Source organism: Dermochelys coriacea, chromosome 11 (assembly GCF_009764565.3).
Source record: "Dermochelys coriacea isolate rDerCor1 chromosome 11, rDerCor1.pri.v4, whole genome shotgun sequence".
Taxonomy (NCBI): Eukaryota; Metazoa; Chordata; order Testudines; family Dermochelyidae; genus Dermochelys; species Dermochelys coriacea.
Genome location: NC_050078.2, coordinates 58,788,086 through 58,932,264, shown reverse-complemented (window position 1 = coordinate 58,932,264; position 144,179 = coordinate 58,788,086). Strand labels below are relative to the sequence as shown.

Below are 144,179 nucleotides of genomic sequence, written 5' to 3'. Positions count from 1 at the left end.
GACCACTTATATGCGACAGAGTTGGGAATAGAGTTTGCTTCCCCTGACGCCCAGAACACACTAGAGTCATTCACCAACTCATTCACAGAATCAGATAATTGTTAGAGCTGGAGATGAATGATAGTAGTTTCTACAGTTTAACCCCTTCCTTTTCTGCCTGTGCTCTAATATCTCTAATGCATCTCCAATAGCTGCTTATGAAGCCATAACATGAAGATTGTTATTGTTTTTTCATTCCACCCCCACTTTTGAGGATTTGATTCCTCTCTATCTGGAGAAGTTGTTTTCTGTGTTGAATGAAGCTTATTTCAATTTAAATTAATTAGCTTGTAGCTTCAGTAATAAGTATCCATCCCCTTGTCTGTGTAGCATCCCTTCATGCCCTTATACCAAAATTACATCCCCTTAGTTTTTAAAATTTTCCATGTGTGGCGCAGCTATCCAGTCTATCTGGCACAGCTTTCCAGGCTGTAAAAAAGGAAAATAGCATTGGCCCTGATGAGTGAGACTATAGACAGTTTTCAAGGTCAAATTCTGCAGCATACTGCTGTCTTTTGTAAGACATAGGAGACTATTAAGGACCTCAGTCATTTGATAAATATTTAAGACTCAAGAAGTGGGAACTGTAGAGTGAATAGAGCCTTATGACACTAATTACCAAGGGAATTTGGGAAAAAAATCTAAAACAACCCTCAAGTAATTTTAATTATTTCAGTTGCGTGTTCTCAGCAATTTACTTTTCACTTGGGGAAAATCCTTCTCCATTGGAAGTAGTGAACAGGACGTGCAGTTTTCCTTTCCCCAGCCCAATCTTCCTCTATTAAGCCTTTAAATCCAGGAGTGGGACTCTGCTGGTGCAAAATGCATTTGTAGTAATGGATTTGTTGGCATCTTGCAGAGCTGAGGGACTGCATGGAATTGCCAATGTGTAGATAGATCTGTTTTCCTTCATTTCTAGTTTCTTTGCTGACCCTTAATCATGGAACATGGAAGGCAGATATTTTTTGGGGGTAGAACTAGATTTTTGCAAACTGTCATTCTTTTCTTCTTTCTAGAAGAACTTGAAGGGCATTTTAGGCCACTAAATTTAAACTTCTCTTTGGAAGTTTGATGAAAGCATTTTCAAATGCATGGGAACTCCTTGTTAGCATTCTACCATTACACTGAAGGGCAAATTGGGATGATTTCCCTGCCCCTTAATTATCTCTAAGCCTCCTTATAGGGTGGATGGAAAATGTTCTGTCATCTTTTTCAACAGAAAATTGAGCTTCCGACTATACTATGTTTTCACTGATATCTGCTTTCCATGGAAAAATTTGATTTTTTTTCATCAAAAAACTGAACATCTGAATACCAAAAACTTTCAACTGAGAATTTTTGCCCCAAAACAAACTTTAAATGAGGAAAAGTTGAAACACTTTGTTTAGCTATCTCTGATCAAAACATTTCGACGTTCCCAAATTGAAATATTTAACTCAGTTTAACATTAAGTTCTATCCACCTGAGTTGCTGTGGCCCTCATGGGGGTTGCATTTCAAATGCTTCATTCTCTTGTACAGGTTGAGCTCCCCAGCCAGAATACATCTTCTATGATTCAGCCATCTGACTCCATGCTGCATCTAGACGAATCAGCAATTGTGATGCGTCTTAAAGTTTGTTTGCCCCCTGCATGCCTCAGTGATGGCTATGAGGAATTGTATGTGGGGAAATGCATGAATATAATTCCCCAGTCCCTCACTACTTCCCTCTGCAGCACCCAGATCCCTAGAACATGGGGCTTATCCCAAAAATTTAGTGGGAGTTCCCTTGTTCAGATATTGGCAGCACATAACTGGTATGATTTTGCAAAGGTTTCCATGGTGACTAATATTTGATAGTGAATGACAGCACTTCTGTCTCATATCCCAGATAAAATGTTCCTTCAAATGGTGTTAAGGAACAATGAGTAAAAAAAAACAACAACCCTCTCACAACACTGTTCTAGATATCAAAAAACTAAGCCCTGAAAACCCAGGAAATTCAAAATTAGCACTAAATTTAAAAGAAACTTAAACACTTGAAAGTATGGCCATAGAGAGGGTATATCTACACTGCAATCTGAGGTATGATTGCAGTATATGTAAACATACCTGAGTTGACTCTAATCTAGCTAGCTTGGGTACCAATAGCAGTGAAGCCACTGGACCATGGTCCTTACCATGGGCTAGCTAGCTGAGTACATTCATGCCTTGCTACATACTCGGGTGGCAAGCCTGTGCTGCAGTCCATGATACTCTGGTTTCACTACTGTTGGCATCTGAGCTAGCTAAACTGGAGCATAGACACACCTGAGCTAGCATGCTGCTAGCACACCTCTGATCGCAGTGTAGACATACCCACAGTTAGAGCACCCCACCAGGCATAACTATCATTCTTATGTGATATCTGAGCATCATTCAGGGGTTGGAGACCTGGGTAGGGGGCCAGGGACCATCTCCTCCCCCAACCACAATCAGCCAAGTCTCTCTAACTCCGCCTCCCCCAGGGTTCCCCTCTCAAGTCCCTACCTTCTCTCCCATCTCACCTTCCAAAGTTCCATTCTTCATTCCCCATCTTGTTCCCCGAGGTTCCCCTCTCACGTCCACACTTTCTCCTTCACCTCTGGGATTTCCTTCTCATGCTCTCATCCTGGAGGACTTCTACATTCTTCCAAAATCCCAGAGAATAGTAAACAAATAGGCAAGACACTTCCCACGTTAAAGGAGCTGGCTTGTCTAGCCTAATCTCTTCCTACTCTCTATGATTCTAGTCCATGAAGCCAAAGATTTCACAATAGGCCTCTCAAGTACGGAAAATGTCCTATGCTGAGCATGCAAAGGGCCATTATTTGTGTGAAATATGGAATTCTACAACATCATTGCTGAGAATGTGTGGGTTGGGGAAAAAGCAGAAGACACTAGGGAAATTTTAAAATATATGTAACTTTTGATTAAGTAGCAAATAAACATCTTTAATTCAGCAGATATCAAATTCTGAGGGGGAGAGAAAAACAAACAAACAAAACCCTCTTCTACTGCCCTGTTTTAAGCATAGTAATTTGTAAGCAGATCAGTGACCCCATCAGAAGTTGTGGCTTAAACTAGAAGGCTAGAAAATAAGTCATTTAATTGGGAGCCTAGGCTCTACCTCTATGACACAATAAATGGGGAAAATTTTTAAGCCTCCGTGGGAGAGGTGTGGTATATTCATCTTAAATAGGTAAGATGGCACTTCATTGTATATAAATAATAGTTGGTAACCCTAAATTAAATGCTATTTTATTTTTGAATGGATGAAACTTGCCCAGAGACAAGGTCAGTGTTGTGATTTTATACTAATGTCTACCTGGAGCAATTATTTTTTTGTTTAGTGCTTGTTACATGTTAGACTGTTCTCAGTGGTAGCAGATGACAGAACGAGAAGTAATGGTCTCAAGTTGCCGTGGGGGAGGTTTAGGTTGGATATTAGGAAAAACTTTTTCACTAGGAGGGTGGTGAAACACTGGAATGTGTTACCTAGGGAGGTGGTGGAATCTCCTTCCTTAGAAATTTTTAAGGTCAGGCTTGACAAAGCTCTGGCTGGGATGATTTAGTTGGGGATTCGTCCTGCTTTGAGCAGGGGGTTGGACTAGATGACCTCCTGAGGTCCCTTCCAACACTGATATTCTATGATTCTATGATAATGTGTGTAATAAATACCCGAGATACCTTGCAATAAAAGGTAAATGTTACATGAGACAGAGCGGGGAGAGAGGGAGTGGTGTCATGTCGGTATTAATCTACTATCCTGGAATGATAGTTCCTCTTGTTGAGAGAAATTGACTTCATATTAGTTACCAAGTTCATGCCTTCTTCAGCAAGTTTAATGTGCAATAGAATAGCACATTGGGACACATTTTCCTATTAGTGTCATTTATGTAGAATGCAAGAAAAGCAGTGTTAGGGGAAATGATTCACGAATCAGATACATGTCTTCAGTTCACACACATTAATTATTTATTGGAAGCATAATTTTTACATATTTCCCCTTTTTATGCCTTGAGGAAAAAAGCTTGTAGGATGCAAAGATTTCATAATGCTTCCCATTTTCAAACAATTTAGTATGACTGGGAGAAATCTCAGAGATAAAACCAACACACCACAATTGTTCTCTCTCTCCCTATCCCTCTCCCTCTTATGCTTATATGATCTCCTCCTCAGAAAGATATGGCTGAAGTTGAATAAATTAATAGAATAATGATGTTAGCCAAGGCGCTGACCCCGTGGGTGGTGTGGGGCTGGAGCACCTATGGAAAAAAAATACCTGCAGGCCCTGCTGATCAGCTCCTCCCCTGCCCTCCCACTACCTCCCACCCACTGAGGATCAGCTGTTCAGCAGCAGCCAGGAGGCACTAGGGGGTGAGGGGAAGGAGCGGGGGCAGGAAGAGACGGAGCGAGGGGAAGGGTCCGGAACAAGACAGGAAAAGGCGGGGTGGGGTGGGGTTTGGGGGAAAGGGTGGAGTGTGGATGGGAGTGGGGGCTGGGGGGGAGAAGGGGGTCAAGCACCCCCCCCAGAAGTCAGAAAGTCAGTGCCTCTGGATGTTAGTTTTCATTATGAATGAAATCAGGATCAATCTCCAGCATAGACATTTTCTCAGACATCAGAGTAGCAGCCGTGTTAGTCTGTATTCGCAAAAAAGAAAAGGAGTACTTGCAGCACCTTAGCGACTAACAAATTTATTTGAGCATAAGCTTTCGTGAGCTGATGAAGTGACCTGTAGCTCACAAAAGCTTATGCTCAAATAAATTTGTTAGTCTCTAAGGTGCCACAAGTACTCCTTTTCTTTTTTTCTCAGACATGTTATCTTGATTGTCAGGACTTGGGTAAAATTCACCACCTGCACAAAGCCAGAGTAAATGGGCACTATGCGGGAATGGGGCAAAGGGAGGTTGAAGAAAATCTCCTCCCCCCAGCATATAGGTAGGGGTCAGGGGTCCTTTTTATCTTCTTCACAGTCACTATTCCAGTTCCTGGGCTGAAATTTGGGCTCTGGCCCCCATATGCCTCTTGTGCTGGGCTTTTTTGGCCCCTAGATTCACCTATTTGTGAACTCAGTGAGCCTGATTTTCCCTGCGCCCTACACCTTGAGTATTCATTCACAGCACAGCAAAGTTGCAGTGCAATGGAGAATTGGGCCTAGTGTCTACCTTAACCCCACCCCAATGTCCTCCCACACACTGGGCTAGCAAAGGGCCCAATTTTGCCATGTGCAAGAGGTGGGATCCCCTCCAACTGTCCCCCACCTTCAGAGAACTGCTCCAGTACCCCTGAGTGAATGTCATCTATTGTGAGTCATGGCATATGAGGTTACAATTTGGCAGCTGCTTACCAGTTAAGACTCTGATCCTGTCCACACTTACGTATCATGTACCTAGCTTTACATCCATGTATAGCTCCATTGAAGTTTATGGGACTGTTCATATGCTTTAAGTTAAACTCATATGTAAGTGTTCATAAGCTTGGAGCCTAGTCTAACAAGTGCCATTTGCAAATACAAAGAGAAACCAAATCATCCCATCATAGCGAAATATGACATACACAATAGTTGTATGCAAATATATGTTTGGATGTTGATTGGTGTTTGTAGAATAGCTTGGAAGTAAATGATGTAGGTCTTTCAATATTTGAATATTCTTCCTGGCCCATGTTTGCCAAAATGCGGCTATCATGTCTCTCTTGAACAAGATGCAAGGGATAATTCATTTTTAACATAAATGAAATTTTTCATTTGATATAATCAATTGTTTAAAAAAGTTTTCCCCAAATATTTTGTTATACATATATATGTCAATAGAACACAAATCTTCATTGTGAAATGGTTAAGGTTGCCACACATATACTATTCCTGACACACAACCGCAAAAGCAAGGAAATGAAAAGTTGTCAGCTGAAAGCCCTCACCTTGTACGCCATCTGCAATCACTGATGTTACCACTGTAATTACTATCCACCAGAAACTTAATCCTGCCCCCTCAATTCTCCCCTTTGCTCACATCCCTTTTACAAAAATGCCCACTACTGATCTTGTTATTTGTAGCTGTGTGTAGCTGGTGTATTAAAAACAATCATGGCATTAAAACCACAGAAGACCATAAGTTAAATTTTGATTTCCCACCCCCCCCAGTTTAAAAAAACCCCTACAATACTGACTAGCCAGTTTATCATCAGCCACTGTTTAACACATCCAGTTTGGTTGGTTGACTTAAATATTGCTGTTGTAACACTATGCCGCTGTGCCCTGATATGCTTGGTACAAGTCTGAGAGGAAATATGAATTTTTGGAATGATCTCCACTGTATGTGTCAGCAACACAATGCGATGAATATAATTGAGCCATGGTTTAATAATTCTAATCTCAGCTAAATTCAAACTCATTATATTGAGCAAGTGTGTCAGTCTCATTTGCCGTGTGTCCTTCAACATTTGCTTTATCGGGGTAATTATTTGTATGTAAGATGATTAACCTGACAATAATGTAGATTGTCTGACATCAAGCAGAACAAACACACTGGGGTTTTATGATGTTCAAGATGCCAAAAGCAAGGTTCATAAAGTTTTTTAAGTTAAAAATTCTTAACATGCAAATCAATTTAAAAATTACTTCAATAAATTGGCTTCCATATTACAGTAAAAAAGCCTATCATTTCCACTTTTATTTCCATCACAGTAATAACAAAATTGCATGGCAAAACCTTTAAGGAAGGGCACATATTAGGCTAAATTCTGAACACAGATCTATAAGAGAGGGCAGAATTTGATCTACAGTAGGTAATATATCTGATCTTTAAAAATATTAATAGATCATGAAAGAAAAGGGTTTGCTGTTTCACTTTCTCAAATACTAGACCAGATACTGCTCCAGCACCCATGTATCCTCACTGAAATCCATGGCATTAAATGACTGCAGGTGAGAATAGAATTTGAACACAAGACGATTTTCTGCACTGGACACACTATATGCTGAAAATTGTTGCTGTTGTACTTGGCCATTATCAGTCTACAGCATGGACAGTTGCACTGCTGATCTGGATAACATATTCTATGGGTACCTGATATGTATAAATCACAAAATATATTACTGTAGAGGTGCAGCAGGAGATTTTGGAAACTTACTAACATTATTGCTTTTATCCTTCTGAAATTCCCTGAGTTCCTAATGTCCTGTTTACCTTCAGGGACAATATTGAGGGCCACATCCTCAACTGTTATACTTTGGCCTGGATCCTTTAGCTCATATTAGAACTATGCCAGTTTACATCAGCTGAAGAGATCTGGCCCTTTATGCTTAGGCCTCATCCTGCAAACTGCTCAAAGGGGGAGGCAGCTGTCTGAACCCTCCCACAGAAATCGCTGATGTCTCTGTTGAACATCTTGAACCAACAGGACCTTAGTGTTTAGAGCCATTACATTCATTACACTTTAATACAATGTGTAAAACACCTCAGCAAAATCACAGAATTTTTACTTCACCTTTTTTTCCAACTTTACTATGTTCAAGTGATTTGGTTTAGTAGCAGATTCTAATTTCGGCAGGGTATGAAGGACATGAGTTTTGTAGTGAAAGGTTTGTAAGCCAGGGCAGGTCTAAATGCAAAACTGCATCTCTAGAGGACATGTACAGAGTTGGTCTGAATGAGGGTCACACCTTAAAGTCATTGGAAGAACAGTTCAGAAAAGGAAAGGACACAGTGGGAGTTGTAAAGCATGGACACATAGTTGCTGTGAACACTAGTAACCGCAATGCAGTCCCATACTGGGCCGCAGAACTGAAAATTTTCCCTTGGCGCAAAATCCTCCTCAGATGCATTTAGGGCGTGTCTGCATGGCTTTGCCGTGCGGACTATGGGATATGAGATGCAAGGAGGGTGAAAGTGCGGCGCTGTACTGCCCTGTGTATATCCCGATAGAACAAACGAAAAGGTACATTGTTCACCTTAATATAGCAGGACTACAATAACGTGAGCTAGGTACCTTTCAGTTCATGCTAGCAGGGTCTACACAGGGCAGTTATAGTGCAACATTTTAGCCAGCCCTGCAACTCACATCCCATAGTCCGCACTGCAGGACCATCTAGACAAGCCCTTAATCTTCAGAAAAATTGGCATAACAATGGCTACCTAGGGGGCTTTTGGAGATGTTGGGCCAGGTCTTCAGCTGGTGTAAATCATCAAAGCGCCATTAAATCCCACGCCACTATGCCAACCGACTTTGGATTCTGCCCTGGTTTGGTTTTGGCTGTGGGGTTGTTTCGGGTTTTTGTTTGTTTGGTTGGTTTTGATTAAGCAGTGCTAGTTTTGCATCTTTCTATCTGACACTGAAAATATTTAATTAGCTGGCTGTTAAGGAGGGGCCTAAATACGACAACCTTATTTATGAGCACTACTGTCACTCTGTGTGTGTGTGTGTGTGTGTAGAGAGAGAGGGGGAGGAAAGAGAAATGAATATCAGGCAACAGCTGGAATTTAATTTAATAAATGAACCTAGCGGATGGAGAGCTGACTAGTGAAGTGAATTACTGGCTTTTCATCATTGAGATCACGATTCACATTCAGCCCTGATCAGGGAAAGAGAAAATCCTTCTGACTAAATAAATGTAAGGGGTCCTAAAGGAAATTTATTTGGAGGTAGGTCAGTTCTATTTCTGGATCGCCGCATGAAGATTATGCCTTCCAGCCCCATTGTCTGTTCAAAAAGAGGTATTACTGGTGAAACAATATAGAATGAAGTATTATGATTGCACAGTATTGACTGTGTGGTTTAGCATGCAATTTAATTTCTATTATAAACCAGAATTTGGCAAAATCCTATCAAACAATTCTTCTCTCTCCAATATACACCACTACCAGCACCTCCATTAAATTGTCCAAAAAAAGCCTTTCTACACAACATTTCAGATGAGTAGTTATCTACCCCATGACAATTAATTCTGGGAAGTTTGAGTTTAAACAGAAAAGGCAGTTTGGACATATGTGTTTACAAAAATGATTCTTTTCATTTTTTGATACCTTGGGTTTTCTGTAGAGGTGACAGCGCTATCAACTATGAATGTCTTGGTTTAGAAAGCTCACATCTGTTTTATTCACTTGCCCTTCCTGGGAACTTGTGCACTTGATTAGGTTTTGTCAGGCACAAGGCTTACTTTTGGCACTGTTTCCACTGAAATTTTGAGAGCCTGAAAGCTCCACCAGTTGCAATAAATCTTATGAGGTTAAAGCCGACTGACGAAGCTATCATTATTTGCTATTTTTCAGGCACTTGGTGATGTGTAAGATGCAAACATCAAGGCAATCCCTGACTCAGAGAATTTACAATGTAGACAGTGGATGCAGAAAATAAGGGTGAAATTATGATCCCGTTGAAGTCAAAGTGGCCAGAGTTTCACCCAAGAGGTACTAAGATGTATTGAGGGACCCAGCTGAAGGCATCACTTTAGTTAGTTTTTTCTCTCTTTAATCTGGTACAATTTCATGTATTACATGTATGGCCTCTGGGAAGAAGTGTTCCTAAGAGGACAGGGGCATGGGAATTGGAAGGATGTTCTGTGTAAGGAAGAGTGCACAAAGATGGGTGTAGGAGAAGGCAATGAAGGGGAGTTGATGTTGGCATCATTAACCATGATGGGGTCAGAGATATGAACCAAATCAGAGTTGTGCAGGGCCTTGAAGGCAAGGGTGTGAAGTCTAATCTTGATACAATTGGAAGCAAGGGGAGTGATCTGAAAAGGGCAAATACATGTTTCTATTGAAGGGTGAGAGATGATTTTGGCCACTTTATTTTACATGAATGAGAGGGGAAAGGTACAGTCTGCCAGCTACCTGTATATTCAGTAGTCCTGATTCTCAGTGGCCCTGCCTCTTGTGTAGCCATTTATACCCATGTAAAGTGGGTGCAAAATGCTACCATTTTCATTTGATAGCATTTTACATTCACTTTGCGCTACTGTAAAAGATAACACAAGGGCCAGATCACTGGATCAGCTCTGATTTGAGCTCCAACACCAACATAAGGGAACATGTCATGTCTCTAAACCTAACAGAAACACTGCCCATTCCTACATGCAGCAAAACACATTGAAAGCAGTTAAAAAATGTCCAGTTCAGGGTATCTTCCTTTGTCATATTTTAACTCACACTCATCACGCTTACCACTTTCACTGACAGACTCTGTAAATAAGCCCCCACACCTCCAAGCTGTACAGTAACACAATACACCAGAGGTGCCAAACATAAGGCCCGTAGGCCAGATCCAGCCCACATGATGTATTCAGAACCTAACTTTAATCTTTTTTTTTAAAGTAAATTTCTAGAACTTGTAATTTTAAAGAAAACCTTCCCAAATGATCAGAATGGAACCAATGCAGTGTAACACAGACAGCCTGAAACAGAGAATGAGGGAGAGTGAATTTCCTGGTTTACCATTAATCTCATTGGGATGTTAACACTAAAGTGTAATGACATCTTAATGTAGGTTCTAACCACATCATTGCTTATTTTAGGGGTGGAATGGGGAAGAGGTTAGGAGTGAAGCTCTTGGGTGGGGGCTGGGGAAAATTGGGAGATACTGCAGGGATGGAAATTCAGAAAAGAAAAAGGAGAAGACCCACAAAAGACAGGGAAAAGGGAGTGAGAGAGAGAGAGAAAGGAGGATGGGAAGGCAGAACATCAAAGTGTAGGATTAGCAGAGGGCCTGGTGGGAGGGCGCATACTTCTCATTGAGCAATATGGAATGCCTCAAGAAGGAACTGAACAAATAGTAAAGTGTGAGTTTAGTTACTACACAAAGTCCATGCTCTACAGTTGATCACTGTGCAAACTTCCCATTGACATCAGTTGGAAATCTGCTGTAGATTGACAGGATTATGTAGCTGTACATTTTAGCCCTGGCCAAGAGACCATAGCTAAAAATAGAATTAAGCCCTCTCTTCAGAATGAATTAGCTATCCCTGCAAAACACACACTAGATTTCTCACCATAGTGCTATAATGGAAAAGCTTAACTCTGACCTCAGGGACATCAGTGTATACATATGTGTGTTGTGTTCAAAATTACAAACTGTCACTTTAAATCCTAAGTGGTATCCTAGTCCTGCTTCCAGGCTAGGGGGGTCTGTAGGGAAGTGTGCATTCAGAGAGTCAGTCTGCAGAAATCTGGCCTAGAGTTAAGTGGGTTGAGTTATGCCTCCCTGTTTGAGGGAGCAGCCTGTTTTGTCTCTTTCTTTTTGTGCTCTTGTGTGTTATTGTTCAGAAATAAAGAATTACTCCATTGCAGCCTTCCAACAGAAGTATTTGTTTTTATCAAATTGCTCTGTGGGCGAGCCATGAACATATCAATCTGTTAGTCCATGCACCGGTGAGGCATATGATGGGTAGAGAAACCCCACCCCCGCACAAGAGGTGCCAGTGACGGACATGTGAAGTGGGGTGGAGGGAATAGGAGGGAGGGAGGATGGCACTGGGAGCTGGAAGGGGGAGACACAGAAGACAGCTAAAGGAAAGGAATAAAAAAGGCATGACCCAGAGAAGAATCAGTACAATAGTACTAATTCAAATCTTTCTGATTATCCTATTTCCTTAATTAGTACTGCATTCTGACAGGGCAGTCCGCCTTCATTCTTCTTTCCATACTCTCCTACTCTGATGCCCGAGTCATTAACAGAAAAGAAGAGAAAAAAGAGAGCTTTCCAATTTATTTATTTATTTATTTTGCCAGAAATTTCCAAAAAGAAGTTGTTTATTAAGGTCTTGCAATTTTTTTTATATTTTTGAAATAAAATAAAAACTGAAAACCATTTAAAAAAATTGGAAAAAATCTTTAGGGGGGGAAGCCATTCTCCAGTCTCTTCCACCGCCCCGTCTCCCTCCCCCCCCAAAAAATGTTTGATGGAAAATTGTCTACAGGCTCTTAAAAATAGCACCTTCTCTGGTGCTCCTAGTACTGCCACATCTATTCCTTTTATTTAGTGTGAGATAAATGATTGGCCACCCTAAGAAGGACAGCGCCCCCAAGAACATACAAGGCATTAGCTTGAAATCAAGGTAGTGCAAGAAAGTCAAAATATCAATTCCTACCTGAATTCCAGATCTGGGTATGCCTAGTCCATGGCTTGAGGTGAGGTACTGCTTCCCCTGCCTCAGTTACAGAAAATTAGGCCAGGTGGGAACTAGACATTCCTCCGTAAAGGAACAGTATTATGAACAAATAGTAAAGTGTGAGTTTAGTTACTACACAAAGGCCATGCTCTACAGGTGATCACTGTGCAAACTTCCCATTGACATCAGTCGGAAATCCGCTGTAGATTGAGAGGATTATGGAGCTGCTGGCCAAGATCCTTAACGATCATACTACATATACGCTGGGATGCCCGTGGAATTTTGCCTAGAAAGATACCTGTGAAACTCTGGAGGTCTGTTTTTTTTCTGGTCCAGTCTTAAAGCTGGCTAAAAGGCCCATTTCCACCAGCTTTCTTTTACGTGCAAAACTGTGCTTGCAGCACTATGTGCTCTGAATTTATCACTCAGTAGCAAGGGAGTTGGACTGTGTTCCATCAACTATCTTGAGGGGCTTTTATGACATTTACATGGTTGCTTCTTTTTATGTAAGCTACACATTCCCATGCCTGCCCATTTAGGGCACATGCAGCCCTCTCAGCCGTAAACCAAGAGAAACCTACTGGGGGAAAACTGGAGTTTATTACATCAATGTGAGAACACAACCGCAATGCATCCGCTTCACTTACTGCTGGTTTTCATTTAGAAGACAGGAGCACTTAGCATTCTCATGCTCAGGACTTTCCTAGGAGAAAATCTCACTGGGATGCATCTGTTTTCAACCAGGATGCTTAACCTGCTTCCCATTTTAAAATTCAGGTTATTTCTGCAGTGAGACTTTTGTATGAGTGTATAATACAGGCCATTATGCCATATTCACCAGAGTTGTGAAAATTAAAATGACTTTATTTTTGACCCTTGAAAATATTTGAGATTCCCATTTGGCTTGGATTTTCCTCAATCTATAGTGGCTGAGCATACGGTCCTAATAGATATTCAGTCCAGATGTTAGTTGTCTAATATTTTTCCTGGGCTGCTGTGCTTAGCAGCGTATAAGAAAAGCTGGTGACGCAGTTAAATAAGGAACATGCACATTCCAGTATTCTCACTAGTTTACTAAAGTTAAGAGTTCCAGATTGTGATACCTCCGGTTCTGTCACTTTGAATTTCTGGGAAACGTTAAGAGCATGAAACTTGCTGTACGTGTGACACAAAGTAGGGAAGCAGGGCCACCCCAGATCTGATCACAAAAGTGTGCCTGGATGTTCTAATGTGTTGGCTTGTGTATCTATATAGCACAGCCATCCGCTAAACGCTGCATGTGAGAAGTGCTCAGGTGATTATAGCTGGCTGATGTCACATAAGCTAATGTGGCTGCTCCTGCAACTCACTAGACAAAAGGCGCTAGAACTTTGGAGAGGGAGTTTTTAATGCCTGATACTCCCTATATGCAGACAGTGGGCCCGATTCTCACCTCCCTTACTGTACTCTTTGACACTGAATGGGCTTCAGTGGAGCTATTCCCTGACATGTACTGGTGTGAGTAAGGGGAGAATTGGGTCCGATGTCTGTGCGCTAGATGAATGTAGCCATGTATCAGCAGAGTCAGCACTGAGTCATTCTGATTTAGACCCAGCCTGACACACTTTCCCTGCTTTTCCTCCTATCTCCCTGGTTACTATGTAGAGTTACATAGTGCAAAAGGGTGCTTATCAGTACTGGATCAATGCTGACTAATTTAGGTTTTAAAGTCAAGATACAATTTGGGCTGAGTCCACTGAAGTTCTTAGAAGACACAAATAGGAATCTTTACTTAACTGGTATGTGTCTCACTGAGATTCACTCAGTGCAACAAGTGGTAGAAAATCATTCACTATAAAACTGTAAACAAATCAATTGCTTGACCTTGATCCCATTGAAGGCTCTGGCAAAGCCCAACTGATTTCAATGGGCACAGAAGCAGGCCTTAAGAGGAAAGAATATAAATAGAGTCAGTGTTTCTAGTTCTGAAGTGCAAATGAAACTTATTTCAGAAGAGAGCAGCTTCTAATACATGTACAGGTAGTATAGCCCCTCTGTTTCTCAAATAATTGAAGGGAATTTATTGACAGTTCAGAGCTGAGTTTATTGGCTGGGAAGTCAATAAAAAGGATTAATGTTTAAGATGAGCAGTAAATTTTGATTGCTGTGTTCCGCGATTAGATTAACATTTTAAGGAACAGAGACATCAGAAGCTGTGGATCTCACAAAAATATTGGTGAAGGTTTGTGAAAAGGATTTTTTTTTTTTTTACTCATGGATGGAAATAATTTAATCCACATGAAGAAAGCGAGGCTGTGGCTTTTTTCCCCATTGTCATGTAGAGAAAAGAAGACTTTGACCTTTTTAGGAACAAAAAGGAAAAGTTTTCTTTATTAGAAGTTCTCTTCAGTGATTAAGTACAAGTGTGTTGCTTGTGATACAGCATGGCTAGAAGGCAGCAGGAGAGTGATATAGGAGAGATATGTAAATCCCAGGATGAGGAGAAGCCTTATTCCCTGTAGAGGGAAGAAAGGTTTTTATAGATTAATTAAAAGCGCCTGAAGTCAATTAGAGCACCTGATAAAAACCCCCTGCTTCAATCAGCCAGGGGAAGGAGCTGGAGCAGAGATCAATTTGGAGAAGTGCTGTGGCTGGCTAGAAGACCAAGACCAAGACCAAGACCAAGACCCTAGGTAAAGAGACACCTGGTTTGTGCAGAGAGAGAGAGAGAGAGAGAGAGAGCAGGAAGCCCCACAAGCTGAAGAGCAGGACAGGGAAGTAGCCCAGGGGAAGGAAGCACTAGTTCAAGTGGTTTACCACTATCCCTAGGGTCCCTGGGTTGGGACCTGGAGTAGCGGGTGGGCCTGGGTCCCTCCCTCTCCACTGCCCTTCTCTGGGTTACTAGTGGGACAGTAGATACCCTAGTTCAGGGGCAGGAAACTGTACCCTGAACCCCCCCCCAAGAAGAGGAAGTGTGGGACTCATCATAATTGTACTAGCAATTTGCCACATGCTGCATTAATCCTCAAGGTCTATTTTTATTAATGTTCAGTTGTTGATATGCCAGTAATGTATACACATGATGATATTTGCACTTCATCAGGGATGGTAATCTTGTTAAAAATTGTGGCCTTGAGAAGTAAACAGAAGTTAAGGGCCATCAATCCCTGCGTATGTGCTGTTGGACACTGTTTAATGAGGATGCTTGAAAATCCTAGCTCCACTTGTTCACTAAGATTTTTTTCTTCCACTGCAGAGTTACTCCTTTCAAGTTAGCCTGGATCAAGTGGGAGCAGCCATACTGCAAAATAACACTTGAGTTCTGCGTCCAAACTGGTCCTCCACTCCTCATGTGTGCCACTAGGACTCAAACATATGCCATGGTTCTTTGTGTCTCAGTAAGCTAAGCCACTGTGAATTCTTTCTCACTGAATTGTGGGCCTTTCTGGCCACGCGGGAGAATTGTGGGAAGGCATTGGAGGACTAATGGCACTTGGCTAGAGCTAACCTGCATTCCCAGGTTTTAACCACTGTGTCATCCTACCCTGCCCAGAGCAGATCTAGAAAACATGGGTTAAAATGCCAGCCCCTGATGGTTTCTTCTCTACGTGAACACTCCTGCCATTGGAGTTGCAACAGTGTGACATTTTGTGAAAAAATGCTAATGTAGACAGGTTGCTGGTCAACTCCATGTATGAGGAGAGTGACTCATTGCCCCTCCTCCTTCTCAACTCTGGGTGCGTATGAAGGGAGCAGTCCCTGCACGGCCCCAGTGTAGATACTTTCATTGTTCCTGGCCCTGACATGAATGGAGGAACCCAACATCAGGTATTTGTACCCAACATCACCTCCCCCAAGTAGATGTTAGAGAAACCTGGCTCTGGCAAAGCCCAACTGATTTCAATGGGCACAGAAGCAGGCCTTAAGAGGAAAGAATATAAATAGAGTCAGTGTTTCTAGTTCTGAAGTGCAAATGAAACTTATTTCAGCAGGGAAGAGAGAGCAGCTTTTAACACATGTACAGGTAGTATAGCCCCTCTGTTTCTCAAATAAATCTGAAGGGACTTTGTTGACAGTTAAGAGCTGCGTTTATTGGCTGGGAAGTCTTTTGTGATAACTCACTTAGACCAAGCAGCCTTAAGGGGGGGGGGGGGAAGGGGGGATAAAGATATGTTAACCAAGCTTTTACAACACTCAGCTAAGCTTCAGGTTTGGTTTATGTTTTGGGTAAAGTTCTTATTTTACCTAAACTAACTCACTCCTTTCAAAGGGTAAACATAAACCAAGCTACTCTAACATTCCCTGGACAAATAGAAAGTGTTTGTAAAAAAATATGAAAGCTTGGCGTGAGAGGCAGGACAGATACCCTGAGCAGTGCTCCACAGTACTCTCACTGATATTGTAGCATCTTGGCACAAACCAACTTTTGAACTAAGCGAGTGATCTTGATAGCAATAGGAATTGTGCTTGAGGATTGTGGGTACCAGAATTAGACACTGGGTATGGACCCTGTGGGACCTCCTTTTTCAAACTTGATTCTATTTATAGATTGTAAGGCCAAAAGGGAGCACTCTATAATCTAGTCTGATTTCCTGCATACCCCACACTATAGAATTTGTCCCCATTATTCTTGAAGGGGAGACCATTATTTTTCTTACAATGTAAGTGAACACTATCAAACCCCAGTACATACTGTTAATAAAGAGGGTGAGTGAACCCCTTCAGATTAAAACACATCTGAATCTTCCCCCCCAAACCAAGCACAATATATCTTGGAGGATCCAAAATGTTCAGCTTACAGCCATTATGCCTCAGACCTCCAGAGAAAGGAGGAAAGTAGCAGCATCTGGGTGTATGTGTGCACCCATGGGCCTGCCATAAAAGTGTCATAATTGGTGTCTATTATCTTCATTGTGGAAGAAGCTTGAGTTTTGGAAGAATAAGAAGTATTTAGACCTCCAAATGCTGTTATAGGACAAAGAAAGAGTCGGGTATGAAATGGTACAAATCTGGGAAAAGAAGGCAGGATTAGTCATCCAGAAAAAGGAGCAATGGAGGAGATGAAGAGGTTCCAAGTAAAACTCTTGACAAAAGAAGAATGCATAGAAAAATTTACATTCTATCAGAGGAAAGCAAGCTTCTTCAACCCTCCTACAGAACTGGATAGATTTAATCCAGTGTTGACACTATATACAAGAAACATCAAGGCCAAAACAAATGAGCTTGTTTTCAGTTGAATTGAAATATCATCTTGTTCCTTCTCCTGGCTATTAATGAACATCTGCATCTGGAAACACTCAGAAGATATAGAGCTTTTATTTTAAAACAACTTTGTATTTTCCTGTTGTGAAGACACAATGTAAACTGTGATGGAAAATTATCCACAGCAGTAAAGGTGAGAACATCCCCCATCACAGCCTATTCACTGGAATGAAGTGGCTCCCGCTTCTCCACTGCAGCAAACACAAAGGTCTCCTCTTTCCTCTGCAGGCCCTTCACGGCCCATCCTCACCCCGCCTTTCATCTACCCAGGTGTCGACCCCTCATCCGCTGTGCCAGTGGCACCAGTCTCCAGAGTCTGCTTGTTAAATGTTCAAACAAGCACTTTTGTGCATTAACCCAGGTTGTCCCTCAAATGTGGAAGCAGTCCCTGGTAACAACCACAAAGCCACCACATTGTCCTTCAAATCCCTCCTTAAAACTCTCCCCTCTGCTGTCATGCTCACCAAAAACAAAAACAAATAAACAGAAAACAACAAGAACCCGTCAACAATGGCTGAACAGCTGGTGAGCTCTGAACATTGCTTTTAATGCTGACCAGTGTTGTCTCATTGTTTCTCCGTGATCCCTCCCATTTGTCTGTTCCATTCTGTTGTCTTGTGTCATATACTTAAATTGTAAGCTCCTTGGTGCACGGACTGTCTTTGTTATGGGTTTGTACAGCACCTAGCAAAACGGGGCTCTGATCTATGATTGGGCCTGCTAGATACTACCTCAATACAAATCATAAATAACGTGCCAGCCTAATTTCTGCCATCTTCATGCTAACATTATTAAACACAGGACCTTTTTTCTCAAACCAGGAAATTAAGCAAAAAGAAAAGGAGTACTTGTGGCACCTTAGAGACTAACAAATTTATTAGAGCATAAGCTTTCGTGAGCTACAGCTCACTTCATCGGATGCATTTGGTGGAAAAAACAGAGGAGAGATTTATATATACACACACACACACACACAGAGAACATGAAACAATGGGTTTATCATACACACTGTAAGGAGAGTGATCACTTAAGATAAGTCATCACCAACAGCAGGGGGGGGAAGGAGGAAAACCTTTCATGGTGACAAGCAGGTAGGCTAATTCCAGCAGTTAACAAGAATATCAGAGGAACAGTGGGGGGGTGGGGTGGGAGGGAGAAATACCATGGGGAAATAGTTTTACTTTGTGTAATGACTCATCCATTCCCAGTCTCTATTCAAGCCTAAGTTAATTGTATCCAGTTTGCAAATTAATTCCAATTCAGCAGTCTCTCGTTGGAGTCTGTTTTTGAAGCTTTTTTGTTGAAGTATAGCCACTCTTAGGTCTGTGATCGAGTGACCAGAGAGATTGAAGTGTTCTCCAACTGGTTTTTGAATGTTATAATTCTTGACGTCTGATTTGTGTCCATTCATTCTTTTACGTAGAGACTGTCCAGTTTGGCCAATGTACATGGCAGAGGGGCATTGCTGGCACATGCTGGCATATATCACATTGGTAGATGCGCAGGTGAACGAGCCTCTGATAGTGTGGCTGATTTGATTAGGCCCTATGATGGTATCCCCTGAATAGATATGTGGAAAGAGTTGGCAACGGGCTTTGTTGCAAGGATAGGTTCCTGGGTTAGTGGTTCTGTTGTGTGGTGTGTGGTTGCTGGTGAGTATTTGCTTCAGATTGGGGGGCTGTCTGTAAGCAAGGACTGGTCTGTCTCCCAAGATCTGAGAGAGCGATGGCTCGACCTTCAGGATAGGTTGTAGATCCTTGATGATGCGTTGGAGAGGTTTTAGTTGGGGGCTGAAGGTGATGGCTAGTGGCGTTCTGTTGTTTTCTTTGTTGGGCCTGTCCTGTAGTAGGTGGCTTCTGGGTACTCTTCTGGCTCTGTCAATCTGTTTCTTCACTTCAGCAGGTGGGTATTGTAGTTGTAGGAATGCATGATAGAGATCTTGTAGGTGTTTGTCTCTGTCTGAGGGGTTGGAGCAAATGCGGTTATATCGTAGCGCTTGGCTGTAGACAATGGATCGAGTGGTATGATCTGGATGAAAGCTAGAGGCATGTAGGTAGGAATAGCGGTCAGTAGGTTTCCGATATAGGGTGGTGTTTATGTGACCATCGCTTATTAGCACCGTAGTGTCCAGGAAGTGGATCTCTTGTGTGGACTGGTCCAGGCTGAGGTTGATGGTGGGATGGAAATTGTTGAAATCATGGTGGAATTCCTCAAGAGCTTCTTTTCCATGGGTCCAGATGATGAAGATGTCATCAATGTAGCGCAAGTAGAGTAGGGGCATTAGGGGACGAGAGCTGAGGAAGCGTTGTTCTAAGTCAGCCATAAAAATGTTGGCATACTGTGGGGCCATGCGGGTACCCATTGCAGTGCTGCTGATTTGAAGGTATACATTGTCACCAAATGTGAAATAGTTATGGGTCAGGACAAAGTCACAAAGTTCTGCCACCAGGTTAGCCGTGACAGTATCGGGGATACTGTTCCTGACGGCTTGTAGTCCATCTTTGTGTGGAATGTTGGTGTAGAGGGCTTCTACATCCATAGTGGCTAGGATGGTGTTTTTAGGAAGATCACCAATGGACTGTAGTTTCCTCAGGAAATCGGTGGTGTCTCGAAGATAGCTGGGAGTGCTGGTAACGAAGGGCCTGAGGAGGGAGTCTACATAGCCAGACAATCCTGCTGTCAGGGTGCCAATGCCTGAGATGATGGGGCGTCCAGGATTTCCAGGTTTATGGATCTTGGGTAGCAGATAGAATACCCCAGGTCGGGGCTCCAGGGGTGTCTCTGTGCGGATTTGTTCTTGTGCTTTTTCAGGGAGTTTCTTGAGCAAATGCTGTAGTTTCTTTTGGTAACTCTCAGTGGGATCAGAGGGTAATGGCTTGTAGAAAGTGGTGTTGGAGAGCTGCCTAGTAGCCTCTTGTTCATACTCCGACCTATTCATGATGACAACAGCACCTCCTTTGTCAGCCTTTTTGATTATGATGTCAGAGTTGTTTCTGAGGCTGTGGATGGCACTGTGTTCTGCATGGCTGAGGTTATGGGGTAAGCGATGCTGCTTTTCCACAATTTCAGCTCGTGCACGTCGGCGGAAGCAGTCTATGTAGAAATCCAGGCTGCTGTTTCGACCTTCAGGAGGAGTCCACCCAGAATCCTTCTTTTTGTAGTGTTGGCAGGAAGGTCTCTGTGGGTTAATATGTTGGTCAGAGGTGTGTTGGAAATATTCCTTGAGTCTGAGACGTCGAAAATAGGACATGATACAGTTCTGTGGTGACCTAGAATCCTATTTTCGACGTCTCAGACTCAAGGAATACAATTAATTTAGGCTTGAATAAAGACTGGGAGTGGATGTGTCATTACACAAAGTAAAACTATTTCTCCTTGTTTATTCCCTCCCCTACTGTTCCTCACACATTCTTATCAACTGCTGGAACTGGCCCACCTTGATTATCACTACAAAAGGTCCGCCCCCTGCCCCCTGCTGGTAATAGCTCACTTTACCTGATCACTTTTGTTAGTCTGTATGGTAACACCCATTGTTTCATGTTCTCTGTGTATATAAAATTCTCCCCACTGTATTTTCCACTGCATGCATCCGATGAAGTGAGCTGTAGCCTACAAGCTTATGCTCAAATAAATTTGTTAGTCTCTAAGGTGCACAAGTACTCCTTTAGTTCTGATAAGTCACTTCAGTCTTTTTTTTTTTTTTCTTCAAATTTGTTTAAAAGCTCAGCTAGGAACTTGACAATTGTCATAATGATAAACACCTTGGCCACTTGCAAATTAATGATGACACTAAGCTAGAACTCAGATAAAGCCTAGGCCTCCACTAGCTCACTTAAAAGAAAGCCTTAGGGGCTTTGGTACACAGTGAAGTTGTTCCGAGTCCATCCAGTAGAGGACAGTGTTGCAGACACACAAGCCATTTCAGTTCTCTGAGATTTTATTGCCTTGACAAGCTGTAGCAGTGATGCCAATGTGCAAGAAAAAGACAGACCTCTCCGGTATTGGTCAGAGGCAGGAACAACCTGCCCGTGGTAGGATTACATACGGTGTTTGGGGTCTCATCCCTTGTGTCCATTTGTCAGCACTGTCCATTCCTCATTCGGTGGCAGATTGTCACGTAGGGCAATGCCATCTCTCTGTTTTTGCTGGATTTAGGCAGGTTTTTTTTTTCGTCATCACATTTGGATGAGAAGCCATTTATAATTCCTGAGCATTTGAGGAAATGTCTTTCTCAGACAGTCTTGTATTTTACACAGCAGTGTATTATTATTATTATTTATTTGCATTGCAGTTGTGCTCAGGAGCCCTAGACATGAATCGGCCCCATTGTGCCAGCTACTGTACAGACAGAGCAGAAATCTTTTAGTCTCTGTATTAAATTACAGTTTACAAGGTGGAACTGATGTGCTTTGAAGGAAATGCCTTGTAGTCCCCATTAGCTGGGTGTTAGCTCTGACACTCCATATCTAGGGTGAAAGGGTATAAAGTATTGGGAAATGAGGATTCCTGAATTCTGAAGGAAATTTTCACTTCCCAGCTCTCTTTCTCAAGCTAAAAATGAAACCGTATGATTCAAGTGAACCCATTTCAGTGAACTGTACTGAATATGTTGCAAGGAGGTTGTAATATTACTTTTCCCAAGTCTCTGGTTCTCAAATTGTGAGGTGGGATGAAAAAAGAGATTTTTACTTTGTCAACTGTCAAGCTAGTTACAGTCAAAAGCATAGAGCAGGTATTCAGCAAAATACAGTTCTACTGAACATCTTCCAAAGAGTTTGCTCTGGTAGACTCGCCAAGACTTTTTCTTTGGCTTTGTTTATAACAGAATAACAAGAAAAAAGAACTAGAATTAGTCCTTGCTACTTCCAGCCTTAAAATTGCGTTGACAATTTGAAAGCTCTTCGTTTTCACAGATCTGAAAATGGGTTGTAAATTAACAAAACCTCACTTTTTTCAAATGAATCCAAACATGGGTTGTTTTTTTTCTTGTCCATCACAGCATATCAACCATGTTCCACATCAGTTCAGCTGCACCCCACTGCTAACACCCGTTGTTAGTAACAGATCATTTTCCCAGTCTAGGCAAGTCCCCAGAGTGTTAGGCCTGTTTAATATGCTCTGTCCATGCAAACAGCTTCCATGACCCCCATTGAATGCTTGGATTGTCTTTGTGTGCATCCACCTACCACATCACTGCAGTTGAAACTCAGCTTGTTGTTCTGGCTCATTGGAGGGTGGTCAGGTATCTGGTTTTCGACTGGAAAGTCTGATTGAAAAGGGGACCTGGCAGAGTCCAGTCAGATCTACTGACTGGACACCCAAAGTGTGATTACTGCGGACGGGGGAGGCAGGAGGCACTGGGTCATCCCCTGCGCCAACCCCTGCTCCACTGGGTCCACCTCCTACCCACGTTAGGCAGCTGCAGCTCCCAGCCCTGGTTCCACAGGAGAGTCACAGATCCAAGCTGGGTCTGGAGGGAAGGAGAGAAGGGAAGAGCAGTGAATGGGGGTGGGGCCTTGGGGAAGAGGCAGGGCAGGGGAAGTTCCAGCACTCTGCTGGAGTGTCCAGTTTTTAAACATTACAAAGCTGGCAACCCTAGGCTCATGTCAAGCCTGTAGCATATCACAGTAGGAAGTTGGGCCTAGATCCTCAAAGGTATTTAGCCATCGAAGGTGCCTACATCTCTTTGAGGATCTGGGCCTTACTGTTTGAAGACCTGATCCTCAGTGCAGGGCAATAGACTAAATGAGCCCTTGAGGTCCCTATTAGCCCTAACTTTCTATGAAAAACTATCATTGACTCTCATAGGCTTGAATCAGACCCTGAATGTCTTACACTCCCTGGTCTTAGGTGTCTACTGTGTGTGGTGCACAGACTGCACATGTACCAAGGCTTCTGACTTTGCCCAGCACATGCATTCCAGATAACTGAGGTGCTTAATGCTTTTATTTAAAAAGTATGGCTCCTTGTGACTCGTCCCAGAAGTGTACATTACATCAAAGTTCAGAAGATTTCATAACCAATTAATTCAGCTTCAATCTTTTGTGTATATTTCTAGGTTATCTTCTTTATTTTAGGAACTCCTTTACGCATTTCATGGAAAGATGTAAAACAACATCCGTGACAATGAAATGAAGATACTGTGCCCTTTCAGAAAAATCCTCCTCGTGTCTGTTTAAAAATTAAGCTCCAGGTTTTCAGAGGAAAAAAAATGTGATGGGCGCAGCATATTTTGGTGTGGGGAAAATACAGTCCAGATTTTGACGTTTAACAAAATAAAAAAGTCTGGCAAATTATAAATTAGGATAATAATTCATAGAAGTAATAAAATATCCAGCTTTTATTGCACCATTGAGAAGGGTATTAAAAAGCATCTGGGAACTTGAGGTTTGGAAAGATGGGTCTTGAAAGATTTGGTGGGTTCAGTATTAATGTAGAAAATACGGCATCTGAAATTGATGGAAATCAGCAAATAGGGCTCGATATGGTAAAGGACCAAGCCCTGCTGTGAGGTGCTGAGTGCCTTCCCCACCACTGATTCCCAGGGAACCTGAGGGTGCTCAGCAAAACTGGGGAGTAATTTGTGCCAGTCGGATCGAGCCATGAAGAATATCCTGTGAACGCTCCAAATGTCTGCTGGCAGGAAACTGCAAACTGGCAGGAACCAAAGTTATTCCAATCACACAGTGGGTGAAACTCACCCTTAGTGCAGAGGGCCTCACCTTGGCCCTCCACCCCTGCCCAGGGGTCCAGTGAGGTGAGCGGGCAGGCGAGAGTGCCTCCTCATACAGAACTTACTTCCATGCCAACCTCTGTGGGCACTATGTGGAAGGTTACTATGGGAGCCAGGCCTGAAGTGGGGGTGAGGCAAGGATCTACATTTACGTAGATCAGTGGCCCAAGCACCCTGCAACGGTTGTATTTTTCAGTCTGATATTTGTTTAGATTTGAATAACTGAGGTCTTGTGGGAGCTAGTGTCCTCCTTTGTCATCGTAGTCTTGTGTGTGCTGGGGAAACGAACTCTTATTGGTGATCAGAACCGCTGGGGCCGCATGCCTTGTGTGCTGCTGTTTGCCACAGTAATCACAGTCCCACTGCTTGTGGGTTGGCTTTGAAATCTCTGTGAATTCGGAGTCAGGTTAGCAAATAGTTTTATCTCCTAAAGTCATGTTAAGTCCCCTCCTTGCTTTTGCTGTGGCCTCTCTGGTGTGTTAAGATCTTGCATTTGGAATTAGGGTGACCAGATGTCCTGATTTGTATAGGGACAGTCCTGATATTTGGGGCTCTTTTTTATATGAGCTCCTATTACCCACCACCCACTGTCCTGATTTTTCACACTTGCTATCTGGTCACCCTATTTGGAGTAGATCATGTTGGCTTCCATCATTGTTACTGAATGACTGGATCACTGAAGCTATGGTGTGTACCAAGCAAGGTATTAGGGAGCATCCATTTGTTCTTACAGCAGTGGTTTGGGGTTAATGTACACAATTATTTTCAAATACATTTTCCTTCTCAAAAGATTGCTAATCACAAAAAGTTTTCTGTTGATGTTTGCTCCCTAAGACCTCTAGTTACAGTGGCAATAAACCTCAAAAGGTGCACAGGGGTGGTGGATATCCAGGATTTACCATCAGCCAGATCATCACTGGATAGCAAAGGACATGTCAAAGGTCAGCACCATAAAGGGGGTGGCAATATGGGCACAAGGTGCAGGAAAAGCGTTTTAGGAAGTCTAGACCTAGTGGATTTTATGGCTTTTGTTCATTCCTGTCACCTAATGTGGTTTGAAGGGATTCACTTATTGCATTTCCTAGGACAGAATAAATACTCCTTGGCTTTCTGGCAGTCATTTTTGACAAAGGATTCAAGAAGCTGCAGCTGTGTATGCGTCTCTCTCCCCTCCCCCGCTTTATTACAATGTGTGTTGTTCTGAAATACTCAGTTCAGCTATAAACAATCTACTCGATCAACAACATGCTTTTGCACTTTTTGAAATGGTGCTTTGAGACAGATAAATGAAAATAAGTATGGCAGCCTGCCTGTAAAAATTCCACAAACTGTATCATCACAGGGGCACTGACTAAGACAGCACATCATTTTATTTACTGTAGAACTCTGAAAATCCATTTCTGCCCGTACAATAGCTGTTTGTTTTCTCTTTGTTTGATGTTTGTGCTAATCGTAGCTGACGCTTTTAGCTAGAAATGGTTCACAAGCTGTTCAGCTCAGTGTTAAAAGAGCCACATCATCTAGCACTTCTTTCTGGTTTTAGAAGTCTAGTGTCCCCTTCAATGCCATGTGCTATCAAGACAATAGGAAGCTAATTTACTGATGTCTCGGATACAGGGAAAATGCTATTGTGTCCTAAAAGTAACATGCTGGTACTATAGATTAAAGGTAAAGTGAACATGTCAGTCACAATATGTGAGGAAGTACATGACCTGAATGTTTTGTATCCTGGGAGAAATTGATTTACCTTGTTTCTAATAGTTATTCTTTCTAGGCACTGACATCAAGGCCTTTCACACATTTAAGTTAGTTGTCTGAATTGCATTATGCCACTCATTCTAACTAGAAAACCCAAAGTAAACAAATGAGAAGTCATTTCTGCTATAGCACGTTGAACTCAACTTGGTCCTGCTGGTTTCTAAAAACCTCAGTGTCTGCTCTGATTATGCTCAAATCCACCTCCCCAAATCCTATCCTTGCAGAAATCAGTGCTCTGACATCACACTCACCAGAGCTGGCTGAAAAATGTATTTTATGAAAATTGTCTCAATACTTTTTGGATTTTAAAAAAATTAATCGCACTGTTAAACAATAATAGAATAGCATTTATTTAAATATTTTGGATGTTTTCTACATTTTCAAATATTTCAATTACAACACAGAACACGTGTACAGTACTCACTTTATATTGTTTATTACAAATATCTGCACCACAAAAACCAAAAGAAATAATATTTTTCCATTCACCTAATATAAGTACTGTAGTGAAATCTCTTTATCATGAAAGTTGAACTTACAAATGTAGAGTTATGTACAAAAAAACCTGCATTCAAAAATAAAATGGTGTGAAACTTTAGAGCCTACAAGTCCACCCAGTTCTACTTCAGCCAATTGCTCAGACCAACAAGTTTGGTTGCAGTTTGCAGGAGAAATGCTTCCCGCTTTTTGTTTACAATGTCACCTGAAAGTGAGGCCATGCAAAAGCCTGTTATGATTATAGCTGGCGTCACAAGATATTTAGGTGCCAGATGCGCTAAAGATTCATATGTCCCTTCATGCTTCAACCACCCTGATGACAGATTCTGCTTGATAACGATCCAAAGCAGAGCAGACCGATGTGTGTTCATTTTCATCATCAGAGTCAGATGCCACCAGCAGAAGATTGATTTTCTTTTTTGATGGTTTGGGTTCTTTAGTTTCCACATCTGAGTGTTGCTCTTTTAAGACTTCTGAAAGCATGCTCCACACCTCGTCACGTTCACATTTTGGACGGAACTTCAGATTCTTAAACCTTGAGTTGAGTGCGGTAGCTATTTTTAGAAATCTCACATTGGTGCCTTCTTTGCATTTTGTCAAATCTGCTGTGAAAGTGTTTTTAAAACGAACATGTGCTGGGTCATCATCCAAGTCTGCTATAACATGAAATATATGCAGAATGCGGGTAAACAGAACAGGAGACATACAATTCTCCCCCCAGGAATTCAGTCAGAAATTTAATTAATGCATTTTTTTTTTAACAAGCATCATCAGCATGGAAGCATGTCCTCTGGAATGGCGGCCGAAGCATGAAAGGGGCATATGAACGTTTAGCATATCTGGCATGTAAATACCTTGCAACGCCAGCTATAAAAGTGCCATACGAATGCCTGGTCTCACTTTCAGGTGACGTTGTAATTAAGAAGCAGGCAGCAGTATCTCCCATAAATGTAAACAAACTTGCTTGTCTTAGCGATTGGCTGAACAAAAAGTAGGACTGAGTGGACTTGTAGGCTCTAAAGTTTTACATTGTTTTGTTTTTGAGTGCAGTTATGTAACAAATCTACATTTGTAAGTTACACTTTCACAATAAAGAGATTGCATTTCAGTACTTGTATGAGGTGAATTGAAAAATACCATTTCTTTTGTTTATCATTTTTACATTGCAAATATTTGTAGTGGGAAAAATATAAAGTGAGCACTGTACATTTTGTATTCTGTGCTGTAATAGAAATCAATATTTGAAAATGTAGAAAAACATCCAAAATATTTAATACATTTAAATTGGTATTGTTTAACAGTGCGATTAATTATGATAAATGTTTTTAATCGTGATTAATTTTTTTAAGTTAATCGCATGAGTTAACTGCAATTAATTGACAGCCCTAATACTTTTCATTCCAGTGGTTTTCAAATGTTCTGTTTGGAAAGTTTTCATTTTCGTTTTTATTTTTGTTTTGTTTCACTTTTTTTTTTTAAAAAACCCTTTTAACCCACTTCCCCCCCCCCACACACTCCCTACTTCTCTACTACTTTTTTCTTTTTCCATTTTGCCACCAGAAAAAGGCAAGAAGGAGAGGGAAGAAGGAAACCCCAAAATAGAAAGAACCAAAACAACAAAAAAATCACTTTTCATTTTCCAGTTTTATTATAAAACAATTTGATAAAAATTTCTGATGTTAAAAAATATCCTTTTTCTACAATATAAATTCATTTTCAAATTTCCAACTAGCTCTATTTACCAATCTACCTACCTACATTTTAAGAATTCCCCATTCTCCTTTAAGTAGGAGGCATCTCTCCCACAGTGGGGCTGAGTGTGCAGAATTTCCTTCCAAGTGCACATGTGTCTCAGCCCAGCCCATCCCACAGTCCAGGAACTTGTTTGTGCTGGTGGCATGGCTGTTACTTTTTGCCCCCCTCCCCCTTGCAAATAGAACCCCTTCTATTTATTTATCTGGTTTTTAGTTTAGAGGGTGGTGGTGCTTTTTTGTTTTTGTTTTTAATTTAAGCACAACATTATTGTAATGGTGTATATATTTATTATGAATCACAGGAAAATACCCCATTTGCTGAAGGGGTTGCACTTCATTAATAAAATAAGTCTTACTGTTGTTCTCACAAGCAGAGAGCAAGAGTAATTCATTTTATACTAATGTATTTCTATTTTGCTATAATTCTCCCTAAAAAAAAATTAATAGCTTTGCATATTGCACTTAGTATAGAGTGTTAACCCTCAGATGTTTGTAAATTAGAAAGTTTTAGGCCACTGTTTTTCAGATCTCTTTTGACTGAGTTTTCATTCAGAAAATGCACTTGCATATAGCAGCATCCACTATAAAATCATCAGGAGGTGTGCTAATGAAATAAAGCTATGATTTTATATAAAGATATTTCACAATCATTTTATCTATATGGTTAAAAAAGAAAGAACAACACATTGAATCAGAGAAAACAGAGGTTAAATAGCAGCCGACTATTCAGAAATATAGAAAATTGTAGACAACACCTTCTGAAAACTGCTGCATGTACAAAACATCTTTGAAAGACATGATCCATAGCCCACAGAGAACATCTGTTTGACCGTTTCTGCTCAGGGAGTGAACCCACAGCAGATATTCTCCAAAGGAGAATCAGAAAGGGAATATGCCTGGAAAAAATTCTGGTGTGGAAAGTGAATATCTCTAGGGAAGCACCAATGTGCAATTGGCACTTATCAGGCAGAAAAGCAATGCATAGCCTCACCTTGGCAGCAGGATAGATGGAGGGGGCAGTTATTAGCAGAGAAAAGTCTGGTTAAGCTTCATTATTGTCATCATTAGATTTGTATTTATTATTTAGGGTTTGAGGGGTTTTTTTTAATTAGTTGGTTCAGTTGATTTAATTGTATGCTTCTAAGATCTGCCTGCAAATGGATAATGTAGATTTCTATCTGAAAAATGTCCATAAATTAGAACATATGGAACTGCTAAGAGTTTTTTAAAGTATATATCCCACCAATCCTGCTGCCAAAATCAGTGTATATAGGGCTTTTTATGCATTTGTCTGCTTTAACTTATCTTGATAGCCATTCAGAATAAGGTAAAGCTGGCAATTGCATACAAACGTACATGCATCAGAGACAAATATGTTGAGATTCTCAAAGCAGTCTACAGGATTGAGACACACATCTTTCTTTAATTTTAGTGGAAAAGATATCTAAATCCCCTAGACTGCTCTGTAAATCACCCAGGACTCTTACTAAAGCTGGACACTTCCTATTTTTGCAAAACATTTATCCATTTCCACACTCCGTCAAATGTATGTCAGAAGAGTTAAAAGGTGGGTTCTTGTCGTCTTTAACATACGTTCCTTTTTATAGTTTTCATTTGTGCCTGTTCTCATATGATGTTTTGAGCATTCTGATTTGTATAATATTAAACACTGAAAAAGATCCCAAAGCAAACTTCAGTCACACAAAGCAAAACCCATTACCGCTTTAACTATTCCAGGCAAGTTACAACAGTACAACCTTTGTGTGTAGACAAGACCTTCAGCTGAGATGATTACAGGATGCTTACAGTTATAGGATGGTTAAAGTGGTCTGTTGCAGAAATTACTTGAGTCAAACCCTCTTTCTCATCCTCCCCCCCCCCAAATATGGTTGGATTCAGATCTGGAAAAAAGTATAAGAACAATAAAAAGACAATTCCATAAATTATGGTAACATAATCCCCAATGCATGCACATGTTTGCAGGATAATACTGTCCTCAAGAGTGTCCAGGTAGTGGACTAAATTGTCAAAAATATCAGCAGCCACCTTTCCAAGGCCTGATATGGGTCCAAGGAGGCAAAGTCATCCCTTGCAGTGTCAGAATTCTGGTTCCTTCCAGAGTCGAAGAGTGCTTCCTAAGGGAATATGGTTTCAAAAGAGATGGAAGTGGCCATTACCACATTGTACATGCCAATGCTGGTACGTAAAGCAAACTGAAAACAAATATATTGCTGTACAAGATCATAAAAAGGAGTGAACTGAATAACTTCTATGGGTAGGAAAAACCCTGCTATCCTCTCTTGTCCTTGCCAAATCTCATAGGTGTGAGCTGCTAATTAAAAATAATCCTCTGCCCCCTGAGGGAGGGTGCTACTATTCACCATTGTACAGATGGGAAACTGAGGCACAGAGAGGCAGCTAGGTGACTTGGCCATGGCTCACACAGGAAATTGGTGGCAGAGCAGGAACTTCAACCCAGGTTTCTTTTGTCCCAGGCTAGCTCCTGAACTAATTAACACATACAAAGGAAGAATGTTTCCAATGGAGTAAAAAATTACATGAAAACAGTGTGCTCATGGACCTTTAGTATTTCTGCTTCCATTCCCAGTCAAACTTATAGGTGCAGGAAGATGAGAAATAATGGGGAACTGAGTTTTCTAAACTTTCTGAACCACAAGGAAGTTTGACCAAGCTTTGGTTCAGTTATTGGACAATGGATGGGTTTGTTCTGTTTGTTTTTCTCAGTTGAGGGTGGGATGGGTTATTTTATACAAAATGGTTGGCTCATCCATTATATGAAAGCTATATTGGAATGTAATAGACAAGAAAGCAAAATGACTATATACACACATACATATACATATATATATATATGTGTGTGTACATACATACATACACACACAATAGTATGTTTGACACTTTATGCAGCATAAAAACAGTCTGAAGCCAGTGGAGGGGGGCACACCTGATTGAGCTGAGGGAAGGGTGGGAAAGTTAGGGGTCTTGTTGGAATCCATAGCATGGGACTTTTTACCTTTTCTATGAAACAGCCCCTCAGACCAGGGGTAGCCATGGATTGGAGGCATTCTTAGTAGCACAACTCCAGCATAGCCATGCTGCCAGAAACTGGATACTGGGGGACAAGAGGTAGTGAAGAGCCATGTGGCCTTCCACAGATCCAAGCAGTCCCTGAGAATCCACTAAGTTTGCGGTGAACCCCACCCCTTCCCTATGCCCCCCAAGATGAAATGCAGGGAAGGGAATCACCATCATCTTTAGGGAGATGTCCTCTCCTATCACCCCCTCCCAGGGGTGGAGCATGTGATCCACCATCCTTGTGTGGGCAAAACTGCCACTGAAGTCAGCTGGAGCTAGGATCGGATGGGCCCAGAATTTGGAAATCTCCATGCAGTGAGGAGAAAATAGCCCTACATTTTCACTTGAGTACTGCAGAAGTTTCATGCAGGCTTCATCCTTTTAACAAGCCTTATGCTAGCAACTGCTTCCCGAAAAGAGTATCGTGTGGCTTTGAGTTACTCATTAATACTGTTAACATGTAAAAATGTTAAACATTAAATAAGGGAAAATAAAGTTATGAAACCATAAGGATATTTATGAAGAATACAAATGAAGAATAGTATCTGAGGACTCTACTGGCTTTTCTAATCCATGCAGGTTCCCTTTGTTGTTCCTTTCACCTTTCTGTTTCTTTCAGGATGGAGTCAGTGGCCCCCGCATATAAAGTTCTACCCTAAAATCATGGGACTGGAATGCACTGATTTCTGGGTAGAATCTCTGTGGAGGAATGAGGTTCAGATCTGGGGCTGGGGGAACTATATATTTTAATTGTGAAAGGCAGCAGCAAGTTCACTTTATGCATCCCCGTGCTACAGCAGAAGCCTCTACCATTTAGCTCCTGGGAAAGTGATCCCATTTAACTCTGCAGTAGTTGTGTGCACATATCCAAGGGCACTATTGGGCCCAGTATTTACAATTAATAGTGGTGAATGTCCTATCACTGACTAAATCCTACTTGCCTTACTCAGCCGAGTAATCCTGCTGCTTTGAATAGCTCTCCTCACTCGCAGACAAGTAGCATTTGGCCATACATGTTTATTGAACAGTGCAGCTGCTGGTCCCTCCATAGCCACGCTGCTGCAAGTGCTAATGCTCATTAAGGAGATGAGCCCAGGGGCATGTATTGGATCCTCACATGCCCAGATAAGAATAAGCTTCGCTCTCTCTCTTTCCTTAAAAAAAAATGTTAGGAAAGGACAATGAATGGTACTAGTGACTTTAAGGAAGTGGCACTTGAAGTAGACTTCTTCAAGAAAGCAAAATTAAGAAATCATAAGATCAGCAATCCTTTAGGCTCCAAAGGGAAGTGACAGAAACAAACGTAAATGGAGAGTGTGATTTGCCATGCAGCGGGCACATTAAATCTGATTGCTGGAAATAAAAAAGAGGTGGAGAGATAAGACATGCATGCCTGATGTTGATGGAAAGCATGTTTGTGCCTAATACATTGGAGAAATTGTTCCAAAACAGTCCATCCATGTGAAAATATGACCCCTGTAATATTAGGTCTAAAAGACCTAAAAAGATGTTCTGAGTAAATGCTAGTTGTACAAGAAATAGCTGCCTGGAGGTGATATTAAGTCACAAGAGACAGTTTTTCCAAGATTTCAACAACTGTTAGCACTCGGGTAGGGTGGAGGGAAGTTCCTCCCAATTTTCTATATTCTCTCCATGTTCTCTGGCCGGCTCACCAATGTTATGCAAAATTCCACAGTTTCTTCACCAATCTTAAACTCACTCTAAGTGTTCACTCCATTTCCCAGAGGTTTACAAAGTTCTGGATGGACTGTGGGTCCTATTTTGGGCCACCTTCTCATATGGTCTCTTTCTTCACAAGAGGCCCCTTGTCTTTTGCTATAGGCTGAAAGCAGAAAGGGGAGACCTATTGGACCGCAACCCTTTCTTCGGGGAATAATCCCTTTGCAGGAAGGAGGGGAAAGAACAGACCTCCCCATCATCAGTCTTGTGGCAAAACAAGTCCATTCCAAGGAAAATATCTCCAGGGGAGTGAACAGCATGGCGCTTTCTGGGGTGTATCAGGCTCCAGAAGAAGGCAAGTAGCTATAGCAATAGCAGTTGTTCTCCATACAGCCTTTTGGGGGGAGGGGAGAGAGGATGGCTGGGCAGGCAGCCCACCCCCAAATCATTTCCAGTGAGCTTATTTTACTGGACCTCCTCAAAGATTTAAGGTAAAAGGAGCAAGCAAGCCAGGTAATCCCATGGCCATCCAAAGAGTGGATGTAGGGAAAGCAATAGCCAGCTGCTCCCCAAATAAATTAGAAATGAGGCAGGAGTTAGATCACTGCCATCTCCCCAGCAAGCAAACAACAGGACATAAGAGGAGAGGGCTCTAACCTGTAGGGAGGAAGGAAGTGCTGAGGGAATGGCAGATGAGTTTCAGGTTTTGAGCCTGTCTAGGAGCTCCATGGATACCCATATCTAGCTTCCCCCGACACCAGTGGGAACTGCAAGCAATTACAGTGGGGCAATATCCCCAGAGTGTGGCACAAACCTGTAGAGCAGCTCAGGAAAATGACTGAGCAGGGGGGGAGAAACAATTAACTGGCAAAAAGTTAATTAAAACTCTTCTGATTATGAAGTGGAATTAAATACTTTAAAAAATGCAGTGTGACACCGTGCTGCACTGCAGCTGAATTAATCATGAATGAGGATAGTAATTTTTAATTTTTGTGCGCATGAGAAAAACAACTTGACAGATTTAACAATTAGAGCAGGGTAACAGCATTGCATGGCACAATGAGAAGTAGTTTTTCCCAGTGGCTTTTGTGAGGGAGCTAAACAGATGTGCTCAAATATTTACAAGTGCACCATATTCACATGCTCTTCCAATGCTGACCCTGCTGATTCGCAAAAGTCTGCTTCAGTCTGGAGACCAGCTACTGTGGTGACACAGGATATTTATCACAAGGTAACACAGCAACATTACCACAAGTTTCCATTGTTCCCAGTGAATTGCGCTGCATATTTACCACTGAGCATATTGAAAATGTTGTGGCAAATTAACAAATTGCCCTGCAAATCCCCAGACAAACCCCGACATATTTTGAACTAAATTATACCTTATATGGAAATTAGCGATGAACCTCAGAGGCAAAATTTGGATATGGATTTCAAGCTCCCATTTCCTGTGGTGGTTTCTGGATCTAGGGTTTTGGTTCAGGCCTATCTGTAATAGAAACATTTGAACACGGCACTCATTGAGACTCAATTTAGCACATGCCTTCTGACAGGATTCACATTGCATCTGACCTCAGCTGACTTGGCTCCAAGTGGGAGTCATCATTAATACTAACAACTGCACAGAGTCGGGGAGGTGGCCTGAGAGAATGAAGAGAATGGGGGGGGGGGGGAAGAAGAGATCTGAGGGGTAGCAATAAAAGGGGAAGAGAAAAGAGGAGAGGGAACCTGCTTTTTTCTGCTCATCTTTTCTCCCTTCACTTTTCTTATCTTTCACCTTCCCAATTTCTTTCTTCCCTCCCTTTTCTCTTGTCTTTCTATCCTTTCTCTTCAGAAGCTATGGACTCTCTCCTTTCCAAAAGGCTCAGCAGCCTTCTTCCAGTAGTATGTATATAGCCCCATAGGAGTGCCCATAATTTTATAAGCTATTTTATAGGTTTAAAAAAACCCAAAACCAAAAACCCCCATCTTCCTACCTTGAGGAGCTCATAATCTAAAGTTGGCCCAATGACTAACCCAGTTGTCATGGTTACTGGGCGAGCTGTGCCTGAAACTCCTTTTTGTCCGTCTCAGGTGTACCCCTGTGGGGACGGGTTTCACTCTCTTTCCCCCTCTCTGTGTGGAACCCACAGGCCTATCACTTTTACGCTGGGTCTCTTGGCTGCAGCTCCCCTATTTACCAAGCATGTTAACCCAACAGGCTCAACTGGGTTCAGCTTCTCTAAGCACTTTTACCTCTCAGCCTGTGCCAGCAGCTGATTAAAGTGACAAAAAATCCAAATCGAACCAAACCAAAAAACCCCACGCCCTACTCCTGCAAAACACAGTCGCATTTATTTGCCAAAAGGAACACAGAATCTAGGAAAATGGGCTAAAACAACAGAGTGTCTTATACGTACATTTCCTTACCTGAGCGTAACCTTTTCATCCATAGCTCAGGTAGGGCCATCTTATTCCCATATCTGGGTTGGGAGAGCCAGCCTGCTTCCTGTAGTACTTGTCTCTCTCTCCGGGTCTCCTTTCATCCCTCACAGTGCTCACTGATGCTTCCTGGGCAGCCCTCAGCTACTCACCCTCCACCCCCTTTTAGGCTAGCAAAATATTCCTTTTGATTATAGGCTTAGCATTGGGAAGAATAAACCATTCTAGCCTGGGTGGAGGGTATTCCCCAGTCAGTACCTTCCTCATCCTTTCCTCAAGGACCTGTGGCATTCTTTATGGTAGCAGATTATCTTTGCCATTGTTCAATTTCCTGTTGATTTCTCTCCACAGCCTCCTTTAATTTAACTCTGTGCCTTCAGGCATGATAACATCACACAGGTAAACTGAGGTGCATATGATGTGTATATATATAGATATATAACTCCATCATTCTCCACACCACCTGACAGCAGACAAGGAAGGAAATGGATAAACAGAAGGAGGGGAACTCAGCTGTTCTGTGGGAAACAAAGGAGACCTAGAAGCTGGCTACAACTTGGATTTCATGGAAATTACATATAAAATTCACGAAGGAATGAGTCCTGTTACAATGGAGGTTTATCTTTAAACCTTTCCTCTTACCTATTTTACAGTGTGAAATGCCAGCAGGTGTATCCACTACAGCTATTCAATTGAAAGAGGGCCAGATCCTCAGCTGGTGGAAATCTGCATTGCTCCATTGACGTCAGTGGAACTATACCAATTCACAGCAGCTGAAGATCTGGCCCATGGATTCTGATTCTGATTTCACTCACAGCAGTGTAAATCAAGAGTAGCTTGGCTGGAGTTACCACAGTGCAAAGCCAGGGTGACAGCACAGTTAGCCTGTAAGTTTATATGTCTTACACCCACACTACTGTATAGCACCACAGTTTGAGTGGCAAATAGATATTGTTCTTAATCTGTACAGAACTGACCATGTGTAATTGATATAGTTAAGACACAAGCGTGCCGGCTAGTGATGCAAGTGACCGGTTGTTTATTGCCTTGCTTTCCTCAAAATGAGCCTGACGAAAAATCAGTGCAAGTTGTAGTTGGGGAGGATTCAGGTAAGCCAGCTTGCAACATCAGTTATGCATGGTGTGGATACCTTAGGGCAATGCCTGGATAGCCGGACTGGTAAAGGTGAAATGCTCTATATTTCGTTGAAATATTGCCAGTTGCAGCAGTTGCTGTACACTGTTCATCTGACTGCATAATTGCTTCCACAAATTAAACAAGAACAATGGTGAAAATATGTAAAATGTCACAAGGGCTGAAATGCGGTTCAGGCCTGGAGTAAAGAACAGTTTGGTGTTCCGTTCCAACTCCCCGTTGATTTCAGCATGAACGTGACTTTCTGCTCACAGGCCAGGGATGGTTTTGCAGGCCAGGACTGAGATGCATTATCAGTCTTGCTGTGGAAGGATCCCTGACTTAAACCTGTCTGATTAGTCCTTCTATTTCAAAACCACTCCATTCACCCACTCATAGTACAGAAGATGGTTTGTTTCGGGTACCCTCCTTTCTCCCCCATTTTCACACTTTGAAGCTTGGTATGACTTGCCTGGCACTTGAGCTCATGGGTCTTTCTTTCTTTCTTTCTTTCTTTCTTTCAGAATTTGTCAAATTTACTAGGCTAATCAGCAATTAGGGCTGCTTAACGAAGTCAGCTGAGGAAATGGCAAAGAGAAAGATCATACTCCTGGAGAACGGTGTGTGGTGGACTTTTCCACATGCAGATTTTTCCTCCTTCGCTCACAATGGTTCTGTGTCTGGTGTGGGGCGCACACAAGGAGAGGCAGAGGAGCCAGAGATCAGCCACCAGTGGTGCCATGGCTATGTCCCCTTTCCCCAAGCCAGGGGCCTGTGACAGTAGCCGGGAGTGGGTGTCATAGGAGCCATTACATCAGCTGTATATGCCCTGGTGTTTTCCTCATCCTCGGGCAGTTGCATTCACCATCTTTACAGCTTCTTTGTACTAGACTGTGGTGGGGCCTAGAATTTGGGCTGTGAGTGTTTGTAATTCTCTCATGTTCTCTCTCTCTCTCCTCCCTGTGGCAGATTCTGTGAAAGACACAATAGCCTGATCTTAAGCTTAGCCTTGGGAAGACTAAATAGTCATTTGTCAGTGGAGCTAGACAGGGCATACTCCCCAATCAGAAGTATCCTCAGTGTTTCCTCAGAGATCCTTGTGATAGCACCTGATCTTTGCCATTGCTTCATTTCCGGTTGTTTTTTCCTTTTACAGCCTTCTTTGATTTAACTCTCTGCATTCAGGTAGGAAAATACCACAGAGGTGCATTTACTATTTATAAAAAATAAATACACATAACTTGGTGAATGGTGCAATCAAGATAGATTAAATACAGGGCCAGATCCTCAATAAATTGACCTTGCTCTGTTGAAGTCCATGGAGTTATGCTGATTTACACCAGCTGGCCCCACCTGTAGAGATGGGATTTCGTTCTCAGTCAAGGTAGAGGAGTTTGTTTTTCATCCAATAGATGTTGTGTTTTTAAAATAGTTTATAAAATTATACGATAAATTAGGCCATTTAAAATGGATAATCTTAAAGTGATATTAAGGATGGAAATGGGCCTATCTTGTATGCTTTAATGGCTCCCTCACAGGCTGTTCAATGTTATCAAAAGGTGATTTTAGAAGTTTGTAATAAACATGCTCCTTTGGGGAAGATTAGGATACTTGGTGGGAGTCACCATCCTTCTGCTACCTCCAATTTACTGTGCTCTAAGAGAACTAATTACATTGGATGTATTATAACTCTAGAACATCGGCTTTACTTTCTGATCTCTTGTTAATGAAGAGATTTGCTATGTTTGTTCAAATGTCAAAGGCTGTTTATTTTATTCAAATATTAGCCTACAAGAAATTAGTCAAATAAGACCTGAACCCTACGGACACTTAAGCACATGCTTAACCTTGCCTTCCTGAGTAGTTCAATTAACTTCAAAGTAAGGTAACACATGTACATGAGTCTTTACAGATTCAGGGCCTAAAATTTCTATATATTATCTTATGTGTAAATTAAGTAATTTAAAAATTCTTCTTCTATCAAGCTGTGCATTGGCCTTTTCTGAGGAACTCCGTAACTTCATTGTCAATCCCAGCCTCCTCCCCAGCTCTTCCTCTAGTGTCCCTTCCTGCCTGTTGTTTCATCATCTCTGAGGTTTGTTGATGAGCTCTGTCAGGTGTGTAAATAATAATTCAAGCCTTTGGGCAGTGATAATTTTTCTTTTGCTAAACATTAGGAAGATGATATTTTTTCAATTCTGTGCTCAATTCTAGAATACTATCATGAGATTTGCACAATGATAGGATTGAAATAGATATGACACAACTGGTGGAATCATTTATTTTGGTGTGTTGCACCTATTCAGGGTTCTCACCAACCAGTGATGATGATTAAAATTTATTTGTTGTAATAATAATTATTATTATTATTATTTATTATTAAATAATTTCTTTTTAAGGTCTACATCAGTAATTTCTTGGCTGAGTGGGGCTTGATCTGATAGTTGATGGGAATTTCAGGCACGCATTACAGAAGGAGTGCAGAAAGGAAATACTGAACCACAATAGGAGTTAGGCACCTAAATGTCTTGGAGGATCTGGGCCCGGGGTCCAACTAGTGATATCTGTGCAAACCCAGAAACTTCCAATGGTGTAATTTGCTGCCCCTGCATCATTCTTCATAATGGTAGGATGGTTTATGCCAATGGTTCACAGTTAGTACTTAGGATATTGGATGTTTATTTTACTTCTCGGTTTGTTTTACTGCATGATGCTAGAACTAATAATATGATGACTACTTTCAGTTAGAAATCTAACTCCCACTGACTTTAAATTGAAACACTAGTGTTGACACCACAGTTTGGATTATTACTGAAATGTTATTGTTAAAAACCTAGTTCATTGGAAGCGTTGGGGTTAGCTGAATGTTCCTCCTGTTTTCTATTTTGTCTTTATTTCTTATTTACTAAGCTTGAAGATCTGAACTTTCCAATTTTAGGGAATTCAGATCCTGGGTTTTGTTTGAGTCCATGTCTGTCTGCAACTGTGTGGATACTCCTGTTGACTTCAATGGGGCTATTCAATACTTAAAGTTACATGCATTCTTATGTAATCTCTGGATAAGGGCCCCAATACTGCAAACATTTAAATAGGTGCTTAACTTGGAGCACATAAGCAGCCTCATAGACTTCAATGGGATTATCCGTGTTATTAACTTGGAGCATGTGCACAAGCGTTTGCAGGATCAGGACCTTATAGCATAGTAACATAAGAATCCACTGGAAAATTCCCCTGACCATAGACCACCTTTACATTGGAATCTTGCATATGTGCTGCATTACCCTGTTTTACTGCAAGTAGACTTTGTTTGGTACAAAAAACATGTGTGGAATTAGAATATTTGTATTGATAATATCATTTGAGCACTTTCCTAAACAGGGATGATAAAACTTCCTCATAAAAGAGTGCAAAAATAAACAGATATAGTGCATCTAATAGCCAAAGTGATGAGTTAATGCTTTATGCTGAAGTTACAAATAATGACCCCGATCCATGTGAGCGGGCCCTTATATAATTATATAGTCCTATTGAGATAAATAAAACTCATTGCAAGGATTTGGGCCTACAATAAGAAATGTGGTCTCTAAATCTGGTAAACACATGCCAAGCAAAAACAAAAGTCTGAATCCATCACCCTTAATCAGGTGACACTCCCATTGAAGTCAATGAAACCTGTCATCTTCGCTAAGCTCCTAGATGCCTCATATTTAATGCAACATATTTTGTTTGCATCACAACAGTCTGCCTCTCTTGACAGTTTTGCAGAATACCTGTCACATTCTGTGTTTCGTCACCTCTTACATACCAGTGAATTCACACCTCTAGGAATTGTCAGGTTATCATTAAACAAAGATATTCTTTCTACAAAACTAGGCAAAAGAATTGATTTTAAAAATACATATATAAAGTAATCATGATCCATAAATTGTAAAGGCCACTCCTGTTCTTATTAAGCTTTCATTGAAACCTTGAAACTGAACTCCTATTGAATGGTATTGACTGTAGCAATTAATTTATACTTTGTTCTGGAAGCATATTAGCAAATGGGCATTGACTATAATAGCCATTGATTGCTCTAACAATGAGGTTAAACAGCTGGTGCTTTTAACTGCGTGGTACAAAACATATAAAACTATTTGGTTGTGATATTAATCCAACAAGACCTGATACAATGTGACATTAAGAGCTCTTCCCAAAGAGGGGAAATACTTGCCCTTTGCAGCACCTTCTGCTGACTTTCTTCTATAAATTAATAACTGTACAGCTGAAGTATCTTACCCAGATTTTATCTATCACCAAACTGGCATCTACATTCTTGTACCTGCTGAGGTGAATTCTTATTCACAAACACAGTCTACCACAAACCAGCAGTTAAAGGTATGTTTTCTCAGTTTTCAATGAGTACCAGTTGACTTTCAGGAATCTGAACGAAAAAGGTGAGTGCAATCAAATCAACTATTCACCAAACTCGACTGTCTCAGTACATATAGAAAAAAGGCACATAGATCACATTGGTTTTCAAGGAAATATATATATATATATATATATATATAAGACCATTTCAAGACTTAATTTTCATAGTGGAAATATGCCCTTCGTGAAGATGGGCAATTAAATATTATAATGATATTTTTAAATTGACATAACAACCTTGGCAAAGATTTTCAAAAGCTATTTGGGGAGCCCAACTTAAGTGGCCCTGATTTTCAGACAGTGCTGAGCATCTGAATATCCCACTTTATGGCATCTCAAATTGGGCACTCAAAAACCACAAGTTACTTTTGAAAATCTTGGTCTTTAAAGGGCTGTTTTGACAAACAGCGTGCAGCCTGCTGGAGTGTAAATCTGCACCACACTAGTCAGCCACACACTGACTATCCACCCGGCTTTCTTGTGTGCTTTGACCTTCTCCCGCTTTAAAGCAGGGTGCTTTTAGTGCATGGAAGCAAGGCCCACACTGATAGTGAGCAGCAGCAGGCTAGTGTGCTGCAGAATTGCACCTCAGCTGACTATACAGTAACTGTTCATCTAGACAAGCCCTCACTTTATCGAAACACAGTTGGGCGAAGGGGGATAGCTACAAGAAGCATGTAGCAAATTTAAAATCAGAGATAGGTGGATGTAGCCCACATGAAATATTGTACAACTTCTTGTTAGTGATTAATCATAAAATGTATGCCTTGAGCCAGACCAGTCAAACCCATATTAGCATTATCATCAGGAAAAAAGGGTTTATGTGAGAAATGGAGAAGGAAATAGGGACTTATACAATAGAAGGTAAGAAAGACAGCATGACAGGCACCTACAACAAAGCAAAGTCTGTTTAGTATAGATTCAACTCTCAAAGGATAGGACAAAAATCAGACAGCACCATGGTTAATTATTATCGTGGGCTCTGAGTACTACCGGTTGGTTGAGTCTTGATTCACACAGTCATACATTTCTGAAACATTCACCATTTGGGATGAAATGTACATACTATGTCAAAGCCAATATGGGCTTTGGTAAGTGTGTGGACCCCCTCTCTCCCAACACACACACTTTCTAATAAATCAGAGGGATAAATACTGGAGAGGGAGAGGAATTATTTAAGCTTAGTATCAATGTGGATACAAGAACAAATGGATATAAACTGGTCATCAGGAAGTTTAGACTAGATATTAGATGAAGGTTTCTAACCGTCAGAGGAGTGAAGTTTTGGAACAGCCTTCCAAGGGAAGCAGTGGGGGCAAATGACCTATCTGGCTTTAAGAGTAAACTTGATAAGTTTATGGAGGAGATGGTATGATGGGATAACATGATTTTGGCAATTAATTGATCTTTAAATATTCATGGTAAATAAGCCCAATGGCCTGTGATGGGATGTTGGATGGGGTGGGATCTGAGTTACTACAGAGTATTCTTTCCTGGGTATCTGGCTGGTGAATCTTGCCCCCCCCATATCCTCAGGGTTCAGCTGATCTCATATTTGGGGTCGGGAAGGAATTTTTCTCTAGGGCAGATTGTAAGAGGCCCTGGAGGCTTTTCGCCTTCCTCTATAGCATGGGGCACCAGGTCACTTGCTTGAGGATTCTCTGCTCCGTGAAGTCTTTTTAAACCATGATTTGAGGACTTCAATAAGCTGAGACATAGGTGAAAGGTTTATCGTAGGAGTGGGTGGGTGAGATTCTGTGGCCTGCATTGTGCAGGAGGTCAGACTAGATGATCATAATGATCCCTTCTGAGCTTAATATCTATGAGTCTATGTAAGCAACTCTAAACTCATTTCTTTAGCTAATTGCTGACAGGACAAATTATTTTATTGCAAAAGCATTAAAAGAGAAGGTGGCAAATATAATTGTGATAATCACACTACTACAGGAACAATATGGTCATAGACATTTAGACAAGGATACTGCAAAAATGGCTGAAGATAGAAACTTTGAAATTTGTTATGTCCACAAAGACCAAGACATGCTTGCTTTGAAGAAAATTTGTTTTGTTTTTTTTTCACCAAATTCATGACCATTTGGAATTGTCTACTGAGTATATACAAAGAATATTTCTTTGCCTAAACCAGTGGTTCTTAACCTGGGGTGCACGCACCCCCTTGGGGTGCGAGATACCCTTTCTGTGGGTGTGAGACGTGCCAGATTTTTTTAGAAGGTAAATCATCAAAAACACAAATTAAGCACAGGCATGTAAGTACAACTACTTTGTTTCATCAAACCTATGTATTTATTAACATTATACATTTTTTAATGATTACTGTAATATACAAACAAAAAATATATCTAGGTTTAAAGAACTGACCTAGTTCAACTATTTTTGATCAGGGGTATGAGAGCGAGAACATATTTTGAGAATCAAAGGGGTGCAGGCTGCAGTAATGGTTAAGAACCACTGGTCTATAGGTATGCAATTAGAGAGGTGCATAGAGCATGTATGTGGTTTTGGCTACACAGCACTGCGGTCCGGACTATGGAGTGTGAATTGTAGAGTGCTGTAAAACATTGCACTCTGCCTGCCCCTTGTAGAGCCTACTGGCAAAAACCGTAAGATACCTCATTCATGTCAATGGAGTCCCATTTTAGAAAAGCTCTAGCTGGGACAGGTAGTTTGCAACACTTTAGAGCACTCTGCAGTTCACAACCCAATAATCCAGACTGTGAAGCCATGTAGACCCAGCTTGTGTGTGTTAGTGTGCTGCAGCCAGTTAAGGATGCATATTCTAGAATTCGCAGACTTTCAGGGTGAAATACTGGCCCTTTGAAGTCAATGGTAAATCTCCCATTGACTCAACATTATTAAACTGACAATATGGAAAATGGGACAAGCTGGGATCCCTTCCCAGCCCTGCAGAAAGGGAGGGAGGAGAATAATCAGTGTTGAAAAGAGACAAATTAGAAGTCAATTGGCTTAATATCTAAGGGCACTCGACCAGGACTTCTGTTCCTAGTTCTGTCAGTATCCTGGGCAATTCATTTAACTTCTGTCATTCCTCCATCCTTTGTCTATCTTGTATATACCTAGATTGTAGGCTCTTCAGGTCAGAGACTGTATCTTATTATGTATACGTGCCGTGCTTAGGACAGGGGCGGGCAAACTTTTTGGCCTGAGGGCCGCATCGGGTTTCAGAAATTGTATGGAGGCCAGTTAGGGAAGGCTGTGCCTCCCCAAACAGCCAGGCGTGGCCCAGCCCCCAACCTCTATCCAACTCCCCTGCCCCATCCACCCACCCCCACTTTCTGTCCCCTATTGCCCCCCGCTGCCCCATCCAACCCCCCGTATCCTTCCTGACTGCCCCCCTGGGACCCCTGCCCCATCCACCCACCCTGCTCCCTGACCATGCCCAGAACCCCGCCCCGACTGCCCCCCACCACCCAATCCAACCCTTCCTTTCCTTCCTCACTGCCCCCCCCGGACCCCTGCCCCATCCAACCACCCCTTCTCCCTGAATGCCCCCAGAACCCCTGCCCCCATTCAATGGGGGGGTTCCCTGCCCTCTGACTGCCCCAACCCCTATCCACAGCCCTGACCCCTGACCACCACCCCGAACTCCCCCTCTCCCTGCCCCCTTACTGTGCTGCCTGGAGCACCGGTGGCTGGAGGTGCGGCTGCACCAGGACAGGCAGCCGCGCCGCCCGGCTGGAGCCAGCCATGCACCGCGCAGCACAGAGCACCGGGTCAGGCCAGGCTCTGCAGCTGTGCTGCGCCAGGAGCTTGCAGCCCCGCTGCCCAGAGCCTTGTGCCGGCAGCGCAGTAAGCTGAGGCTGCGGGGGAGGGATAACAGCTGGGGAGGAGATGGGGGCTTGCTTCCCGGGCCAGGAGCTCAGGGGCTGGGCAGAATGATCCCGTGGGCTGCATGTGGCCCATGGGCTGTAGTTTGCCCACCTCTGGCTTAGGACAATGGGACCATGATCTACGTTGGGGCCTTTAGACTCTAATGTAATATAAACAATAATAAAATAACAAGACCATTAGGATCACAGTAGCTAAAGATGGAAAAGAATTATTAGATCATTGAATCCTCTAATGGTATCTTGACGCTGAGTTGTGCGGTTTATGTTGTAGGATTGAGTTAGGGTTGATGTGTGATGATAATGAGCTGTGATCAAGTGACGTAACTTTCTGACTGAAGCTGGGCTTCAATGAGAACACTGGATCTGAATCCTCCTCCGCTTTGATGCATCCCAAACTGGGAGCCAAAACTTCACAATTTGAACATATTTCTGTAATGGGCCTAGAACACCAGATCTAAACTTATCCAAACTTTGGAATTTTATCCAAGTCAAATGTATCTGAATCCTTTGCTAGTCATGATAGACCCACTAACATGCAGTGTATTCTTGTTGCGTCACCAGGTTAGACAAAACTAAGAACTACTGGAAAGCTACCCAGAAAACCCTCTGATCTTCCAAGGTTTCCAGTCTGAATTCCAAATTCCAGAGGTCTAGAACTGAATAAGATTTGGATAAAGTGCTGAAGTTTTGGATCCAAATCTGAACAGATCTTTCATCACCAATTTCAGTTTCAGCAAGTATAGAGTTTGGAGTCGTCTTCTTCTTATTCCTCAGTTAAGATCTGCTGTTCTAGCAGCCTGCGACCATGCTAGTAAGACACCTTTCCTGTGTATGCAAGAACTATTCTAGCACCTGCATCAAAGGCATTCACTTGGTAAAATAAGCCTGTTTTCATCTCGTGGTCTTTGCCTTATTCTGGCTCTTACAGCATCACTCACAGCTGGATCCTCTGAAAGTATTTATCATTTTTATTTAAAGGGCCTTTATGTTACTCATTTAAAACTGAAATCAGATTAAGATTGGCCATGTGAATTGGCAGGTTATTCAAAAATGAAAATAGTACATAGATACATGGATTCCAAGGCCAGAAGGGACCACTGTGATCATCTGGTCTGGCCTCCTGTATAATACGGGCCATAGACCTTCCTCAAACAAATTCCTAGAGCATAACTTTTAGAAAACATCCAATTTTGATTTAAAAATTGCCAGTGATGGAAAATCCATCATAACCTTTGGAACAGTTTACCAAAGGTCAATTACCCTCAGTGTTAAAAAATGTATGCCTGATTTCCAGTCTGAATTTGTCCAGCTTCAAATTCTAGTCATTGTTCGACCTTTCTCTGCTAGACTGAAGAACCCATTACCAAATATTTGCTCCACCTCTAGGTACTTATAGACTGTAATCAAGTCACCTCTTAGCCTGTGCTTTGTTAAGTTAAATAGATTGAGCTCCTTGAGTCTATCACTGCAAGGCTTGTTTTCTAATCCTTTAATCATTTTCGGCTTTTCTCTGAACTCTCTCCAATTTTTCGGCCTCCTTCTTGAATTGTGGACAGTGGAACTGAACACGTTATTCTAGCCAAGAATTCACGTGTATCATACAAGTCAGCATAAATAAACTCCTTAATTTTGCAGTAAGGAGGTTTATGATGAGCACTTACTTGTTATACAACAGTTGTTAACACATTGTTGCAAAGTCCTTTCCAAACAGCATATGAAAACAGCTGTTTGGATTACAGTAGATTACAAATGATTCCTTGTCTCTTCAAAGGCTGTTGGTTTTTAGGCAGTGTAAAGGTGGCTGTTTGAAAAATATCTAATGTCTACAGCATGTACATTGGTTACCTTTGGAAGCTGGAGCACAGAGATATTGTTAATTTGGTCAATATAATAATTTTTTTCCTGATGTTTTGGATGTGAGTTTGAGAACTCAGAAGAAAGAAAAACAGATATTTACCGATGTAGCTCTAATCTTCTAGTATTAGGCACCTGAATCTGCACCTGAAGTTGCCCAGTAACTTAAAAGGTCATTTGATTACAGTTTATTTAACTTTTATTTTTGAATATGTACTCTGTGAAATGAGGCAAACAGTACAATGTACGTTTACTTGAGTTACACACACATCTTGGCAAAAAGAAGCAAATGCTGAATTGTTGAAAAGAGGACTGAAAAACCCTTACACTGGAAGGCTGAAGGATCTCCAGGAAATCATAAGAACGGCCATACTGAGTCAGACCAAAGGTCCATCTAGCCCAGTATCCTGTCTTCCAACAGTGGCCAATGCCAGGTGCCCCAGAGGGAATGAACGGAACAGGTAATCATCAAGTGATCCATCCTTGTCACCCATTCCCATCTTCTGGCAAACAATCAAGTATTCATTCTCTCATACTTGCGTATTTCATTTTTCAAAAAATTTCCACCTTAAATTTAAAAAAAAAATTTTATAAGCAGTGAAAACTTTAAATGCAGATCTGTAGGGCCTGATTCTCTTCTCATACTGTTGGAATCTCAGTGACTAAAATGGAGTTAGGGATGAATCCTGCACGGTGGTAAGCATTGTGGCTCTGATCCACAAAGCACTTATGTGCTTACTGTTAAGCACATAAATAGTCCCATTGGCTTCAAAGAGACTCTTCCCATGCTAGATGGGGACCAGAGCACTCAGTGACTTGCAGAATCAAACCCTTATTCCTGATTTACACAAGAGTATTTGAGAAGAGAGTCAAGCCCATGACAATTAAATATCTTTATAGATTAAATACTGCTCGCCTTACTCACGCATATCTCCTAGAGCATTAAATGGGCAGCATTTGGCCCTGCTACTGTACTTCAATTTAAAACAGTAATAGCTAGACAAGTCAAGCCAGCTTAATTGCTAGCCTTCACTGTTCCATTGAAATTGATACTATCATTGCCTAATAGTTCCATACCCGAATGCACTGTGCATGTGTATTACTCAGCGGCACGTACAATAATTTCTTATATTTCCCTATCCATATCCGTGGGCCTGATCCAAAGGCCACTGAAGATGATGGTTAGCTGAGCCACATTGAGTTATGCCAGCTGAGCATCTGGCCCATGTATTCCACTAGAATCATGCACTGGCATTGTTAGAGGAAGAAATGGCTTTAACTCCTATCATGTAATTTCTTTATTTTCAAAGCTGTTCAGCAATAAAATGTTTGTTTATTGTTCTAGGAGCCCTGTTTATGAGTAGAGTGATGATTTTAGGGTTTATTTGAACAAATTAAAGCCATTGGTTTATTGCATAATCGGTTGGGATGGCTGACAACTGAAGAAAATGTTCTTAACAAAACCAGGACTCTCAGAAAGAAATAATTTTCACCCCAAATTGTATGCCACTCTCCATCCCACTAACTCCACTGTTTTTATAAAGATAATGTTTACACAGATTTAATCAGTGGTGTCACTGGGGCACAGCAAAACCAGCAATGTGACCTACTGAGATTCAGCACCAGATTGCGATTTACAATCAAGGCAGCAAGAGTCACTGAAGTGCATAGCTCCCGCCCCAATTACTAATTAATCAGACCTAGAGAGGTCTCCATAAAAGGCACAGTGCTCAGCTGTGAGTCTATAAATTCAAAAGACACCTCTCTTTTTAAGTAGGAAAGGTGACCTATGAAGATATACATACTGCAGTTAAGAGCCAGTCCCAAAAGAAAACATTCCTGCCAATGCCAAAGTTCCCCCCCCCGCCTTTATTCTTTTTTAAAATATGATTACAATAAGTCAGACTGCAGTAAATCCCAGCATTGCTATAAAATCAGATGTTGTTTGGTTGAAATCAATTGGCTAATTTGTTTTCCTGAGTTTGGGTATGCACACTTCCTCTCCCCCCCCATTTGCTTGTTTCTGTAGAAAACAAAGTGACAGTGGATTCTCTGTTGCATGGCTAGCTGAACATTTTAGATCAGGCAGGGTTTTAAGAAGGTTATGATTATTTATGAGTTCATCCTAAATTCTCTATTTTTATAATTATTGCAAAGCACTTGTAGTGAATAACTTTGCTATAAGCTCAAGAGGAGACCCTACACATTGATTTGAAGGGTGCATTACAATAAACTAATCTGACCACCTATCTTGCAATCAGATTAGCTAACATGGACCTGTACAGAGCCCCATCATCTACAATTAGGCTTTGCACAGGGGCAAGGGTCTGTGTTATAGGATTCAATTACAGGCTCAGGGCCTAAATAAGTAAATTCCTCTTAATTTTTTTTATCAGTTCATGCAATGCAGCCCTGTGTACTGCAGAATGCCAGGATTAACCAAATACTGTTTGCCTTGCATATTTAGTTTCAGTGTTTCCATTGCGATCCTTTGATGTTACTCAGAATTTGACCCTGTGTGCAAAAGAATATTAGAACATAAAACAATTTGGAACACAGGTAACAGAAGCTCAACTTCTCATCTGGCAAACAGCCACACCATGTTGGCACAGATGAGAGGGGTCTTAGATGCCAAAATCAGGCATTTATTGTAAAGGTCTTGAAAGCTAAAAGCTAGCTTTTCTTCGATTTTCAACCTGTTCCAAAAATATATCTAGACAGCCAAATTCAGCATGGGCGTGAGCAGATGCAGCATGACTGGTTTCAGTGGAGCTGCATCCACATATGCCAAAAGTTAACTTAGCCCTGGCTCTCAACATGCCAGAAATGTGACATGTTGCATCCCAGCCTCCCTCCCACACAGACTGCCAAAAAATGTGATGATGTGAAATGGACAAATCAAGCTCTAATCAAGAAACACGGATGAGATTTACTGCAGAATTTTCTCTAGTTGTCCCATATGGTGAGTTCAAATTTAAATGTTCAGAAAATTCCGATTGGTTTTCATTCGGAACAGGATCAGGTCCTTAATTTTTCCTGGCTGCAATAGAGAAGTAGCAAAATAAGATCTGATCCTGCAGCCTTCACTCAAGTAATTGCTTATGTGACCAGCCCCACTGAAATCAATAGAGCATGTCACATGAGTAAGGGTTGCATAATATGCATAATATTTCTTTAACCAGAAAGGAGGTTTGTTTATGGATGGCCCAACAATAAATACACTTTGGGTCAAGTGTGGTTTCTCTGACTCACACAAGTGGTGCCAGTTCCTTTAGGGGCCAGCCTGCCATTTCACAGTATCCACAGGAGTGAATGCGGCCTTAACCATAGAAAAATTCTCTGAGAGCAAACTTGTGAGTTTTGTTTATTTCTTTAAAGATCCCAGTGAATGCAACCTTGCTCATAACTGTCTGCTCCATCCAGAAGAGTCTGTCCACAACTTCCAACAATTTCCAACTTCCATTCCATGTACTTAGGGCCTGATCCAAGGTCTATTGAACTAATTACAGAGATTTCCATTAGGTCAACAGGCTTTGAATCAAGAGCTTAAAGAAGCCACATACTACAGCATTTTAAAAAAACCAAAATGGTGACAAACGGATAGCCTTACTCATAGATGATGTATTTTTATCCTCATCTTTCTTTATCTTCATAGCCAGATCTTTACTGTATTTTGAAAGATTTATTTTAAAAAGTTCAAGTCAAAGGGAATAATTGTATGGTTAATATATATTCTTAAGGAAACATCAAAATAGGAATTAGATCATTCAGAGTTCCACTTCTTTGGTTGGTCTGTTTGTGTTAAATTCATTATTTTGTTATTTTTATGGTCAGACTGATCTGTTTTGTGCATATCTTTAAAAGTAGAATCCCATAATTTGTTAATATAAATATAATATATGCCCTGAGAGGAAATCACAATATATCATAGGAAGAGGAAACCACACTGTATCATTAAATGAGGTTATTTTAATATAAACAGCGTATTTCTATTTTGGAAGCATTACATATGTATTTTAGGAGGGGATTATATAGATTCATTTTTGAGTGGTATTTTTCTAGTTACTTTGTCAAATGCATGACTGTTCACATTAAATGGTGGGGGGGAGTAAAAACCCTTGCACTCTTCTCACTCCTCAGTAATATCGCAGGGAGCAAAGCGGCACATCTGTAAATAAATGCATCATTAGATTCTCATCAATTGCAAGCTTCACTTGATGTATGGCTAAAATAATCCCACAAGGATTGCTAAGGAAACATTTGTTTCCAAGCACACACATCACAGACTAAAGGAAATACTGTTTCAGTGAAGATTTTTGCAGATGTCGGTTATATCTTTTTACAACAGTCCACAATGAAGAACTACTTTAAGTGCATTGCTACAAATATATTCATTAGCTGAGGAGCTCTGGACATATTAAAAGAACATAGTAAAGCAACTAATGATGCACTTGAGTGGTAACAGGTTGTCATTAGAGTAGCATCTGCTCTCATCAGAGTTAATTATTCAGTTGCTTTGTTTTCCAGGTAGGTGTCTGGTAGAATTTAGTAGAATCTTAATTAAAACACATTTTCAAACTCCTTGGATGCTCATCTCATCTAAAGAAATCAAGATAATTTCCACCGTAAACATCAAGCTTCAGTTGAGCCATCAAATGGAAAAAGGAACTCAGGCAATGTAAGTTTAGACATTAACCATTAGAATGCTAATGGAATACAAATAACTGTAAAATTCTGCTGTGATAAACTAACCTGTGCCCTGTTCATATCCCAATAACCAGTTATGGTACATAGTCAGGTAACAAGAGTACTAATAATGCATAATTACTTTCACTGTATAGTACTATAGTATTTAAAATCTGAACTGTAAAGGTACAGCATGTGTGTTTGTGCTTAGGAGAACACATATGTAGATGGCTCCATACTAGTGTAAAGATATACTTCTTTGATGAATCCTGCTGTCTTATTTGTGTCCGAGAAAATTGTGTCATGGCAGTTTGTCTGAACTGATTTTGTATTATAAAGCTGTTATTTCACAACTTTTTTTCATTCACCACACTCTCTTATGGTCAGCATTGAAGAACTTAGTGTTTTCCTTCAATGCACTTTTTCTCCTGGAAATTAAAGGAAAAGGGAAGTATGAGACCTTTGGATACAAAAAGCATAAATTGTTGCAATATTGATGTAGTTATGGGTGATGTGCTGCCAGTATAGTAACAATGGACACCCCATAGAAATTTTCTCTCATAGGATGTGGTAAACTCAGTGTACAAGGGGTCCCTGTTTTCTGAGAGGTAGGGAGGGCCTGGGGGGAATCTATTGATAGGTCTTCACTCTTAATTAAAAACTCTCTCATAATTATAACCAATTAGGGAAGCAACCCTACATCCTAAACAATTTTTGATGAAAATACTGCTGCACTCTGAAAAGTGACGCTGTAAAGATGGCATCCCAAGATCCCATGTTTGTTGTGTTTCAATGATTCCATATCAAACAAGCTCAGGTTAACAGTAAAAAAATATTTTTTTTCTAGTTGCCAGCCTTGCAAACTGATGCTTGCATCTTAAAACTCGGACTGTTTCTGTGGTGTATATAATGTTATCTCTATCTTTGTGGGAGATTAGGTACTGCATCTTTAAATCTCTAAAGACTCTCTGCTGCCTGCAGGCAGGCAGGCTTGTTTTATGAACATCAGTGCAGAAAATCATAGGAGAAACACACACACACACTGTTTCTTCATGGAAAGTTTACTTTTGTTCTGCTGGTCTCTCAATCTAAAATAAGTAATTCTAATAGAAAGTATCTCTTTGCTCTTCTGTGAATGGAAAAATATAACTAACAGAGGACTATTTTTAATGGTTAGGATGATTTTTCACAGGATTTCCTAATGGGTCAGGGCAGCAAACCATTTATGAGGCAGAAATAACAGTTTGGTATTGTCAAGGTATGTCAACACTCAGAACTGGGGAAGCTGATTCACAGCTGGAGACATACCTGCACTAGCTCTCATCAAGCTCATGTGCTAAAAATACAGGTAACAGCAAGCGGAGGGAGCTAGCCACCATGAGTTAGGGTGACTAGATACCAAGGGTGAAAAATCAGAATGGGAGTGGAGGATAATAGGCACCTATATAAGACAAAGCCTTGAATATTGGGACTATCCCTATAAAGTCAAGACATCTGATCACTCTTGGCTGAGTGCAAACTTGTGCTGACCCCTCAGGGGCCTGCCACATGTGTCCTAGGAAAAGAGCAGTATAAAGGTCCACCAAACAGGCTAGAGTGGCTGTAGGGGAAGCAGCCAGTGATAGATGTTACAGAGAGCAACCAATTAGGGCCCAGCAGGCCCATATAAAAGGAACTGCAGGGCCAACATGAGTTCAGTCTGCTAGCAGGCTCAGGGGAGTAAGAGGTGCTCCTGGCTGGCTGTAGGAGCAAAAGGGCTAGGGTAGGTAGTTACTGGTAGGACCTAGAGCAGTGAGAGAATAGTTTCTGGCTGGCTGCTGGGACTCAATTAAGACAAGGTATGGGGAAGTGGTCCAGATCAGCAATTACTAAAGAAATGCAGCATGAGGCTGCTATACTTAAAGGGTCCCTGGGCTGGGGCCCAGAGCAGTAGGTGGGGCTGGGTCCCCCCCCCCCACCAGCCACAGGGGGGGAAGTGGCTATGCCCTAAGGAAGGGAATTAGAACTATAACACCTGCATGGGGACTGATTCAGCTGGGAGTTGTGGTCAGAAAACTGAGCCCAAGAGGGGTGGCTCAGCAGGAAGGGTAGGGTCACTCAGGACTCCACTAGAGGGAAGGAGCCCCCAGCCAAGAAGCCCTTGGAGCGCTGCTCAATACCAGAGTAGGAGACTTGCAACCTAGCTAGACCAAGTGAGGATACTGCGATGGGCCCTGCAGGACTGGTTAAAGACTGAGCCCAGGGAGGACTGCAGAGAAGGACACACCAACTGAGGGTACCCGATGGCCCTGTTGGACTGTTTTAGAAAACTGGGCCCAGGGAAAGGGGCTGAAATATGTTGGGGATATTTTGGATTGTGTACACTGGAAAAAATTGCTTTAAAACATAACTAAAGGTTCTTTAGAAATGTTCTGAAAACGTTGTTGTTGAAGCACAATACGTCATGGCACGGAGTGGTGTAAGTCTTTGTTAGCACACATTTGGAATGACCTGCATAACTCACATGTGGTTTCATCATTCATGAGGTAATGCAGTCATCCCAAACTCAGACCATTAGAACCTTTAAACAACACCGTCATGTATTCTTTCTTTCTCTCTTGCTGACTAATATATGATAGATAAAGCAGACAGACGGATAAAGCTGGGGGATGATGATTATACCAGCTGCGGATCTTGCTCACCGTATCTTATATAAGGAAAATATGTATATTTCCAGTTTGCTGTGTGATACAGATAGAAGAATAAAACATTGTATGCTATAAGGAAATCAGACATGGTCAAATAGTCATTGAATAGTCTACAATATATGTGCATATACTCATATATAGTGGATTTTGTGTGCATGTATGTATAGTTAAGTGCAAAACTCTGTTCAGCTGTAACTATGGAGTCACAACCAAAGAGGGGATATGATAGGTGTATCATGAATGGCGTGGAGTAAATGAATAAGGAAGTCTTATGTATGCCTTCACATAGCACATGAATTGGGGGTCACCCAATGAAATTAATAGATAGAAGATTGAAAACAAACAAGGAAATACTACTTCCACAGGTTGCCTGTGCATTGTGTGAACTTGTTGCCAGGGGATGTTGTGAGGCCAAAAGCATAACTGGGTTCAAAGTAAATTTAGATAAGTTCATGGAGGATATACATCAAAGGTTATTAGCCAAGAGGGTCAAGGACACCACCTCTGACTACTAGAACCTGGGACTGGATGACAGAGGATGAATCACTTGATAAATTGTCCTGTTCTATTCACTCCCTCTGAAGCATCTGGCACCGTTACATGTCAGAAGACAAGATACTAGACTAGATGGACTATTGGTCTGACCCAGTATGGCCATTCTTTCTTTCTTTCTTTCTTTCTTTCTTTAAGAAGGAATGCATAACACACACTAACCAGTGGATTGTAATATCATACTCTGCTCCTATGACATGAACTGTTCAATATAGGACATAATCCAGTATAAGCAGCATCACCAATATAAAAGGTGCCACTAGCTGAAGTTTTCACACGTTGTATGTATGAATACAAACATGTATAATATGGGCCTGAACTATTCCCACTACAGTCCATGGCAAAACTCATTGTGTCAAATTCTCTGCTGGCATGATTTCAATGGCATTATGCTATCAGAGAATTTGACTCACGGACCTCACTGGGAGCAGGCCCAGTCCCATAGCGTATATGCTTGCATCATAGAGTTTGAAATGTACCTTAACATTCTTCTGTGTCTGTTTGAGGTGGCACATGTAGTCCTAGAGAAAGCTGCATTTCCTCTAAGCACAAGGTGGGTCAGAAGGTACAGCCTAAGAGAAGGAATGGAACTAGAGGGATGGAACATGATGACCAACAAAGGTATGGGTGAAAGCTTCTGAATACCAACTTGGGTGGGTTTTATTCCTCAAGTCACTGAATGCAATGATCTTCCCTTTTCATGTTCACTCTGGTCGAAGTCACTACAGCAAAAGAAAACAATGGATCCTTTGTCCAGAGATGCATGACTCTTCCACCCGAAACAATAAATACAACATAAGCGTATTAATTCTGCTTTGAAAAGTGACCCCATAAAATGGCACAATGGAGCTCCATGTTTATTTGGTCTCAGTGGTTCCAGATCAGATGCATGAGTTTACAAGTAAAAAGATGTTTCCCTCTAACTATTAATTCTGCAAACTCAACCTTGGCTCAGTCAAGTTAGGTTCTTTCCTTCCTACCCATTTTCTCCAATAATACAAATTCTGGAGGCCAAATTAGTCTTTTGGTACATTTCTGTAATTCCATTGTCTTCCAGTTATGCCCTTGCTAACACCTATGCAACCCTATTGCCTTGGGTGTAGTTGCCCAGGTATAGCTGACTGGAACTTAGTAAATGTTTCTGTTGCAGGTGCACATGGAGGAATAGAACTCTGCTCACTCCCCACAGCTGTGCTGCCCATACAGTGCTAACATGGGGAACATGTAGCAAAATCTGATTTTTGTCAAAAAGGGAGCAGATAAGATTCTGAAACAGACAAGTTATAGAGCCCTCACTCTACATGCACATAGCATTAATGTGGAAGAGCCAGCCCTACCTCACTATGGTCCTTATAAAATAGGAGGTGGGCAGAGAGGGAATATGCTCACTCTGCCCAAGACCCCTTGTTGGCTAGAAGATTGGGAGAAAATTCCCCCATAGACTACATACTACATCCCTGCCTCTCACTGGAGGAGAGGAACACCACTCCAGAGCAGAACTCAGCCATGCCTAAGTGATTGGTTGCCAGTTCCCTGGTTACCTTGGAGCCAGTTGGCTGCCACAGGGACAATACTAGGAGCTGAGGGTTTAGGCAGTGAGCAAGTGTTACTGCTGGTGCGGAGGGAAGCAGGCCCAAATGTAGCTTGACCTTCTGGCTTGGGGATTGATCCAGTGAGCAGGCCTGGATACAACTACAGTCGAGCTGGAAGAGCAGCTGGGGAAGCCCAGACCTGCGCAGGGTAGATGCCTTGTGATACAGCAGACTAGGATTCACTACTCCAGGTCTGCACCACACCTGAGTACTAGTGACCATTACAAGGAGAAGGAAGTACCCTATTCTGGGCCTGGACTCTGTCAGGTAAGACAGCATTACTCTGCATTTTTAAGCACTAGGGACTTGGTCTGTTTGTATTATTGTAAGATTCCCCACAGGGCCCCCCGAACGGTCCCTGCCCAAATAAAATCATTGGTGCTATGTCTGAGTAGGGTATCTACTTCTGCGGTTAAGTCTTGCTTCCCCAAAGGATGTGGAAAGGAGCAAGTGGGACTTTCCACCTTTAGGCATGGGATTTGGGGACCACATCTGGTGAACTGTGATATCCTGACACAGTTAAGATGCCATTTTTGCATTGTTACATTGATTCTAACTCCCCACTCTTCTGTGTGAGTTGTACATCAATGTAACTCAAATTTCATTGGCTTAATGTCAGTGTAAACATGGTGCGAAAGGATGGAGAACCGGGCCCTTAAAGACTATACCAGTTCAAGCCAAAGATGCTGTTGTAAACTGTCTGTGTTCATCTTGCAAAAATAATCTGTCATGAAAGACAGACATACACAGTATCAAGTAAGCAGCTCTGCCTGTGAAAGTTTTTGCTTGCCTGATCCCAAACTGTACTTTGTCAGTGATAGCTTCCACTGCCAACAGTGCAGTAACTCCAGTTGTAGCTGCAGCCTGTGATATAGAGGCTGGAGTAAAACCTTCTTGGTGACATTTTGTTGTGTGGGAAAGCTTTTGGAAGATGCTCTGATAATACAATATGGAAAGCAGGCTATCTTAGCCATGTGCTATGCTGACTTGGAATACCTCCTGCTTGGAGAAGATCCACTGGCAAGTGCTGCAAGGCTTGAACTGTCAATTGAATGTTTCATTTTAAATGTGTTCTCTGGTATATGCATAGAGTTATTTTGAGACTTTGCCTTCTGGGTTGATACATGATGGCTTTTCTATCTAGCATCAGCATAGGTGTACAAATAGTTCAAGCGCTTAGGGGAGTTGTACATGGAGCCAATTAAAAAGTAAAGGCTGTATTTATTTGGAGGAGTGGAATAGCCATTACAAGCTTCATTCTGGAGGCAAATAAAAGGTATAAATATCAGTCGCATCCACTTTTTGAACAAGATTATCTGGTAAAATACCAAGAACCAGAAAAACCCAAACCAGTCTTTTGGGGTGGGTTTTTTTTTCATGGCAGAGCTTACACACACACACACACACACACACACACACACACACACACACACACACACACACACTAAGGAGCACCATGTAGCTGTGTGCCCCAGGAACACCCAGCTATAACTCTGTCACAATTTGGTCTTGGTTCTCCTCTTGCTTCAGGTGGGGAATTAATCTGTATCACTCCTTTCCCTAGTACAGATTATTTGGCTTTGTGCACCAGCTCAACTGGGTTAGCCAGTGTGTAGGGAGGTGGAGTCAAAGCTCCAATCACTGACCCGCAGAGAAGCGGGAATTGTGGCTGCAGTCCCCCTTGCACTGTCACCCCCAAAGGTGGGTAGTCCACATAGTGACATAAGGCAGCAACTGGCACCCTGTGCATGTAGGGCGAATCCTGCTGTTACCTTAGGAGGTGGTATTATTTCTACTGCAGTAGTGCTAAAGACCCTAGTTGTGCTAGGTACTGTCTGAATATTGTAGTGAGGTGGTGTGGCTCCCTGCCACCCCAGAAAGGGACAAGCCCTTCCTGACACCAGAGTGGGTGGAGGTAGGGAACTCTGAGCCCACCCCTCAGAGGGTCAGGCGGCGCCCCAGAAGTACAAAGCCTCGACCTCTGAACTCACTGGGGAGACAGCCGCTGGGGAGGCCAGATGCCTCCAGCCTAGCCCGCGACTGGGAAGCCCCTGCGGCCCTAGGGGCACACGAGGACTGGCTGGGCCTGCCCCAAGCCCGCTAGCTGGAGGAGTTGCCGGGCCTGCCCCCCGCCTGCTACCCCCAGGAACCCAGGGGATGCCACTGTGACCCAGCTATTACCCAAGGGGGAGTTTGGAAGTAGCCCGGGGCCAGCTGACCCTAGTCTGGCTGCAGCACTGCCAGTGCCTATGTCAGCGTGTTGCGGCCAGGATCCCCACTGGCACAGCAGTGGGTCTTCTGCTGCTGCTAGGGCCCCAGGCTGGGACGCAGTGGAGTGGGAGGGCCCGCGTCCCCCCTGCCACCCAACTCGTGGGTGGCCGTCTTCCCCTCTCCCAGGTCCTTTGGGGCCTGGGCTTAGGGCTACATTCGCGCTGCTGCTGCTCAGCCCTGCCTGAGGGCCTGAGCACCTCGCTCACCCTTGCCCCGCCCGGCTTATTGATACTATTTGTACTCTTGCTGCTCACCCCTGCCTGAGCGCCTGACTCATTGGTGCCCTACCCTGACCCTAGGGACTGGGCTTTCTGCTGCTATTGCACTACTACCGCTCAGCCCCTGCCTGAGGGCCTGACTCACTGTTGCCCCACCCGGCCCTGGGGCCCGGGTTTATGGTGCTTATTTCAGTTACTGCAAGGGCTGCTGAGGGAGAGTCCCGCGGCCGAACTAATTCCCCAAACCTCAACTGTGTGTAGTGAGTCGGTGTGGCTCCCCACCGCCCCGGAGAGGGTCGAGCCCCAGCTAGCCCCTTTACAACACGTAAGACACAGTCCCGATTACATGCAGTTTACAATCTAAGACAACAGTCAGCACTTGAAAGATAAGAGTGAAAGGGATGCAATCAATAAACATTTTATGTACGATATATAATTTATACCCATTGATTTTTTTTTAACAATGTGAATAGATAGACATGGCAGTCAGCTACATCCCAGTCTATCCTTGATTAGTTGGCTACTGATTTGTAAGACCTCAGTGCGGAAGAGGGCCCTGAGGAAGTATCTGAAAGGGGACAGGGTAGCAATCTTGCGGATGAGATTAAGGAGGGCAGTATGTACATGGGACAGCATGGAAGAAAGCATAGAGATGGCTACAGGGGAAGTGAACAAGTGGTTGGGCGAGCTAGTGGCATAGCCAGAGAGGAAGAAGCAGGGTGTGATGCATATAAGAGACAAGCAGGTAAGAGGATAACATTTCCACAAATCAAGTTAAGCCTTTGGCCAGCTTATGCCCTTCAGCATGTCCAGAGCTGTTAGCAGGGCCAACGTCACCCCCTTGCCTGAACAAGGGCAAGGTGCAGGATTTTGGCTGCTTCCTGAACAGGAAGGCAGAAGGAAGGTCTTCTACCACCCTTCCCTACCCTTGCCATTTTGCACTAGCAAAAGTAGGGTCAGAATACAGCCCTTAATTTCCAGGGACAATTGTTTTCTTATCGAAAGGCCATTTATCAATGTGCTGCTTGATACCTGCCTCTCCTTGCACCTGGGGCATCAGTGATGCTGGTGATTAGTCTGCAGCCGTTACTCAAGGACAATGTTCATTATTTTCATGGGAGCATGACAGAACCTAACTGTGGCTTAATGTATGGTAGTTTTAGACTATACTAATCCTAAAAAGAATAGAATGATACAGACTGGCCTATACACTGGTTTTCTCCCTGCTCTACAGTGCCATTCATGATGCAATCGGAAGGCTTGGTACCTCATGAAGGACTTGTATACAATCCATAGCACGCATGCTACTTCCACAGCTGTAAAGATACTTAGCATCCCTGTGCTTGTCTATTTGTTTTAGCTTCTGTTCATTATACTGTATTTATTAGCCAGAGGTCCAAGCTTGTAACTTTTCCTTTGTGCAATTGTGATTCTGCTGCCTGTAGTCTAAATAAAAGCTTGAACCCAGGGGGGAAAACACCACTTGATTATGTGACAGAAAAATAAAAGCATTAACAACTATGCAGGCCAGTCTCTGCCTGCCTCCCGTATGCCAGATTTCAGCTGCTTATATTTTGTTCATGTATTTCCTAACACAAGTCCGTTCTTCTGCTGGGACACACTAAGTGTTTGTAAGATCAGAACCTGAGTATCAAGGAGAGACTGCCTCTGTCTTAGGTGTAGAATCACTTTGTTCTGCATGTGACCATCCCACGTTGTGTAATAGCTGAGCATGCTGAGGGGCTTGATATGTCTGTCACGCAGGGCTAGATTGTAAATTTGGGCATAGCTCCAAGCAAAGGCTGCTCCATCCCATGACTAGCCTCATGAGGCAGTGGGGCACTGGCTCACCTCTGAGTTACTGTGCCGAGTTACCATTCTTCTCCTGCTTGCTCTGTTGGGAGCAAGCAGCAACTTGCAGCACCTTCAGTGCTGGCTCAGCATTGCTGACATGAGTGTGATGGCAATGGTCCCCCCCCCCCGCCCATTCCTTGCCCCTGCTTACCTGCTAAAGGGAAGGAGTAGTGTGGCACACTGCAACCACTTACCCCTGGGTGCCTGGACCAGTGCATAAGAGAGACTGGTATGACCAATATCCTCACTCCCTTCCAAGTCGCAGACTAGGCACTGATCACCTCCCTACTAGCTTTGGTTATCTGTTGCTTTTCTTTGGTCTTATTACATTTGTATTACCTGACTAAATATAACTAATAAAAATGATGGCCTTTGGCACAGAGCATCCTTAGCAAAGAAATATAAAGTTGGGCCTGGAAGACACCTAATACCAGCCAGGCTTTGTGGGGAAGAAATCAAACTTCAGCAAAACATTCCTGATCTCAGAAGCTGCTTTCATTTGCAATACTTCTCCAAGCAGGATTTAATGGGCTGGGGGAAAGGATGGAAGGGGAGGGTTGGTTGGTTTGTTTGGTGTTTGATTTGACAAACTTGAATGATATTTCTTAAGCCTATTTCTCACCTGACCATTTCATGCTATCCTCACTCGCTTGAAGAAGGCTTTTTTCTGGCAGTCCCTCAGCCTATGAGATACTAAGATACTGCAGGCAGCCAGAAATTAATAGGCTAACTGCCATACAGAAAACAGGCAACATCTTACTCCTTATTTAATCAATATCAACAGACATATTATCAATTACATATCAACATGCACAATTATTTGTAACCCATTAGTAAATAATCCCATTAGGCCAAGTCCTGTGGCCCCTTGCACACCGAAGAAGTCAAAAACTACAGTAGGAACACGATGTTTTCATAGTATTTGTCAGGGACAATAGAAAATGACCCAGGAGCAGGAGCTCCGAGCTCTGGGGCAGCTTCCCCCCACACAAGAGCATAGGGGGGGAACAGGGATTCCTGCAGGAATGGCCAGTAGATTTGTGAGCTGCTAGATTCACTGCACCATAGCTCTGTGTAGGCAGTCAGTGCTGTGACCACAGCTAGGCTATACAAGTGGTCTGTGTCCTGTCTCTATCTCTACAACATTGTACAGTTTTCCCCATGCTTATTCTTGGGCTTTGCCTGACAGCTTAAAACGTCATACTTAGTGATAACAGGACATAAACTATCAATACACAAGTATTGAGTTAGTCCGTACTGTGTATCACCTCCAGTAATCCTCAAGGAATTGAAATGCATCTCAGAGAGAGCTCATTACTATAATCTTTAGGCTGAAAAATCAAGGACTTGTCTTCTATGGGTGGTGCAAGAGCCTGCCATTGTAGACTGTGGTGCAGGACCAGGGCCTAAGATCCAACTGCAGGACCAAATCATACCTTCAGCTCCGCCTGTACCATTGGCTTATAGACACTGGGATCACACAGATATAAGTGAGAGGAGAGTTTGTTGACTGTGGGGCTGCACAGGTACTAATGATGCTGCAGGACCCAGAACACAGCTTGATTTTTTTCAGTCTATAGGCAGTTTACAAACCAACAAAAAAAAATCATCCTTTTTGCTTGTAAGCTGAGCAAACCTGATACGGAGTCAGTGCATAGAATAATCCCTTATGCTAGTTTTGCAGAGCCATTTCCAGAGTCAAACTCCACTGTTGCAGTCTCTGATGACAACCACTATAAGAAGAATGAGGAGCCATTTAATATTAAGTACACAAGTTCTTCAGTATTAACAGCCTAAGGACACCTGTTTTATTGTTGCTGCATCTTTTCAAGGCTCTAGTACTTCATGAACCCTTGATAAATGTTAATGGCTGTTGGTATCACCATAGAATTGACTGACCTCATCCAAGATGAGGGTCCTACTGTAATAGTCATTCTACAAGTACGTAAGGACAATCTAAGGATCCCATCCTGCATTGCCATCTGTGCAAGTGGACGGCTGCACCAGCACCGAGCCCCACTGAAGTCAATGCATTCTGTCTGCACAGATCACAGTGCAGAACCAGGACATTCTGACAAGACAGACAAAAGATCTGGTGAGAGGGAGTATTATCCTCATTTCACAGATGGGGAAGCAAGGCCCAGCGAGATTAACTGACCTGTCCAAGCATGTGGCAAAACCAAGAACTGAACATAGATCTCCTGAGTCCCGGTAAAAAGAAACGGAGTACTTGTGGCACCTTAGAGACTAATAAATTTATTAGAGCATAAACTTTCGTGAGCCACAGCTCACTTCATCGGATGCATCCAATGAAGTGAGCTGTGGCTCACGAAAGCTTATGCTCTAATAAATTTGTTAGTCTCTAAGGTGCCACAAGTACTCCTTTTCTTTTTGCGAATACAGACTAACACGGCTGCTACTCTGAAACCTGAGTCCCAGTACAGTGCCTTAACCCCAAGGCCATCCCCCCTCTAAATGATGTCTAAATACCTTTATTTGAAATCTTAATCAATCCATTTGCAGCACAGATTATCAATGAAAATAAGATGATATGGTATTTTAAACCTATGTTTATGTATAGGGTGGCCAGACAGGAAGTATGAAAAATTGGGACACTTTTTTTCAGGGGGGCATAGTTGTGCATATAAGACAAAGCCCCTAATATCGGGACGGTCCTGATAATATTGGGACATCTGGTCACCTGACAGGTTTCAGAGTAGCAGCTGTGTTAGTCTGTATTCGCAAAAAGAAAAGGAGTACTTGTGGCACCTTAGAGACTAACAAATTTATTTGAGCATAAGCTTTCGTGAGCTACAGCTCACTTCATCGGATGCATTGAAAGCTTATGCTCAAATAAATTTATTAGTCTCTAAGGTGCCACAAGTACTCTTTTTCTTTCTGGTCACCTGAGTTATATACTCCAGTGACAAAATTTCCTTCCTCCAATATGCTCTAGATTTAGTACATTCCCAGCATATGGTAATCATAAGCATGCATAAAAACAAAGGAAAGGTTAGCAAAGTCAAAACAAATGCAAAATTGCTGAGAGAGAATTCTCAGACCTGAAGTTTTTTTCCACTTGAAGATGTGTGCCCTTAGAGGGGAAGTTAGTGTCATCACTTACTGACTGAAAAGAAATATCTCTTGGCTGTGTAGGTAGCCAGCCGCCAGTTACATTTCCTCCTTTCCAGACAAAAGACAGTGGCTGGCAAAGGCAAAAAGGAAACGAAGAATAAAACATAATGGGAGACAGAAATAATATAACACAGATTGAAAATCTCTTTTCTATTTATTTATTGAACCACAAAGAAGAAAAACCTGCAGCATGTTCAGATAGGGAGCTGGATGACAAGCTCACAAAAGCAAAGGAATTCCAAGTTAGGGCTGAAATTCTGTCCTTATTACATCCCTTTGCACCAAGGCATTGCAGCACATGAGGGAAGTGCTGCTCATAATTCCATAGTGAAAACCTCCACTGACTAGCACTTAAAGCAGGAATTTAACCACTTCGTTATGTATGAAGACTTACAGTGAATCCTCCACAAACTTGCTGCTCTTCTTCTTTGGGCACCGAATAAATTTTCTGAGAATTTTCAAATGAATTCACTCATTAGTTTGAGTTAAGTGTCTGATACAAGTTTCTAAACTTCTTAAAGGACCCATTTAAAAAAATGAATCTTAACTCCCAAATTATCTTCTTAATGGGACAATAGAGACCCTTCAAAATAACCATAGATACAAAACTCACTGATCTCTCAATTCAAGATATATAAATATTTAGGATTAATGGTCATTCTTAACTGTCATTCCTGTTCATAACAGAAAGTGTCTCTTTCACCAGGACCTGACACAAAAAAGTCTCTGTTCCAAATTTGCTACCATCTCCTATTCCTGAGTGAAGCTGGAGAGCTGTCATTAACAAAAAATCTCTTTCAAAATGGTTACCACTTCTCATTGTTCACAATAGAAGTGAAGCCAAATTGACTCAGCTGGCCCCTGACCAGCATTTAAATAAAATCCAAAGGGAGGATACTTCAGTCATGCCTCTAGCAAGGTCTCTATTGCCACCCCCTTCAAATCACACCACTTCACACTGTGCTCCAGAACCCCCAACATGTTTACCGCTGTGGCACCTGTCTCCAGGGGAGGGTGGAAGGGACCTGCACTCAGATTAGGGAGCAATAGCATGGGAATGGCCAGCAGACCAGAACTCTGTGATGGCCAGAAGGAGGCAGTGTGGGCCGTGAACACTACTGTGCCTCAAGGGTGGCTGCAGTGTGTACTTTTCAGGAAACAAGTCTGCCATTTTCCAGTGAGGTGCTGTTAATCTAAGGTTTTTGGCAAAGGGTTCTGTGGGAGCCACTTGTTTAAAATATTCATACTTCTCTGGGAGGAAAAGGAGGATCGGGAACCGGGGCTGGCATGTAACAGTCACTCCCAGGGAGAAGAGTAGACAAACTGGATTCCAAATGAGACAAAGTGGGTGTGGGGAGACAAGGTCTCCTTCAATGACCTCTCAGCCTTCAGATCAGAGGGAATGAGAGAAGACGATGCCAAGGAGCATAACAGAAGCCTTATCTCTTCAGGTGGTAGCCCGAAGAGCACATGAAGGAAAGGAGTAGGATGAAAGAGGCTGTGTATCAAGCAGGGCTTGTAGAATTGGGAGGAGCAGAGCCTGAGGAGCAGGGCTGAAGGAATGTGTGTGTGTGAGAGAGGAGGAGAGTAAGGATACCAGTTTAGGCCCGGACTGAGAGAGAGGTCACCAGAGGTAAAAAGGAAGACAGACAGTATGAGGTAGAGAATAGAAGGGGAATTGTAAGGAGGACGGGAGTAGAGGAAACAGGAAAAGGAAGGGTGGAGATGTTGAAGTCATGTGGGTAGGACTGAGCGATGAGAGTGGGGGTCAGGAACCAGAAGACAATGATGGGAGGGCTCGCAGTGAGCAAGTGACAGAGGAAGAAAGAGGAGACTGAACAAAAGGCCATTTCTTCTGGAGGCCTGTGGTATGAGCCAGGGAAGAGACCATACCAAGGACTGCTTCAAACCTGCTGTAGGTGGCACCAATGGGCTTGTTATAGGCGGAAGAATTGGTGATGGCTGCAGTCACAGACCATGGTAACCAGTGAGCTCTGGTGCGAGAGCACCATTGGTTCTGCTTCAGTTTACATGTTGTAGTTCAGAAGGAATGGATCACTCAAGGGATTAGTTATGTGACTTAGAACCTTTCACTTTTAGGTCACCAGTTTAAATCGAACCCAGGATCCAACTGAGGTTCCCAGTATATTCTGAGCTGTTCATTTACTTTCCATTTGAAAACTGTACAGACCCCCACCATAAACAGTCTGAAACTAATTGTGAACATGAGTGCACCTTGCTTGCTCTCCATCTGGAACTGTAGCTAGGCATTAGTGGAATGATAAAATGCTGTTCCTCTATACTCCAGTCTCTTGTTTCACTGGAAAAATGTTTAGAGTCTCTGGGGGAAACAGATGCTCAAGCACCCCATTCACAGCATGCACCCTTAGGCCTAAATATGTTATCGATTTGCTAGTAAGCAGAAGAAGCATTAAATATTACTGACAGTGATGAAGTATGGCAGGGATCACTTTTACCACAACGTGTTGTGTTTTTTGTACTTACTTCGCTGACTGGTTGGAAGGGTAAATTAAGAGGAGATTATTAGATGAGACCTTTATGTAGTTTGCTGCCCCGGGATGGTCACTCTTCTAGCTGGCTAGCAACTGTGGCAAACTTCTTAGCCTTGACAATGGAGATATCTAGAGTGGTAGCCAATGGAGAGAGAATACTAACAACCACAGCTGTACTAACAACCAGAGCTGGTCTCTTTTCAGAGATTCTGAGCACCTGTAATACAACAGCCAAGCCTTTCCATCCACATGCTGTTGTTTAACAAATACCTCTGACTATTGCAGCTAACCTCAGTGCTTTCGGTCTCAGGTCCTGCTGGTGCTTCTGTACTGCATCTCTCAGCTTTTTAGTTATAGGCAGAGGAAATTGGTTCCCAAGTCCTAGTGGTTTTCTCTTCCATCTGCAGTCCCGCCTGAATAGGATAATGTTGATCGCTTCCTCCCTTGCCTCCCACCACAGTGGATAGGGTGAACGAGATTAGATAAAAGAACAGGAGTATACAGACTAACACAGCTGCTACTCTGAAACCTGTCATTATGCAAGGTTAGATAAAAATAACCTACTAGGTAATACACCTATATAGCAATAGAGATGGCAGCCCTGCACCCCAGGGTCAGTCTTGCACCTCTCATCTTGGCATAATTTGGAGAAGCCATAATATGAAATGCTCATGAATACTGGATATGTTTTAATAAGTGACATTTATTTGCTAGTGAGCAGAAGAAGCAGTAAATATAATTGTACATCAAGGATAACTTTTACCACAATGTTTTGCTTTTTTGAAAAAAAAATTTCTAGCAACAATGCTCATGTGGTCAGCACATGAGTGATCAGTCCTGTGGGACTGTGTCTGTGACCTGGCCAGAAAGAGCAGAGAAGCTGTAAGTGGCTCGGCTATAGCAGTTGACGCGGTTTAAGCTCTGGCTTCCATCTGGATGACATCTCCAGGTCAATCTTTGGTGTCTAGTAAAACAAATCTAAGTATTTTCTGGTTTTAGAGTAGCAGCCGTGTTAGTCTGTATTCGCAAAAAAAGAAAAGGAGTACTTGTGGCACCTTAGAGACTAACAAATTTATTTGAGCATAAGCTTTCGTGAGCTACAGCTCACTTCATTGGATGCATTTGGTGGAAAATACAGTGGGGAGATTTATATACACACACAGAGAACATGAAACAATGGGTTTTATCATACACACTGTAAGGAGAGTGATCACTTAAGATGAGCTATTACCAGCAGGAAAGAGGGGGGGAAGGAGGAAAACCTTTTGTGGTGATAATCAAGGTGGGCCATTTCCAGCAGTTAACAAGAATGTCTGAGGAACAGTGGGGGGTGGGGTGGGGGGAGAAATAACATGGGGAAATAGTTTTACTTTATGTAATGACCCATCCACTCCCAGTCTCTATTCAAGCCTAAGTTAATTGTATCCAGTTTGCAAATTAATTCCAATTCAGCAGTCTCTTGTTGGAGTCTGTTTTTGAAGTTTTTTTTATTGAAGGATAGCCACTCTCAGGTCTGTAATCATGTGACCGGAAAGATTGAAGTGTTTTGAATGTTATAATTATTGACGTCTGATTTGTGTCCATTTATTCTTCTACGTAGAGACTGTCCAGTTTGACCAATGTACATGGCAGAGGGGCACTGCTGGCACATGATGGCATATATCACATTAGTAGAGGTGCAGGTGAACGAGCCTCTGATAGTGTGGCTGATGTGATTAGGCCCTATGATGGTTTCCCCTGAATAGATTCGTGGACACAGTTGGCAACGGGCTTTGTTGCAAGGATAGGTTCCTGGGTTAGTGGTTCTGTGGTGTGGTGTGTGGTTGCTGGTGAGTATTTGCTTCAGGTTGGGGGGCTGGACTGGCCAGTCCTTGTTTTGTTTTTTAAATGTGTAAACTGCAAATACTTGGCTAGAGCACACAGCAGTGTACTGCTAGGTTTTCCTCTCTCTGACTGCATCTGTCCTTGAGGCAACAAGAAGCAGCACTTTAGTCACCGTGTGCAAATATATATTTACTAGAGTAGGCCCAGAAGCGTTTTTCAACAACTTGCTCTGCCCGTGTTGTTAACACAATATTGTACATGTTTACCAAGTGACCAGCTTGAGCAGAGTCACAAATGTTTCTCTTTACAGTGAAAAGTAAGCAGAGAAGGTCTAAATAGAAGTTAATGGCAAGCATGACTCCAATGTATACATTTGTCACAGATCTAATGTCAAGTCAGCAGAGGCTCTTTGATGTCACATAAACATGTCATTTTGAACTGACTCAGTTTTGCTGGCATTTCATCAATGAATGCACAACAAACAGCTCCAATTATGCTTCATCACTGTTTAACATTTACCTCTTTAAAGTGCCCATCCATTACCAGCAGGGTGGCTTGCAATGTTTAGTCTCTGGTAAAGATGGTATTCAAGGACCCTAAGCCCTGAGGCAAGTTCTCTCTCTTTCTCTGTGTAACCCACTAGTTCAATTACTGTGTGGTTACAATGAATTCCTTTTGATTTTTGTATTCAAACATAGATAATATTTAGACAGTCTCAAAAAGATACATTGGAAATCTCAATTAGAAAGAGACACATTGGAAACATGGCAATTTCCTGTTTAAGGAAGCTGGGGAAGGAACTAGTTTAATCAAGTATTATTTTATTTGCCCAGTTTTTACTTATATCTAGAGCCCCTTACAAAATCTTACTCACCTGAGTAAACTTGACTCGCATAAGCACTCCAGTGAAAGTCAAGGACTTGCAAAAGTAAGGGGGCTGGACTTTTAGGGGGAGATTTCCAACAGCACGGAAAGCAATTATGTGCCTCACTCCCACTCAAAGTCAATAGGCTTCAGATACCTAACTCTCCTTTATGCCTCTGAAAACCTCCCATCAAGATTAAGGTGCCAGTTCAGCAAAGCACAGTAAGCCTACGCCTAAGTCTACCCATCTTCATCAAAGCACTTAAGCAGATGCTTACTTTTAAAGTCAATGAGAGTTAAGCACGTGCAGAAGTGCTTTGCTGAACTGAGGCCCAGATACAAACCAGACATTTGGTTTACAATAATATATTGAAAAGAATTTAAAAAAATTATTTGAATCTTCACTTCCATGCTATAAAAATACAGCTCTTTAGCTAACTGGGTGGAGACATTAGATAAATTATATTACATATAGGTTGTTTCATATAGCTCATGGATAATAATAATGCATAGTTTGAAATAGTAGTGTTACCAAGTGCTGTGCTTATGGAAAATAATACATACATTCTGTTCCCTTCTCTGCTAGTAGTTAAAAAGTAATGAGTCCTTTTATGCTTTCTTTACATAATAAGCTCCAGCCAGAAAACTGGATTTTTCCAAGTCAATAAAATAAAAAGAAAATCCCGATATTAAATGAACAAAGATGAAATGGAGTAAGTCTTAGGTTGTTGTGGTTAACAGTCAATAAGGAAACCCAGAGTTTATTTGTTCTGCTAACTTAAAGAACATTAAGCTGTAAATTTCTAACTCCATTTTATTTTAGTCTTTGAACTCAGTTCATGAAAATTTGCCTTCCATTGTTTGGTGTCTTGTTCAGTTGTTTTAAAGCACTAGTCAGGTTACAGATTCCAGGCGTGCTCTTGCTAAAAATCCCACTGATTTTAATGGGAGCAGTACTGGGTCTTTCATGGACTGCACAGTATAAGTGGTATTGCAATGCTCAGGAACTTTTTTATTTTTAAAGAAGGTTAGAACTGAGGGCCCAATGCTGCAGTCCTCATATAGGCAAAATGAGTGAGGCTTTGTTTGGAAAAAGGACTGCATAACTGGGCCCAGGAGGTGGGTATAAGGAGAGAAATAATCCAAAGGGGAAAACAGGCATTGAATGCCTGAGGGTAGAGGTGGATAAAACTATTCATGAACACACTTCTGAAAGCCGAACTGCAATAAGGATTTGACCACTTTCTGTTCACCTGTCAGAAAGCTTTTGTAGGACCATGTTTTGTTTATATGAATGTTTAGGCAAGTGCTGAAGTAGGGCATTCATCAGCAAATGAACCTATTCCCACTAAAAATGATCGCTTTAGGTCATCTGAACAAAAACTATGCCATATGACTTGGTTGACAAAACACAGTTTGAATAGTGAATTCTGAACATTCGATGCAATGGTGATGGGCATGGTATTTAATGTTGCAATATTCATAGACAGATGAAGATTTCATGATTCTAAGGAAATGAAGGAGTTAGAGCAGCAGAATAAAGACAATGAACCCCCCAGAAGCAGACTTTAACAAACTTAGAGAACTGGTATGTAAGGTTCCCTTTAAAGAAAATCTAAGAGAAAAAGGACCACAGGAGAGCTGACAATTTCTCAGAGACAGTATTAATGGCACAACAGCAAACTATCCCGATGTGGAGGAAAGATTGAAAGACTAGTAGGAGGCCCATGTGACTCCATCAGGTGCTCTTTAATTACCTGGAAATCAAAAAGCAATCCTACAAAAAGTCAAAACATGGACTAATTGCTAAGGATGAGTACAAAAGAATAGCACAAGCCTGGAGGAACAAAATCCGAAAGGTTAGACATAAAATGAATTACTCCTCTCAGGGGACATAAAAGGCAGTAAGTAGAGATTCTATAAATACATTAAAGGCAAAACAAAGACAAAGGAAAGTATAGGTCCTCTACTTAGCAGGGAAGAAGGGCCAATAACAAATGACTGCAAGAAGACTGCGGTGTTTAATGCCAAATTTGTTTCAGTCTTCATTAAAAAGGTTAAAGCATCCGATGAAGTGAGCTGTAGCTCACGAATGCTTATGCTCAAATAAATTTGTTAGTCTCTAAGATGCCACAAGTACTCCTTTTCTTCATACTAAGAATAGTTATTAATGGTTCACTGTCAGATTGTGGGAACAGATCTAGGGGGGGTCCTGTGGAGGTTTGTTCTGGGTCTAGAACTAGTCAATATTTTCATTAATTACTAGAATAATGCAGTGAAGAATGTGCTCACAAAATTTGCAGCTGACACCAAGCTGGGAGGCATTGCAAGAACTTTGTTAATTTGGAGAATTGGTCTAAAATCAACAAGATGAAATTCAATAAAGCCAAGTGCAAAGTACTACTTTTAGAAAGGAAAAAATCAAATGCACAGCTATAAAATGGGGAATGACTAGCTAGGCTGAAAAGGTTCTGGGGGTTATAGTGGATCATAAATTGCAAGAGTCAACAATATGATGCACTTGCAAAAAAGGCTAATATCAGTCTATCATTCTAAGCTGTATTGACAGAAGTGTCGTATGTAAGACACAAGAGGCAATTGTCCCGCTCTACTTGGTACTAGTGAGGCCTCAGCTGGAGTACTATGTCTGGTTCTAGATGTCACACTTTAGGAAAGATGTGGACAAACTGGAGAGAGTCCAGAGGAGAGTGACAAAAATGAAAACCTAAATTGTGGGGAAAGGTTAGAAAAACTGGGCATGTTTAGTTGTGAGAAAAGAAGACAGGGGCCCATAACTTAAAAGTTGTCATTTCTGTTAAGAGCTGTTATAAAGAGGACAACAATCAATTATTCTCCAAGTTCACTGAAGGTGGGACAAGAAGTAATGGGATTAATCTGCAGCAAGGAAGATTTAAGTTAAATATCAGGAAAAACTTTCTAACAATAATGATAGCTAAGTTCTGAAATAGACTTCCAAGAGAGATTGTGGAATCACCGTCATTGGAGGTTTTTAAGAACAGGTTAGACAAACCTGTCAGCAATTATCTAAGTTTACCTGGTCCTGCCTCAGTACAGGGGGATACATTAGGTAACATCTTGAGGTCCCTTCCAGCCCTAACTTTCTATTATATGAATGTGAATAAAAAAAGAATAGAATACTGATTATTCACAACAAGCAGTCAGTGAACAAGCCCAAATGTTAACAATCATTTGACCAGTAGTATTTAACACAAACAAGGTCTGAATAACTTTGATCAATTTGCAAAGAGAAGAGGCAAATCTGACAAATACAGTTCATTGATTAGCTAACCTGAATTTATTGATTGTGCTGATCATTAACTGTATGCACATTCCAAACTCTATATAAAACATTTCTATTTATTTATGTATTTGTTGATTGATAAAAAGCCCCTTAAATCTATACCTGTGAAACTTTTTAAGAACGCCCTCCCCGTAGCTGTTTTTGGGCCCAGCTGGGCACCCAGTTAGGTGAATAACTTGTTCAGCTCTAATGTATGGTGAACAGCTGGAGGCAGAGACTGCTGTCACATATACATATTAATTAAAAGTTATTGTGGGTTGGTATCCATAATTTATCAACGTTATTGAGGACTTTGTAACCCTCCTAAATTTGTTTGCATTTAAAAATTCCTCTAATATGGAAGCCAAGAACAGTAATCCCTGAGAGAAATAAGGATAGTGACCTGATCTAAAGCTCACTGAAGTTAATGGAAGGACTGCTAATGATTTAATCTGGTTTGGATCTGGCCCTGGATGACTAAAAGTTCCAGTCACAGCATTTTTGATAATGGAAACCTTATTCTTAACTCTCTTTTCATTTTTAGTTTGGGGGGGATAATTTGTTTTAACCTCTGCAGTGCCTCTGGTTACCCCAAGCCTGTTCTATAGGCCACTGAAGCCAATGGGAAGTGCACTGAGCCTTGGTCCTGTTTCTTACACCCCACAGTACCTAAAACATGTGGAATTCCATTCAGTACAAACCCTCTACCTGACAAATGATTGCTCATATAGGGCCAGAGCCTTATACCCTTACTCAGTCTTCAGCAGTTGCATCGATTTCAGCTGGGCTACTTGAGGAGTTTGGCGCTATCAAATATACACCTAGTAGTAGTCTCAGCCCTAGAAAACTTGCAATCTAGACAAAGGGTTGGAGAGGCAGCAAATGGACCACCATGTAAAACGGGGGTCCGAGCATTTAAAGCTTTAGATCTTAAAAGATTTCACAGCACTTTACAAAAAGTGTGATGCAATTTGTAGGGTCCATTTCTCCTTAAACCATTGACTGGCAGCCAACACATTGAGACCCTCCACATTTTCACATTATTATGCAATAGTCAAAGATGACAACTTGCTCTATAAATCAAAAAAATGAGATAAGAATATAGTAAAGGATCTCAGTGCTGTTTGACCTCTTTGGCATCCACTGATAACATATTGCAGGACCTCCCTCAATTAGACACACAATTTAATCTTACTTAACTATGTCAGGATCAATTTGGATATCTGCAGTGAAATAGCATATACTGTACATGACAACAATTTAATAATAAAAATAGAGGTTTTAGTAACTTAACAAATACAGAGCTGGTCCTTTGTTACTAGAAAGAAAATGGTTTAAATCCATCTTATTTAAAATACGTCTGGTTAATTTCAGTTGCTCAAACTGAGGTCTGTGCATAGGCAGTCAGATAGTTTATCATGAGCCGTCATGCTCAAGTAGCCCCGGAGTCCTATGAGTGAGCTGTTACTGAAAACTAAGTTGGCTCTTACCACTTAGAAGGTGGTCTTAGCAGAGCTCAAATAAGTTGATGTTCAGCTCTTGGAAATACTGTGTAAATAGCCAGTGGAAAAAAATCATAACATCTATAACCAAGAATGAATTATCCTCTTAAAACATCCATGTTTTAATAAAACGATGTACAGTCAGTGTAAATGACCAGCACTAAACCCTAGCAATGCAAGCTGAATGTACACAAGTGGCATGACTATCACACCCAGGCAAATAGTGCCTGAACTGAAAATCAGCCATCTAAAAATCCCAAGACTTGTAAGACATCTGAAGGAATACCTTGTCTCCACGTCGAGAAGGTTGCATAGTTTAGTGAATTTAACTAATAGTCTTTCCCTTTATTTCAATGAATTTTGGTGCAGGTTCTAAAATTGAAAGTGTCATCTGGGGATTCTTTTTTTTTTATTTTCTCAATCATTATATTTAACAAAGCATATAGCAACATTGTCAATCAGTCACACAAGAACCTGATTTTTTTAAAATACACTTTCTGCTAGTGTTGTCAATGAATAGGAGACCACGTGCCGCAAAAGCCTCCGATTTCGTCAAAGCAGAGCAGCAGTGAGATGTACAATACCATCGACACAAAACCAATCCTGTGGTAAACACCAGCTGTCCTGGTTATGAAGACGCATACAGCCCTTAAACCAGAGGGGATATTGTGGGACCCTAGGTACGTCATAGCCTAGTCCCACACTCAGTTTGGTCATCAGTATGGCAGTGGAAAATTTGGCCCAACATGCATTGCTATGTGAAATAACATTACATGTGTGCTGCTTTAGTTTACAGTCATTGTTTAGTACTATCCCATGAGCTTCTCATGCAACAGTGTAAATGGTTCATCTTCTAACTCCACTCACTTCTACCCAAGCCACATGTCCATATTATTTTTATATAACCAAACTGGGGGTGTCCTGTGTACTGCCAAATCTATTGTTTTCCATCCAAAGGCATCATACTGACATTGGCTGCAGGGTAAGGGTGGGGGCAGATCTCTATTATGTTGGACTGACTCTTTGCTCTGCAACATGCAGCACATGGGAGCATATGGCTCTCTGATTTGTTTGTTTGTTGTTTCTTTGGTTTACTGTCACAAATGTTTTAATTATCCCATGGCTTGCCATTTCAGTTATGCATTGTCTCTGTTTCTTTTTGACTCGGGGCAGCTGTTGAGTTCTCCAGATTTAAGGCTCAAATCTGCTCATCGTTATGTGAGAGCACATTGCTGTCTTCTAACATCAGCCACTGTGCCTGGGTGCGTGTGTCCTAGGACAGACAGTCTAAAATCAGTGTGCATTCTCACTTTGCAAAGCAGGATTGAGCCTTAACACTCATTTATGGCTTCTGAGCCTTTAAAGAATCTTGGGAATGCACTGAATAGAGTTGTCTCACCGAGGGAAACAATCTTATGAAAACCAAGCATTCAAACACTAAGCAGACCCCAAAGTCATATGGTTGACTTTAAAAAAAAAGCATGAGACATTTTTAGGTCAAATAAAAGTTGGGATCTCTATTTGCTTTCTTGTTTCTGAGCCATTAGATTATGCTCACTTCACTCTTTCGAAGCTTTTCCCGCAACCATGAGGACTAGAAACCTACCAACCCCTTTTAAAGAAGCTGAGACTCTCAAGTAATCACTTGACTTCAGCAGCTGGGGCATAAAGAAAAAAAACAATAAAAATATTGTGATACTTGCAATAAAAGCATAAGAGTTGGCAACAGTTGGATAATTTTTTGTTGCTGCTGTTAAATGTATTAGAAACTGTGGCCCCAGTTCACCAAAACGTTTAAACGTGCTTAAATCCAAGGATGTACTTGAAGTTAAGCACAAGTATAAGTGCTTTGCTGAATAAGGACGGATTCTGAATCAGGGCCTGAAGGCATGCACTGAGAGGAAACCCTGTATATTTTGGCTTTCATCTATGTTTTTCCTTCTTGATAAAACCTACAAAATTCAGGGAGAGGGAGAGAAACAAAGATTCCAGCAATATCCAGCCTAAGTGCTATAGACATCTGTAAAACATACAGCTGTTTCTCTTTTTAATTTGGAGTAATACAGCCCTCACACACAGGGTGGTTGGTTGTTCCTACAAATAAAAGCCCATGGCTCAAAGGCAAAATATTTTGAAGACAATGTACAATAAGAGCTTTTTTTAAATGCATGTAAAAAGCTGTTTTATTAAATTAAGATGGAAATATCATAAATGGGAAATGACCACAAAATAAATAGGAACCTTTTAGAAAGACAGTAAACATGTGTTATTTATTTTCCTGGTAAATAGAAGTGGCAGATTCAATCAGCAAGAAACATCAGATAGTTATGACCATGTTACTCTCATTAAAAAGTTCATGCATTTTGTTAATGGTGCATTTAACAGCATTTGCAGTTTAATATTAAGGAAAGTGACTAACTTGTATTTATCAATAAACTAGAAATAAGATGGAGGCATTTCTTTTAATATGGGAAGTAGCACAACGAGCGAGAACACGTGGTTACCTTTTGCACTCTTTGTAAGTGGATGGAAATAAATCCAACCAATTGCGTCAGAAATATTTCAAAACCACTGTGTACAGAGAGAGCCATTTCCCTGCTTGCCATTTCCAAAGGCTTGTCGACATGCCAGACAAACCTGTTCTCTAAAGCTCTGTCTCTGCCTCCATGCTCTTTAAGCTTTAAAATCACGTTCAGAACTATTAGTGTTAGATGTGAATTGTGACAATGCGATGGTTCTATAATGGCCAGCTGAGGTTAAATCCCTACATAATGATCAGTGCTTCGGGTTTTGTTATCTAACTGCTAGAGAAATACAAGGGGAAATGACATGGATGGCATATCTTTGAGCGTGGGCTTTGTCTGAATGATACCGACCAAAGAAAAGCGATGAAATGTTTGTTCATCTTCCCCTATATTCTGGATGCTATATAGTTCAACTTAAAACATGCTATAGGGTCACTTCACGAATTACACCACATAAAAGGCAGGCTCCTATTAAGCAGATTTGTATACAGTGAGCTAGTGAAATATATACATTCTTATAGCTAAATCACCTACCTCCTCACCCTCCCAGACTCCTCGACACATCACCCTTTCTTTGCTTAATGGTTTGGGAGTTGGGCAATTCTAATTGCTTGGCGAGAAGGTTAATTTGCCCCTGAGTGGAACACCTAGTTGTAGCAAGGAGCGGAGAGGGTTCTGTTTGAGGGAGATCGGGGAGTGGGGATGGGGAGGGGGTATACAAGCAAAAATAAATACAGGGAATACTAACTGTAACAAGAAGTTAGACTGATTTATGATAAGTGGAGGCTGCATGTTGTGACGGGTATCATATGTGCTATTATAGTGTAATCCAGGGCACATGTATTGTAATAACACAAACATACATTTCTGGGGGGAAATCTGGGAGTGGGGGTGTGTTGGGGTCACCCTGCAGTATAACCCAGGCTGATAAGAACCATGGTGTGGCAGGCTGGCTGCAGCACACATGCAAACACAGCTGGGAGTGACTTACATGTTGGAGGCTGTTTGTGAGCAGTTCAAGCCGGAGGCTGCAGCAGCGAGGTGTTGTAAAGGGTACCCCAGGTTAGAGGGCAGGGGTGACACAACTACTCATTAGTCTGGATTGTACCCTGGAATGTCCCAGGAGGACAATGACTCTTCTGGGGAGCCTTAAATTATGGTGTGTCTAGGCCTCAGTTACCCTTATTCCTCTCTGGGAGTGGGACATGCACTAATTTCAGTTGCCTTGAACCAAAGGACTGAAAACCTGGTAGGCCCAGGCCAGGATTCCAGTGCTGAGCTGTTGACTCACTGTGTGACATGGAGCAGTTATTAGCCCTCCATGTTCCTCAGTCAGCCCAGGTGCAACATTAAGTAGACTATTACATGCAAAGCATCTGGTACTCCCTGTGCTCCTGCTTTTGTGTGTGTGTGTGCATGCTTGTGTGCATGCATGCATGCGTGCACGTGTATGTATTTTCAAAGAAACTGCTTGTGGACACACAAATGTAGATATGTGGAGACAGACTGGATGAGTCAGGGAGCTGGTAATTGGTTACAGTACAAAACCTTTCAGCTCTGTCACTTGTTTGACGCCAGCTGCACCCTGGAGTGGCTGAAGGAAATTATCATCTGATGGCAGTTCAGTAATATGTATGAAAATAAATTTGTTGTTTCTAGTGAATAAGTGTCCACATCATAAAACCCATCCTAATAATTAACCACCATAAGTGTATTGACAGTCTTAGCAGAGAGGTCAAGGACAAAATGCACAGACTGAACTGGAGATAACAGAACTTACCCTCTTATTTACACAGGTGGTCTCTGCAGCATGGACAGCCATGTGAGGGGAAAGTCACGCCATTACCTCTAGAGAGCACTTTGGCTGTGGTGCTGTCAGTCAGCCTCACTTCAGAGTTACTAAATTCACTCATGGAATTCTTACAGGGCTAAAATGCATCATGCGAATGGGGAATATATATCCTTTTAATATCTAAACAGAACATCATCCTTCAATCAGGCATATGAAACCTAGCAAAATATCTTCTGACAAGAATAAAAAAGCTTTTTATAATTAGAACTTAATAAACTCCAGAGTAATGGCAAAGATTTTACCAATGTGGATAAAGAATAAAATGTTAACAGTGTGCAACCATACCAATATCCTTATGGTATGAAACTTTGTTATCCAAGATAACAGTTGTAGAGTGAGGGGGAAAAAATTCCAGAAGAAATCAGAGAACAGTGAGGGATAGGGTGCCAAGTAAAACTTTGTTCTTGGTTTGGTTCTAAACCGATGGCAAGATAGCATCTTCAAGGAATGAGTGAAAGAATCTATTTTTATTATCCCTCCTGGAAAGAATAACGTTTCCATAGTCAGAGTAAATGCAATTTCTTATGTCCATTTGCTCATTGGGCAAAGGAACTGGGTGTATAGGATCCTTCTAGTAATCAGACCCTGAAAACAGAATAGACGGAATCTTAGTGTAGTAAATCGCTAGTTGCATGGTGTCTTGCACTGCATAGGTAGGGAAAAATAGAGCCCTAAATCTTTAAGATAAGTATATGAAGTACATATTATTGATGTTATAAATCAGCACAGTTCAGTGCTATTCTTTTTGTTTACACACTTTGAAATACCATTTCCAAATAACACAGACATAATTACGGAAAGAGTTAATTATTGAGATTGACAGAATCATGAAATGTTTTTTCTGTCGTGTGCTGCTAAATATATAATTACAGTAGAGAAAGGACTGCTGTTAAAAAGTATTATGCAGCATTGTTGTAGCCATATTGGTCCCAGAAAATGAGAGACAAGGTAGGGGAGGAAATGTCTTTCATTGGACCTCACCTACCTATTCTCTCAAAAAAAGTATGATAGCAGCTTCTCAACTTAGTCACGTGAAGTATTTGCTCTTAAATTCTGAACATCATTTTATGATCGTTTACCCTGCTTATCACATACTGTGGGCTAGGTCTTCAAATGGTGTAGATTATTTTAGCTTCATTGACTGGGATGGATTATTATTTTCATATATTATTTTATTACCTAAAGGTGCTAGCCTCCTTTTGCTAGGTGCTCTATTGATATACAAAGAGACAGTCCCTGTCCCGAAGAGCTTACAGTCTTAAATATAAAATGGGAGACAGCAACTGGATACAAAAAACAAATGAGAGGAACAGAAGGTAAGAATGAGATGATTATGATCAGCAAGATCAGCAGTGGTTATAGCTCACCAGCTACCTAACCATTGAGGTTTTTAACATGAGTGTGTTAAGGAAGGATTTGAAGGAAGACAATGTGGTGGCTTTGTGGGTTTTTATCAGGAGCTTCTTCCATACATGCCAATTTACGCCAGCTGAAAATCTGGCCCTGTGTGCTAATGATTAGCCTCTGATCTAAATCCTGAAATCAATTTGTGGCCAAATACAGAATGTAACTATGTTGGATGTGGGAGAGATGACCAAAAAAGGACCAAGAAATGAATATCAGTAGGTGTCTACCCAACCCTGCCTTATTCCCTAACCAACCTGTGCAGTGAATTGTGCAGAGGTTCTGTATTAAAAATAGCATGTAGTCATGTGAACTCTGCAAACCTACACACGTGAACGTTCTTTAGGCATTATGGTAGGAGGTTGATAAGGAGCAGAAAAGGAGATTGTAGATGTCTTTGTGGAGCCATGGGCCTGGGACACACATAGGGACTGCTGCATTAGGGTCACACCTCAAGCATGTCCACAACAAGGTGTTTACCCCTCACCTGTAAATTCCTGCCCATGTTCTGAGGAACATGAGAACTTACAGCACGTGGACAGCTGCTGAGCCTCTTAGTAGCACAGGACCATATCTTATTCAACATAAGAGCACTAGCTGGCTGCAGTTAGGGCCAGCAGAGGTAGGCCCAATTTGGGGCATTTCACAGGATCCACTCACCGGACCTCAACAAAATGTGCTTCCAGAAAGAGGTGCAGGAATTTATATCCTACATTTTTGCTAAAAGAAAAAAGTGGAGCAGACTGTTCTGCTCCCATTGCAAAGCAATAATGCCACCTTGTTCCCAAGATAGTGGAAGTTCCTCCACTTCTCCAATAACCAGGATTGCTCCTGAATTGGCAGAATTGGGTATGGCCCCTGATACTCATCAGTACTGAATTGCCCATGTTTGGGCTCCACTGCACCTCCAAAGCAATTCCAGGGCATGAGATAATGAAGCATAATATCATATTCATGTGAGATGGTCACAGATCTCCTCAAAAGATATTATTTGTGCTGCACAAATAAGTACAGCTGGCAACCGAGCGCCAGGATTTTTGACAGCTTAGCATTTAATTGGGGTGTGTGTATGTGTGTGCAGGTAAAATGGAATTTAGACCAGGAAACAATTGGTAAAGTTCACTTCACTGTGGATTTTGAAAGTAAGTGTAAGCCTTTATTTCTCCAGTCATTTCCTTGAGGGCCCTTTAAAATGGACCGTCCAATGAGATGAAGAAGAGAAAGTTACTCTTTTCTGTAGACTGTTTTTTCAATCAGCCATCTCATTTAATTTGTCCCATTTTATTGCAGATGACTTAAATCAGTCCATCGCAAAAATGGTGACAAGCAGAGCCAATCACAGAAGAAAGTGAGGGGGGGAGGGGAAGGGAATTAATGAAATTCTAGCCATTCCTCCCCATCCCCAACATTTCAACTAGAAAGTTGACCAGCTCCATAAGGAAACAGCAGCAAATCGGATGCTGACACTTAACACTATGCTGCTGACACTGCCAGTTATATTAAAATAAGCTTAGCTGCGGAGTCGGTGCCCTGGTCTTGTCCCAGTCAGGATTCTCACGTTAAAGTTACCTAAACTGTTCAGGGCAGGCATTCTGTCTCCCTCTGTGTTTGTACAGCACCCTAAGCCAGACTGGGCCTCCAAGTGCTCTAGTAGTATAAATATCTAATAATAAAAGATAGAATCATAGAATATCAGAGTTGGAAGGGACCTTAGGAGGTCATCTAGTCCAACCCCCTGCTCAAAGCAGGACCAATCCCCAATTTTTGCCCTGGACGGCCCCTTCAAGGATTGAACTCATAACCCTGGATTTAGCCGGCCAACGCTCAAACCACTGAGCTATCCCTCCCCCCCGATTCAGTCATAGGGCAGCAGATGAGCAAATCAAAGCATAGTCGGGGTGATTTAAAAAATATTAGTCCACAGCAGTATTTTCACTTTCCCACGCAATTAAGTTCCTATACATAAAATTTATATATGAGCACGGTACTCTGTTTTACTTTGCTGTGGTTAAAATGTTCCTCCTTTAAGTGCAACAACCATATAGTAATAAAATAATCTCATGCAGCAGATGATGAGATGGCCTCTTCCACAGACCTCAGATGTTTTATAGAAAAGGGAGTTTCCATGAGAGAATGTACAGTGTTAATTTAAAATGAAAACTGAAATTATGATGTCCCAGGTTGCTAGAGAACTCCTTAAATTCAGGTATGCTAGTCAGTTTTGTAAACTACCTGGTCTTTTGGTCAGGTCTGTCCTGTGTAAAAATTCACAATGCACGGAGTTAACTTTCAAAGTCCTGTCCATGCTCCAGAGAGCCCAGCATCTAAAGTAAGATTATTAAAGTATGGTTGTTGTAAAGATCCAGTCAGGAATCTGGAATCCCAAGCACTTTGGAGGAACCAAAATGAGAAATTGGACACCCCCACTGACCCATCCAAAGAGGATTTTCCAATTGGAAAATTGAAATGACTTGCTCAAAAGTCAAAAGGTGTGAATGAGAGACTCAGCCCTGGTAACAGTGAACTTGGCAATGTAATGTCGGCTCTGCACTGAGGCTTGTCTCTTTCTCTCTGCCCCCCAACACACACTTGATAACTAGCATCACAAAAATGTTCTCTCCCAGGAAGGCAGCACTGGCTGCAGTACAATGCTGTGCGCACTGTGGATGATGACAATGTTGGGAGAGGACTTTCAGACTAGCCGGGTTCTCCCTCTCCTAGCTAAGTACAGCATTGCTGTTAAGCTCTTCCCAGCAGCTATATTGGCTAAAAGAAGTGAACTAATTTGTTTTTTTAATTGTAAAATAAAATCCAGAATTTGGACCTTGTTTTCTTTTGTCTTGCACCTTTGTAGGCATTTACCACAGTTCAAAGTAAATATAAGCTCCGCTACTCTGCTTTAGTAGCATATTACTCTTATAATGCACTGGCGTTAATGACTAGGTGCGGGATGACAGAAAATCAGGCCCCTTTCTGTCTGTAGAACTGGCTGTTTCAGTCAAGTTAAACTTAATATGGCCCAAACTGCACTTCCCTTTCCACTTCCACTTTCTCTGTCACTTCTGGCAATGCCACCATCCTCTTGTTTGCTCAGGACCATAACATGGGTGTCATCTTTGATTTCACCCTATCTCTTGCCAAGCTGTGTGTGTCTCCATATAACTTCCAATATCCAGCCTTCTCTCTGTCCAAACTTTCATTCAGGTGCTTAAAGTCTCATCATTACTGCAACCTCTTTCTTCCTGGCCTCCGGGATACCCACATCACCTGCTGCACTTTAGGTGGGATACAGCTCCAGATCTCTTTCAGGGGCCTGTAACATGAATACTGTAATAATTGGAGGCATAGAAATCACATATTGTAAAATGAAATCAGCTCTCAGGTAGTAGTAATGAAAATGTCAAAAAGTTGTGCTACTGCTCCTTCTTAGCATTTATCTGCCATTTTACATATTCAAACAGCATGCAGCCATAATTGTTACTCACACACCACTGACCAACAGAGGGCTGTCGGTCAGTCCTAGGCTTCTTGTTTGTCTTATAAAGCTTCCATAGGATGTGGTGAGATATAATAAAATACTAATATCTCTGTTCCCTGGAATCATTATAAGCATGTACAAGGCTACCGCCTGTCAAAGGCAGGACTGAGGTTTGTGCTAGCCCCACTTTATAAATGGGGAAAGAGAAAGTGACTTGTCCAAAGCAACACAGGATTAGAATGTGCTCCAAGCCACATAGAATAGGCGGGACTCGAATACCCTAATTCCAACTCCAGGCCTGTGATTCCTCGATGAAGCAGTTTATGCTTCCCACTGTCAGCGTGGTGGTAAACTTTTCCAGATTTGAATATTTCCTACTTTACAAAAAGTGCAAAAGCCTTGACCAGCGGGGAAATCTGAAAGTCTAGTATAATGCTTATAAACCAAATGAAGGCAATTTGAAATCTGAAAGGAATAAAGCTTTTGAAGGTGAATGTTTAAAATGAACCCTGCTGATTATCCAGGACTTTATAGATTCATCAACAAACAAATAAAAATTGTTTACTGGCATCAAATGTATATGAGCTTTATTGTTATACAGCCTCTTAATGGCTAGGATCAGCCCTTGGTGACAACTGCAGATTTAACTGATTCCTGTCAATGATAAGTGAAAGGAGAGAAGTTAGGGTGACTTTGTGTAGTAGCATAGCTGGTAAAGAATTGTTCGCGTGCTTTCATGTAAGACAGGCAAGTTTGACCTTGGAGTTTCTTGCATATCCAGGTTACTGAGTCGTCAGTGAATGAAGAATTTGTGACTGCTGATTGCTAGGAATGGACAGAATTTTGATACACTTATAAAAATGCTATAAGTTCTGATCGGAGCTGGCACACTAGCCTTACGAATCAGTCTGAGGTGCTGTCACCAGTCTGACAACTGCATGAAATTGCCATGAGGGCTCTCGCGGGAGAATTATTAAGTTGTTGTCCAGGGGCAGGACTTAGCAGGTGGCCCAGAAAGACATGGCAAGCAGGAGGTGTGTGCAGACTTTCCGGTCTAGCTGTAGCAGCTTTCTTCCTGCTTTCATAGGAGAAAAATCAGGAAAGGGCAAGTAAGTGTGTGGCCCATTGCTGCCTTCTCTTCCCAGCTGTGAAGAAGAGAAGTAGCCACAGGGAAGTTGAAGTTGCCTCCCAAGCTGCCATAGAGGAGAAAGCATGAGTGAGGAAGCCTAGAAGCCCCTGCAAGTCCCACAGCAGAGGGGGCCAAAGAGATGAGTAAATGGAAGACATTGGATGGGGAGGGCTACATTGTGATGTAGTAACCTGCTCTGAGTAAGGGGCAGCATGAAGCTGAGCTACCCCACCCATAGACCTGGGAATGTGCTGACAGTGAAAGGCCCAAGCCATGCCCTGCTTTCTGCGTTGCTCCAATGGAGAAGTAATCTGCTACAGCTCTGTACCAATGTCAGATCGTTTCTTCCTTGGCACTGGCCCAGCTCTGCTGCAGGCATATCATGGGGAGGGGAGTCCAGGCTCTGCTTGTTTCCTGCCCACCCACCAGCTCATCACCCTGCACTGTGACCTTCCACATAGCCCCCACAGACAGCTTGCGTTGTGCCTCCTCCCTCCCTGGGCAGCAGCATCTGGGCAGGTCACGGTCTGGCTCTAAATAAGCACTGCTGTCAATTAGTTCACTTGGTCAGATCCCATCTCCAACAGAAATCTTCTGCCTACTTCTGGGGCCTGTTGGAAGCTGAAAAATCCTATGGCTTTCTTCAAATCAGGTCTTCTGGCCAACGTCCCCTTTCTCAGTAAAACTGGTTACAAGGTCCAAAGCGTTGTGTGAACTTCCTAGAAGTTCTTCAGTTTGTCTCTTTATTACTGCTTATTTATTTGCATGGTGGTAGTGCTGGGAGCCCCAGTCTTGAACCAGGACCTCCTGGTGGTAAGTGCTGAACAAAAGACACCTCAAGTATGAAGACCTCTAATTTAAACAAAATTCAGGCCTGTTTTGTAGGGAAACTCAAATGTAGGGAATGATGCTAAAAGACCAGCGTAATGAAAGAATACTTGAAACTCTCCCTTGGAAGCTCAGTCGTATTTAACCCTACTATTTGTGTGTGTGTGTGTGTATGAACTTTTGAATGATCTTTTTAAAAAGAAGAAAAATACTCCTACAAAATTGTCTTAGTTTTCTGAAAATGTTAAATTATTTTCCTTTCTGATAGGCTGGTATTTGTCACCTCTCACTCACTGACTTTGGCCACTGGTAAGTTTCTGGCTATTACTTAGGCATAAAGAGCAGAAAGCTGACCTTCAAAATCACATGCTGTTAAATGACTGAGGAAGAAAAAACAAAACAGTAGACTGAAGAGGTCCTAATATGGAGGTTTATTTTCTGCATATCTGGACTATGTCTCTTTCCAGAAATAAACAAGCTCTTAACTCAGAAGTCTCTATGGGCAGAAACATAATAGATGAGGGAAAGATGGTTGTATCCCTTTGCTTAGTCAGTCCGGGTGTGGAATGGTAACTGTATTATCAATGAGCTACAATGTTATTACTTTGCTAGAGTTGGCAAATATACACATGTATTAAACCAAACATTTGCTATTAGAAATATTGCAACCCATTATCTAAATACAGTAGTTCAGAGTCTTAGCTGCAGCTAAAGAGAGCTCACCACAGCTAAGAAGCCACCTTTGTACTGCCCTAATCTTGAGGCCAGTCTGCAATGGGCCAAACGGGGCACAAATTAGAGCAGCCTTTAGATGTCTTTAACTTGTGCTGTCTGAATATGACCCTAAGGGGCCCCAATAGCAGACAGAGATCAGTGGGGATAAGAACACGCTAGCTACTCATCCTTTAGCAGCCGTAATAAGAAGAACGATGAGGTGCATTTAAATGTAACTGGGTTGTTTGTCATAAAATCTTGCTGAGTCTGAAGAGCCGTTCTAGGTATAATCGGTCCTTCCTGAGTGCAAGGGTGAGGGTAAGGGGTTGGGCTAGGTGACCGCTTGAGCTTCCTTCTAGGCCTATATTTCTCTGATTCTGTTGTATTAGTCACTTAATTATAGCACATATCATCTAGTTTGATAACTAAACTCCAGATTTAGTGTGGCCCATACAATAAATAGAATGTAGGTTTTAGATCTCAGTACATTTATCTTTACTCTTGAAGTTGCAGCTTTTAAGTGGCATATCCAGGAGTGAATTATTATAAAGCGTCTCCTTGTTTATGAAGATAAAAGTCATATGAGACTCAAGCTATCATGTTCATGAGTAAAATTTCAGATTCTTCTGTACCTCTCTGAGGCTTTTTTTTAACCCAGTTACTTTTATTTTGAGATGAAGTAAATGGCCAGCAGTGCCGATATACACTAACTGCAAAACTATTGCATTATAATACCATCAATTTAACTCACGTGGGTTGAAATGCTTTGGTCTAAATTCAATTGTTGGGTTTAGTGTGTGGGTGCTGCGTGGTGGTGGTGGTGGCCAGTGATATACAGGTCAGACCAGATGATCTGGTGATCTCTGCTGGCCTTAAACTCAGATTTTAACTCCTCACTGAGTTAACATTTCCCTCAGCCACTCTTACATGCATAAATATAATCTTTTCTTAGATCTTTCCTTTAGGCGTGCCTCTGTATTGTTTACTCACCATCCATTACATACCAAATGATTGAGTAACATAGATAATCACTGTAACAGAGTAACTATATTGTTTCCAAAAAAGTACTAAAGTTGTTTGTTAAAAAATGCAAATTTTTCATGGGAAACATCTTAAAATTATATTTTTGTTCAAAAATTCTCATTCAGTCATGACCCCTCTTCTTCTTCCCAGCTGAAACTTGTTTAAATCATCCAGGAAAGAACTTGCATCCACTGAATGAGGCTGGAACTCCAAGGCTGGAACTCCTGGCCAGCCACAGAATGCTGACATTTCTGAGGTCTAAATAGCCATCTGGATAGGAGGAAGTCCCCATGTAGAGCAGGAAGCATGCACAGCGATGAAGTTTAATTTAGGCTGGCAAGATCCCTTACCTCAGACTAAGGACTATTGCTTATCAAATTATGGCTTCGTGAGCAAGCTCATTATTCAGTTAGATAAATGGAAACTCTTTCCACAAGAAGTAGTACTCCATTGTTTTTATTTTTGTATTGCCTTAAAAGAGGCCAAATTAAATTGGTGTGAAGAAATTGGCTGTGACCTTGTTTTAAAGCCATATTGAAGCTCACAATCAAGCTTTATGGTCATGCAAAATATTCCTGAAAATAGGGTTTTATTATGGAAATACCGATGTAGTCCTAATCATAGCAGCAGAAATCACTAGATGGTGCTGTTTTACACCCAGTTATCCAAGTTCTCTTGCTTAGCCTGTGAGCAAATGTTTTGTCCTGGGAAGAAACATTTGTGTATTGTTGGTTTGGTTATGCAAGGCTCTGTGTGGAGGGAAGTGTGTAAGCAGCAGGAAGTTTGCACTCTACCAAGGTCTCTTATTAGAGCCAGTTCCTGAGGTAGAGTTGCTCCCTGGGAGCTGGGCATTGTTGTTTAGGCTGAGATCCCTGCCAGAGAGGATTGCCTGCATTCAAGGACTGGTGTACATGTGTCTAAATAAAACAAGTTTCACTTAGACTATACCCAGTATTACCAATCCCGAGCATTCAAAAGTTACGAGTTAGGCCCCCAAAAATTATTAGATTGGTTTAAAATCAGGAGTTTTAAAAAATAATAAAAATGGGGTTCTTTTTCATTGCCTTCTGGTTTCTGAGCCTTTGCTTCACATTTTCATGGTTTTCTCTGCAACTACGAGATCTAGAAACTTTTTTTTTTTAAAGAAAGCTGAGATTCTCATGTAATCTCCTGATTCCAGGAACTGGAGATTTAAGAGACACAGCCAAAATCATGAGACTCTTGATACAATCACAAGAATTGACAACACTATACAGTAGAACCTCAGAGTTACGAACACCTTGAGAATCGAGGCTGTTGGTAACTCTGAAATGTTCGTAATTCTGAACAAAACAGTATGATTGTTCTTTCAAAAGTTTGTAGCTAAACATTGACTTAATACAGTTTTGAAACTTGACTATGCAGAAGAAAAATGTTGCTTTCCCTTTCCCTTTTTTAGTAGTTTATGTTTAACACAGTAGTCTACTGTCAGCATGGATTCACCAAGGGCAAGTCATGCCTGACTAATCTAATTGCCTTCTACAACAAGATAACTGGCTCTGTGGATGAGGGGAAAGCAGTGGACGTGTTGTTCCTTGACTTTAGTAAAGCTTTCACATGGTCTCCCACAGTATTCTTACCAGCAAGTTAAAGAACTATGGGCTGAATGAATGGACTATAAGGTGGATAGAAAGTTGGCTAGATTGTTGGGCTCAATGGGTAGTGATCAATGGCTCCATGTCTAGTTGGCAGCTGGTATCAAGTGGAGTGCCCCAAGGGTCGGTCCTCGGGCCGGTTTTGTTAACGTCTTCATTAATGATCTGGAGGATGGCGTGGATTGCACTCTCAGCAAGTTTGCAGATGACACTAAACTGGGAGGAGAGGTAGATACGCTGGAGGGTAGGGATAGGATACAGAGGGCCCTAGACAAATTAGAGGATTGGGCCAAAAGAAATCTGATGAGGTTCAACAAGGACAAGTGCAGAGTCCTGCACTTAGGACAGAAGAATCCCATGCACCGCTACAGACTAGGGACTGAATGGCTCGGCAGCAATTCTGCAGAAAAGGACCTAGGGGTTACAGTGGACAAGAAGCTGGATATGAGTCAACAGTGTGCCCTTGTTGCCAAGAAGGCCAATGGCATTTTGGGATGTATAAGTAGGGGCATTGCCAGCAGATCGAGGGACATGATCGTTCCCCTCTATTCGACATTGGTGAGGCCTCATCTGGAGTACTGTGTCCAGTTTTGGGCCCCACACTACAAGAAGGATGTGGAAAAATTGGAAAACGTCCAATTGCGGAGGGCAACAAAAGTGATTAGGGGACTGGAACACATGACTTATGAGGAAAGGCTGAGGGAAATGCGATTGTTTAGTCTGGAGAAGAGAAGAATGAGGGGGGATTTGATAGCTGCTTTCAACTACCTGAAAGGGGGTTCCAAAGAGGATGGATCTAGACTGTTCTCAGTGGTAGCAGATGACAGAACAAGGAGTAATGGTCTCAAGTTGCAGTGGGGGAGGTTTAGGTTGGATATTAGGAAAAACTTTTTCACTAGGAGGGTGGTGAAACACTGGAATGCGTTACCTAGGAAGGTGGTGGAATCTTCTTCCTTAGAAGTTTTTAAGGTCAGGCTTGACAAATCCCTGGCTGGGATGATTTAGTTGGGGATTGGTCCTGCTTTGAGCAGGGTGTTGGAGTAGATGACCTCCTGAGGTCCCTTCCAACCCTGATATTCTATGATACTGCATTTGCTTTTGTTTTTTGTTTTTTTTGTCTCTGCTGCTGCCTGATTGTATCCTTCCGGTTCCAAATGAGGTGTGTGGTTGACTGGTCAGTTTGTAACTCTGGTGTTCATAACTGCGAGGTTCAACTGCATATCCAGTCACTCTACATCACTGATTTCTCCACCATTAGGAAGACAACCTGCAAGACCCTGAACACCTGTTACTGGTCAGCAGTTTGAACATATACAGGGATCCACACAAGTGCTCCACAGAGAATGCACAACTTAGAATACCAATTTGGGAAGGACATTTATTATTAAAATGTTAAATCATCAGGATTTATCTGTTCCGGGAGGATGCCTGTCCTGTCAGGTCATTGTTCTTGTGACTTTCTGGGCTGGACTTCCTAATAGTTTAGCCTGGTCTTCCTCCTGCAGGCAGCAATTCTGAATTATCCTTTGGCAGCAGGACAGCTGGCCCTTTTGTCACCCTCTGGCCTATCTGCAAATCATCTCCCACATTTTTTCTCTGATGAAGGTAACCGCCCCAGTGTAAACGTATTATGTTAACTAGTCTTCTAAAGTATTACCTCAACCAAATTACAGCAGCAGCAAAAGGCCTATCAATTCTGATGTTGAGTGTCCTGGCCCCCTTAATGAGATACTAACTTCAAAGCTTACCTGGTGCCATTTAAATTTTTAACAGTATTTCAGTGGCAATCTAAGACACAGATGCTCAGCTGGGGTAATGTCTTGAGGGCACGTCTTCATTTGAAATGAAGGTGTGGCTGTAGCAGGGATAGGCCTAGCTACGCTAGTTTAAATCTAGCCAGCATAGGTAACAATGGTGGTGCAAACAGGATGGAATGGGCTTTCAGCTACGTTGTCCAACATTGGCAAATTAACTTCAGGTAGCTTTGTGACCAGTGGGTGGGGCAGGGCTGGGAGCAGGACATTGTTGGGGGCAGGGCTGAGGTAGTGTGGGTGAAGGTTGTGTGCTAGAAGTTGGAGCTGGGGTTGGGGCATCCCCCCTTTCCCGGGCCCTCTGGTGCTCTTTATGCCCTCTCTCCAACTCCCCAACCTGTGCCCCCCACCCCTTATCGGTGCAACACCCCGGCCTGTGTCCCATGCCTTCATCCCTTGCCAATGCAATGCCCCCAAGCCTGGGACCCACTCACTTGCCCAAAGTTAGTAGTGTAGACATAGTCTCCAACTTGTTTCTCATTAGACACTATCTGTGCTGCCTGAGGACCACGGCTTTGACAGGGATACATAATTTGGGTGTCCCTTTTGACTGAAAGATAGTGAACTTTGTCGGGATTCAGAGGTTCAGCAGGCATCACTGGGTACTATTTCTAATCAGAGACTGTTTTTATCCATGGGGGATAGTTTTGTTTTAAATGTTCTATTTGTTTTTATCTTTTCGTCCGTGCACTAAGATGGCTCCAGCTATCAGCTCAACACTGTAGCTGAGCATCTACATATGTGTACTCAACACATGTAGAAATGAATATATGGTATTGCAGTGTCAATAAGTGGAATCATAGTCAAGAAGAACTTGTGTGTAGAGACCTTTTGAATTTTTAAGAGTTCAGTGAACTAAGAACTTTACTGCTTTAGTGCAAACAACTAGAAAAATGCATTTTCGACAAACACCCAATAAACCTTTATTATTACTTCCTGTGAACAGGAAATCCTTAACTCTAGGATATCATCTAGTCTTCAGTGAGACTAAGCTAATAAACAAGTAGATAATTAACAAAGGCAAACCAGAATCTCACTACCAGTGACTCCATATTACAAAACCTTCTGAATTTAATATTTTCCATGTATACGTGAAATAATTTATTGCTTTTTCAAAGCAGTTTCAACTTTTGGTTTGCTGAAGGAAATAGGAAAAAAAATCTTTCATGTGAACATTAGTTCTTAATTTTAACATTTCCTTAAATGGGATTTGATGTGGCAATAAACTTCAGGAACATTTCTAAGTGGAGAAATATTGTTAACAGGTGAAGGTTTTCTTACGTGATTTCTAAACTATCAGCTAAAAAAGACATTGCAATTAAGCATCTAGAATGATACTACATTTGTCTAACAGAAAATTTGACCTCTCCTCTATTTCAGCTATGGAGAAACTATGGATAATATTTGGTATGTTTACATCTGTATAAGCAAATCTGGAGAAAAACATTCTGCTCCTCCAAATTCTTCTAGAGCCCAAACTTTAAGAATTGTGCACATACAAATAAGCATGTTTATAATTGGTATATGCAGGAACTATACATGGAAAAGACCAGTCCAGCAATGACATACAAGTGACACTTTCCATTGATTATCTGGTCATTTGTGCATGGAATTATTATTGCACGTGCAGTCACAGGAAAACCTCATCTACACTAGCAAAATTACCCATGACCACCCGGGTATTGGGAACTGTTGAAGTTGAATCAGTGCTGAACATGGTTTTAACTGCAAGTATAGCTGAAGACAAAAAGTTCAGCACTATTTCAGAAACCATTGTTCAAATATACAGTTTGTCCTTGGCTACATTTCCAACTAACATGTTTAGCACCCGTTTGGCTGCCCCAGTTGCCAGCTGTGGGTAATTTTCAGTTGGTAGAAAATGTAGTTGTGCACGCAAATTATGCACATGTATTTTGTGCACACAATTCACGCGATTTTGAACATTTGAGTCTCAGTATATCTGGACTATGTTTAATGATTTTGTGGCAAAGACATATTGCTTGACAGCATTTGTACACCCAAGATATTATACAGCAACGTCATCAAAGTACAGCCAATATATTATTATTTTCAGAAAGCCATGGATAATGTCAAGTCATAGTGCACCTTTCATTTATTTTGGAAGAGAAAACACATGTAGTGATAACCTGTGTTATGTGAAATATTATCACGCAATCAATACAAAATGCATAACTCTGCCTTACCACTCTCGATTGCACACCATGTTCCAGTTGCCATAGTCTGTCAGGTTATGGCATGCAAAAATCATATGCAATCTTGTGACATCACTGCTGCAGTTTGCATATAATACATTGTTTCCGGTAAACGTAAGAATTACTATAAGCCTATCTATATAAATCTCCCTTTACAAGGCCAGATCTTGAATACATAAGGGGATTTCACTGATGGATAAAGACTCTTGATATGTGGAATATACACAGTAGGCTTTTTTTTTTTTAAATATATCTTAGTTTTGAAATGAAGCATGGATATCGTTCAAAAACAGAATGAAAGAAGCTTTGACTATACGAAAAATGATTTGATTCTGGAATAATTCCTATGCTGCTCTTTCAATTAGAACCATGACTGGGAGAATATCTTCAGCACTATCAATTTACACATGGTGTTCCAAGTTGTATTCCATGCTAAAGGCTAACCCCAGCTAGAGCCCAAACCTGCATCCTTTTCGCACCCCAAACTCCCACTAAGATAATATGTGCAGCACATGTTTGCTGTCTTTGTTTTGTTTCTTGTGTTGATATGTTCAGAAAGCTTTCATTTTAATGGAGCCATAGAAAAGTGATTACATGGCTTTCTTCCCTAACCTTATTTTATTATTAGTGCTGTGGGATATATATATATAGAGAGAGAATACACAGAAAAGCCACTGCATGCTTTTGAATAGAAAATCCAGCAATTTCTTTGTGGTGCATTTAATCTCCTGCATTTTTTCTCATATTGGCTTTCACTATTATTAAGTAAAATTAAAAATTAGTGAGGCTGAGGTAAGAATTAGTGTTTGTAATTAAATTGTCTCTCCCATGGTTAGAATAAGTTTGATGTCAATTTACAATGAAGACTCCTTTTTGCAGCACTTAGCTTTCCAAGAAATAGAGTGTAATGGGAAACATTTGCTACATTAAAAAGAACATGGTAAACCACAAATACCTACAGTTTGAGTCCTTTTCTTCTCAGTATTGATCTAGCAGAGTTGAATTTGTAGTATTTTTCTATTTAATATTTTTATTGCACTAGTTTCCCAGCACATAGCAAGCGAATGACCACTGACTTAAGGTTGTCATAATTCACAGGCCCAGCTCCTAAGCTTTCCTACAAGGCAGAGCACAGGAAGCTATCACAGCATCTTCTGGTGGCAGGGGGCCTGGAAAAATTTTCATAGTGGGGGTAGTGAGAGCCATTGAATCAAACTGTAAACCCTGTATAACATGGAAACCACTTAAAGCCAGGAGATGTGGCAGCACCCCTAAATTCAACACCTCTGCCTGGCGAGCTCCCAAATCCAGCTTTCCCTGCAGCTGAATAACACTGTGATCAGTGGATGCGATTTTGCAAACAGACATTTGAATGCTAAATAGCAGTTTTTGTTTGATAATGCCTGTAAACTTTTTGTGAAAATTTACATGCATGGGATTTTGTATGCGCAAATATCTGGGGTGGGGCCGATTTGGATTAATGTATATAGCCCCCATGGAACCAAACAAGAATTTGCAATTCATTACAGCTTGTTTGTATTCTTTTGTTTTAACTTTCCATCACCTATCCAGGTGGCGGAAACAATACCATGTGATTTAAGTTAACCCTCACACCAGAAATAACAAATATCAAACAGTTCAAGTGAACACTTTGTAATACCCAATATGTGACCAAATTCCAGCCTCTCTGTGTAAAAAGTACTTGCAAATACTAACTACAATCTCTGAAATTAGGACTCAGCTGTGAACGATTCATGAACAGAAAAGTGCTATGTGTCAGATAACTTGTTCACAGTGGATAACTAAGCCAGCTGTAACAGCTGGGATGCTGTGGGGTGAGCAGAATTTACCTTTAGTGTTACCTTTAGTAACTTTGAAACGGTAATAAAAAAAAGTGCTGCATCCAAGACACTGTTTAAAAGGATCATAACTCTTAGCTTCTTCTGTCCTTCCATTTTTCAAAACTCCTCTTGACTTCTAGTGTACTCAGGAATGGTTTAGGAAATAAGCACGAAACATTGATATAAAAGGTATTTCAAAGCCTTTATATTAAGGATTTAGGTGTTTATATTCTGTACACATCCTGCTCATGCAACTAAACCAATAAAAGTGAGGAATACTTGCATGATTGGCTGACACTATATAGTATTCAGAGTAGCAGCCATGTTAGTCTGTATCTGCAAAAAGAACAGGGGGACTTGTGGCACCTTAGAGACTAACACATTTATTTGAGCATAAGCTTTCATGAGCTACAGCTCACTTCATCGAATACATCCACAAGTCCTCCTTTTCTTTTTACTATATAGTATACGAATCCCAAGCTCACATTTCATTTCAGAACAAAAGTCAAACTGAATGACTCATGCAAAATGGTATGGCCTTTCTGTCAATTTAGCAGAACTCTGATATGTCTACAGTCATTGGAAATGGCTGTTTGTAAATACAAAGCAGAGAAAGAGGGGGAGAGCAATACTTCACCAACTGAAACTGATTTGCTCTACAACAACCCAGTAGTCTTCAAACTTGTCAATTCATTCAGCTGGTTAAGACCACAAATCCATGTAAGGCCTCTAACTTCTTATTGATTCATACGTGAGTCTCTTATTTCATCAAGCCTTATCTTCACCAGGTTGCCTTTTCTAGGAAAGTTCTCTATTGAGCAGGAAGCAACAGATTCTGCAAGGGGATCGAAAGAAATCAACTGCATATTCCAAATTCTAAATCCTGAAGTCTCAGCCTTTTTTCTCTACTGCCACCTATTGCTCACTGAAAAATACATAGTGCATTGGAACGCTGTGTAACACTTTAAATGAAAATTGTGTGCCTCAACAACTCGTCTGACTTCACTTTGCTAAAGTTGCAAATATGTGTTAAAAGCTATACCAATTGGTATTTGGAACATAACTCTTATTAATAAATCTATGTTAAATGTACTTTAAAACACTTTGTGATACCAAAATCATTTTTATGTAAAATATTCTAAAGCATCCAAGTCACTTAGGAAGCTAAATATGATTTAGGCTTCTCTGAGACTGAGGTGCTTTTGAAAATGTTGCCCCTTAGAACAATATTATTATAGATCATTCATACAGGCTAAAGTAAAGCAATGTAATAGAAGAAAAGTAAAGTAATATACTAGAGAAGGCAGGAAGCAAAAATTACCAAGGATGTAGTAATAAGTAATAAAGGCACCTAGTACTACAGGTAGAGTTGGCACTGTACAGTAGCAGGTGGCTTATTGGATCCCTGCTTCTAAAATATCAGCTCATCGATACTTAGCTTGAATATGCATCAAGTAGTCCAATTTGAGGGCAGGTATTTCAAATTTGCAAAGCAAATTCATCTTAAATCAGAAGGGTTCTGTAGCTCTAGTTGTCCCTTGGTAGCAATATGACATCTGTGGCATGATGAGGACAGTACATTCATATGTTCTAGCACATCTGTGAAATCCCCAAGAGCCTGGAAGAGTGAGATTCTGACCCAGACTGTGACCAGCTCCCATGTGTGTAAGAGAAGGGCAGGAAGCTGAAAGGACCTTCTCACACCCCATTGTTGCCTCTTATCTGGCCTTGACACAATAGCGGTCCTTGTCCTACCTTGAGAGCAAGTAGTGCTCAAGAGTTGGGGATGGGGGATGGGCTGCATCCAGTCCCAGAGTGGTACACCAGCTGAGCTCCCCCTCTGCTCATGGCAGCATTGTGCTTCACATCCACCCATTAATTCCAGGGGTGAGGTTAAGTGAGCATGCAGCACCCCTCACTTCCAAATGTTGGGCAGCCTACTTGGAGAAGTAAAGCTTCCTCCCCTCTGTGGGTGTGCAGACCAACTTTCAGTCTAATTCTCGCTTATCATGCCCAAACATTCACTAACACCCCATTTCAAGTAGCTTTTTAAAACTGTAATAGTCTGAGTCTTAGATTCAGGCTGCTTTGGCTGGTTACAGCCTTAAACACTAGGTTGGTCCAGACAAGAGATGAGATGCAGGTAGGAACAACCTGCACCGAGCCTTTCAAACAAGAATATAGTGTTTGAATTTGATGCAGGGCCTATGAAAAGAATGGAAGGGCAACATGGTCAGCGTGCTGAGAGAGGAAGATGAGTTTGGCAATAGTCCGAAGAATGGAGAAGGACACTGCAGCAGGGTAGGCAGGAGTTTGCCAATTCATAGACAAAAGTTTTGGCAGTGGGAATGGAGAGGAAGCGACAGAGGAAGAGCAGCAGGGTTGTGTAACAGCTTGATGTGCAGGGCAAGGGAAAGAGAAGAGAGCAGGGTGACACCACGATCGCAGGGTAGAATTATGGAGCAGGCTGGAGGGGGAACTGTCAAGGCTTTAGTAAGGAAATATGAGAGGTTTGGTTTTCATCACCCGCTTTCTGAGCTGGTGGTAGATCAGCCAGGAAAAGCTACCTGTGAGACTGCTGTAGATGTGGAGCTCAACTGGAGATCTGATGGGCAGACAGGTAGGATTGGGAGCCAGTCAATACAGTGTGGTTGAAACAATGAGATCATACAGAAACAAAGCATATAGAGAGGAAATGGGAGTGCTCATTTAGCAGAACTCTGATATGTCTACAGTCTAAGAAGCAGAAACAATTTAGCAGAGTCTCAAAAAGCCAGAGAGGGGACAGAGTGGAAGAGGATTTGTTGACTGGGAAGAATAAGGATGGAGAAGATGCCCTTGGACTTAGCCAGGAAGAGCTCATTGACAAGTTCTGTTTAGTGGAGGAGGTAGCAGCCAGAGGGTGGAGGGTCAAGGAGACAGCTGGTTCTGAGGAAGTCAAGGCAATTGGAGTGAAGAATGTGCTCAAGTAGCTTTTAAGTGACTAGGACAAAGGAGGTAAGTTTTGAATGAGTTATTTCTCATTCTGTTTTACACACTACTTTCTTCTTCCCTCCTCTTCCCCCTCCCCGCCCCGGAGGAGCTACTCTTTTAAAAGGAGAACCTTCTGCTCTGTCACTGATAATTTTTTGTTTCAGAGTAGCAGCCGTGTTTAGTCTGTATTCGCAAAAAAGAAAAGGAGTACTTGCGGCACCTTGGCGACTAACAAATTTATTTGAGCATAAGCTTTCGTGAGCTACAGCTCACTTCATCCAATGTTCATGATCTTCATCGGATGAAGTGAGCTGTAGCTCACAAAAGCTTATGCTCAAATAAATTTGTTAGTCTCTAAGGTGCCACAAGTACTCATTTTCTTTTTACACATTAAGTGTCCTGGCTCACCCTTGATGAATACTTTCAAAGACTTCTCTGGAAATTTTTGAAAACAACCAGTGCTTCAAATGTATGTAGCTGTTTTGACCTAGATCCTTGGCTATGGCACAGTGTTCCTCAGAATGGGGGTGCAGTAGTGCCCTTTGCACTCTCCCAGTACAGGTCTGTGTGCTGGTTCTCAGCACCACTCTAATTTATGCTGGCTGTCAGCATCCCCAGAGGGAAATGTGGATTCAGGGTCAGAAGGATGTAAGGCAGCGCTGGTCATACCTACATTTTCTTCCTACTGACATCATTTATACCGGTCTTCCTGCCACTGGCATATGAGCCACTACTTACCATTATGTTTGGGGCGTTATCCTCCTACACTGGCTTTAAAATCAACTGGTAGGGTGAGACAATGCAAAGTGGTCAGACTGCACCCCAAAGTCTAGGGTCTAGTGCATATCTTTACCCAGGCAGCTACTACTGTACTCGGACAGGAGACTAAAACTGTGAAGAAAAGAGCAATGGAAACCTGATCGTTAGATCTTGTGTATGCTCCTGATGAGAGGTGTCCTATCCTGACGGGCATTAGGTATGCCCCTCCTGTCAGCATGGCCCCTCTTCTCAGTATGCCAGCGAGAGAGAGGGAGGGAAGAGAGGAAGAAAATGTGTCTTGCCTGCATGTCTCTCTCCATTCAGTTTGTTTTGCAAATATCTTTTGTCCAAAATTCTCAGCATGTGCTTCAATGGGTGGAGTTTCTGCAAAGTAAGATCTTGTTTCTGAGCATGTGCAACTCACTGAAATCAATGCAGGTGCTGAGCTCCTCCCAGGCTGAAGTCTAATATGAGACAGCACACATTGGATGGTGTGTGGTCTTCTCTCTAAAGCAAATTTTCTGTGAATTAAGTCATTTAAGAGGTTAATTGATATGTTTAAGTCTAGAGACTCATGAATTAGCATCAGAAAAGTCATGTGACTGAACAGATCAGCTCTGTGAATTAACTAATTAGAAGCACAATTCCACTTGGTTTGAATATCTGTGATTTTATTTTAAAATGTGCTGGGAATATAAAGCCTGATTCCTCTCTCACTGAGACTCATTTTCCACCACGGTAACCCCACTGATCTCACCAGGGTAAGCGAGAACAGAATCAGCCCCATGTGTTTCATCAGTGTTACTGTTCACAAAGCTGCAAACACATTTAATAATCGCTTTCTGTGAAAGGGCTGTAAAGAGCCAAAGAATAATTACACGTGGTAGCTCAGTATCAGCAGCCGAAGTGGATATTTTCTACTCATTCTTTTCTATTAAGAGGTCATCTCTTCTCTCCAGAGATGCATTGTATTTATACAAGACTAATCATGTCATACATACAAAAAAGCCAGAAGAAAGAAGCACTTTGCTATTAATAGATGTGATGTCTAAAAAAACAGCCTGAAAAGGGCTAGGTGTTCAAATGGATGCATTAAGACAGACACACTGGGCCAAATCCAGTATGAATACTATCATTTTAGAGGGCTCAAAGGAATGCTAGGCACTCCATAAAGACAGACAATAAGACTGGGCCTGATTGTCCTCCCACTTACACTAGTGAAACTCCCCCGACTTCAGTGGAATTATTCTGGTGTGAGTGGAGAATTAAGCTTTAATGTACCTGTTCCAAAGAGCTTAGCATTTTTAATACTTCAACTGACTTCAGAATCGGGACCATCTGAGCTAATGTTGTGGTCTTGTTCCAGTAGATAAATGATCACCTAACATAGCCCATCACATTTGAAATCAACTGGCAATCTCTCCATGTTGTCTCCTTTCACCATGGTATCTGAGCAGCTTGCTCAGTCTCCAGTAGACAGACCAAGGACTGCAATATTTCTGATGCCAGGGTATGGCAATTATTGGTGAATGCTGACCTTTAATGGCACCTACTGTACTTTAGATAAAGAAAGGAGTAGGAGCAAATGGCTGAGTTTGAATCAGAATGGTGGCTTGAAAATCAGAATGGGCAAATTGATGACCTAGGAACATAGCAAAATCACCAGCTCATTGCTGACTAACAAGCCAGGTTCAGACACAAGAATTCATTTCCTTACTGTTCGCAGCTCTGTTTATCTCCATCCTACTCAGCCATTTCATATGTGGTGACCATATTGTAACAATGTTGGAACAGCACCTCCTATTTAGGCACTTGAAAATCAATTTCTTTACGAAAATTGGGGTTTTTAAAAGACACCAGAATACATAAAGATCCATATTTTAAATGTAATTTTTGGACAAAGAAATCAGTAACCCAACAAGATAAACACAATGCATCCACACAATGGCAAAAGGACACACAAGAAGACTAAACAACAAATATACATTTAAAACTTTAAAACCAAAGCCAAAAGAGATTGGGAAAGGGGATGGGGACTGAGGGCAAAGATAGGCAAAAAATACCATGAAAAACAAACTCAGAATGATAGAACGTGTGAAAATTAAAGACCATCCATAATACATCTTACATGAAAGACAATTGGAAAGCTGGTGCTTGCAGTATGTATCTGACAGATTATTGAATTGTTTTTTAAATACGTGAACAGTGTAATACATCGTGGCCTTAGGGTAGAAAGGAGTACAACTACCATTCAAATTCTTACTTCTTTTGCAGATTGCCATGACAGTACCTGTTTTACTCTGTAAATACTGAAAAGCCATTCATCTATGTCTAAGCTAAAATGACATTACATATTTTCTTTGATTTATTAGTAAACTACTAAGTAGTAACATTAAGCTTTTAGGAAAAAGATTAACATCCTTGTGCAGTGGTAACCTGTCATTTTAATTTAAGTAAAAGCTGTTGAAAATGCTCACTCTTTGTGATGGAACATGCGAAATTCTTTGCTTAATGGATGTGGAAATGGCATTAAATCCCTTTTGCATCAGGACATTAAAAACATGTTATTTGGGGGGGTTGGTTTTTTGGTTTTGTATTTTTGTTTTGAGAACAAAGCAGGAAGTTTTTATTGTTCTTTGTGATTCTTTCTCTTCTTCTTTGCAATAATAGCTAAAAATGCAATACACTGATCCACAGCCTGAACTGATGTGAATTGTTAGAGCTCCATTGAAGTCAAGCCACCCACTGGAGTGGATGGAACTGTGTTGATTTGTTGAGGTTCTGATGCTTTGCTTTTACATGAACTACGCATATCCTTTATCAGAGACTGCTAAGTCAATTTATCTTGTGAAAATGAAGGCAGAGCCGTAAATTTGATAGCTTCTCTTCCAGTGGGCTGAACACTGACAATGTACATCATCTATGCTGTAATGTGTACATTTACCACAGTGTCTGTGATTTAAAATGGGAAATACTTCAAATGCAACAGTAAATATAATGGTGAGTGTAAAGCCCCAGTCTTATAAGGTAAATCCCTGTCCCTATGCAAAGGTCCATGAACCCAAGTGAAGTGAATGGGGCTCTGTAGAGGCCCAAAGGTCACCTGCACAGAGCAGGTGTCAGGATCAGGGCTGCAGCATTCCATTGGTAACAACACAGTGTATTTCTCTAACCACTCCCCAAAGCAGACTCCATAAATGTTTGTTTCACCCACAATTGTTATTCCATAAAAACTGGACAGTTCCATATTTGTCTAGATCAGTGGCTCTCAACCTTTCCAGACTAGTGTACCCCTTTCTGATTTGTCTTGCGTACCCCCAAGTTTCCCCTCACTTAAAAACTACTTGCTTACAAAATCAGATATAAAAATAAAGAAGTGGCAAAGCTCACTATTACTGAACAATTGTTTACTTTCTCATTTTTACCATATAATTATAAAATAAATCAACTGGAATATAAGTATTGTATTTACATTTCAGTGTATAGAATATAGAGCACTATAAGAAAGTCATTGTCTGTATGGAATTTTAGTTTGTACTGACTTTGCTAGTGCTATTTATGTAGCCTGTTGTAAAACTAAGCAAATATCTAGATGAGTTGATGTACCCCCAGGGGTACACATCCCCTGGCTGAGAACCACTGGTCTAGATAGTGTTTTAGTGTTAGTGTTTTTGCAAACCACAGCTACCTGTTTCCTAGTGTTTGTCAAAGCAGACTTTGTTGGTACGAAATGAACTTAGAGAAAATAAATCCAATAAGAATGTCAACATTTATCTAACACAATTAAAATACCCAAGGATTTTCTCTTGAACTGTGAAAAACTACATAAAAGGCTTGACCACATTTTCTCCACTGAAATAATGATGACAGCCCCAGAGATTAAATGATAAACTCTTTTGATTTACCAGCCTGAAAGCATTGTCTTCATTCTCCATTGCCCTGCACCTTGTGTAGTATTTACTACAGTGCAAAGTGGATGTGAAATGCTGCCATTCTCACCTGATAATGTTCATGCCCATTTTGCATTGGGCTAAATGACTATGCAAGATGCAGGGCAATGGAGAATCAGCACCATAAAGTACATAAAAAGAACTTGCTCTGAAATCAAATGCAATCAGATTAAGGGCTAGTCTACATTGGCAATGCTAAAGTGCTGCCTTGGCAGCGCTTTAACATGGCTTGTGTAGTCAAGGCAGAGCGCTGGGAGAGAGCTCTTCCAGCGCTTTAAAAAATCCCACCTCCACGAGAGGCGTAGCTACCAGCGCTGCACTGTTTACACTGGTGCTTTACAGCACTGAAACTTGCTGCACTCAGGGGGGTGTTTTTTCACTCCCCTGAGCGAGAAAGTTGCAGCGCCATAAATTGCCAGTGTAGACAAGCCCTTAAAGGAATGTTTTCATGCAAAGTTTAGGTGGAATGGACCATACTTCCAGAACCAGCACTCTCCCCATGAAAGCAATGATTAGCTCTTGCCACTTCAGCCAATCCAGCCCACAAAAAACATGATGTATACTTACAGGTGATGTTGTAAAAATAATTGTGCAGCGAGAACCCATATCCAAAAAGCATAACTTATAGGACACACACACATTGCCCTAAATTGTCCAAGAAAAGCAAAAGCAAAGGGCAGGAAGGGGAGTACATTATCCAGGTATACAATATAGCAAAATTAGGCCCTGATCCAAAACCCACTACAGATTAATGGAAGATTTTTGCATTGACTTCAGTGCCACTTAATGTGATGTTATAAAAGAAGTGTCAATACAACATACAGGGCAGAGCATGTTTTATGTTGCAGCTAGGAAATTGTAATGCTGACTTCAGACTAACACAGCAGCAGAACAGCTGGAAAAATAAATTTGGTTAGCTAGAATAGAGATCTATTTATTGAGCCTCCTTCCAAGAATATACGCATATCAGCACTGGGATTGGTCTCTAAATTGAGCAGGAGGGGGAGGGAAGAGGATCTGGTGAATTGATGCACCACTTATTCCAAAATAGTAATTCAATTAATGATTTTATAGACCTTGTGTTGTGTTCTCAGTCAAATGGAATATAGAATCAAGCAATTAACTTAGTTTGGCAGTGCAGAGCAGCAGAGCCTCAATCTCAACAAATGCATAGCAAAATCTACCTTGTGCTCTCTGCTGGTGAGAGCAGAGTGTTTTGACATTTGGAGCTTCATTTCCACAACCAATTTCTCATGACAAGGCCATGCTAGTCCTTGCACTGCTCTTGCAGCATTCAGCACCTTGATACATGCTGCTGCTCAACAGCAAATAGACGGGACGGGACGGATATTACATACTGCTATAGAAAAGGATGCAGAATGGTTTCTATTATAATCCCTTCTTTCCACAGCTTCCTGAAAAGTAAGCCCTATGGACTGAAACTTTCCAGACTCAATCTTTGTCCAAGGTTGAAACTGTGAGCAGAATGCTAACAGTTGTATTTGAGTTATATGAGGATAACAAAAGACACAATTTCCCCATTTAAAAAACTATAATAACTACATATTTTCAGTCAAGACAACAGCATAACTAGTGCTTGAAAGCTGGTGTGGGTATAAACTCAAAACACTTTTAGACACAGGCCTAAATAAACAGTTGAGTGGTTCTATGGATTTCACTGGAATTAGTCGTGATTAAACAAGCATATGCTTACGTGATTTGCTGGATCAGAATTCTAGTTGTCCCTGAGGATTATTGCTTTGGTGCATAAAGATGGGTTTCAGTTAATAAAAGTTAGGATCTTTTGAAAACTGTGCACTGAGCAAGTACAGTAGATGTTGTAAAGCCTATGGGTAGGCACCCTTGGATGTACATGAAAGGTCAGGTTTCAGAGCAGCAGCCGTATTAGTCTGTATTCACAAAAAGAAAAGGAGTACTTGTGGCACCTTAGAGACTAACAAATTTATTTGAGCATAAGCTTTTGTGAGATACAGCTCACTTCATGGGATGCAAGCAAAGCACAAATATGCTGGTGCTAGAGTAGAGGGAGTGGTTGCAGTGGGAGTGGCAGTAGAAAGGGGAAGAGCTTCTCTTTCCCTCCACTTAGCATGCTGTCCTGGGTCCCAAGGGGCATTGGGTTTTGTTACTTTTGCCAACCTTCCCAGCCACCCCTTATGATCCGCAGTTTATCATGTCATTTTAAAACATTATGGGTGAAATCTTGCTGAAATCACTTGAGCCAGAATTTCTCCTATGGGTCTCATTCAGCCCTGGACTATGCCATTGTAATTCTCTCAATGGGAGTTATGCCTGCTGGAGAACAGAGATTAATTTGGCCCTGAGAGAATTACAGTAAAACATCAATCAGCCATTTATTGAGAGCACGGAGCATCTGAGCATGAGCAATGAGTATTTGGCTTCTTTTGTGAACTGATGCTCAGTTTTCATGGCAATACCAAACTCTGTTGGGTCACATAATGCATGCCTTCAAGAATTAATTTTGTTATATGCATACATATATACACAAAGGCCAAATTCTCATCTGGTGTAAATTGGCTTAGCTCTATTGAGGTCAATGTTCTAGGCCAAAGTACCCCGACTGAGGATCTGGCCCAGAGAGTTTGGTGGATATTTGTATATATGAGATTACTTATAACAAATACAATATCCTAAGATACAAATAGTTACTAGGTTAGTCCCCAAAGGGACAAGAAAAAGGTGAAGTTTCCTCATATTGAAACATATATCATTAAAATCTTATGTTTAATTTTAAACCATAAACATGTGTAAGGCACCCTAATTAATTCCGAAATAACTCACTCCCTGGGTTACACAAAGGAAGAGCCAACAGCCTCGAGGCATTTATCTCACATTTATTCTTGATTTGCCATCTTACTGACCATTGTGTCCTCTGCATATGAGTGTTACTCTGAAGATTTCAAATTGTAGTTTTACTGGGATGAATGACAAGAGCTATTCTTGATCTCAAGGACAATGCACATCCAAAGGATTGAATTACGAATTACAATAATGTCAGGTTTATATTGTAACACTGATAACTACCTTATTGCCACAGGGCCTGATTCAAAGACCAGGGAAGTCAATGGATCAGATTGCTAATGCACAATTGCATCTTGGAGCTTAACCTATAAGGATAAAGAAAGGAAAAATGGTGACTTTGCCTATGTACATGGGACACGGTCGTATTAATGATGTTTACCACTGTGACACATTTGATTATTTTCTTTCTGTGCTTATTTTCAAGAGAGCGATAGAGTTCGCTTTATTTTGTTCACATAAGCCAGACCTTCAGTGTCAGTGCCTGAAACGAATTACTGTTTATATTAGAAACTTAGTTTAATAAATTAAGTCTCGTCTATGAACTGTCAAAGTTCTTATAGTCTGCAATTCATATATAACAGATGCCTTTTCCATGACTCTTAACTAGAAGTGGCTAACATGATTGCTTCCTCTTTGCCATTACTACATTCTGTAGGTTTAGTTATCTACTGCCTACAGAGAATTAAAAACAATTTAAAAGGGCATCTGGTATAAAGCACACTAAGGCACAAAAAATTCTTTCTATATACAATAACTTTCTGTTTAGGTCAGAGAATTATTCAATAATTGGCACTTGTTTAAATAGACCATTCAGGATCAGTTTGGTTTTGGTTTTCCAACTGAAGATTGAGTTACAGAACTTTTTCTTTTCAAACAAGCAGTTTTTTCAGTCCTGATTTCCAACGTATTTGTGGCATTGCTATGATTAAGACTAACAACTAATTTTTGTACAAGAAACAAACACATTTTTCAAAAGTGCCATTAATAATTTAGTCACTTTCCCCCCCAGATTGTTTATAAATTATAAATTTTAGTTTACTCTGTCCTAGTTTATATAATATTGATAAAAAGGAGAGCTAAAGGCAGTGATGTTGAGGTGGCAAGGATGAGCCTATATATTGTTTATACCAGTTTCTTAACAGACATCATTTAAACAGATGAACCCAATAATCTTTGACAATCTAGATTATTGTAAGATTATGTTTCCACTGTTTACATTTTGCAAAGCACACTTACTTCAGGAACAGTTGCCACATGAAAAGTTAATAATGAAGCACATCTATAAGGATAAAAATAACGCTCTGAAACACTAATTCATATCAACAGTTATAAGTTCAGACATACAGAAATGTCTTTCCTATATATATTTTAGGTAATTCCTTTGCCATGTTATGCTTCAATATTTTTCTGTTTTAAAATGTTTAATCAGAGAACCTTTCAATCTACTGGTTTTTTGTTTCGGTGGGTGCACCAAACAAAATTCAATCATAAGGAATGACTAGAACAGCTGCCCAATGGAATTTTCATTGTACTCCCTAGAAATACATTAAGATTTTAATAAAGGTAAGTCTATTATGGTGGGAAGTGAGGCTAATTTTCCGAAATTCCAAAGTCGGTCCTCGTCTGAAATGAAATGGCCAACAGAATAGCATGAGCTGTAACTGGCCCTGCTGCAGATATGTTATCATTTTGACAAAGATCCGTTAATTAATGGTAGATGAAAAGAATGATGACTGCAGTATATATTGGACAAAGCCTGCCATTAAAAACACTCAAATCCAGATGTCAGAAATATACAGTATTACAGTATCTCATTTTCGGTCACAGTCCACTGCCTATGCTGTTGTCTCTAACCAGTATTTTATGAGTGGCTCAGCTTGTAAAGCTAATTCATTTGCAATGATGGGTATATATTTTGGTGAACTATTTTTTCTTTATCTAGACTATATTTATTTCCTTTATCTAGACTATATATAAGACTATATTTATTTGAAATTACTGTTATTTTGTATTTACTCCAGTAACCTTGTTCACAACTCATGTTCAATATCATGTCCTTGAGCTCAGTTGTTTCTTATCTAAAGCACCAGTGTTATTGCTCTATTACATAAAACCACTTCCTCTATTAACAAGATGCCCTTTTAAGACAAGTGCTACCTGGCCGGGCAGCACTGGGTATACAGCATCTCTACAGGCATGTGAACTCAGCCACAAGGCTGCAAGCACCCAGCAACCCCTGTTTTGTTTTGTTTTTTTTTGAGGGGGAAGGGAAAGGGAATCCTTCACTGCTGTAGAAGGTGCTTGTTCTTTTTGCAGGATATATATGGTACAGAGCAAAACAGAAATTTAGGAACTGGATCAAACCAATGGCCCATCTAATCCAATATCCACTGTCCTACAGCAGCCAGAACCAGCTGCTTCAGAGGAATATTTGTTGTAGGTTTCCCTAGGGAAGTTCCTTCCAACCTCTATTACCTGGTGGTTGTCCTATACCCCGAAGCATGAAATGTTTCTGGCAATTAAAAATGTATCCTACCTAATGTAACTGTAAATATTCTTATTATTCATGTAAATATCTAATACCTGATTGATTGAGTCTTGGTAAGATCTTGGCCTCAATATCTTGTAGCGGTCAGTTCCCCTGGTTCGTTCCACATTGTCAGCTCTTTTAGGCAGGAACCTGGTCTTGTTACTATACATGCTTGTTCTGGACAGAGCACAATGGTACCCTGATCCTCATTGGCATGGTACACGATCCCAAACTAAATAAGTAAAATGTAATAAAGAAACATATAAAATATTTCCTTTAACCGGTTTTAAATATATTAACTTGTACTATCAATTATGTGTCTCTTTGTTTTAGTAGTAGATGAGGTATATGAGAGCTCCCTACTTACTTTCTCTACATTGTAAAGTAAATTTCCTTGAGTAGATTAAACAGATCGTGATCACTGATAATGACAGACATTTGATAATAAGAGACTACATTTATCAAATGGAGATTGTCTTGTTAAGGCTTGATTTACCTTGCCTCGTACAAATCATTTTTACACATATAGAATATGTGTGTGTCTACACAGTATTAGACAAACTAGGGAATTACAATCTAGATGAAACTGCTATAAGGTGGGTGCATAGCTGCTTGGAAAACCATTCCTAGAGTAGTAATCAGTGGTTCACAGTCAAGCTGGAAGGGCATAATGAGTGGGGTCCTGCAGGGATCAGTTCTGGGTCCAGTTCTACTCAATATATTCATCAATTATTTAGATAATGACATGGAGAGTACACTTATAAAGTTTGCGGATGATACCAAGCTGGGAGGGGTTGCAAGAGTTTTGGAGGATAGGATTAAAATTCAAAATCATCTGGATAGACTGGAGAAATGGTATAAAGTAAATAGGATGAAATTCAGTAAGGACAAATGCAAAGTACTTCACTTAGGAAGGAACAATCAGCTGCATACATACAAAATGGGAAATGACTGCCTAGGAAAGAGTACTGTGGAAAGGGATGTCGGGGTCATAGTGAATCACAGGCTACATATGAATCAGCAGTGTAACGCTGTTGCAAAAAAAGCAAACATCATTCTGGGATGTATTAGCAGGAGTATTGTAAGCAAGAGTGTTGTTCCACCCTGCACTGCTTAGGCCTCAGCTGGAGTATTGTGTCCAGTTCTGGGCACCACATTTCAGGAAAGATGTGGACAAACTGGAGAAAGTCCAGAGAAGAGCAACAAAAATTATGAAAGGTCTAGAAAACATGACCTATGAGGGAAGATTGAAAGAAGTGGGGAGGTTTTTTAGTCTGGAGAAGAGAAGACTGAGCGGGGACATAACATAACCGTTTTCAAATACATAAAAGGTTGTTTCAAGGAGGAGGGAAAAAAATTGTTCACCATAACCTCTGAGGATAGGACAAGGAGCAATGGACTTAAATTACAGCAAGGGCCATTTAGGTTGGAGATTAGGAAAAACTTCCTTACTGTCAGGGTAGTTAAGCACTGGAATAAATGGCCTAGGGAGGTTGTGGAATCTCTGTTTTTGGAGATTTTAAGAACAGGTTAGACAAACACCTGTCAGGAATGGAATACTTAGTACTGCCTTGGGTGCAGGGGATTGAACTAGAAGACCAGTCCTATGATTCTATTATCTACAATATATCACTCTCTCTCAATGGATTTCTTAACACAAAATACACAGCATACAAACTAGGATTATGAAGGTAGAGGTTAGAGGTGAAATCATATAATTGTTAAAAGCTCATTTTCTTTACATAAAGGTACAGTAAAAACATATTATTGACTTTATATAAGAGTAAAATAATTCTTGAATAATTAGCACAATGAGAAATCTGTCAGAGCAGCATTTTTAGTGCTGGATCTTTTTCTTTATAATTGTCTGTGGTATTGCTTCCATTGAGGTCATTGGTAAAATTCCCATTTGCTTAAATAGTATAGGGTCAGGGTAATACAGATTGTATTCTTCTTGTATTTCTAGCAATGTATAATACAGGCACACGGTTGATACTGAGAAAGGCACTGATTCAGCACGTATTCTCACTGAAATCACTGGGTCTTCTCCTGTGCATAAAGTGGCATATATTTAAGTACTTTGCTGAGTGGGGGCCAGAATTGCTTACATTGATTATTGTGCTGTTTCTATAATGAAAGGCCTTCCACCCTTACATAAATTATTGATAATTAATAGGCCTGTTCCACTCAATGTGTCTGCTGTAAAATGAGATGATCAGTTTGAAATACTGCTTTCAAAAAGCAGGCAGTTTGTTCTAAATACTTTCTCTTATTCAATTAATTTTAATTCATTCAGAAATCTTCCTCCACCTTCTAACTATATTTCTCTTTGTTTTCCAGAGCTACATGTTTTTCTTGGATTTTTATTTATTAATCTAAATTTGTTTCATTTTTTTTCACTTTTTGTAGGGCTCCTCTCTCCTCTGCCCGACCTCAATTCTCTCTATTTTTGATCCTTCCCGCCTTCAAATTGTTTGGGGCTCTCTTTAATTTTGTGTTTGAAATAATTTTTTATTATTATTTGCTTGTCTTTTTTTTGTGTGTCTTTTATCCTTTATTTTACTGTCCTCCCCTCTTCACAATGCTTTAATTATCTTTACTGTCTATAGCCATTTTTGAAGCCACTAGCTAGGGCAATTTAAATACATTTAAGCTTGCCAAAATAGTCTCGGATCGTCACTGCAATAGAATTATACTGTATTGAACCTAAATCTGACCCTCTGCTACACTGATTATATGGCTGCCCGTTCTGTACAGAAAAAGCAAGCACCTTTAAAGAGATAGGTTTCCTTTTATCTTCAGAGGCAACTGTCATTCTCCTACAGTCCTTTATTTTTTTAAATTAGTTTAGTGAAATAGTGTCTGTTAATTCCAGTCTTGACATTGATCTTTGCACTCAGTTTCTTAAGCTTAAATTCCATAGTCCTTTAAAACCTCAAGGTCCATTGCCTTGGGTTACTTTCTTTGATTTACTCTATTATGTACTCATTAAAAAATATTCTTTCAGCTAAACATACGTTGGCCTTTCCATTGACTTCAGTGGCCTTTGGATCATTGCTGATGTACAAACATTCTAAATGTAAGGGGACTGTTGCCCCCCTACTAACATTCAGTGGGGGTGTTTTCGTTGCTAGCTCCCAGTACTAAAAAGGGGGAAGGGTCAATGGGGAAATCAGGACCCTGAGACTGACAGCCCCCAGGAACAATGGGGAGAGGCCAATGCTCCAGGTCAGCCTGAATGACAGGGTGGGCAGGCTAATCAGGGAGTCAGGAGGCCAGGGAGGTCTCATCCTCCGTGTGAGCTGGAATTGCCTGGGTCAGGCAGAGTGGGGCTGAGCTGCGGAGAAAGCAGGGACCCAAGCTGAGCTGGGGAGCACATCTATGCCGGATCCAGAGGGACCAGAAAAGCAGCCCAGAGAGAGCAGACCCTGTCCTGGGAGCAGAGCTGCAGCCCCAAAGCCAGAGGCACAGCCCAGAGAGAGCAGACTTGCCCTGGGAGGAGAGCTGCAGCAACCAGAGCCAGAAGGGCCAGAAAAGCAGTTCAGGAAGCAGGTTAGTGCTAGGAGCAGAGTCACAGAAGCAGCCTGCAGAGCAGACCTGTCCTAGGAGCAGAGCTGCAGCAACCAGAGGCAGAGGGGCCAAAGAAGCAGCCCAGGGAGCTGGAGGCAGAGCAGCAGCAGTGCAGAGACGGAGTGGTGGAGCTGGGGCTGGAGCAGTCCGGAGCTGGGTGCGGTGAGCAGCTGGGGAGACCGAGGGGGACCCTGGGCAGCAGGCCCAGCACAGGGAGATGCCTCAGCCAAGAGGCTCTGCAGGCCAGGCTTGGATCATAACCCCGACAGGGCGGGGGCGTCACTCGGAAGAAGAGTCCTACCACTTAGAGCCTGAGAGCGTGTGGCCACCACCAGAGCAAGTGTCCAACCCACAGCATCCCTGCAGCAAAGCCAGAAGAGAAGAAGGCCTGGGACTTACAAGGAAGAGACTGTGAACTGCCCTGACATTCCAGAGACACTGTTTCTGATGTTCCCTGCCACAGAGCGGGTTGATGTGTTTCCTTTAACCTTTCCCATTTTTCCTTATTCTTTTTAAAATTAATTGTTGATTAAATAACTTGCATTTGCTTTAACTTGTATGTAATGGTCAGTGAGTCAGAAAAGTGCCCAGTGCAGAGAGAGTACCCTGGAGTGGGGACACCCTAGCCCCTGTCCTAGGTGATCACAGCAGGGTTGGGGGTCGAGTCCCCCAGGAATCCTGAACCCAGCCTTGTTGGGGTTACGAGGACTCTGCCAGACAGGAGAGCGGAAGGGGAGTCCTCACGGGCAGGGAGGCCACTGGGTAAAGGAAGTGAGAGCAAGGACTCAGATCCTTTCACTAGCCCACTTCAGCGGGATAGTGCAGAAGCCAGGAAAGTTCCCCACAAGAGCGGGACTATTCCCCCACTTACATAAAGAGCACAAATGTTTTAGCTAAATTCCCAAGGGATTGTCTTTTGAACCATACATTTATCTTTCAAATGTACCATCACAAATGAAAACCTCTTTATGACAGCAAAGTATACTAGCCTTGGGTTACACTATACTGTACCTCAATACTCTACCTCATTTTTCAAAGGTTTCTTCCTACTGGAAATCATATGTGCAGAAGATTCAGATGTAAAAAAAAAAAATTCCAGCCAAGCACTCAGATGCTACGATCATGGGTGTTATAGAAAATGTTAAAATAGAATGATCATGGCCACCATTCACTCCCAAACTATTTTGTCATGTCTACTGACTAACATCCTTTTGATGTATTCATAAGAGGCAAAATCCTGCACTTCTTACTCAAGTATTATACTCATCTCCTTCCATAGAGGGCTAGATTAGGATATTCTTACTCATGCTGAATAGAACCTTATTCCATATGTGGTTCCATTGAAGGCAATGCGTAAGGGTATCAGAATCTGATCAAGTAAAGACTGAGGGCCTAATCTTCCAAACACTTATAAGCAGAACGGGGCAGAAGTTTTCACGCAAATACTTTTCTCATAAAAAAAAAACAGATTTGGGTCTACCAAAACAATTTGCAAATTTGGGTCTATTTTGGCAAATTGTTTCAGTCAAAAAACTAAAAAAGAAAATTCAGAAATGTCCAAACGTTTCATTTCAGAACTTGTAAAATGAAACTTTTTGACTTTCTTTTGGAAAAAACATTTCAGTTCAGAAATTTCCCTCATTTTAAATTAAAAAAAAAACATTAAAAACCATTTAAACATCCTCAAAATTGAAACAAAACTCTGTTTCAGGTTGAACAAAATATTTTGTTGAGCCCCAACAAATTTTTTGTTTAGTTTTATTGAAAAATTTGAAAACTTGTTTTGGGTCAATTCAAAGTGATTTTTTTTTTCTGGTCAAACCAAAAAAGTCAATTATTTGCACAGAACTGTGCATAGGTAACTTTACTGCATAATTCCACTTGCTTCAAGTGGAAATACTTTCTGGATTAAGTCAACTGGAATTCATATAGCTCTATGTACATTATAAGAAATTCTATTGTACAGCATTTGCTACTACTAAACTTTGTTCAGTCTTTTACCATGTGCATCTTGAAAAACAATATCGTATAACTAGCAGATTTTTATGGGCCTGTTTGCTCTTTTTTTCTTTACCCCAAGTCACTTATTTAATGAAAAAAACAAATCTTACTTGACGGTAATTTAAAATAACCAGTCTCCTGTCTTTTATTTTGTATTTCCTTTACTTTAACTTGCCTATGTTTCAGCCTCATTATATGCATAAGCAAATTCAACATCATGTTTTGTACTCACGGACCTGCCCCTCGAGATTTGCTCTGTTCGTAGAGTTTGGCAGGAGGGCCAAATCTCATGTAAGAAGAGATTCATCCAAAGGTACCTGTTACGGAATTGTTGTAAAATGTAAATCTATTCTTGGCTATCATATATCTTTTCTTTGGAAAGAGACACAACTTACACTTGACATAGGCTTAATTTCTCCCCTTGAAGTCAGTGCTAAAATTCCCATTGACTTTACTGGGAGAAGAATTAGGGCAATACTGAGCCTTTGTGAAAATCCCACCCAGGGTGTTAAAAATACTCTGTAAAATTCCCAGAGGAGATGAGGTTTATGGCCTGACTTTCCTTATGTCAATAGGAGCTGTGGGTGATCTGTGTATTATTAGTTGTGGCTGCCTAGACTGTTTTAGAAAGGCCACAAGCTTCTAGTCAGTAAACTGTGTAGGCAATGTTTCAGAGTAGCAGCCGTGTTAGTCTGTATTCACAAAAAGAAAAGGAGTACTTGTGGCACCTTAGAGACTAACAAATTTATTAGAGCATAAGTTTTCGTGAGCTACAGCTCACTTCATCGGAGTGAAGTGCATCCGATGAAGAGAGCTGTAGCTCACGAAAGCTTATGCTCTAATAAATTTGTTAGTCTCTAAGGTGCCACAAGTACTCCTTTTCTTTTTGTGTAGGCAATGTTATGGGAGAAGTATGAAAGCTCTAAGCTAGAAAGGAATAGAGGTTAGTCAGTTACTCACCCTGGTGTTCTGAATCTCTGTGTTTTGAACAGCCAACACCTCTGAAATTCAGGCCTTTAGGCCCAGATGCTCAAATGTATTTAGGCCCCTAACTCCCATTGATTTCAATGGGAATTAGGCACTATCAGCCCCTTAATGTCTTTCTCTTTTCAGTATATGAACTATTTTTTTTAAAAAGTGAATTCAGTGTGGGTAATTTAATATGCTTTTTGCTAGTCTTACAAAACATGCATTCTCCTCATACCCGGAATATCCTGGTTTCAGTCAGAAGCAGAAGCAGGAGCTGTGATAGGCTGTTCATTTTGTATATGTATAATTTACAGGTTGCAGAGTTTGAAATGAGTTTAGTTATTTCTGGATGCTTCTCCGGATGAAAACCTCAGACTTGTGGGGATTTGCCTTTCACTGGCAACTCACTAAATAAGTCGCTTAAGAGCCATATGTTTCAGACAACACAACAGAGCTTTGAATTTTTTTTACATGAAAAGCTACAAAACTCCCTTTCACAGTTACAGGGTCTTGAGCCCTCAATGATCTCTCGGACTTCACCCACCTCAGGTGTTAAGCCTCTTGCCTTCACCTGTGCTGAGGTGGAATCCCATGATTGTCATTGTTAGACCTTGTGCTACGGCACTCTAAGTAACAACCATGATTTCTCTGCAGGCCTGGACACCTGCAAGTCTTCCCTTCAGGAGCTGGGACCAGACAGTTTTCTTAGAAGTGTTGTTTAATCTTAACAGCAAAGCAGAGGAGAAAAATGATTTTAACACCATAAACGATAGCATCCCCTCACAACTTAGGAAGGCCCACTACTCTAGACTCCTTTTGCAGGGCCCATCTGTTTCTTTCTGTCTGCATGTTCTTTCTCAACTGCTAACTGACAACTGCCCCCCTCTGCCTCTTTCTAGAAGACATTTTAACTGTTTAGTGTCCTTATGAGCTGTCAGTTCCCAGCCTTAGCAAAACAGAGCTTTGTAACTTTGGCCAGAGCTAGGAATTAGCAGCTTCACAGCGAATAGTTTAGATATTGGGTTTTTAACCTCCTGACCTGTTCACCAGGAGGTGTTTTATCTGGAATCATTGTATTACCTTCTTCCTCATTTCCTAACAGCCCTGCTACCTAACTAAACTACCAACGCATACCGTACATGTTCTGAAATAGTCATACAGTAAATATTTCCCATCCCCTGGTCACATTCAGTATTCCTAAATTAATACAGATCAGCCCTCATGTCATCCACACCGACTCATCCATCCTTACCATGATGGTGACAAAGTTATGATCTTTTTCTTGCCCATCAAACCAATGTACTCACTTCAGACAAATAGAATTTTGCAAGGCTGTTATAGTATGTGACTAACTTAGGGCTCCAATCCTTCAACTGTTTATACATGCTTAACTCGACTCATGTGAGTAGTCCCACTGGATTTAATGAGGGCTTTTCTTGTGTGTAAAGTTAAGCTAGTGTGGGTTTTCAAGATTGGGCTGTAAGCTTTTTTGTTATATAAATACCTATTTGGGGACCAAACAGCTCTAAAAATGAAAAGATGATATCACAAATGAGGGAGTGTGCAGATGTAAAGATGGTAGAATCATATCCAATTGTAAATTAAGTGAATGGGCATTTACTAGCTGTTCATATGCTGTATACTACAGACATACATGATGTAGATCCAAAGATAACATTTGGTGGGGGAAGAGGGGACTATTGCCAATTTACCTTTACAGTCTTGAAGCTATCCTTCACCCTTCAGTATAGTTTGATTTATTAGTTTATTTGTTCTTCTCTGTCTGTGGCCAACCTTACTCTACTTCATAGTACATCCTTCTGTGCTTTGTTATCCAGATATTAATGTTGTTCCAACTGCCTGGTAAGTACCTGGAGTGCCAGAGCGCAGGGGCACTATTTGATCCTGTGTATGCAAAGGGTTAACTCCAACTTTCCCTTTCTCTTCCCTTTGCATACATGTTCAAAGAAAGGGATATAGGGCCTGATCCAAAGCCCATTAAAGTCAAATAGAGTCTTTCAAGACTCTACAGCTACAAGAAAGGCTGTTTGAGAAACAAAAGGAGAATGCTTGGAGGAATGCAAAATTCCTTCCTCAGGATTTGAGGGATGGGTGGATTGCTAAATTTGGGGGGGGGGGTATTATTGTTACTAGGGCTGTCAATTAATTGCAGTTAACTCTGGTGATTAACTGAAAAAAATCATGATTAATCACAGTTTTAATTGCACTGTTAAACAATGGAATACCAATTGAAATTTATTAAATATTTGTGGGTGTTTTTCTACATTTTCTAATACATTGATTTTAATTACGAACACAATACGAAGTGTACAGTGCTCATTTTATATTATCATTTTTGATTGCAAATATTTGCACTGTAAAAATGATAAAAGAAATAGTATTTTTCAACTTAACTGCACTCAAAAACAAAACAACGTAAAACTTTAGAGCCTACAAGTCCACTCAGTCCTACTTTCTGTTCAGCCAATTGCTAAGATAAACAAGTTTTGTTTACATTTATGGGAGATAATGCTGCCCACTTCTTATTTACAATGTCACCAGAAAGTGAGAACAGGCATGAGCATGGCACTTTTGTAGCCAGCATTGCAAGGTATTTACATGCCAGATATGCTAAACGTTTGTATGCCCCTTCATGCTTTGGCCACCATTCCAGAGGACATGCTTCTATGCCAACGATGCTTGTTAAAAAAATAATGCATTAATTAAATTAGTGACTGAACTCCTTGTAGGAGAATTGTATGTCTACTTCTCTGTTTTACCTGCATTCTGCCATATATTCTGTAGTCTCGGATGATAACTCACCAGATGAGGTTCATTTCAAGAACACTTTCACTGCAGATTTGACAAAATGCAAAAAAGGTAGCAACGTGAGATTTCTAGAGATAGCTACAGCACTTGACCCAAGATTTAAAAATCTGAAGCGCCTTCCAAAATGTGAGAGGGATGAGGTGTGGAGCCTGCTTTCAGAAGTCTTAAAAGCAACACTACGCTGCGGAAACTACAGAACCTGAAGCACCAAACAAGAAAATCAAGTTTCTTCAGGTGCATCTGACTCAGATGATGAAAATGAACATCCTTCGGTCCGCACTGCTTTGGATCGTTATCAAGCAGAACATGTTGTCAGCATCGACAGCCATGTCCTCTGGAGTGGTGGTTGAAGCATGAAGGGACATATGAATCTTTAGCGCATGTGGCACATAACTATCTTGCGACAGTGGCTACAACAATGCCATGCGAACGCCTGTTCTCACTTTCAGGTGACACTGTAAACAATACAAAGATTCTCCCCTGCTGAACAGACCCTATTGACTGTTGCTGCTTTTTGTTACTGCCCAGTCATCGCACTAGTTTATACTATGACTATGCTCTCTATCTGCCAAAGTTGACAGTACACATGTCAATCTATCTTTTATTTTTTTATTTTTTTTAGACAGAGCTTGTTTGTTCTCTTTTTTTTAAATAATATTACTTTGGGGACTTGCACAGACTCTTATCTGAGCCTGTCCTTTATTATCCTGTCAATTTCCTAACGACTCCACATATCGAGGTTTGATTCTTCTCATCCCATTTTCTTGGTTTGGAATATTATGTATCTTGTGGGCCATACAGACATATTCCTTTAGAGCTTCCAATTATTTCCTACCCACTGTGATCTTTTTTTCCTTCTGGCTTTGCGATAATAGGATTTGGGTCTTTTGCAAAAGGATCTGATGTCCACATTCCTCAATCTTGAGTTCCCTCCTATTTGCTTCAAGGTCTTTAGCTTCAGCAAAGATGTGTCATCTGCAAAGCTGAGGTGGCTCAGGTGCTTGAGTCCTTTTCTTTATTCTCAGAAACCTTGAAAATTTTCTCCAGGCAGAAGGTGAAGAGTCTGTTAATTTCGCACTTCAAAATGATCTTTGCACTCTATTTCTCATGCTTAAATATTATTGTGCTATCCACATAGATGTTTTAGGGTACTCAGAAACTATGGGGCTTCTGCTCCTTTCTTATCCAGTGTTTCCACAAGGCTTTTGTTTCTATTGAGTTAAAGCACTTCTCATAGTTCCCAAAGCCATACAAAACAACTGGTGCACTTCTACCACTCTATTTGCTATGAGAGAATCAAAGAATTATGTACATATTAAATAAATACATCTTCACAATGTTACATTAAGTAGAGTAGAATTATAGAACGCTATTCTGTCTTAATGTCATGTTAGTGACCTGCCTTGACAGAAGCCAAGAAATGTATAGTTCAGGCAGAAACTTCATGCTCCTCAGTTACCCGTGTGTGTATGTACATATATGTATAAAAGAGGGGGGAAATCACACATTGGCATGAGTTAACGAAAGTCTGCCATCCTCCACTCTGAATTCCTTATCCTTGCTGTAGTCTTTTTGTTCATGATTTTTTATTTTTCATTAGTTTAACTTTAAAAAAAAATCATGGAGAGGTAGAGACTCTGTATGATTCCGTTTAGAAACCATAATGACTCTTTTGAAGTTGCTCCTGCCTCTTGTGTGAAGATTTTTGGCTCTGATCCTGCAAATATACATGTGCTTAACTTTATGCATAATGAGCAACTGACACAGAAGACAACGGGCAAAATCCTGGCTCCATTAAAGTCAATGGGAGTGTTGCAGTCACCTTCAGTGGGGCCAGGCTTTCATCCAGTGAGACTACTCATGTGCCTAACACTATGCACATGTGTTTTTGCTGGGTCCTAACTGAGATATATTTAGATTCAAGTTAAAAATTACCCATAAGCGTTTATTTAAATTAATCAGTTAAAAGGTATATTTGTGGCCTGTATATTAATACTGTGTTTTCTGTGTCTGTGCATTGTTTACTTGGAAAAGTGGAATTCAGTGCACTGGGCCAAACTTAGCCCTGCAATTTGGATTTTCCATTGACGCCAGTATATTTTTAATATTCACTTAGGGCCTGACCCTGGAAATACTTAGAAGTTTACTTATGTGCGTAAGTCTTCTGGGGATCAGGACTTTAGGCACTGTAGAAAATGAATGTGTTGTGGGACTAGGTGATGCCATCGAATTTAGCTATGGAGCGGTGTTCCAAATATGAGCTAGCAACAAGCATAATGAACTTGAGCTGAGCCTTGTCCCAAAATCTCAGCACAGTTAGCAACATCAGGTTAGCGGTGACCAAGTAGCTGAGGTGTTTGCCACTTCAGTATTCTTAAAGGATTGTGGAAAATGTGACAGTTTCCTTCAACATCCTTGAAAGACCTTATGGTGTTAAATGTATGTATTATTGTGGGCCGGGACTGTATGTAACCTCTCTAGGTGGGAGAGGTGACTGATGTTGCAACTAGTTTTATGTATGAGTGTGTTCTACCCCATGGGGGAGGGTGACCACAGTTCCTCCAGGAACTGAGAACTGTGTGGGATGGGGGGTGATTGGGCAAATTCACTCAGGTTGTAACACCTCCAGAAAGATACTGCCACCTGGAAAGGCTGGCCTAGACTGATTCAAACTGGATTCCCCGGAGACCAATAGACAAAGAAAGGACTTTGGGGTAAATATCTTGAATATAAACTGACTCAGGGCCTTCTTTCTGAGCCACTAAATGGACAGGCTTTTCGGTCCAAGGGGGGTTCCTCAATCCTTCCTGGGAAGGGTTGGAAGGATTTTACAGAGTCCCCATGAGACTGATGGGTTACCTCTGGTAAGCTGTTAGCATGCATGCATGTTCTTTTAGTGTGTTTTTATTTTTATTAGGGAGAATATAGGTGCAGTTGCCCTGAACTGTGACTTGAATTATTTAATTAAATATTTCCATTTTTTATCTTTAAATTAAAAAGGAGAGAGAAGCTCAAAGGTGGCCAGCAAACCAGCTGTGCGTGATTTTCATTGTCTGCTTTCTTTGTCTGTGATGAGATGACCAGTTTTACTAATCTATTTATTTGTTATCAATTTGATTGACAGATTTTATGTACATATTGAGGTCTGTGGATCATTCCTTAACCTCTTATAGAGATATCCAATACATTCGGCATTAGGCACTTAAGCTTTGTGACTGGTTATATGGATTTTTTCATCATAGCAGATTACCAGTGGTAGGTGTATCATTGGCCATTGAATTTTTCAAGGAGAGGAAGATTAGAGCAAGAGATTAGCAGGCCTTTTCTTCTCCAATTTTGTACAAGAAATAGTATCCTATTTGGCCACTTAACATGGATCCTGTCTTAAGAGGCTAGTTTTCTTCCTCACTGAGAGAGAGAGAGAAAAAAGCCAGATTTACTGCCTAGTGATTTTTACATACAATTATTTAGATTATAATCTGTTACTTAGATCATAAACTCTTCAAGGCCTGGACTCTCTTGTGTGGTGTTTGTATAGCATCTAGCATAATGATCCTTGACAGTGCCCATAGACCAGAGGTGGGCAAACTATGACCCGCGAGCCACATCCTGCCCGTGGGACTGTCCTGCCCAGCCCCTAAACTCCTGGCCCAGGAGGCTAGCCCCCGGCCCCTCACCTGCTGTAACCCCCCACACACACAGCTACACCACCATGCGGGCAGCGCTCTGGTGGCGGGGCTGTGCGTTCACGCAGGGCAGCGTGGCAGTGTGTCTGGCTCCAGCACGGCTCCCAGACATGCTGCTCTGAGCGGCATGGTAAGGGGTCGGGGCCGGGGGGTTTGATAAGGGACAGGGAGTCCTGGTGGGCAGTCAGGGAGCAGGGGGCGATTGGATAGGGGGTGGGGTCCCGGGGGGGCCATCAGGGGACGGGGAGCGGGTAGGGTTAGATAGGGGGTGGAGTCCCAGGGTGTGGTTAGGGACTGGATCCTGGGAGGGGGCGGTCAGGGGACAAGGAGTTGGGGGTGGGGTTGGATGGGGGGGTTTTCTGAGGGGGCGGGAAGTGGGAGGGGTTTGATAGGGGGCGGGCGCCAGGCTGTTTGGGGAAGCACAGCCTTCCCTACCTGGCCCTCCATACAGTTTTGCACTCCGATGTGTCCCTCGGGCCAAAAAGTTTGCCCACCCCTGCCATAGACGCTGCCACAGCACTAATACTAAACTGTTTTCTTATCCTGCTCCCATCAATAATTGCACAGGCACATCCACACGTGGTCACAGTTACAAATGGTGTCGCCAAAGTCAGGGCCACAGAGTGCTTTTTGGGACCCTGGGCAAAAGCCGAAACAGAGCCCCCCCCCACCCCCCCAGCCCTTCCAAAACAATTACTGCTCAGGGGAGGTGGAGAGGATTGGAAAGAGAGCCCTGTCACTGTGCCTCTGTGGCTCACAGCTGAAGATGCTATATTCAGGATGAACTGCTGAGAAACAGGGCAAACTCACCCCAAACTGGTGGTTATTCTTCCATAAGATATACCGAACCAGAAACAAAACTAAACTTCTGTCTCACCACACTGGTTAACTTAACAAGAAGTGCAGTCTCCTTAGCACTCATTTCACCACCCAGACACTGGACTTTATGATGAGTGGTTATTTAAAACCAATTTAATCAAAAAAAGGGTCCTTCTAATCCCAAGAGATCAGCCACACAGCGAGGTCAATACGTAACTCAGATCTTACCCAATAATCATGCTGTTACCAATCCTTTAGTATTTAATATCTAAAGATTTATTTATAAGAGAAAAGAAAGAGGAGAAAGTTAAAATGGTTAAGGAAATCAAATACATACAATCATTGCAGAGTTCTTGTATCAGGTTTGAAGCAAGGATGGAACAAACTGCTGGCTTGCAAAGTCTCTGGTAACTTCCAAAAGATTGGAAGGTCCTCAGTAATGTTCCCTTTAATTTTTTACATCCATGTGTGGAATGAATATTGTTATGTGCACCACTATGGAGGTGATGTGTGACACATCACCTTCATATTGGTGCACATAACAAAATGCATGTAGTGGAGGTGAGGCCGAGGGGTTTGGAGTGTGGAAGAGGGCTCAGGGCTGGGGCAGAGGGTTAGGGGAGTGAGGGGGATGAGGACTTTGGCTGGGGGTGCAGGCTCTATGGTGGGGCCAAGGGGTTCGGAGTGCGGGTGGGGGCTCAAGGCTGGGTTGCAGGGGGTGAGGGCTCCAGCTAGAGTGAGGGCTCCGGCGCGGGGCTGGGGATGAGGGGTTCAGGAGGGGGCTCAGGACTGTGGCAGAAGGTTGCGGTGCAGGGGGGTGCAGGCTCTGGGGTGGGGCCGGGGATGAGAGGTTTGGGGTGCAGGCTGCCCTGGGGCTGTGGTGGGAAGAGAGAGGATTCCCCCCAGCCCTCTCTCGCCGCAGGAGCTGGGAGAGAGGTACCTCTCCCCAGCCGCGGCAACTCCGGCAGGGCTGGACTGGGCTAGGCCAGGCCGAGAGAGGGGCTCCTCTACCCCAGGCACGACAAGTCTGGGGCAGGTCCTTGTTGGGGCAAGTCCGGGGCAAGTTTAAGAGTGGCAATATTAATGATGTAAATGGTCATGTTTCAATCATATAGCATCACAAGCCCGCACTCACCCAGTAGCAGTAGCTCCCGTCCCGTGGGACTATCCTCAGCTCCTCATTCCGGGCTTTGCAACCAGGCATGAGGAGTTTCACAATGCCACTCAGGTTTCGCCCAGTTGCCCCTCCATTATAATGGAGGTGAGGCCAGGCCAAATTTCAGTGAGTGGCTCTGTGACCCTACATGCCTAGGGCAAACTGCCACTTTTGCATGTTCCCTCCACCTTACCTCTGGCAGCCCTGGCCAGGATTCTGGGATGAGAAAGTGTCACTGGCAGGTAAACACATCCCACACAATAATATCTCCATATCTCTAATTCCAGCAGCACTTAATGAATCTACTCATCTCCCATTTTCTATCATCATTCATCACAATCTCTGACAGTCCCAAATGGCAACAGCCCTTCTGTGACCTTTGTGCATGACCTATGGGCTGTAGGCTTAAACACCTAGCTGTGTGAAATGTATGGGGTGGGAGAATTCATAGATCAGCCGACCTTAGATGTGATAACTCTACTCCCCCTTATCCTCTGCTCCATATTCTTGTACTGGAATGTGTACAAAGTGTATCGAGACAATTTTCTGCTGCTTAAGCATCCCTTCTCCTATGTTCCTGTCTTCCCCCTCCTTACTGCTGACCATACCAATTTTGTATTAATTTTTTTCAAGACAACCACTAATTTTAAAACATTCATAACCCTCACACTCAAACATACAAAGGTCACATAGTGCTTCCCCTGAGGTGTGGCATAAGCCCTCCTCCATTTTCTCTCTGATAACCCCCATATTTGGAGCAGTTTGAATCCATTGGAAATTGGTTAAAATGACATGCTATCACTTTGTGTGAGGGATTTCCTGGTCCAGCTTGCAGACTAAGGGACTCCAAGGGAAGCCATGTGACTTGGGTCATCTGAATTAGTTAGCAGACAGCCAACCTGGAAAGAGCCATATTGAAATAAGGGGGAATGGGGTGAGTTGTGCCTTGCTGCCACAGAGAGCAGTCTTTTTTCTCTTTCTGTTTTGGGGGTTTTGTGTGTTATCACTCTGAATTCCTAGAAATACTGTAGTGTTACATTTCAGCTTTCCAGCAAGAGTATTTGGTTTGCATCCAACTTCTGTGTGTGTGCTGTGAACTAACTGAGATCACCCCTCTCCTTGCATGGGTCAGGTCTTGAGTTCTTTTTTCTTCGTGCCTAGTGCCTCTTCTCAAAGCAACTTCTTAGTGTGACAGATACACAAGGTGCTTCCCCCTGAGAAAATCAACAATACTAGTACCAGTTGGCAAGGAATGTAAAGCCCAGATGACACTAAAGTAAATAAAACAACCCCAGCAAAGGAATGACACACCAAAAATAACTGTATAATAGAGGCAGGACTTTACTGGGAACAGAAAAATAAGATCTGGGAAAGGATTAAAGTTAATTAATAAACATTTATAAATAAGCTAATTCCCCATTTCCTAACACTCAAATCTCACCTTTCTACCTGCACCTTCCCAAGGCTGCTGGCACAACTGAAGTTACATGTCCTGAGATATAGTGTTGAAGTACTGTGGTATTGACTGGTTTAAAAAAATGCCTTTTTTACTTTTTCTTCACTCCTGAGTGGGACAGGGTTCTATCCAGACCCCAGCTTGATTCCTTGGTCTGGAATCAGCCTAGGGTCTTGGCTGGCTTTTGGGAGCTGGTGCAGGGTGAGACTTTCTCTCTCTCTCTCTCTGTCTGGATGCTGGTCACTTCAGTGCTGGAGCTGCCTGATCCATGCAACTAGTCTCAAAGCAGTACAAATATTCCTTTTGGGGGAAGCTGGAATTCAGCAGGGACTCCCCCGAGCCGCGCTGTCTCTCTGCCAGCTTCCAAACTGAACTCTCATTTTCTGTGGGCCCAATGACTGTGTAAGTATTTATACAAAGTGAAACAGCCTCAATAGAAGATGCAGTTAGGGCACGCTCTGGCAACATGCCCCATGTCAGACAGGGGCAACTGAACCTGGGTCTCCCACGTCCCAGGGAAGTGCCCTAACCTCTGGGCTAAAAATTGTACACTGGGTGGCCTCTCCACTTCTGGCCATTTTGTGAATTGCACCTAAATCCCCTTCTCCCTCCCCCCTCGCCCAGCCCAAAAAAAAAAAAATTAGCTGAACCTATTTGGTGAATTCAGTAATAGTGTGGGGTTGGCTGAATAATTTTGGTGAATAAACTATTCATCTGAAAAACCTTTGTCCAGCTCTACTCCAGTGAACTGCCTATTCAAATCACCCTAGGCAGGAAGCCCCCCATATTGGCCCCAACAGGGACTTCTAGTTTCTTCTGCCCCACTTCTGATTCTGAGCATGCTGGCAAAGAATCAGAGGACTCTGGTAGCCTTCTTAGTTGTAGCCCTTTTGCTAGAGCCCCTTAAAGACAGACCAGAGCTCCAGAAGCTGGGGCACAGGAGGCTATATGGGGTGGCCAGGCAATGACTTCCAGCGGGCATGTGAATATGTGTTCATACATAAACTCCCATATTCGTATGAATGAAAACACCTAGCAAACACTCATGCAGACAAAAAACATGCGTTTGAGAAGACTTTTCCTCAGATGTTTTTAGCTTATATTTTTCATCAAGCTGAACTGGTTTTTGTTTGTTTTCTGCCCAGGTTTCTGATTTCTGTAGGTCCCTTTACTATACAGTAACTCCTTGCTTAATGTTGTATTTATGTTCCTGAAAAATGCTACTTTAAGCGAAATGATGTTAAGCAAATCCAATTTCCCCATAAGAATTAATGTAAATAAGGGGGGTTAGATTCCAGGGAAATTTTTTTCATCAGACAAAAGACATAATATACATATAAAGTGTAAGTTTTAAATAATTTTAAACAAACAATTTAATACTGTACTCACCAATGATGATTGTGAAGCTTGGTTGAGGCAGGGGTGTAGTGAGGGGTCACAGGGGCTTGCCCCACTCTGCCTGCATGGAGTTCCAGCTGGATAGTGGGGTCGGGGCATGGGGGCTTGCCCCATTCTGCCCATCTAGCACTCCTGTCGGGGAGCGGAGCATGGGACTTGCCCGCTCCCTGGCTGGAATGCCTGGTGGGCGGAGTGGGGTAAGCCCTTGACCCTGCTTGGCAAGCCAAACAACCTTATAACGGAACATTGCACAACTTTAAATGAGTATGTTCTCTAATAGATCAGCAACCTAATAATGAAGCAATGTTAACTAGGATGACTTTAAGTGAGGAGTTACTGTAATTTCTCCAGCTTTCTGTTGTTCACAGCTCCCCCCATGTTAGTATCATCTGCAAACATCACTAGCCATTCTAGTAATGGATTAGTAATAAATATGTTAAAATCAGAGGAGTCATATCAGCCTGGCACCTGCTTATAACTTGCTATTTTTCCTTTATTTATGGGCTTTTGGCTAGTTTCTGGCCCATGTGGCAGTGTCTCTCTCCAAGCTTGTTTGCATTATTACCCAAAATCGCATGTTGTATTAAAATCCAAGGCCAAGATTTTCAAAAGTGACTAGTGATTTTTGATGTGCATCAATTATTTGGGTGCCCAACTTAAGACATCTTAAAGGGGTATGATTTTCAGAGAGCAGTGGATCAGCACTTTCTGAAAATGAGGAGTTTTTAAGGTACCTCAAGCAAGGCACTAAAAATCAAGGCACATTGAAATTTTGGCTCTGATATACTCCAGTTACTGCATGTCTCATTTTCCACTAACTTTGTACTTCTGTGGGAAGAAAAATCAAGTTCCTCTGGCAAGATATTTTCTTTAAAAACTCATTCTGTCCATTACTCATTGTCCCATTGTGCTCTGGAGGCTTAGGGATAGTCTTAACATTTCTTCCATTGTTTTAACAGAGGTTGGGATTTATTATTTTAATTGGGTTTGTTTTGTGCCACAGCCCCTTCCCCTGCATTGCCGTGACCTCTAATAGTCTCGTACATGGAGGAAAGAAAGCAGATATGGAGAGAAAGAAAGGTTTAGTCATTAAGGTGCCAGCCAGATACCTGGGTTCAATTCCTGCTCTGCCCGGGCCATTACCTTGGGCCAGTTTTTTAGAGTGAAATCATGGCCCCGTTGAAGTCAATGGCAAAACTCATTGACTTAAATAGGGTCAGGAGCTCACCTGTCTTTCTGTTGCCAATCAGTAAAACAGGGCTAATAGTATTTCCCTACCTCACAGGTGTGTTTTGAGCATAAATGTGTTAAAGATTGTGAGGTGCTTACATAATACAGTAGTGCGGGGAGGGCATAGTGGTACCTTACATAATTGGAGAGTCCCTGAATGGCTGTTCCATCCACACACACACAAACACAAACACATACACACTTTGGGCTCCCTATGGTGGGCTACTTTTCATCAACAGCACATAGAGGAATTTGTAGTTAGTGTTTGGTTCTCTTCTACCATTTTGATTGTTACCTCCCAGATGGATGGGGTTTTCCATGAATTGTTGGTACAATTGTTTAAATATTCATTATTCAGACTGGCTGTGCATTTGTGTGGCCCATGGTACACAGCACCTCAAGGTGCCCACTTCCTACCTTGCTCCAATTACACCTACTACTGCTCTCATCACAGGAAGGGAAGCAAACTCCATAGATCCACAGGGCCAGACCCCCCTACAGGTGGACAGATGAGAGTGGGAACGGATAGCACCTTGACTTCCCCCACCCTCCAACATACCAGTCGGAGCAGTTGCCTAAGTCAGTCTCTTGACAAAACTACTCATGGAGCAGTGCAACAACCGCCCTTGACTTGTACCTGATTCCCGCCAGATTGAAAATATTTGGTTTGGTTGGATCTTGCAGTAAATCGCAAATGTGCACAATGCATGTTTAACAGTTGTAAAAAAACATGCTTGTGTAATATGGAAAAATGTATTCATTTGGAAATTAATGCTCAAAATTAAAAAAGAGAGAGAGAGAGAAATTTGCTTCAAATACATTTGCAACAAGATTCAATTGAGTCATAACCTTTCATTCCGACAGAATCCACATGCTAAATCAAATCTGATCTGAGCATTCCTCATGTCACTAACAGAACTTTTTCACTAGCTGGCAGTGAGATTTGTACTATGTCTTCTTAAATATTGATACACCTGTATTACTGTGGATCTCAATTTAGCAAATCCTAATGCAACAGTGCAAAAAGCCTAATGCCTTGGTTTTTACTAATTCAATGAAACCCACAGTATATTCCTAACACAAAATAATTTGCACTGTCCTAGTAACTTGGTTGCAGCATCATGAGCTACAGCACAGGAACCCTTTGTTCAAGAATGGGCTTGGATCTCTTGTTCCCCTGTTCAGTGGAGGTTAAGCACACTTCACGGATGATTACAGCTATATGAGTGGCTCTCAAAGAATGGCAGCCACAGTTGTATGGCTGTATGGAAGGGAGCAAACTGTAGCCTCAAAGGAAAAATGGATGGTATTGAAAATAGTGAGATAGCTCATACAGCCATTGCTTATGGAATAATTGATCATATTAACAATAGAGCCTTCAGTTTGGACCACATACACAAAGGGAGCACCCATACTTACAGAGTGTGCCCAGACAAGGAAACCACTTCCAATATAATAGAATAACAGCTGATAACAGCACTGACCAGGGTTTTCCAGAGAGTGCGGGCCGTAATATTGCCTCTACTGCTCGTTCATGGTGCGCTGCACACTTCCATCCTTCCCACTGCCAGCCTGTGCTATTCACTTCCATCACCAGTTTTGTGTATGAGTGGGGGAAGATACCATACCCTCTCCCTGTAATAACCATACTTCTGGTGCTGAAGGGGCCACCCTTCACAACTAGGAGTGGGGCAGGTGAATTCCCATTAAACACAAACTAATCAAAAGACGTGCCTAAAGTAAACTAGTAATGTTGAAAGTGGGACTTGAATATTCGCAAAGCAGCCACTTTAGTCTGATACAAGTATTAATTTGGGACCTGATCCTGCAAACACTTAGTATTGAGTGTGTGGTGCTTACTATTATGAGCAGTCCACTGAACTCCTGGGGTACATCTACATAGAAGTTAAACACCCGCAGTGATCTGGGTCAGCTGACGTGGGCTGTGAGGCTGTAAAATTGCTGCATAGATCTTCGGGCTCAGGCTGGAGCTCTTGCTCTAGGACCCCGCAAAGGGAGAGGCTTGGAACGCCCAGGCTCTGAGCCCAAATGTATACACAGTAATAGTTACCTGCGCAGCCCAAGCCCTGAAAGCCTGACCCAGGCCGGCCATGTCGCAGGTCTTTTATTCCAGGGTAGATATACCCAGGGAGACTACTCCCAGTAGTAAGCACTCTGGTTAGCAGTAAGTGTTTGCAGGATTGTGCACACTTCAGGGCAGGGACCTGTCTTATTTAGTATCTGTAAGGCCACCGAGCAGAATGTTGGCGCTAAATACATAACAATGACTCTAAAAAATTCAATAGCCACCCCCGTATACACACACAACCCAAATGTGCAACTAACATCACATTTGCCACTATCACATTGTTCCGTCTGGTTGTGTCTTATATCCCTTTCCCTTCATCTTATGTCCGTCTTAGCTATTAGATTGTAAGATTTCTGGGGCAGGGACTGTTTGATCCCTACACAGATTGTAACAGTGCTTAGCACAAAGCGGTCTTGTTCTTAGCTGGTCCCTAGGCACAACTGTTATATACATGATTATGAATAATAATGATGAGCCTCTGTACAAAGAGCATTGCTATTTCTAAGTATAAGTGAAGTGCTCCTTTTTATTTCTCATTAACAATTGTGTTAAAATACATTGTTAAATAGAATACTAATGCCTCACTGCACTGCCTGTCATTTGAATATGAGCCCTTAATGTATTTGATTTTTTTTTAATCAGGAAAAACTTCTCTGATGTTACATAGCAATGTTTGGAAATCTGAAGCCAATCTATTGATCATTTAGCAGAGCTTATTAAATGAAAGCCTTGGTGTTTATTCCTCTATTCCAGGGGGTTTTAAACATGTTTTCCAAATATTATTATGTGCCATAAGGTCTTTTCCCAGTGCCAGTTGCTTCTCTGGTTCTTGGATAAAAACAATGAATTCCCTGGCAGGCTGACTGTGGAACAGCCATTTCTCTCTCCCGCCACCCAGCACCTGTCCTGTGTTACAGACAGGGCGTATTTGTCATTGTGGCCGTAGTGCCAGCAGGCCGCAGGCAGATGGGGCCCTCACTTTGGGTACAGCACCTAGCACAATAGGAGACAGTGCCTGCCCTGGAGAGTTCATAGTCTCCATTGAGATCAGGTTTATCTTCATCCCACAAAGAGCTGAGTTTGTGTGATTTTTTTTTTTTTGCCTCAGATTATTTAGAACAATAATGCTGAGTCAGGAAATGTCAGTGATAGAAAATACTATTTCTATTAAAAAAATTCTTTTAAACATTCACTTTTTTCTTTGTGCCCTTGATTTTCAATCAGTTGTCCACATTTAGATCTACGTATATGGAGATCTAGTCTTTACTTCTCCTCTTTACCCTAACTCTTTTCAAAGATACTAATGCATGCATACTTCCTACTAATTCTTATTCTTATAAACTAATTCTTCTCTTGCCAGGCCATTTCCTACTGCCATCTCAATATTTCCTGGGATGATATGCATTTAGGCCATATGCGTATTCTGTACAAAAAATGTAAAGCTCTCCCTTAGACATGTGATTTATTAATTCAACAATGAATACTTTCCGGTGCTGACTGACTTTCAGTTAGAAAGGGCATTAATAGCCCATAGCTTGGGTAGGGGTGCGGGGGAGGGTTTTAACCAATGTTGGAAATGCTCCAGCGAGAGAGGAAGGATGGTCTATGGTTAAGGAGATCTGGGGTCATTTGCTGACTCTGCCCCAGACTTGCTGTGTGATGTTGGGAAAGTTTCGATCTCTCTGTGTCCTAGGTCCCAACCTGGGATTGGAACTTTCTCACCACTACAGGAATGGAGAAAAGATCTATGAGGATAATTTAATCAAAGAAACGTGAGGTGCTCAGCTCCAAAAGTGATGAGTGTCATAGAAATGCCCATAAAATCAGTCATCCTCCAGCATGATGCCAGACTCTTCCAATATGCAACTCTTCTGGTTAGACACATTGCAGGATTTTTTGTTTTGTTTTTGAAGGAAGTGTTTATAGTGTTAGGGACTAAGACCATGACTCCTGGCTTCTAATTCCAGATGTGCTACTGATTCTTCCAATTTCCCAAAGATAAGCCGCCTTCTGCCGACATGATAGCTTTATGCTCACAGGGCCAGATCCAAAGCCCAGCCAGGTCAGGGGAAAGGGCATTGATTTGAATGAGCTTTGGGCCAGACCCCTATCAAGTAGTGTCCAATGATTTTCAGAAAATTGTGAAACCATTGATACCAGTCACTCAGAATATTTTCCCTTCGACTCTGTTCTACCGGTACTATTGACTAGCTCTACTGCCATGGTCTTTGTACCTCCAATAATCCCTCACTTCTTCCAGAGTTCTTGCTTGCATTCACCTTTTTCCCCTGTTTCCGGTTTTCCTGTCCGATCCTCCTTTTGAGTTGCTGTTATAACTGTGATCTGCACTTGCATCCCACCTTCTCTTCTTATCCAGTTTTCACCAGCTGTCGCTTGTCTTTATTAACCTCTCATAAGTAACAGTCCCTACTTAACCCACTTCTCCAGCTTTATTTTGTTTGGCCTCGTCACTGCTCTTGTGGTTGCTGACAAAGTTTCTTGGCAAATATCTAACAGCCTCTCTGTGTCTCCTTCTCTGGACTGGTCAGCAAGCCAGGCTATCAGTAATGTGTGTCATTCACCAAAGTAAAATTACATGTGTACCAAAAAAAGGCCAGCATACAGACAAATTACAGTACACAGCAAATTGCTTACTTGTATAGGAAACCAAATAAAGCTTACAATTTTCCTCCCCTCCCAAGGTAGGTGTTGAATTCAACATATTAAGACTAAGAAATCTTATTATAGCTAAAAAGGGGGGGGGGATCCAAGTGTAGTTACAAAGAGTCAGTAATTATTGCTCCGGATCCTGAGGTGTGGTACAGTCACTTTGTGTCATACTGCCTGCAGAATTAGATCACGGATTTGGCATAACTGGGCCTGGAAGGATCACACCAGTGAAGGGTGAGTCACCAGAGCAAGGGAATGACTGTCAGAGGGCAATGGGATGTAACCAAGGCTTCACTATGTCTCACTGATCCTTAGTTGTCACATCAGCTCCTTGGGGCCATCGGTAGCCAGTATACTTTAGAGCAGCCCTCAGGTTGTGCAAAATGATGCCAAGAGATCCTCCTGGCAGCCAGCCAACCCAGGTTATAAGAGAGTAAAGCCTACCTGTATTGTGTGCTCCTTGAAGTTTGAGGGTTAAGGGTTTAGATTATTTTTTTAAATTTAACATTTGTTTAACAATTATGTATTTGTCTACTACTGTTGCTACAATGTTCTTGAGAGTCCAGAGCCAGCCCTTCAGAGATTATTGCCATTCCCTGTGCCAGGGTCTCGCTAATTAAAGGGCCATGACAAATTTAGAATAATAGTGACTCACCAGAGGCACTCTGTGGTCCAGATCATAAGATTTGGGGGCAAAAAGGGTGAAAGCAGCTTGTAAATCCCATTGGCATAAGGGTATCACTGGGATACCAGAAAGCAATACTAGCTAACTGGTGCTTTATCACGCCCGTTCAACTTCCCTACCCACTTAGGGGACATGCTGGTGCAGAATGCAGCAGTGTAAATTAAAGCAGTCCTGAGGCTGCTGTAACTTGTATTGGAGCAAAATCCTCCCCCAGCCCCGAGCAAACCCAAGGAAAAAGAGAGTTCCAAACTAACATTAGCCAATTTTGTTCCCCACCTGGGATCCCGTTGAGAGCGGTTTGGCTTGGATCTGCCCCTATGTTTTTATCTTTCAAGTTGCAAAAGACCGCTCTTACATGGCTAATAGATTTTCATTAATCACAGCCTCTTCATCTATTTGTTTATGCTCGTCACTATTTTACCAATTTAATCTGACATTTAATTTACAGATGTCCAAATTTAACCTTCCTTCAATGTTTGTTTAAACATGTATTTATTTATGTTTGGGGCACATGTATTTCAATACAAAGGCTTTCTACTTTTGGCAAGTAAACCAACCTATTGTTTTTACAGGCAGATGGGCTGGTTTGTGGATACGGCAGAGCACAAATGGCTAATTATGGACCAGAGGGTTATAGCCTCACTCCAGTTTAATAGCATCTTACCCCATAAGTAGACCCAGTGTCCTCCCTGGAGCTATTTGTGGAGTAAACTGCTATTCATTGTTAGGGAAGAATGGTTCAGTGGTTGGGAAACTAACCTGGGATTCAGTTGCCTTCTCTGGCACAGACTTGCTATGTGATTTTGAGCATTTTGTGCCTCAGTTCCTGCTCTGTCCAATTTTACGATCTTACCGATTGCTTAAATACTGCGCCAATGGGAGGCATATTCGTGCAATAGGTAGAATACAGGTATCAGGCTTTGGCCATGTGACTGCAGCATAATCTTTTAACTTTGTTCATCACAATCAATATTGTATGATCAAACATATAGCGGCTATCTCCAGAAATAGAGTTTTATGTTCTTGAAACAATAATGAACCCAACACTGGCATTTTTTTCTCTTTACAGGGGAAAGTGTGTTTATCCTGCTGAGGTACAATAGAAACTAAGCTCTTTGTCTCACATTGTATCCAAGATTTATTGCCATTTACAAAGCATCATGCAAAGAGCAAGGGTTAATCTGTAGTGGTTTATATTTCTTTTAATTAAAATACAGATGGACCGAGGCAGTTCAGAAAACCTTGCAATAGCTGAACATTGGAGCATCCATATGCATATCTGAGTATAGACCCAGCATTCCACTGATGGGTCAAGTGTAGCACTTGAGTGAAAACAAAAACCTCACACAGAAGTTAGCAGTGCCATTCATTCTGATGGCAAGGCAAGAGATAACAGCACAGCTTCTCAGGGAGACTTTTGGAGCACTTTACCAATACTATTTGTTTTAACCTCAGAACACCCCAGGCACCTGATTCTCAGTTGTCCACTCTGACCATTCTGACCACACTAAAGACTTAAAGGAAAAAAGTCTGAACCTAAAATAAACATCGTTAAATAACTGACAGAAATGATCAATGCCACTTTTATACTTTCTGTGTACATTGCTCGTCTGTTTTAGCCTAACAATGGAGCACGCACTATGAGCAAAATTTGGGCTGGAATTTGTGAGTCTGCTTATTTCAGAAAAATTTCAGATGGCAGAGTGCAACATGGAGTCCTATCCTCCCTCTTCCTCCTGGTCAGGCCTCAGCCCTTTTCAAGATCTTCCCAAAACTGTCAACTAGAATTGGTTGGAAAATGGATTTCCCATCCCATGAAAAATACTGAGAATGGGGGGGGAGGGAAGAGGTCCCAAATTTGTGACAAAAAGCCACAGTTTTGAAATATTTCATTAAACTAAATTCTGAAACATCTTTTGTTCCAGGTCAATTGAAACATTTGAGATGAACTAGAAATGTTTCATTTTGATTTTGACCCTTTTTATTTTTACCTATATATTTAGGTAAAATAAATTTCAAAGTGAAACATTTTCATTCCATAAATGCTGGAACAGGATACTCTAATGCTATCAAAATGAAAGCTTGTTGAAATCAATATGATTCCATTAAGAATTTTGGTTGGAGTGGCATTTTCTGAAGGAAGTTTCAACCAGCTCTGTAGCTGAGAAGTTGCTATTTAGGCCTTGTATCGCTAATCTATGGGTTAAGCCTTGATGGTGTATTACCACCCGTTTTAGCATGACATCTACATGTTTTAGCATCTGTGTGCTCTGTGTATTCTGGAAGGAGGATAAGAGATTGCACATGGTCTCTATCCTACTACAGAAAATGTGCTATCAATAGAATTATTAACAATATTCCCTATGTCATCTAAGGATCTTGTCACCATTTTGTTGCCTAGCAGTAACAAGCACATTCTCTGACCTATTCTCCATCTAGTTTATTTTTTAAAAAATAGCCTCAAATAATGTATGTATGTAGTCTCGTTGAATGGATGGATGTGTTGAATCCACTGGCATTTACCCATCCTGTAAATAAAATCATCATTCTGGAAACCACTAATAATCAAGTAAGCAATTTACTTGCCTATCAGTCTGACCAAAACTGCATTTGCACATTTACTGTGACTGTTGCATGCAAATTTCCTACTAGGTCATCTAATAGTCAAATTCACTTTCAGTTAACTACACCAGCACAACAGTGTTTATTGGATATACTAACATTCGTAAATCTTAAAGCCAGAAGGGACCATTATGATCATCTAATTTTTTTCACTCAGGTCTCATGCACCACACCCAATAGGTTACAATGGAGGAGGGTGATGGAAGACATCTAAGACCCACCTACAGAGGAAGATCTGGTGGGCATGCAGGGAGAGCCAAGCCTGCAGAGCCTAGTGGGCATCTAAGCCCACTCTGACCAGCCTGGGTCCTTGGAGCAGTGGCAAACTAGACTGGATCTGAGAACAAGTGGCTTCTTCCTCTGCTCTAGTGGCTGTCGTTCCTCCTCTGGCTGGTGGCTGCAGATGTCACTGCATCACTTCCATTCAGTTCACATTTTCAGAGTTTTTCTTTGCAAGCTGGAGGGAGTAGAAGCATTTTTTGTTAAATGAAAGCTGAGGTTCTGGTCCGATCGCTGCCTCCACCTGCATGGAAACTGGAGAGTGGAGCCTGCATTGAAGAAGGGAAGAGTCTGAAGGAGACACTAGAAAGTTACTCTGTGCAGATGGTTAGGAATGCTAAGGTGCAGGAGGAGCAGCTCCAGCAATAGTTGCTCTAATAAGGAGCCAGTTTTGTTTAATAGAAATGGAATGTTCTCCTTAACCAGTCACATGTCTTCCTGCTCATACCCCTGCCTTAATCCAGCCCTAGCTTTGGGTGTGTCCAAACTTCACTGAGGGGAGACCAGCTGAGCACACTTACAGTGAACACCTAGCATGAGTAGCGTCTCATGTTAATCTCTCAGGTAGGCACTGAATTGTGGGCAGAGCTGAGAATAGCACTCTCCTTTTCGCAATTCAAGCTCTGCTTTTGTTTCTATATTTGTTATTACCCTTGTCTTATGTCTCAGAGCCTTGTTAAGCTTGACTACAGTACATAATAAATGAATAACTGTAAAGACAAAGTCCTGAAAGAAGACTGTTGTATTTTAATGATTTTTCCTTTAGCTTCTCAGGCACACAGAGTAATCCATGATTTTTTATTATCTATTGGTGGAACTTGTTATCAGAAATACATTCCTGATGGTTTTTGAGTACCTCTTAAAAACAGCCAGCTGGGTTGTAAAGAAATATTTTCCTCTCCATAAAATATTAGATGCAACAATTAATATATCTCCTTGTATTTCAGTTATCCCTTCCTCCTTTTACTGAAGACGAAGCATTAAGCACCTTATTCACCCATCACTGAAATAACATAATGGTTCAAGAACCTTCAAGTACGTGTTCGCCACCAGGAATAAAAAACGCAGCTCTTATAATGGGCTTGAATAAACTGTTTGAAAAATAATTATTGGCGTTCCAACATCTTTGAAAGCTATTGATGTGCAACAAGAAGAGACACTCACTATATCAGCTACAATGTACTGCGTGTCCTTTAAATATTAAAGTAAAAGTGAGGAAGTGGGAATTTTGTCTTTGATGTGATCTAGCAATAGAGGTCTTCTCACCTTATTGCTTTCCTGAAAAGAAATATAAATACTGATGAACAGAGAATTGAATCATATCAAATCCTTGAATCAGTGAATGAGAAAGTTCTATTGCAAACATTAATAAGTTTATCCTCACAACACAGTCGTGTGAGGTGGGGAAGTTTCTATTAGCCTGGGATCTATGCAATACATATTTTAATTTGTTACAGTGTAAATAGCTTTGTGTTTCAATGAATACATGACTAGCTGTGGTGGTTGCAAAGTAAACCTTCCAAATATGACCCGAATGTAACAAATGTAGTGTTGTTTCCTTTAGTCTCTTCACAGCCTGAAACAATGGCTTGGAGAGATGTGAACTCCCCTGACCCTCATTAAACTTATTAGGGTGTTAACTCTAATGCTCAGTGATGATACTTCAAATGTCCACATGAACTCTTTCACTGCTGGTGATTTTATTGAGCAGAATAGGGTAGGTGAAGCCCACTTGAAGTGGGAGCTGCTGGAGGGAAGGACTTATCTTCATCTGGGAAGGGCCTAGCTCTCTGTCTCTGCTACAGCAGTGACCCAGACCATGCTAACTGGGAGGAGAAGCAGAGGCAAACCAAGACTAAAGAGATAATGTAAAATTTTTAGAACTTTGTAGGAGAGAACCCAAAAATTGTAGCAGGAGCATAAATACTATAGACTCTTAACTATACTAACTATATTATAGTTAGTATAGTTATAGTATAGAAAGTATAGTTATACTAAACTAACTATACTAACTATAAGTTACCACCTCATTAACCTTGGCCAGCTTGTTCACACTACTCCAAGGGCAGTTACCACTAAATGTGTCGTTATTAACAAGAAGAAAATAAATGACTCAATGATATATTGCATCACTTTGAAGAAAAATCAGCTTTTCCTCTCCTTGGCTGTAAGGCCAACTCCACTCTTGCTGTCCTATCTTTTGGTTCTCTTTGGCTTGTGGTGCTCCTTACATTCAACATTCCTGTGGCTGTACTCCTTTTCACTGAGTTTATCCATGAGCAGGACTTCTTCACCTAGTGGCCCTCACTTTTCCATTAGATACCTATGAACTGTATTCCTTCAACAGAAGTTCAAACAGTCATTCTCTCTGCCAGGGGTGAAAGTAACTTAATGGACTCACCAGTATGCAGGGTGGCTAGGGTCCTGGGCAAGGTATGGGGTTGGCGGGCGGGGGGGGCAGCTCTGGGTCCCCGGAAGGGGCAGGGCCTTGGGTGGAAGGGGCAGGGCTGGGGCCAGACTCCCCCAGCCAACCCTTCAGTGCTACCCAGCCTGCACCACCAGGGGCTCTGATGGCAATTTAAAGGGCCCGGGGCTTCTGGGCCCTTTTAAATTACCGCCAGAGCCCTGGGGTAGCAGCAGCTAGGAGCCCCGGGGCTCCGGTGACAATTTCAAGGGCCAGGTGCTTCGGCCATTGCCAGGAGCTCTGGGCTCTTTTAAATCACTGGGCCCTGGGGCAGCTGCCCCCCACCCATCAGCGGTACACCGGTACGCTTTCTTACCGGTACGCTGTACCAAACCGCACCAGCTTACTTTCACCTCTGCTCTCTGCTCATATACTTCAGGGCCTTTTGAGGTTGGGCTTCTTGTTTGCTGTTTTCAGGACCTGTTTCATCTAATGCAGTTTTTTGATCAATTCCTTTTTTCACCAATTACATTTCCTTTCCGATTTTTTCCCTTGATACTCTCCACTACATCTGTAGCTTTTATCTCCCACTACATGCCTCTCTAATAGTGTCTGCCCAGTTCTATTCTTTCTGCTGCTTCTGACCTGGAACCATTTCTATTTTTCTTCTCTTTTCTTCTTCTCTCTTTCCAATCCCCTACTTTTACTCTCCTATTCTTCTCTTATGACCTCACCTCCTACCCCAGCTCTGGTTCATCCACTAACTCAGCATCTAGATTCTTCTCCTTCCCTCCTCCTTCTCTAACCTTGTCTTGCCTTCCAATGTCATCTAAGCCCCTTCCCTAGCTTGGGCTACTCTCCCCCTGGCTATTCCCATCCCGGACAGCATTCCATGCTGTTGCATCACAGCACTTCATAGCACTTCGCGAACTCAAAACTGCAGCAGGTGCCAGTGCTGAGGGCAGGGTTACTACATGACCTTCGCAGCAACCCAATGCTGTTCCATCTGGGGCGCTAATGTTGTAAGAAAAAAAAATTTCTGAAACAAAAGGTTGTTTTCACTATCATTTAAAAAAAATTTAATTGAGACATTTCTAAGGTTAGTAAAACTCTTTTTTTTGGTACAAAATCTCTATTTTGGGCCAAAATCGACCTTAAGATAACCCTGTTAAGGAAAATTCTGTTTAGGTGCAGCCTAAGTTTAATTATTATTTTCAAGCTTTGTTTCATCATCTAACTTATGAATTCTAGCACTACCTGAAAACCTGGGGTCCAGTCCTGCGCTTAGAAATTGAACCTGCAAATACTTAAAGCACCTTAGTAACTTTGGCAACCTGAGTTGCTAAGTGCCCGCAGGATTGTGGCAAAGGGAATCTTGCTATTGACTTCATCAGTCCCCAGGTTTTAAATAGAAATATATGGGCCTAAATTTTCAAAAGTGACTAGGGCCTCAATTTGGAATGTTTAACTTAAGGGCATGTTAAAGGGGCCTGATTTTCCAAAAATGCTGGAAACTCCCCCATTTTTACAGGTTTGAAAAATCCAGACATGTATTCAATAGAGAAATGAATCCTTCAGCTTTGTTAACAGCCTAAATTTTCACATGCTGTTCAAAGAAAATGTTGCATACAAGTGAATAAGTATTTTTCTCAGATATGTGTAGAAATTTCTTTAAAAAGTAAATCATGAAGCTTTCTCCCTCTACCTAAAACGCCTTTATACAGTAACACACTGAAGAATGCAACTGCAAGAGTCACCAACAGAATGGAAGACGATGGTGGCTCATGATTGCCCCCTAAAGTTCTTGCCAAGTACAATGTATTTCAAAGGATGGCCGAGCCAGGCTATCAATTCAGGTAATAATGAAAGACTGGCTGGTAGCCAAACAGTAAAGATGCCTTGATAGTGAAAATTGAATGTAAACTGGCTTAGAAAATGTCACCAAAGGGATTTTTAAAAGCAAAAGATAAGGAAAGGCAAAAGTCTGATTATCAGTTAAAAGCAAACAAATAAAAAAAGACACTTCCCCTACCACTGCTGTTACAGCAAATAAAACTTCCACATACGCTTTTATTCCACTCAATACATGCTCTATGTAAGGATGAAACAGTTGTCAGTAAAGTCTGATTTAGTCCTCTGACATTAACTGAATTAATAAACAGCATGAAAAAATATCTGTATTTGCTGAGAAGGAATACTCTTCTTTGCATAAAGCAGCCAAACACCCTGTGTCTCAAGCTATTGGGATCAACATTTTCGATAGGCCATAGTTGCAGATAAGCAGGAATTTGAAGTTTAGAAGAATGGAACTCATCTTTGGATCAAAAATTATATTCACATCATATTAAAATTTAGCACCCTGACATTTTTCAGAGTGTCAGTCAAATGAGTGCTTAGGAACATATCTCTGCACCAACCTTAATATCGTGGCATACCCCTACTAGAGCCAGGAAATTCAGAGTTTTAAGGCTAAAATTCTGTGTTGATTGGCACCAGTTTTTTCCCCACAATGTTGCAATGTGCTATAGTGTTCGCTTTCCCTTTGAATTTCATGGTTTGTAACACAGTATTAATGTTATTTAACTATGATTTTTTTTATCCACAGATTTCTGCTCTTTTAATGTTTTCTTTTTAAACCATACTTCTTAAATAATGACTATTAAGGCACAGTACTTACAGTATCCAAGAAACTGGGGAAAGCTCCTTTAAAGTAATTTCAGTGATTCAGGTGGTCATGTATAGACAAATCAATTTTATTCAGACGTCAACTATCCAAAATACTCATTCATTAGAAATGAAATCATTTTCCCTGGCATTTATCACATATGAGAAAGCCCCCCAGGTACATGCATGCCTGCACACACACACAAATGTATTCAAAAACCAAATCATTATTTGGAATATTGTTTTTGTCTGCCCACACTTACATACTTTGTTTGACAATGTTTAGTATTAGTTTGAATCAGTAAAACAAATGTGTGTGTGCGTGTGTGTGTAAAATTAAAATTGTGTATTCTGCCCCTGTTTATTGTATATTGTTGTGTATGGACATTATTCACCTGAAAGCCTAATTATTCTGTTTGGCTAACTCTATATTTTGTACATTTCTAATTTAGAACTTGTTTGGTATTTATCCTTTTTATGCAAATTTAGTAATTATTTTGTTCACTTAATATCACAATAGGTTATAATACCCAATAGGTTAGAATGGCTCTTTTTGGCATTATTAGAGTCACAGAAACACGTGTATGTTTTACAATTTATAAAGCAGATATTTAACCTGATAGGTAGTCATATAAGATCTCTGAAGGGGCAAGTATGGTCTATCATTTCATTTTTCTGTTTGACCTAATAAACAATATCCCATGTTTCCCACACATATTTAGATGCAAAAATACTTAAAATATTTCTGTTGCAAAATGAGTGTATAATAGAGCACCCTAAAACATAAACCAAAGGTTTCAATAAAATAACCTGGCTGGTTCTAAGAACTTGGATAGATAGAGTAATCCAAATTTTGGAGAGCATTAGCTCACATTACAGAACAGTGCATAGCAAAAATAAATAAATAAATAAATAAAAAGTGTTTTCATAAATCAGCTAATCAAAGCATCTCAGACCTTTTTCTTCATCAATCTGTATGTAAATGAGTTATTTGGTTAAAGAATACACCTACACTGAATCTCCCATGAAAAATTTCTCTCCAAGCTTAAAAGGCCAGGTAATAAATTCAGCTGGGGGGTTAGTGGAGCAGGGAGCTATAGCAAGACGCTAACTACAGTTGTGGTGTGAATTGTGCTGTTGATAGAGTTCTATCCTGTGAGGTACTAAGAACTGAGCTACTACTGATGTCAGCTGGAATTGAGGATGCTTTCCAGCATTGGAAATATAGGGGCAAATTTTGGCCGTATTGAAATCAACGGCAAATGTCTGACATCAAGTGGGATTGGTGTCACATTTTTAATGATTTATGCAGTAAAGAAGCATAATACCTTAAAGAAACATCTGTTTTTGGTTAATGTGCATTATAGAAAAGCAAATTATTAACTATATTTTTCTTTCTGTATGGAGATAGGTTATTTTGATTATCCAAAAATGTCAACATACAGCAAAAGCCCACACTTCCATAATACGCCTCTAATTCCAGTGCTACCTTTTTTTCATTCTCTTATAAAGAAAACTGAAACCACCCCATAAATTAGCAGAAAAACCATAAATACTTTTTTCGTTAACCACAAATGGCTCTTTTCACAAAGAAATAGCTCACATATGTCCTAAATATGTTCAGTTTCATTAGGCAGCTAAGGCACTGTGGATTTGATAGTTTATTCAAAAAGAAAACAAGGTGCACATATGCACAGTGTAAGTTTACAAGAATGGGTATAACTGAGACATTTGCAGATTGCAAAAGAGAGATACTTGGGCATGCCAATTAAATGTAGTAACTTTATATAACATTTCCTCCCGAATTAATAATACCTCAGCTCTTTTCTTCCATAAATCGCAAAGCACTTTACAAAAAAAAAGTCAGGACATTATTCCCATTTTAAGAACGAGGAAATGGAGGTACAGAGGGGTGAAGCGACTTGCCTGAAGTCATCCCTTGCACTACAATTAGCCAGATTAATGTAAATTTTGGTCTCACCATAGAGTACTCATCCTTCACACAGAAAGGAAACAGTTTCTCCCTAGAGCAAAGGACAGGCTAGTATATTTTTAAAAAAATATATCTGTTGTTGCAGCAACTTCATGTCTGAGAGTGAATTAAATAAAATGACTTGAGTTAGCAGATTGCTGCAAAATGAACATTCATTCTAGCACCAAACAGCTTGATTCCCTTATTGTCCACTTTTTATCCACTCTGGTCAAAATTCATCTCTGAGCAGATGGACAGCACAAAGCTTATGACAGGTTTCAGATCGCAGCCGTGTTAATCTGAATCTGCAAAAAGAAAAGGAGTACTTGTGGCACCTTAGAGACTAATACATTTATTTGAGCATAAACTTTCGTGAGCTACAGCTCACTTCATCGGATGCATTCAGTGGAAAATACAGTGGGGAGATTTATATACACAGAGAACATGAAACAAAGCTTATGCATCCCTTATGTCCACATAATATGGTGTAGGTAGCACTTAGCCTTGAATAGTCTATCTATGTAAGCGTGAAAGCTTGTCTCGCTCACCAACAGAAGTTGGTCATCCTCCTTGTCTCTTTGATATCTGCACTAATGTCAATTTCATTCTGTATAAACATGGGTTTTGTTTATACAAACATTTAAGGACTGGTTGTTCTTTGTACCAATGCCCTTCTTTGCAAACAAAGGTACTCCGCAGAACTGATCAAAAATTTTGTAATTTGAAATATTTTGGTGAAAAGTTGATTGAAATGTTCCAATAGTTTGAAAATTCATATTTTTGAATGTTGAGAAAATTTTCACAAAATGTTTGCCCTTTCTTTTGAGCAGGTCTTGTATTCACTATTGACTAGATGTTGTTTAAAATGTTTCAGTCATCTGAGCAGAAACAATACCATATGATGTAGATGACACACCAGCCCCACCTTTCAGATGCATTGTGAACAGGAGTGCTGTTTAAATATAATAACCTTGTCATGGAGGTCTAAATCCAAACTTTTAGTCCACATTAAAAACATCGTCTCAGCAAATTAAATCCTGCCTCATCAAAGTTAATCGGAGTTGTGAGATCTATGTCAATAGTGCCAGGATCTCACCCGTATTCTATTAGAACTAGTTATAGGAAAACTTTTTAGTGATCTGAAATACATTTGATTTATTTTCACTAAATTATTGGTGGAGGTTGCATTGTTCCTCAATTCCCATCACTTTTCGTAAAAGACAAGTAGCACTGAGAAAATTTATAATAAATGTTTGATTTCTTGCCACATGCACACTAACGATTGCATTTGATAATATCTATATAAACTTGGCTTTTTTGAGCTACCACCTACCATACTGCTGGAACTTGGACACATCTACAAGTAGCAAAGTGCTATTGTCAATATTTGATTCAAAATTCTAACAATTCAAACTTTGCCCAACTTTGAGTACATAGTCCTTCCATGAAAAATGCAACATTTCTTTTACATTTTTTCATATATGTGAACATTTTAAAGCTTTGCAAAAAATGTTTTTCCATCATTCTGAATCCAGCAAAAAATGTTAATGTGGCTTTTGGAGGTACCTTCCTGAGCTGGACTAACTGAGTTTCATCACATGATTGAAATCAAATTATATTTCTTTGGCAGCTTATATTATGGCATCAAAGACCCAGTCTGGATCCCACTCTGAAGCTTGAGCCCTTCTCAACTGCACTCAATATAAGTGACATTCTGAGATAAAGCCCAAACAGGAAATAAATGCCACAGAGACCTACAAATCAATATTTTTAAAGAGACATGCTAAATTGGGCATAAAAGAATCAATGTAACCAGTGAAGTATAGCAAAGAATCTTAAACCCACTCTATATTTTTATATTATATTAGGAATAAGTTTAAATTCTGGTCGCTGTACTGTATAAATACACCTGTTAATCTTAGTCTGCTACAATAATGTTCACACAGAAAAGCAAGATGTACAACCGTGACAGTCATGATCTTAGCCAATACCAGAAATTGAACCAAAGATTGCATGAGTTTCAACAACTTGAGCTAAACAGGGTCTAACAGCTTCATATCCTCTGTGGATCAGTGCCACCACAATTCACTAAATCAAATTCATATCTTGAATGAAGCCATCCCCCTCACAGTCAACAGCAATGTCAATTTTTTGTTGAAAATATTTTTGCTACAAGCAAATAAAACACTGCAAATCCAATATAACCATATTTACAAAAATAAGGCATAAGATCCTGTCAGCAGAGCTTTTACTCTTTGTATCACCTGCTTTCCTGGTGGACAAGTTGTTCTCAGGCTTTTCTGGGGGTTAAGCTTCCTCTTCTTTAGATTTTGCAAGGCGTTTAGGGTCTCTTTAACTCTAAATTCATCTGAACCTTAATGCCTGATCCTTCAGTGGCTGCACACTCATAACTCTCAGTGACTGATACATAGACAAGCAGAAGGATGAGAGCTGGTTGAAATTGTCTCTCTTTCACTGAAAAAAGAAGGGAAGATTTAAACATTTTGGTAAAATTGAGGGGGGTGTTAAAAATCTATTTTTGAAAACCCAACATTTTTGGTTGAAAACAGTTTTTTGAAG

At 41.3% G+C, this 144,179-nt stretch overlaps 2 long non-coding RNA genes across 2 annotated transcripts; one reads left to right on the top strand and one right to left on the bottom strand.

Annotated features, from left to right (window-relative positions):
* Positions 1-28,300: 28,300 nt before the first annotated feature.
* LOC119863601 lies at positions 28,301-35,662 on the bottom strand. The gene is made up of 3 exons (XR_005295660.2): positions 35,315-35,662; positions 34,288-34,394; positions 28,301-30,264 (listed from the first exon to the last, which is right to left on the bottom strand). It is a non-coding gene; the product is annotated as an uncharacterized LOC119863601 (long non-coding RNA).
* A 15,475-nt stretch (positions 35,663-51,137) lies between these two features.
* LOC122458170 lies at positions 51,138-135,282 on the top strand. Its single transcript, XR_006278072.1, has 2 exons — positions 51,138-51,274; positions 134,438-135,282. It is a non-coding gene; the product is annotated as an uncharacterized LOC122458170 (long non-coding RNA).
* Positions 135,283-144,179: the final 8,897 nt, after the last annotated feature.